The sequence below is a fragment of the Coturnix japonica genome, chromosome 5 (genome assembly GCF_001577835.2).
Source record: "Coturnix japonica isolate 7356 chromosome 5, Coturnix japonica 2.1, whole genome shotgun sequence".
In the NCBI taxonomy this organism is placed as follows: domain Eukaryota; kingdom Metazoa; phylum Chordata; class Aves; order Galliformes; family Phasianidae; genus Coturnix; species Coturnix japonica.
The window spans coordinates 19183286-19327464 of record NC_029520.1 but is presented as its reverse complement, the minus strand read 5'-3'; the positions used below and the strand labels follow the sequence as shown (position 1 = coordinate 19327464).

Sequence of the window (144179 nt, the reverse complement as noted above, 5' to 3'; positions counted from 1 at the left end):
CAGTGCAAAACAAAAAAAAACAAACCACAGGTGTCTATCACCAGAACAAAACCAGCTTCTTCTGGGAAACAAGGCAGCAAACCCTACGCTGGAATACAGAAGACTATCCCTACCTGAAGGTGAAACACTGGTTTCAATGGGAATTTCCACTCTGGAGATGGGAGAGTCATTCTGGGCCCTCTCCAGGAAGGCTCTCTCCATCTCATGCTCTTCAGGGCATCCCTGCTGGTAAGACACAGCTGCTGGGGGCTCTGGGGTCAGGCAGTGCTCATCAGAGTTCACCTCCTCGCATTTGATCTCCATCAGCTCGGGGTGCTGGGAGTGCCCAAAGGGCAGGGCAGGGGCAGTGAACTGGTGGTGGTAGCCTTCCACCACGCCACCCGGCAGCACCTGTGTGGCCATCACACCGCCACCCATGGGCCCATAGGCCAGTGCAGGCCGGCTATTGAGCACTCGGTCCATCACGTCGTAAAACTTCCAGGTGCGGCCGCCCCGGGGGGCCTTACTGTTGTCCTTGATGCGCCGGTACTCCAGCTTCATCTTCTTGATCTTCTCGCGGCACTGATCGCCGGTGCGGTGGATGCCCTTCTCGCGGAGCACCTCGGCGATGCGGTTGAAGACGTGCTGGTTGCGCAGGCAGCTCTCCAGCTCCAACTGCACCGACTCGTCCGCCCACAGCTGGAGCAGCTCCACCACCTCGGGGTCCGACCAGTTACTGCCGCGCTCGTACTTCTTCCCCCGAAAATCCATCCCTCCCGGGGCTGCGGGCTCGCCCCTCCCCCCGGCTCCCGGCGCCCCGAGCCGAGCGGGGCCGTGCCGGGCTGTGCCAGGGGTTGCTGCCCGACCCCTCGGGGCTGCCCCCCGGCCAGAGGAGCCTCTCTCACCTCGTCCCTCACCGCCCCTGCCCGTCCCGGCCCTTCAGGGGCTACGTACGGCCACCGCCGCGCTTGGCACGGCTTAGCACGGCTCGGCACGGCTCGGCTCGGCCCACCCGCTACAGCCGGGCGGAGCGAGCTAGTGGGGAGCCGGGCCGGCATGTTCACATCCGGGGTGACAGCACATGCGTGCAGCCTTATTCCGGGATAACTTTAGTCCGTGCCAGTCTCTCGCCGCGTTCCCGAGCCGCGCCGGGCTGAGCGCAGCGGCCCCGAACCTCTCCCCGATCCCCGCCGTCCTCCCTCAGCTCTGCCCGGCCCTGCCCTGCCGGTATAGGGGCTGTGCGGGGTCAGGCCGTGCCGAGCCGTGCCGTGCCAGAGCCGCTCCGCCCCGGGGAGGTGCCCGCTCCCCCAGCCCCGCCCGCCGCCCCGCCCTTGTGGCCCCGCCTGGCCGTGCCAGGCACGGCTCTGCTCGGCTCGTCCCCTCCGGGATAGCTCGGAGCGGTCCCTTTTGCTTCTGAAAGAAACCCGACGGACATCGCATGGAGCAGCGGGGAGCTCCCAGAAGGAGCCGTGCTTGTAGGGACGAGCCGGGCCATCCGCGTTGGCGCACTACAGAGCACGGAGCGGCGCAGAGAACCCGCACGGCACCTGGCCGTGCTCCTGGGGCACGGGGTGCTGCTGCCGCTCCCCTCCGGGCCCTGCAGGGGGTGCTGCAGCCCCGCAGCGCGAAGCCCCGACGGGATCGCGGCGCCCCGACGGTGCCCGCGGCTGCCGTCGATCCGGGGCTGTCCGGGGCTCCGCTCACTGCCTGCTGCGGCTGTTGGTGGGCAGAGAGATTCTGACCGAAACCGTGACAGTCACAGAGTATCCCTGAAATGAAGCATGTCGACCAAAACGAATGCTGAACCTGCGTTCCCCAAGGCAACCCTTCCTATTTTTTCACTAATTCTTCCATCTCTGCCGTGCAAACTTGTACAGCTGCCTTCCCCTAGCTTACTTATTGCGTCGGCAGCCAAAGCAGGGGCACCGTTAACCTGCTGCTGTTAGAAGCCTATTTTAATAAGGAGCCTCAGTACGTGGCCATGAGAGAAGCCAGGTTTGTGAGGATCTCTGTTCCCGACACACGCCTCGAGGCTGCCCATAGAGGGCAGTAGGAGAGCCTCCAGAAACCTTTGTAAAGCAGAGCTGGGCAAGGAGGGGAAGGGAAAGATAATCGTGGTTATTAAGCACCTTGATATCCCGAGAGTGACTTGGGGGGCTGGGGAGGAGAAGTTAATTTTGTAACCAATTAAACAGCACAGTGGAAAGCCGTGATGAAGAGAGAAGAAGAAAAGCAAAGATAATGGCTCTTACTGGAACATGAGCACTCCAAGCCACTTCCCTCTTGACACTGTTTATATTAGCCCATCGTGCATTTTTATTTGTTTGGGTTCTTTGCCTTTTGGCTGTTGCTTCTTCTCAGGCTGGATCTGGTCAGTACTGCAAGTTCTTTGCAAGGAGGCATGCAAATATTTTCTCCCTGTCCACAGCCAGAGAATGATGAGGCCAGGTCAGTGCCCAAAGACACAGCTGGGAGCCCTTCAGCTGCATGCAGGCCTCGAAGCCCACAGCTGTGGGTCTCAGAAATCCCAGCTTGATATGATAAGTTGACTGCTTTTATCACAGAAAGTTGTGTTTTCTGACATGGTTATCTTTAATTCTTAAAGAGATACTAACACACTTGCAAATATCTTTGAGAATATGGTGAGAGCCTGCAGGGATGTGCATGTTTCTTTGCTCTGCAAAGTCATGACATGCTCATGCTAGAATTGCACCACTGAGGTAAATTCAAGAGTTAAAATTTCGTAGGCAACCATGCAACAAACCCTGGTCTCAGCCTTTCTCCCTTTCTTTGGCTGCTGCACTGTCACTCCATCACTCCACCTGCTGCAAGATTTTGCCCCTCCAACTTGTAAGTAATTCATATTCTGACAGGATCTGTCCCCATTTGCCTTAAAAGAGAAAAATGAAAGGCAAGGAAAGGAGCCAACTAACTGGCCCTTATCTAGTGTTAAATATAGACACAGTGATCTTCCTTTTTGGTCTGGTAGAGAAAGCAGTTAGATATAAGCACGGGTGAGAATCCTCCTGTATTTTCATTTATAATACCAAGCAGTTTACATAGCTCATGTAGTTATTTCAGGCAGAAGCTGAAATTGGGATCATGTTTCCTGTAGCACGACCTGAACAAGACCTGTTCATCCACAGAGTCTTTCCTAACTGGGGGTCAGAAGTGCCAGCAGGGCTTTTGCAATTGCAGGGGAAATTAAGTTTTTATGTACAGTGGGAAACCAAGCTCAAAACAGAGCCTTTCCCACACAGCCGTAGTGCTGCCATGGGTGTCCTTGCTTTGCACATGGCTCAGAGCAGCTCAGCCCCATCCTGCTGCAGCCTTGCTGCACTGATGGTGGATCACTGTCCTCATCCTGACCTCCTTTTCTGCTCTGCCAGACCTGAGAATAATACACTGCTCTTACTTAAGAGTAGCTTTTTGTCAGAGACTGAGGCCACAAAACTCATATCACTGTTTGCTCACAGAACAGAGAGCTATGGGCATAGCATGCATGTACCCATCTAGCTTAGCTGCACTTGGTTTCTTCCTGATCCAGGTGCGGTCCTCAAAAGAGAATATTTCCCTCACATGTTGTCAGTTCTGGCTACATTTCTTTCCTTTTCCTTTTAAGCTTTTCTTAGTGGCCAGACAGGGAGAGCTGCAGACCTTTCTGTTCTCCTTCCACCTTCTCCACATCTTGTGCAACAGCTTCAGTGATGTTGCCCTTAAGAACTCGGCAATTGCTCTTTCGGACATAATCTATCCTCCTATCAGGACACTCAGGAAGCAGCCTGAGTTACAGTGAGACAGCGTGGTCCTGCTGACCTCCATTACATCAGCTGTACGATGTGTTGGTGCCTCATCCAACTTAGTCATGTTTTTCCAAACTTGGTGTGGAAATTCCGATCTTTATAAAGGTAAACTTTTCAAGGAAGTTTGGATAAATCACTGCTTAGTGGCTGTGCAAAGAACTGAGTGACAGGAAGGCTTCTGAGATGCCTGAAGTCAATTTCTAAGTAAGCATGAAGTTTTTGCCAACTTAACATTTCAGTTCAAATAACCACACTGAATTGATTGCTTTCTGGAAAGAAGACATGACCAGAAGTTAGAATAGTATCATTATCTGCTACCATTAAGTAGATATTTGTCAGTGCTGCTAGAAGTCTATGTTCCCTTCAGAGTAGTGCGTGAACCAAAAAAAACAACTGGTTGTAAAAAGAAACACAGAACTGCACAGGACAGAATACAGTTCTCTCAAGACAGCAAATCCTCCCACTTTTCCACGTGGACACAAAACCTGAAATCCTGAAGACAGCTGCCCCCAGGCACTTAAATTGCAGCAGATTAGAGGATCCTGTTGTCCTGACAGACATGCAACCTGTCGTTATTGTTTGGCAAGTAAAATAAGGCTGAAGTCATCAATAAACACATGCTATCTTTGTTTCCAAAACAGCTGCAAAGCTTCTTCTCTCATCATAGAACATCATCTCCTGCCTCTGTTATTTGCCTGGCATGGACCTGCAGTGGTGCAGCCCAGACCACTGCAAAGCCAGATTATCAGCAGCTTGAGGCTGGAAGAGGAGCCTTTTGGCCCGAAGGACTGTCTGGTTTTTGCAGCTATGCTGTCTAAGTTCTCTGATGTGTTCTCTCGTTATTTACTTCCCTACCTTTAGCAGTGCTATTGTGACACAGTTCCTGGAAGACATAAGCATTTCATATCTCCAGTTTAAAACTCCCCAGTCTCCCTAAGCAGCCTTCTAAGTATACTCACTAAGAGAAAGGTTTCCTAATGCCTAACCTGCATGTCCTACACCACAGCACAAAGTGTAAGGGAGATTTCTTGTCCTACCACCAACCAAAAAAAAGGTCTTCATCCTTTTGCAGCAAGTGAAGAGGTTAGCATGCAGTTTTCTCAGCAGACTCAAAAAAAAAAAAGCAGAGATAATCCTCTCTAGACATCTGATTATTTTTGTTTTTCTTCTCTAAGCTCTCCTATAAACCAATCTGGAGCTTGAGGAATATGTGGTTGTCACGGTCAGGCATAATAATCCTGGCAGAGTCACATTGGTACTAGACAGAGAAAAGAAGCTTTTTCAGAGACTGCACTCACGTCTGTCCTAGGATAACATTTATCTTTGAACAGAGAAGTACATTCGTACTGTGACCCATTAAGACCACTAAAACTTAAAACCTTCCTACCTGCTCTCCTACAAGCTGTTCTCTATCTTGCATTTCTTCAGTGGATTATGTATTTCTGTGTGGTGCCTGTCCATATCAATTCCTTTTCTGTTTGGTCTCCCAGTTTCTGAAGATCACTTTCACTTCTGATCCTGTTCCCCATGTGTCTGCGTGCCTCCTGGAATGGCACTGTCATCAGGCTTGATAAGTATCTCTGTTGCACCTACAAAGCCATTAACAGCACTGACCGCCCTGGGAGGGTCCCTTGCAGCCCCCTCATTGCTCCCCTCCCATCTGATGCAAAACCCTAAGGACTTTCCTGCAAATAGGCTTTTCTTTGGGGCTGTGCATCTGTATTCCACCAGTTTCATCCAGAGTGCATGTATGTAGCTGGTTTACAAATATCATGCAAATAATGGTGAATAGCCTTACTGTAGTGGGAATATAGGATGTCTCCTTTTTCTCCCCTGGTTGGTTACTCTGTCAGGAGAAGGGGGAAAAAAAGAGAAAAAAAAAAAGAAAGAAAAAAAAAGAAGAAGAAGAAGAAGAACAAGAAGAAAGAAAAGCAGCAAAGAAAAAGGGCAGTCTGCTCTGGTAGGATTTCTTCTTGACAGTCCTGTACGCCTGCAACTTATCACCTTGTTATCTTCAAGACTCATGCACGGATTGTTTGTTCCACTTTTTCCAGGAACTGGGATGACTTTAGTTAAGTTCCTTTCACCTCTTTTTCTCTTTTCTTCAAAGACAGTTATTCTGTGTATCCTTTTCCTACGTTTTGGAATCTCACTCATTTCCCATAATGTCTTAGCTATAAATCCTAACACTTATGCTGATGTCTCATCCAGTTAGTTCCCCAGACCCTGGACTTCATCAGGTTCAGTGAATATGAAGTATCTCAGCAAGCTCCAAACTGTCAGAGATTGTTCTCCCCAGTGCTGCTCCTGAGTCAACCCATTCCTCAAAGCAGAACCACCACCATGCAACACTGGGTCTGACCTCATTACCTTTTCCAGACACCACTGTTCCTTCACACTCCTGCTGCAGAAGCAGCACACACTGATTAGCAAGCAAAGACACTGCATTGCAGTGGTGCAGATCCACGTAGGAGGTTTTCACAAAGTTGTGTTGGTCTGGAACTGGTTTAATGCAACAGGCAGCACCTGCACCCCGGTACACAGTATGTTCTCCCCCAGCAGGCAGATTATAGTGAGCTGACTAACAGTCATCCCACTGCACTGGTACAGTTCCAAAGAGAAGGAAAAAGTGACTCAAAAGTGTAGCTGCTGCTCATCCCAGTACTGACTTCTACTTGGAAATGCTTCATGAGTCCTTATGACCATAACCCAACGGAACCAGCTGCACAGCTGGTTCCCAGTTTACTAATATAAGGAAGAGAGGCATGAGGCAATTCAGTCACTTTCCAACAGTCAAAAAGGACATGCACAAAGAAATGCCAGCAGATGATGCTGGCTGATTTGACCAAATTCACTGCCCCAACTACAGCAGCACCAGTTAAGAAGACCTGGGCTATCCCAGAAATGAGCCAGACCTGTTGTCTAAACCCAACTTTATTAATATCTCTCAACAACTGGAGCTCCAAAGCAAGTCTCCTAGAAAAGGGGAGATCAGGGTGAATGTAAATATTTGCTAGTTTGTTCTCTAAAGCAAGGCAAAATATTTCCCAAACCTTACAGCTGAAGGGAAACACAGCTAGAGAAAAATTTTGCTCTTACCTGTGGACTTAACCAGCAAAAATAGGCTGTCAGTCAGTCAATCAGTTGGATACCCTCCTAGGATCCTAGGCACAGCTCCTGTTGTATCTCTGGCAAAAAGGCTGAGGAAATGCTCTTTTTCACAGCTGTTTACTTTGTCAGGTGTGCTCATTAGACCTGGATTGCATCAAGGAGCTCCCAGAAAAGCATGTGGGAGAATCACACCCCCCTCCCAGGCTTTTCCCAACCAGAGGGCATGTCCTTGTGCCCTCAGCTAGGGTCATGTGCCTTGCCCTATTAAAGAGCAGTATGTGCACTAGTTATCAATCAACGGGCACAGGCTTCCTGGGGTGAAGGGAACACTTAGAAATTACAGCTATTGCTAGAAATTTCTGAAAATGATTCCTCTTGGGTTGACAGGGGTTTTATTGCGTTAAGTAAGAGGACAGAGTTTGTGTTGCAGCTTTTGGCAAACCTTTCCTTTAAGAACTCCATTTCAGTTACAGCTGTGCCGTGTTCAGTCATTTTAGCTGGATGGTGTTTACTGAGCTGTTCTCAAGCAGTGATTCATTCTGAAGAACTTCAGCAAAGTTCTAAAAACATTTAAGAAAATATTTCTAGATTTTCAAGTGAATGGCAGCTGGAGCCACCCTCTGGTCCAGACATCAACAGCAATCAGACACCAGTATCCAGAGGAACTCCAGCACACACTCTGCTTGCCACCCCAACACTCAGATTTGCAGAGTTGAGGTTTCTGTAGAGATCACCTCCTAACCTGAGACTGCCCCAAGCAAATTACTATTACAGAGGTTGAAGCAATGCTTGAGACCCTGTTTTCCAGTGCAAGTTGAGGTCTCTTTGCAGGGACTCTCAAGCCTGCTGAAAGCCAGTCCCCACTGCTGATGTTCTGACACTGTTATTTCAGTGCAGTAAGTGGTGGCAAAAGAATCTGTTCTGTTTTTATAAGTGATTTTTAAAAATAGTTTTCCTGTGTAGTGTTAGAGAGTCAGAGTCCTCATGCCCCACATACACCCAGGGGAGGTGTGCAATGCTCAGAAGCAAATGGAACTTTCCCCTGTCATTTTGCTGCTCAGCTTGGTATGGGTGAGTGACTGCAAGAGATGAAAGAACATTTTCAGTCTCTGTTTCAGTCCTCAGTGCATCTGGTAAGGCTACCAAGAGGCTTTGTGCCTCAGGAGTTGCACAGTGGGCACGGAGCAGAGGTCAGCTCCACTCAAATTCCCTGTCTGGGCCACCAGAATGTGGCCAGAATCACCACCAAATTCGCTGGCCCAGGAGAGGGAAAAGAGAACTAGTGTTAAGAGGTGAGCTGAGTGGCCTCAACATGGGACAGGTGTCTTTAGCTAAGCCTGTCCTCGCAGCCTCCATCCTTTCTAAATCAGGGACAGATGGGAGAGAGAAAACAGTCTGATGCACGCTCATATCAAAGACTTGCAAACAAAAGCCTTACATCACATTCCCACCTTCACAGCCTTTGGTCAGTCCTGTGCACATCAGGAGTATACTCCCCACCCTTAAGAGACCTTGCCTTAATGTAACTCACATCTGAGTTGCCCTTAAAAGATCCCTTGCTGGCTAGACATAGTTCACTTCCATTCACACCATAATCTGTGGTTTTGAGTGCATTGCAACAGACTGAGAAATATAATTAACAACAGGGTAATTACACACAGACCTTCCCTTTGAAATGTGTATGTTATCACCATCCTGCTTTCCTCTTTTTTCCCATGCTTCAGCTTGACTGGAACTGCTTTAGTTCAGAAGGGAGCGAGATTACAGTAACTTTTATGAAAGAAATTAATTACATTTCAAGCCAGCTATTTAGAAATGATGAATACCACACAGAAAAACCATTAAGACTATTTCTGGGCCAGAGGTCATGACTGAAACAGGCTGTTTGTCCCACAAGGAAACCTGGCTTTTTCCCATTGGAAGCAAAGAGTATTTTGGCAAGCAGAGACAGCATACATGGAAGTGTGTCCTGCCTGTGCCCACACTCCTTCAGTCTGATGGATGGGATTTTACTAACTCAGCCTCCATGAAATTCCTTAAAGTTCACTGCTTTACAACATGAGAAATCGGAGTATGATTATATTCAGAGAGACAACAGTGTTTTTCATGCCAGCTCTCCTCCCTGATATACTCTGAAGCTCTTTGCAGACAGACGGACACATCTTTCAGGAAGCGTCAGAATCTGTTTAAGCTAACAACAATCTGCTTTGATTGACAGTAGCCAGTTATAGACCACTCCACACCCCATCTGCATCACCAACCTTTGAAGCAGGCGCCTTTGCTGAAGGAACATCAGTAGTTGCAAGGCACCCAGGAGGCAGAAAGGCACCCAGGAGGCAGTGTCGTTTCTTGCTTACATGTCTTTAGAGGGCACTGGGGTGGCAAACCTCCCGTCATGCTGGAATCTCCTCCCAGCCATGCTGGTTTTTGCTCCAAGCCACTGGGGAAGAGTGAGAGATCCTTGCAGTTTCCCTCCCGAAGTAAGGTCCAAGCCACGTGGCTGTCCCACATGGAGAACACACCAGATGCACCCTGAGTGATGCTGGGGAAAAAGCACAGGTGATCCGCTGAGTACACAGTCAAGGTCTAGCCTCTGGTCCAAAACCAATTGTAGTTATTTACGGAACAATCTGTGAGAAGAGAGGAGAGAACCAAGTTTTACCTATAGCTTTTTGTAGATTTTTATCACCTCCAGTATTAAAAATGAAAGCTGTAGATATCAACACACACAAAAATACGTCATTCCCTGAGATCTGGGTATCGTTCAGTCTGATTCATAAAACCAGAATTTAAAACCACCCTGTTTTCCACCAAAGATTTTATTGTTAGTATTAATGAGTTAGCAGATGTTTAGAAACAGCCATCCTCACCCCCCACTTTTCCAGAAGACTTGCTTTAAATCTCCAAGATTGAGAAATAATAATAAAGTTGGGTATTTTACTCAGGATATCAGTGATTTTATACTTACTCGGTTTCTAGCTTCATGCCACAAAATAAAACCCCACCAAAACTAGGAAGGCATTACCATAAATGTAAGTTAACAGACTTACAGACGTTCCATATTTCTATGGAACGAGGGCATTAAGAAGAGTGGCAACAATCTCAAGGTTGATAGAAAAATCCAGACTTAGGTCCACTCAGAACAGGCCTGCTTCCTTTCCTGCTTGTATTCAGTCAGGTTGCTGTCTTCAGTCTTGTTCTGTCCCTCTCTCTCATCCACTGGGTATATATGTTTGTGTATCAACAGCCTTTAGAGGCTAACCCAAACCTCTGGGAACTTTTTCAGAGTGGTCTGGGGTTAGAAATGAGTTGAGTAGGATGGTGGTACCTTACCTGCTATGAGCCTCAACTGAGACAATATGTTGATGACAGCAGTTGATAGTTTAAGTATAGGTCTTTCTCAGCGTGCACCAAGAGCACACAAAATAAGTTCATCTCATTCTGTTCTGAGGGATGCTTTGAGCTTTTTGGTGACGCAGCTTCATTGCTTTCTTCTAAATATTTAGCTGTGCAAGCTCATGCTGTTCAGCTCCGGAACGTCTCAAGATGGAAGAGGGAAATAAGCCTGTCTGGAACTGAGCCCAACGTTTCTCTGGCAAATGTACATCAAATAAAACAAAAGGTTTACAGATGTAAATTAAGAGATGATAGATCAGAGGGGAGGAGGAATGGGGAACCCAAATCTCTCTTTTGCTGTGTCCAGCTTCAACTCAAACAAAAATACTAGAGTGGGAAAAAGAGAAAACGATACACAGACAAGAATGTGAAGAAGCTCTGTGTTCCAGCACAATCTTAAACTTGCCAGGAAGTCAACTGAGAACGAGTGGGTAACAGTGTTGTGTTACCTTTTATGGGAAATCTTCCATTTGTAGGAGTCTTCTTAGCTTCTGCGTGGCCGTGTCTACCCAGTCATTCCCCCAACACTGGCTGATTCTGGATTCACAGATCCTGTCTACAACCAACCGCAGTGAATAAGGGTAATTTTACATCTCACAAAACACTGGAGAAGAAACCTAAGACAGGACTACAGAGAAAAAACTCAGATTTATTTTAAGAATAAAATTATCTGCTTTAAACCAGCATGCTTAAGACAAGTGGAAAATGACAGAGCTGCTCATCTACGGATCAGAAGGGAATTGGTTGCAAATTAAATCATTTGTGAGTAATTCAGGAAAAAACACACACACACACACAAACCATCTTTTGGTTCAGAAATGGCCAAAAACAATCAATCTTAAGGCACGTTGAACAGATCACAAAATGCTACCACAAATACAGTGTAGTTATAGGAATGATAAAAGTCCATCCTGTGTAACAAGTGTCTTCAATTTTCTCTTTCAACAGAAACTGCCAACTAAAATAGATAAGAACCAGGGAGGTATGAGGAAGTCTGAGAAATACAGAAATATACATCCATACAAAATCACAGAGAGGGCTGCAAAGAAACGGTTCCAGAAGAGAAAGAAGCCAGGTTAGCAGGGATATGGGAGGGCAGATGCAGGACTACTCATGGAAGAGATCACTCAAGCATAGCTAATTACCTCAGTATGCAAGGAACACTCAGCTGGAGCAGCTCCAAGCATAAAACTGATTCCCATGCTTGGTTACTGCTAGGCAGACCCTACATTGAGAAGGTGTGCTACATGCTGGAAGACCGCTCATTGCCTGAGTTGCTGGATCTCTGCTGCCTCAGGCTCACATTTTCAGGAGACACAGCCTCACACACAAGCTCTATTGGAGGAAGGGGATCCCTCCATTCACTGCTGGATTTGAATTAACAAAAGGGCTTCTCTATTCATCATTATTCAGCAACTTTGGGATTGTCAAGAATAGAACAAACTGTAATGATTGAACTTCTACATTCATGATAAACTAGCACTAGTGAAGGGGATAATTAGTCAGACGAGTGTGTCTGGGGAGCGGGAGTCATTCTGGGACATGTGTGCTTGACAGAGCAATCACAGAGCTCTGGGATGGTGGTGGGGATGTATTCCAGGAACTGGGAATTATGGAAATGCTCAGAATAGTGAGCAGCTGCAGTAACAAAAGCACATACCAGATGCCAGGCCACATGAGCTCTGGAGGAAACTTCAGGCAGGAATGGGAGAGCAAACGAAGAGTGGGGAGCTGACATCACCAGGGATGCAGAGGACTGCTTCTGACCCCTGTACAGGCCCACCACCATCACAGTTCCCTCTGTAAATTTCCTCTGCAAATGAGACACTCACCCACAGTCACCAGCCATTAGCAGAACTGCCCCTCTCTCTTGCACAGACTCCTACTTCCAAAGCAATTAGGCACAACCAGACTGTGCTGCTCTAAACTCAGCAGTGGAGCAGAATGGAACAGAGCCAGTTGAAGCATTGCTGGCTTGGGGTTTCCTTGCAAACTGCAGCAAAGACCAAGTCTGCTCAAGTTCACCAGTGCCTTGTCAGTCTGGGCTGTGATTTGATCTTAGTATTGCACTTTGACCAGAGCAATTGAAGAGAATCCATCCAAAGTCCCCTTCCAGGCAGGCCTGCATCGGGATGGCAACAGAGCCCTTGCAGAAGAGTTTGAAATCAACAAGCTCAGTACCACCTCTGGGCTCTGGTGTCAGTCAGCTCTGACCCTGCACAAGTTATCTCTCACACCACAGCACCCAAGTCACAGGGGACATTAGCTCTGCAGAGACTCTGAATTTTGTTGAGTGCATTGCATGCAGAACCTCGCAGGGCTTACCACAGTATAAACAGAAAGCAGCTGGAGCCTCGCGTGCCCATGAGACTTTTCCAGCTGGGAGTCCACGGGAACCAAAGAGGAAGCAGTGAAGCTGCTGTCCCCAGGAGACTTGCCACTGCCCTGTCACCACCACTCCGAGCACCTGGGGACCTGGGAAGAGGAGCTCAGCCCACAACACTCACCCTTTGCCCTCTGTGGGATGGACACGCTGGGAAAGTTCTCCCTCTTCTAGTCCTTTCTTCATGGCCCAGCCTCTCCTGTCTCACTTCTGTTCTCCTTCCCCTCTCTTCTGCTTTGGAGCTCACCCAGATGTTCTGCTGCCTCACAGTAAACATTGATTCATGCTCGCAAGCAGTAGAAATGTGCACGGGCAATACTTATGCATGTGCACCTCAGCTTAGCAACAAAAATTTGTGCTATCTGAGGTGCTGGTTTCAAGCTCAACAACTTCTTCTGCAAATAATACACAGGCTTCCAGTATTCACATACACTATGTAGTTAGACAGCGCTAGAGCTTACAACGGCAGAAGCTCCTCTAGATCTTCAAGTACACTGGTTTCAAAGGGATTTGTACATAAACCCATAGGACTGGTTATTGTAAGGACTGAAAACAACAGAAGTAGGACATAAGAGAAGTGGAAAATGAAAAAGTGGGACAGGCATATACTTGACCTACTGTATTATCTAATTGCTCTGAAAATTAGAACATCGCAGCCTTTGCAACCATTTCTGATTCTCTCCAAATATTGCTCAAAACACAGTGCTATAGTTTTCACCCACACTTTCAGAAGTTACAGGGAAAGAAAGGCCTCTGTATAGAAAGTGACATCCCAGCCAATGTGGGAAAAAATCTTTGCAGCGTGGGAAGATTGAGCTGAATTAAAGAAAAAATACCAGCTCTAGAAAAGAGGGACTGAACTGCCTTTTCCATGAGAAAATGAGTAGAGAAAGGGGAGAAAGGAAGAAGTAGGATAGAGCTCACAGGGGAGCACAGTAGCCAACCTGCCACTGCTCTGGCACAAGTACATCAGAGATCTGGGACCCAGACTGCCATCCCCAGGGGTCTCTTGCCCTAGATCTGGCCAGGTTAAAGCCTTCCTCAGCTACTTCCCAAAAATGTCAGACCTACATCAGCATGGGGAGAAGTGCTATTCTGACAAAATACACCACGTCCTGAAGGAGAGAGGAGGAGTCCTTTTAGATGATGTCTGTGGATGACATCCTCTGGGATATCGCTCAGTTATGGGCGGCACATCACCAGGAAGATATTGCTGAAGTGGGAATTCAGGAAAAAGGGAAAAACCCACAGAAGAAAGGACCAAGCTGTCAGAGCTGAACTGTTCCTGTCATTTGGATGAGAGACAAAGCAAGTGTACTGGTAAGCCTGCAAATATGGCAGAAGATTTCTTTTATATACATGAAATATACTAATCTAGAAAGAAGGGGGGGAGAGTGAGGAAGCAAAGAAAAATTATGCAATACAGTAGTCCTGAAAGTTTTATAATAGCAAGGAAAATGTAAGACAAGCACTGCATTCAGCTTCCTGCTCTCCAAAACCTGCGTGTCCTCACATTCCCTAGGAACCCAGTGGGTGCCCTCTCTCCTGCCCAGCCCATGTCCCACTTCAGCCTGGGGTCACTAGCCTGCTCTGGGGCTCTGGTAACGTGGAAGCACACATGACTGAGGATAGGTTGTGTGAAGGCATCTTTCATCACCAGCTCCGTTTGCACGCCCAGCACTTCTTCCTGCACTTCAATCCTCTAATTGTATCCTGACCTGCCATAACCTGTGGTGTTGTTTTTTAAGATCTTCTAACCAAACAACGCAAGTGATCCTGCTGATTTCAGCGTACAGGAAGAAACCACTCAGTGGTAAACAACAATCAGGCCCTGAAAAGTTCAGATTGAAGCATGTCAGACTGTGCTAGTGACTGACTCAGCTCAGTAACTCCTTGATTAGGACACAAGCAGTGCAGTACTGTCTTCAGATGATCTTTGCGTGCGAATGCATTAGGAGAAAGGAAGTGCTACAGCTCCTCAGGGATGCACAGAGAAAAACTGCAGCACGCCCGTACAATGGGATAAGAGAGTGATTTCTTTGCAGGATTTTAATCTCTGTGAGATCTGCTGAGCTGTGCATCATCCCAGCTCAGTCACATCCAGAAGCCTGCACACAGAGCCACTGCAGAGCAGTAAAAACCCCACACTTCCAAAGTTTGGGGCTTTGGAGAATCCAGATGGCACTAGGTTGAAATAGAAGAGACCTGGGAAAGACAGGTTACAGTACAGGGCCTCCAGCAGAATATATTAAATCCCACAAGTCAGAGAAGAGTATCATCAATAAAATAAAATTAATTAATAATGACTGGAGAAAGGCTTGGGCAGCCCTGCTGAGCCCACAGAGCAAACAAACACAAGGAAGACTTGGTACCATGCACAGCACAGGACCAAAAGCACAGGCATCCTAGAAGCAGTGTTAGGGAAAATATGGGCAGGCAGGTTGGTGGGTCTCCCAGCCCTGCAGAGAGCCCATCACGCACTGTGCAGCCCTGCTGTGGGGGTGGGAGATTGGAACAAGCAAAGCACTGTGCTGGCTTCCACAAAGAGGGAAGAGAAATGACAAAATGAGAGCCTTAATTGCAGAGCAGAGACGTGTCATTCCCTCCTCTCCACACCCCGTAAGGATGTTCTGTGCAGCTGTCTCTGGCTGGAGTGTCTGCCAGCAGGCTTTGCAGAGGCATTGTCCCTGCATGGGGACTGTATGCTGGCAGAGAAATTACGTCTTTCATACACTTATTAACTGCAGTCACAGCTCTATGTGCCTCGCTTGTTAGAGGACAGTTTGTTCCTCCTTCCTCATCTACCCACCCTGAGGAGAAGAGCTTTGTCATGGGCTGAATAGAATATGAGAGGAGGAAGGATGGATGAGTAAAAGCACAAGTTTGACATTCACAGCAGAGGTGAGAGCATCCCTGTAATGTGCTCATCACAGCCACAGGGCAACTGGAGAGCCAAGGGCAGCAGCTGTGGGAAGAGGAGAGCAACCAAGGGCAGACCTTCACCATGGCCTTCCTTAGGCTCTTTCAACAGTGTCATGCATCTCCTGTCAGTCTTCCCAAGGCTGTGCTGGAAGCTGGGGTCACACCCCAGAGGAAGGGCTCTGATGGTGGCAGTGCTGTGATGCTCTTCTACCGTGCCTACAGCAGGAGAGGGGGTGGGCCCAGGAGATGATTAATTCATTTTGTTCCCTTGTTAAATAGAAAAAAAAAAAATGCAAATGTTGTTGTGAGTCCCTCTGAGATTGACGTATTTTGGAATTTACAGCAGATTGAAAACATTTGGCTTCAGATGAAGTGTTTGATTAGGTGGGAAACAAGTAGTTTCCCTTCTGGGGGGCATTTTCTGCCAGAGGAATGAAAAGAAATGCCTGGAGCTACTCCAGCTGTAGGGAACAGAGACAATCCTTACGGCTGCAGGAAAGGAGCTGCTGCAAGACCTGCCACAAAATCCACAACTAACCTGACCCAAACAGTGCTGCGGGGCAGAGCAGGGCCCCTTCAGCAGATGTTCACTGATACACTGGTTGTTCACCACAGATGGAGGAACCCATTTCCAAATCTGATGTATGTGAGCCAGAATGTGCAGTTTTATCTGCTTACATCTCTCATTACCCTTCCCGTTGGAGATTCCCTCATCAAAGTGGAGAATGTGCTTTTCAGTCACTTCTTCTGGAGTCATTCCACCCAGACATCAGCCCTCTCAGAGGGAGGCTTGGGCATGGCTTTCATGCACCACAGGCTTCTCCTGCCCAGGGAGCAGATGGTAGCCCACACTAACAAGCTGACAGTTTATCTCAGGGTCCCAAATGAAACCTGAAACATTTTGTTACAGAAGCACCAAAAAATCAGTCAGTACGCACCTCACACCACAGATGGCTAAAAGCAATGTTTTTACCTAAGCTAAATTATTCTCACCAAAACTGATCAATTGCTTTGAGCAAATAGATACTGCAATTTTTGGCAAACAGATGCTACCCAAAAGGAAAACAAATCTGCTAAGATAGAGCAAAGAAAAAATAAAAAGGAAAACACACATATTTATCATTTTTCAGGCAACTCTTGAATACAGCAAATGGAGTGTATGGCAGAGCCGTGAACTCTGTGGTACCAGGCAGAGTCACAGAACTTCCACAGGCAGCAGCAAAGCCTCCTCCATTCCTCTGCCATGAGGGATCAGCAAGGGTGCTGCAAACCCCAGATGAAAGGCCAAACATACCCTGCAGTAACAGCTTAGGGGTCCTTTTGTGCCAGCAGCCAGCACCTCAGAAAATTACCTCACACCAAGGTTTTCGGGGAGAGGAGCTCAGCACTGCTTTCTGGCTTCCTTGACGTAAATGCTTGCAACACGCTTACCGAACACGCTCTCCTCCAGGGTCAGTTTGTACTTGTTTGAATATTTTTCCAAAATATCTTACCAGGGTCATGGGAAGTGCTACGCAGCCAAGTCAAGTGACAAGCATCAGCATGCTGTCAGCGCACCAAAGCAAAAACAAACCTCTCTGAGATAAATTAGAGATTCAAATAACTAAGCTAGCAAGAAACAAAGACAGCCATAATGGCAGTGCATGAAAGAGAAAAACATGAGGGTTTCACCTCTGCCAGTGAACCCCACAGCATCCCAGTGTGGCAGGCCCAGATGAAAACAGCAAGATGGCCAACGCAGAACACACTATTCCCAGCCTTGACCAACCAGCCTGTAGTTTCTTACACAGCTCCAAATGAAGCTGGCTCCCTGCCTTGGCTTTACAGGAAAACAGGTGGATCTGTTGTACTTCCAAACTACCACCAACCACCTGACCAGCACATAAAGCCAGCAGCAGAGCAGCTGATATGAGCCCAGCTGGTCTGTACCCAGGCCAGGACTTCAGTCCTTAGCAGTCTTCTCCCAGTGTGACCCACAGTTTGATCTAGAAGGTAAACACGAAGGGCTGTGGGTGAGCTTTGCTTTTCTCTTATGCAATTGCATTTCTTGGAACTCACCTCTCCAAGATATCTCTCTGTTTACAACAAAACTGCCACACAGAGAAACTAAGAATCCCACAGCTGTGTAGTTTCAGTACCTCATAAAGACACTTGGAAATGGATGTGGTGGGCATGCCATGGCTTTAGAGATGTAATATCTCAGATTTTATTCAAGAACCATAATAGGGTAAAAATACATAAACTTGTGACATTGGACCTCTGAAAGCACTACTCAAAATCCCCAGAAGATTTGGATTCTTTTGGGTGGTTTGTTTGTTTGCTTGTTTTTTTTCAAACTCTAAACATACCTGTGACCAAATTCCCAAGAGAGTAACATCTCCTGCACAATAGAAAGCACTAACATTACTTGCTGTTGAGCTTCAGGTATATTCTGTAGTGACAGAACAGAGAAAATGACTTTACAGGCTCTGAGGAGATACAGCTTTCTCTTTACACGGAGTTCTAGAAACAGCCAAACCTATTCTCCACTAGATGAGCCTCCAGAGCCTGCGTGCAAGAAAGGCTCAGACTGCACTGCCATTTATGCTGCAATAACAGCAGCCACTTCTATCTAGGCGCATAACAGTTGTCACCACAGCTCCAGTCACATCCACTCAAAATCTCAGCACCAAGAGCATGGGTATTTGATCTCAGGATTCCCTTCTATAGAAATTTCCAATGGAAACAGAAATGCAATTTGAAACAGGCATAATAAAAGGCTTACAACTATCCTATGAAACGTAAGCTTTGTGAAATTTAATTTCAAAAACACTGATGTGTGGTATTTGCAAAATATAAGATATCAGTAGCTGTTAAACAAAATTGCTGGTTGCTTCCCCCCCGCCCCCCACATCACTGCTGCTTAGCACAAATAAGGACAGCAAATTGATTTGGGAGCGAACAGCGACAAAACTGAGGAGTTTCAGCAATGTCACTAAAGAGCCAAGCTTCCAGCCTCCCTGGACCAAGAGGAGCTCTATCTCAGCCAGCCAGAAAATGCCAGGACCACAGAGCAGTAACTGAGGAGCAAACACTGGAAGCTACGTTTCTGTACAGCACATAGATCACACACATGGTACAAGTGAGTTGTCCAGCAGCAGAAGACTGACAATTAAAATGAGTCAAACCACATATGTTTCCATGAAGTAATTCTGCTTCACAACATACACACTTTCTAACTACATCATCTTTGCTGAAACATTCTTAACAAGCTCTATTCAGATCAACTTGCTCCTAAAATTACAATTACTCTTCAAACAGACAACACAAGGACTGTCATTAGGACACTGTCAAAGCAGATCCTTTGAGTACGCAGACGGACAGCCTAATTCTGTACCATCAGCTGTAGCAAATCATACACACGTGCTTTCTTCACCGATTTCTGACAGTGTTTAGAAACACACTGTGTCATAGTGAATAGATGGCATGACCAACCAGCTCTGCATGATGACTGCAGAATTGTGACACAGTGTAGGTAGGAGGTTCTAGAGGGGGCATACAAAGACCAATTTTGCTTTGAATAAGGCACCTGAATGGTCCATAAAAGCACAGCTAAGGAAGAAAGATACATACCAAGGGACAACTAACAACATATTTTCTTTGTGTTGAATGTATTATACTGAGAAAAGCACAGCCCAGGGCCTGGAGCATTTAAACAAAAACACAATCCAGCTCACTGATAGTCTATGAAAGGAGGCAGTGCATAAGAAGTCTCATTTTTCTATCTTTTTTTCTATCCATCTAGGAACACAGAGTACTTGGTACAGCCACAGCATGAAGGCCATTGAGCTCTCAGCAGCACGAGGCGTCCTAGGAGACTGAAGGTCCTGAGCAATGACTGAATTCTGTTATTGCTTCTTAAAAATAGGAACCCTGGTTCCCACACTCAGAAGGGTCACATCAGTGGGTAAAGACAGGCAGGTCCCCCTTGTCAGAACAGTCACTGCTGGCAGCCAGAGATGCTGAGACCCAGAGAAAAGCAGGACAGCATGATGAGGCCTCCCACATGCGTGGCTACACCTTCAGATGGTGTGAGAGCACCTATAAGCACACAGCCTGCCCTATGACCCCTCACAGACAGACCCAGCCAGACTGCAGAGTGGCCTAAAATCCATCACCGCGGCACACTGCCCAACAGGGGACAGCGAGCTCCACCTGCACACACTGGCGCAGCCTGTTTGAGGCATTGGATTTCATTTTGCAAAAGGAAGACAACTGCCGTGAGATATTTTCTCTTCCACAAGTTCAAACTTACAAGAGCTAAGGGAGAAAGGGCCTCTGTTCCAGCTGCATAAATAAAAATGTTTCCATGCAGAACAGGGCTGAAATGGAGGTTAGATAAGCAAAGCCTTGGCAGCAGGAAAAACAAACAAAAACCAATCCCTGCTACTCCCACCTCAAAGCAGCCTGTTCTGCCATCAGCAGCTTGTCACATAAGACCTGCAAAGACTCACAAACAGGCAAGACCAACTCGAGGAGGTTTCTCTAAGCCCTGCCAGAAAGAGAAAGGGCTGTCAGCTGTGTGATCTCAGGCTTGATGCTCCCAGTGTTGCGACAGGACAAGGCTGCGCCCACCAAAGCCAGCCCAGGTTGTTCGGCTCAAAGAAGGAGAGGCTTCTGGCCCTCACCTGAAGGTCATCCCAACTCCTGTGCCAAAGGCAGACTCCTTCTGCAAGTTGGCTCCTTCTGTTGGGAGCTCAGTACCACACTGAACACAAGAAGTACTGGGGACTTATGTGGATGTTTCAGTGCTCTCTGCCACACTCTTCTCCGAGGGAACCAGGACTTGCCCAGTTCAAGGGCAGAAATGATACAGCCATACAAAGGAAGCTGCACCCAGGGCCAGCCATGAGCTGGTTCTTCCCACGTGGACACCCCAGCCCTTTGAATTGAGGTCAGGCTGAGGAATGTCTTTTTGGCTGTTGGGATGATTCAAGGCAGTACTGGTGAGGACTGTGCTCATTCTACCAGAGCAGAGCAGAATGGAGCTTCAGCAGCAGAAGCCTCTCTCCTCACCCCCAGCTCTCTCCCTCTGATTTCACTCCCAGAGTCCAAAGACTGCTTTTAACAAAGACGTTGAGTCATTTCCTAGCCCTGATGTTCCATCTACCAAATGCTTCAGATGACTGACGTCTTAAGAAAGAATCCAGCCTGTTCCCTCACTGCACTTCTGAAAGCAGCTGAAATAGAGCAATTATACCCGATTTCTGTGACAAAGAACGAGGAGTCCTGTCATTATCATCGCTTCCCCTCAGAAAGGCAATGGGTGAGAGGAGGAAATACATGAGCAGTGTCACAACAAGAGCAGGCTGACGCACACCGTGCCTGCTGCAGGCTGAGAGCCTACAACAGGAGGCGCCTGCACGTGGGGAAGGACTGAAGTCTACGAAATTCACCTGAGCCCCCACATGACTCACAGCGATGCCACGTCCTCTCATAGTGCTCCCCCCCACACTCCTTTCTTCCACCTCAACCCATGGTTGTTTGAACCATGTGGCCTGGTTACACCTCAGTCAAGTCCTGGCTAATTGGCTCCAAAAGGCAGAAACTAGAGAGTGAGTAGAAAGGGCTGAAACGGAAAGTGTAAATGCGAACAAAAGAAAGGTTCAGACCCACAGTTCTATGCCTGGAAAGTTATATGCTGTTTATACTGTTGGCAGAAGACAGACTTCATGAAGAAGTCAATACATGCTCATGTATCCAGGGGGTGAACATAGCCTACATCACTTGGATGAAACTCACGCACGCCTTCCCAGACCCAAACAACAGTCCCAGAGAGCAGTTATTGCAGTCATTTTGTTTCTTTCAGCAAGAGGAATATTGTTGGAAAAGTCACCATCTCTGCAGCAGGGTCACTGACCCAGCCTTGCTACAGCCACAGCAAAGCTCTCTTTAAAGCTGAGCACTTCTCTCCCTGGAGCAATTCCCTGCCCCTGACACCAGTGGCTGTCAACTCATCTCTCTGTTGTCATCTGAAAGAAGGAATAACAAGTGAAAACCACAAACCGGGGTGGCCTGGGAACATTTTGACAGCCTGACAAAAGGAAAGCAGAGGAAGTTTCTATTTGTTTATACTCTTTCAGATCCTGGAATAAAGATTTCACTGAAAAAACATCGTGACTTCCTCTAACAAGATAAAGAAAATGAGATGTCAGCTTGTATCTCATCAGATTTTTCTGGTGTAAAAGCTGAACCAGATATTGAGATGGATGATGCCATTCATTCAAAATAATGTCCCTTTTGTGAGGCACAACCTGCATTTAAATGCACAGACTAAGCTAAGCCTGCTAAAAGAACAGCGAGTACAGAAACCTCTAAACCACCCACTCAACCTTGCAGATGCTAAACAACACAGCAAGCAAAACAAGCAGGGATGGCAGTCGAAGACACAGTGGTCATGCAAAGGTGGCTGAAGGGTTGCATAAATGCTGCCCTAGCTGCATGGCCCTACCCTCCCACCCCCCAGAGACCACTTGTGGAGATGCTGGTTTCTAGCTCCTGCAGCAGCTGCTGAAAGTGAGACCACTAATGTCCATCACGCCCACATGGCTTCCCAAGGCCATGGAGACAGGGAAAGCATAGGGAGCAGTGTCCTCCTGACTCTGTTGGGCTTCTCACCTCCAGCTCTGCAGAACATTTCCCAACACATGACACAAACAGAAGCATGCTCACAGTGCTGCAGTGCACCCCAGCCTCCCTCCATTTCAGTGAATGCAGGCTTGGACCCCACTAATTTAAGGACTTTGTGAAGGGCAGCAAGATGAATGGAAGAAACAGAAGAGAGACACTGGACTAGAATAAGGTAGATCTCAATAACAGATTCAACAGCAGGATGTGATGTAAATCATGCAACATGTACCAAGGGGATTTCCCCTGAACATTAAGACAAAAGACAGCAGATGATGGTGGTCAAGCAGTGCAGCAGGCACCTGGAGAGGCTGTGGGAATCACTCCTTGGGGAGATAATCCTCTGGATACAGGCTCAGACAACACAACACAACTTTGAAATTTGCCCTGCTTTGAATGTAGGGAAGGACCAGATGATCCTCAGTAATCCCTTCCAATCTACATTAGACTCTACTAAGGTACATCATCACAAGTTACCATTAAGCACTGGAATAAAACAGGAGCACAGAGATGGTTATTTAGGAAGGGAGCTCTGATCAAGTTGAAGAAATCAAAGGTAATAAGATTTGCACCAGAACCAACCTTCGTGTGCCCCACTGCCTCTGAGGCCAGGACAGCCGGGCACAGGAGTGACCTCTCCTGGAGGCTACCAGCCCTGCAGTCCCACTCCTGAGACCTGCAGGAGCCAGCCACAGGCTTGGGTCACCTCCTCTTTACTGGACTATTAGAGAAGACCCTGGAAAATCTCTGCAGTCCCCAGTATCAGCTGCATCCCCAGTAAGTCCATCATCTCACAGCAGGCACCCTCGGCAGTGCTTCCAGCCCTCATTGTCAGGAGAAAAGAATATTTTGCATTGGGTTTGTACTTGGCAAGAGCAGGGTCATCTGATAACAAATTGTTTTCTCTTTTACCCACAGAGTTCTTTAAGCAGATGCTGGTATTTGCAGAATCAACTCCAGTTAAGCAGCCATTGGAGCAGAGTGAGATGCAGGAAGGTGAATGTAAAGGACAGTGACAAACATTAAAAATAGCAAGCTAATTAGACACGTAATCATATAATTACAGAATAATTGGGGTTGGAAGAGACCTCTGGAAGTCAGCTTGTCCATGCTCCTTCCCAAACAGGGCTGATTAGATCTGTCTGCTCAGGGATTTATCCAGTTCAGCTCTGAGACCTCTGGAGACAGAGGTTTTCCCTTCTCTCTAGGAAGTCTAAATGGTTTTTAATGGGAAGCAGGCCTTGTTAAAGCACACAGGGTCCCATATTTTGTGAGGTTTTTAGTCTATGTAATGAGGATCACCATATCAACATATTTACCTCAAAAAGTACTCTACAGCCTCACTTGTTACTCTCATGTAACAGTGGTAGCGAGGCTGTTCATGTACAAAAATCCAACCAGGGCTCATTCACGTAGCAGCAAGTAGCTATAGATGCACCATAGGTGATAAGATCCCATGAAGCAGCTCTGGGAGGGCTGATTATGAAACTGACTCTGCCTCAGGATACTTCATGGTACACAGTCAGATAAATATGGCCCCTTAACAACACAAATTGTAACGGGTTCAGAAGAGAGCCACAAGAAAGATTCAGCATCTGGAAAACATATTTCTAGCAAAAAAACTTAGGAAGGTCAATCCAAGTTTATCCAGCAGAAGGTCAGAAGATGTCTCGAGCACTGGCGGTAATTACCAGTGCAAGAATAAATGATTAATATTAGGGCTCTTTAATCAGGCAGAGAGAAAAAAAACAACAGACATAATTTGTTGTGGTGGCTGAAAACAGAAACTAGGCAAATTCAGATGAAATGCAGGGCGTAACGTGTGACAAAACCGTTCACCATTAGGACAGTTTAACTAGCAATATCAGAGAGTTTCCATGATCCGAAGTCTCCAACTGAAGTCTCTATGGTCTTTTTTAAGATACGTTGTAGCTCAAGAAATGCTGAAGCAGAAATTATTAGGTGAGATTCATTGTCAGAACAGATAATCATAAAGTTTTCCCTGCTCTTAAAACATGAAAAGCACCTAGGAAGAATGGCCAAGGCTGCTGGAAGTGCTGAAAGGCATCAGGGCAAGTTCTGCTGTTTCTCCATTACTAAAAGATACCATTAGAGAAAGTGGAACCTTCTTAATAAAAATCCAAAGGGATCCCTCTTGCAGCTGCTGAGAACTGAAGGAGGAAAAGGCTTTTTCTAGTAACAAAAAAGGTGACACGAAGCAGTATTCCTTCCTGCATAAGTTAATCACACATCCAAAACAAAGTAAATTCAGATTTGTTTTGGTGCAGTGGAGAGCAGAACCAAGCCTCCTCAGTGAAGAAGACACTGATCAGTACTCTCATAAAATCAAACAGAGGAAGGTGTAAAAAATTCCCATCTGGATGCTGCTGCACACCGTGGGGCAGGCTGTGCCACTGTCTCTGCAAAGGCTGCTGGTGCTGCACAGCAGAGCAGCACCAAGGCAGCCATGGGGTGCCAGTGCCAGCTCACAGCTGCAGGGAAGCACACAGTTGTGATGTGAAACCAGATGGCGTTTTGGTGGTGGTTTAACTTTTCTGGGTTCGTTCACATCTAGAATACTCAGGAGGAGGCAAAAACTATATGCAGACAAAAACAAACAGAGCCAGCCAACAAAGCAGTTCATGCAAGAGCCTATTGTGCAGCCTGGGGTAGGCTGCGGCCTGGTGCTGCCTGTGCTGGGACCCAGGGCTGGGCACCATGCTGCGAGGGGGGCACACAGATAGGAGGAGATTTACAGACCCAGTTCCTCAGACAGATGGGAAAGGAAGCAGGAACTCAAAACAGAATAATGCTTTACAGAAAATAGTTTTTTCTAAAATAAATCCCAAACAACTACCATCTGGTTCTCATTCCAGCCCACAGACAAGCAGATTTCCAGCTGAAAATCAGCAGCAGATGCCTGGACACTGCTCTGCAGGATGTTCAGACTCAGGCTGAGCAAGCACTGGGCTGGCCCCACTCTCACGCACTGCTGTGTGACCTAGGAGCTTACTGTCTCCCAGGAGTGATGGCAGTGGCACATGGAAGATTGGCCCCCACTCTGTCAGCCGAACCAAGGGCTCCTAGAACCCTCTAGGATTACAAAGATAAGGGTAAGACCATCCAGAGCCCACTCATTGCTGGCCAGGAGAGTACCCTTCAGCTCCCCAAAGCCACCCTAAACAGCTGCAGTGCCCCATGGTGACCCAACACAGAAGGAAAATCAGAACTTGAAGCAGCATGGCACTGACCTGGAGGCACAAAGACTTACCCCCCTTTCACAGTTGTTGCTTAGCCTGCAAACACCTCCTTTTGAGCAGAGTCATATAAGGCAGACAGTTAGCACTAGTAGAGCCTTAGTTCCCATCAGCCTATAAGCAGGTGACAGCTGCAGGTGGGTTGAGGTTGGGATGTGGGACACCTGTGTGTGCTTGACCTCCTGCTCTGTGCTCTGAAGCCTGGCTCGTCATTCCTGCCTCTTTCCTGAACACCATGGGGTTTTTTTCCACATCTGCAGAACCAGAGTCAAATGAGGAGAAGCCATTCGGGTAGGTAGGGGCTGTCACAGCAGGATACTCACCATCTTTTAGAGAGGCCCAACAGCCATTCCCACTGTGTTGCAGCCAGCATCCTGCAGGACCAAGCCTTGCTCATGAGCTTCCTGGGATGGATGCCACATGATTTTGTATATAAAACAGAGGGAGAGCACATACATGCTTTTTATAAACAGCTGTCAGCGTGAGGATCTCTACCACAGTTAATATATCCTCAGGTCAGCTGCAGTTGTTGTTATGATTGCAAATGGTTTTTCAATTATGGCTCTTCACATCCAGGAATTTGTGTTTTAAATATTTTCAAAGCATTATGCATAAGCACATGGCTACATAAACAGCACACACGCCCTCAGTACTCACGCATTACATTTACCTCTCACGTGCTCAGCCACCAGTCTGCTAAAGGCCTGTGCTGTGCCACAGCAGACAGGACTTGTAGTTAATGGCTCCTCAGCTCCTTGTGACAAACCAGAAAGACTGATTAGCTTGGTGCGGTTCTGAAGAAGCAGGTTATGGTCTCTTTGAGATGCAGTAGTGCCACCGAGCAGCCTGATGGGCAGAGTGCTGGTGGAGGTGGTGAGGCGACAGTGAGGAGCAGACAGCAATCCTTGTACTTGTCTTGATATGTACTAAAAATAGAGGCTCTTGAACCTGATTCACTGTGTGAAGCCTGCATAATTCAGGCAACTTTTACCAGTAAATTGCAGCTATAAAGCAAAAACTCCACAGCCTTAAAAGGTCTCTTGAAGCCCATCCAAAACAGTACTCGGTCCAAGTGCCTTACACAAGAGGGTGAAGGAGGAGGGTGTGGGATAGCAAATGCCAAATGAAGCTCAGGGCTGGCAGGGAGAGAACAAACTTTGCCCCCAGCCTCTGCGCTGTGCCTACAGCCAGGACAGCATGCATGAGAGCCCAAGGCAGAAGGGTGTCCTCTGCTCCTTCCAGCTCCCTGCCACACCTGCCAGGAGATGCCTTCCCTTCTGTTGTTTGTTAGACCTTGGTGCAGGTGTCCCCAAGGCTGGGGCTGATGCAGCCCAGGTGGGGAGCTGCCAGGGGCTTCCTGTTGCCTTCAGTGGCACAGCTGTAGCTCAGGGCAGCTGCTGTATCCCATGCCAGGAGGAAGCACTACCAAGGTTTCCCACTTGAGGCTGCAGCACTGCTGCAGAGCCATTTGTAGGATGCAAATCAGGTTTTTCTGTTAAAGATCCATCCAGAAGCACTGCAGGGAGCACAAGCAGGGAAGGCAAGCATGGTGCCACTCAGCAGAGCAAAACTCTTCCAGACTCATGAAAAACAAATCAGTGCTCAAGCAGCGAGCAGGAGCACCCCAGTGTGAGTCAGCCTGTACTCTTCCCTCAGCAATGCCTGAAGGCTTCCCACTCGGCAGCCAGAGACATCTGTGGGAACAACAAGCAAAGCAGAGCTGACAGGAGCAGGGGAACAAGGCCGACATTCAGTTTTCACTGGAAGTCTCATACAAATAAGGTGAAGTATTTCACTAAGAAGCATAACCTCCCTGCTGGAGCTGGGAGGATGTCACGCAACCAGTGGGACACATTTACAGGCATTTTTCAGGCAGCAGTGCCTAGGTCACACTGATGGAGGCCAGCAGAACGTACATGGGTGGCCCAGTCAGCCTTCAGCTCAGAACAGTTACAAACATGCTGGCTGCTTGCCTCCAGCCCAGAGTCCCTTCTTCTCTTTTGGCTACAGACAAAGGGGGAAAGTCTGGCTGCTTGGAAGCTGGTCTCTGTCTACACATGAACACATATGATGCAATATGCAGTTGGATCTCAGGTAGCAGATGAGAGCAGAATGGGAGGTACCTTCGTATTCTTAGAGAACAGCAGTTTCCCTAAGTGTAGCCAAGAATTTCTTGTAGCCATGCTGCTGTTCCACATTAAATATCACACCCTCAATAGGCTTTCTGCAAAGAGCTTTCTCACAGTCCTCTTTTGACCTGCATATCAGAGGCTTGGTCTCGCATACTGAGATGTCAGCTGGTCAAGATCAGTCCAAGAGGTCTTCAGAGTCATTCTGGCAAACGGTGAAGAACAGCAAGACATTGCAAATGTATCAGTACATTCCTTAGTTTCTCCTCTGCCAACCTCTGTCAGTACCCAGGATCTCTGGTGGTGTCTCCATCCTCTTGTCAGCTCTTTTCCTTTGCCTGTCACCTCCTGCCCAGGGACAGCAGGCAGTAGGCCACCACCACACATACTACTCTTAGGATATTTCAAAACTGATTTAGTACTGGTGAAAGATCACAGCCCCAGAGCCAGAGCCAGAGCACTGAGCTGGAACGGTAGGGCAAGCTGCCCAAATGCTGCCCATTATCAAAATGCCTTCAGGGAAACTGGGAATTCAATCTTCATGGCCCACTCCATGACTGCTTCCCTGGGAATGCCAGTTAGTGCTCAGTATGTTCTAAAATGTAACTTTGAACAGTTTGTGAACTCAGCAAAGACTGCAAAGGCACTGCAGACCGCTGACTGTCTATGGGATGGCTGCAAGAAAGGATTTTTGGACCCAGCCAGCCAGGGTCACACTCCCACATGACCAGCAAATAAGAGGCTCTGTAACCTTTTTCCCACCCTGCTTCTTGTCTCCTAATGACTACTAAGCTGAATCTGAAAACATTGACACTGGTGACAGGAGCAAGAGCTCTGATTCCTGGGAACAAGTGCTGATGACAGGGGAATCACTGGCTGTAAGCAAAGCCTGGTTCCTGGGCTTCAGAGGAATGTTTCCTTATTATGTCCCCAAAGTCTCCCGGGGGGGAACATGCAGTAGTAGCACAGTCAGTTATTTTTCAGAGACTCTTCCCTCCAGGCAGTGAAAATTCTGAAGGAGCTGGCATCCAGCCCATGCTTATTCTGATAAATGCTATTTGCAACTAAAAATGGATTAAAATAACCTCTGAGAACCCATCTGAAGGGGAGCAAGCAGTCTTGCTTCAGCGATGCCATTAGCAGGAAGAGGTGGAGAGAACTATTCTGAGGGCTGCTTATTTTGGGTTTCACCCCACTTTGTCATTTGCCCTGACCGAAGCAGAATGAGAGGTCTATAATTAGCACTTGGGGAACTGTTGGTGGGAGCAATGAACAAGCTCCAGCCAAAATTCATACTCAAGGCTCCTCCAGTTCTTTGCCCCTTCCTCCAACAAAATGGAGCCAGAGACCCCAGGCTTTGGGCCCAGTGTCCATTAGTAGCATGGATTCACTGCTGACCATGGAAAAGCAACACAACCATCTCATATGGAGCCCTCCTTTTGGTGTAGAGTTGCACCTTGAGGATCACTGCACTGGAGTCCACATTCATCTGCTGATCTACTGTGGCTCTTCCAAATGGGAATTGAAATCTCCCTTCCCAAATGATGAATGCAGACAGGTGGGCATTAAAATCCTGTACTGCCACATGGGTACTTGAAATCCAGGGGATGACAGAATAGATAAAATGTAGATGTCACTGTGAAAGCCACAATGACTCCTGTATAAAAAAGGAGGAATACAGAATGCAGTTAGTTTTCCATTGCCTTTTAGTGAAGTGGAATAAAGTTCATAAAATGGGTAGATATAAAGGGTTGTTACAAAACCTGTTTGACACCTAGTGTCAAAAATACTGATGAAAAATAAGCTGAAATGTGTCTTCTGAAGGGGCTGTAATCAAAACATTTTTCATCTGACAAAAAGTGTTTCCACCTGGGCAGCTCTCAGAGCCATCCAATTCACAGATGCATATTCTCATGGATTCATCAAGGGATGCTGTCATGACCATTGGACGTACCAGGGCTGCACAATCCCTGCATGCATACTCTGCTGCTGGGGGACAGCACCAGCTGATGCTGCTGCTCCTTGCTGCTTGGCTTAAAAACTGTGTGAAGTAAGGTTTCATGGCAGCAGTAATAATCTTTGTCTTGCAAATGGCACAAAAATTAGAAGAGGTTTTGTTAAGAAGAGCACTGGAAATAAGCAGACAAACTAATCTGTTACTCAATTTTCATGATTGGGCTTCTAGGAAAGGCTTCTCAAGGACAAGATTATCATGCATTACAAATAAGCAAGCAAACAAAAAGAACCCTACAAATACCCCCCAACCTTCAACAGCTCAGATGTTCTGTTCATCATCACTGTGAGAAAACAGCTATGATTGCTCTCCTCCAGTGGGGCCCCATGTTCCCTCACAGACTCCCTCCAAGATGAGACTGCTGAAAAGTCATGCTTAGGCCCTAATAGCTGATGCATTTCTCCTCTCTTTCCCCAAGCCTGCAGAGAATACTGGAATCCCATTTCCAAGCTTCTTCTTGCCATAGACGGGAAGAGTGGGAAGTGTTACAAAAGCAAAAGCAGAGATTCTTGCCAGACCAAAGGCTTCTGGGAGCCAAGATTGTAAAGAAAAACAACAACCCCACCACCACCACCACCCCCCAAGTAGTTACAAAGAAACAAACAAACAAACAAATAACAGGAGATTTACAGTTCCACTGAAGAAGCAGGAATGCAGGCATTACTGTGCCATGAATCACCACGAGTACCTGCATGATGGCAGCCCTTCCTGAACACAGGACTGGACTGGGTACCAGCTCGGGGGGCCCTTCAAGGCAGAGCATCCCTGAGGGTCAGCTTTGCCACCAGAGACCAGAGCAAGTGACAGAATTGGGAAGGAAAACCTTCTACATAAATGTCCTCTCCATGTCAGCCCCTGCATGTCTGCAGCCAGCTCATGCAGCAGCGATGATGCAGCCAACTCTTCCAAGTGCCTGCTTTGGGAAGGTGGGAAACCAATGCAAGGGGCAAATGCCCACAACTTGCCTGATAGACAATCCACAGGCAGCACTTCATCCTTGACTGCTGTGATGGCTCTCCTGAAATGCCTGAGGCATAACAGGACACATCTCATCGCATGAACCAGCACAGGGCAAATGAACTGCTGTTAGTAGACATGATAGGGAACTGTCCCATGCCTCTGCACTCTGTGTCTCTGTGTCTCTGCCCTGGTCCCTGGACTGGCAGCTCTCACCTCAGAGGGCTCCCGCAGCAAGGAGGCAGGACAAGAAGTCAGTGGCAAGAAATGCATAGCAAGGGGAATATTCTGAGAAAGGCTAAAAATAGATCTCTAACCCTGCTTGTTTATATATAGCCAGGTCTATACGTGCACTGCCTGGCAGCAAGGCAGCACAGGGGCAAAGACATCCTGCAGTGCTGACAAAGAGCTGAAAGAGCAAATCTGCATGGTGCAGCAGCCAGGCAGCCCCAAAACAGGCAGAGGCAGCAGTATGAAGGGTGCAAACCTCAGTCCTCCTATATGAGAGGTTGAAAGAGCTGGGACTTTGGCCTGGAGAAGGCTCAGGAAGATCTTGTCAATGTCTGTAACATCTGAAGAGGGGTGCAGAGAGGATAGAGGTGGGCTCATGTCACCAGTGCCCTGTGCCAGGACCGTGCAATCAGGTCCTCCATCCTCCTGCCCACAACAAGGAGCCCTGCCACTTCCTTGTCATAACAGTATTAAATAAGATGTCTTACCAATGCACGTAAGAAGTCTGAAGACTCTGACAGAGGCACTTGAACGGTTTTTACATGAGCAATTTAAAAGGTCACCCCCTGGCAGCTGCTTGCACTGGTGTGCAGCATCACACACCTCCTCCTGTGCTTCTACCCTCACAACCATGTGTGGACACTTGGCTGAAACCAGTATCAGCTTTTGGAGCCTGACAGAAAGAGAAGTAAACAGTCCCCTTCTGGAAAATGCTTGTCCTGCTGGTAAAAGAAACACAAAATTTCAAAATCTGACTTTGGAGGGGCCCCTCACCCAGACAGCCCACATGTGCCCCCACTCTGATGCAGGGCGGATGCTGTGGTCAAACGCTGTTAGTGGGGTGCAGCCGTGAGCTCTGCCTTCAGACCCATCCTACCAGCAATCAGGGGCAGATGGTAAAAATAACACTTATTTTGGAAGTGGGAATGTACTTGACAAGCTGCTGGGTCTGACACGCTGTCCTGCTTGAGCATGCCTTGGGTCAAAGGAGAGATAGTGAAATGGAAAATGTGAATGTGCTGGGCTCGTGGAGGCAGGCAGCTCCATGCGGTAGATCAGAGCTGTGAGAAGAAGGGCTGGGACAGGCAGTGTGAGCATTAAGTGGAGTTATGGCTTCCTTTGCAGTTTATTCACCTTGGGACAATGGCAGAAGAGCAGAACAGGGTGTGATGGACAGAGAGTACTGTGGTGGGGAGCTGCTCTTGGCTTCTTTGTAGCCAGAGCTGGGAGCTCCAACAAAACCACTTCACAGCAAAAATGCACTGGGGGAGGGCTGAGCTAAACAGCTTCTCAACCAAAAGAAGCTGCTTTCCACCTCCAGCAGCCCTGCTCCCAACACTGCAAGGCCACAGAAGCCTTGAGGGCAAGCGGAGAAGCAGAAGGCTCCCACGTGCCAGGGGACAGACAAGGGAGTCCTGGCATTTCCTTACTGTGACAGCATTGAATAAAATTCCCAACAGCATCTAAAAAGAACCTCCTGGGGGCCCAGACAGGGGCAGTGCATGTATGAGCTGAGCAAAGGGACTTGGAAACCCAAAGCACAAGGGCAGAGGCCACCGTTGGAGCCTACGTGCCCAGCCTGCAGATAAGCAGCAGGAAACACGTCACACGACGTTGTGAGGCTCAGCCATGGCCTTGTGTATGCGCATGGGTTTATTTGTGCAGGAAGTGGGGGCATCACACAGTGACCAGAGCTTCCAGCTTGCAGTACGTGAGCTGGAGACACACTCAACAAAAATAGGCACCGCACATCTGGTAACAGCAGGGAAAAGCACAGCCCCTGCTTTTCACACACAATCCCAGTCTACCTGTTATTATTGTCTGGGCTCCAGCAGTGATTTATTCGCTGGGGTGATTTATTCCTTGCTCAGTATAATTCCATTTATTGAGTGGAGTTATTTAGTCACTGCAAAATTCAGCCCAATTATTTTCATTTGGACGTTTGTCTTATTTTCGTAACCATGCCCCCTGAAATGCTAACCCTGCCGTCTTCAGAAGGAGCCATTTTCTGCAGCAGGGCCAACACAGCACTTGGAAAGGAACCATATGCTGGCATCCTACTTCTCCTGCGTTATTTGGCTGAGTTCTGGAGATGATGCTGATGCTCACTTTGAGATCAGCCCCCAAATGCTTGTGCAGGCGTTGAGCAGAGGGCTGGAAATGGAGCACACATCTATAGGGATTCAGACATGGGAGGATGAGGAGTGAAGTGTGATTCCACAGTCCACTGTAGAAGAACAGTCTTTTGTTTGTCCTAAACCTGCTGTCTGCTAAATTATCTGGTGCTTCAGCCCTGTGTCCTCAGAAATCATGAACAAGTTCCTCATCGATCTTCTCAAACTGCTCAAGAATTCCTGTGTCTGTCTCTTACCCTCATTTTATTTTCTGAACTGTAAGGCCCCACGCCATTACATCACCACCCTGCCTTCACTGAAATACCTTTTTATGGAAACAAATGAGCCAACACAAGAAAACACAGGTTTTTCTGTTACTGCCCTATCCTCTATGAGGGTTCATTTTCTTCCCCATTCCAAAGAATGGCCAAAGACTTCCTGGTGAGCCTCCTTCATCCAACATGTTCAGCAAAGTTGCGAGCAGCAGTTTCTAGCCTGCAGAATCAGTATCATGCCCTCTTGCAGTCATTTGCCCAGTCTGTATGAAGTTTGATGACAGTTCTCATTAGTCTGCTGTCTACCTCATCAGCTCTCCCAGCCTGCATTCCTAAAGCCAATCCTGCATCTAAAGCTGGGCAGAAGTCGGGGCAATCTTGTCCCTTCCCTGTTATATCTGCATGATAAAAACACATAGGGACACTTCACCAACATAGGTACTGTCATAAAACTAACAGCTGAGCTCCTAAAGGTAGTGGATTGGTTGTTTGGGGCTGGTTTTCTGGGAAAGGGAGGAGCTGACTGGTAAGTCTAATGCTTATTTTGGGAAGCAAACAAAAATGTCACAGAAAAATGTCGATATGCTTCCTAACTAGAATAAGCAGGCAACGCTACAACTCATTTCCTTGAATCCCTGAGTGCTCCCCATGGCAGACGGTGAAGGTGATGGTGATCAGGGGCCAGCTGCCCCATGTACCTTCCCAGGCCACATGCAGCTTCTCTCAGAGGTTGGGTATTTTCACCACCAAGCTGAGTGGTGCAGTCAATACAATAGAAGGAAGGGATTTCATCCAGAGGGAACCAGACAAGCTGGAAAAGTGGATCCATGTGAACCTAATGAGGTTTAACAAGGCCAAGTGCAAGGTGCCGCACTTGGGCTGGGGCAATCCCAGATATGAGCACAGGCTGGGAGAAGACCTCTTTGAGAGCAACACTGCAGAGAAGGACTTGGGGTTCTGGTGAATGAAACCTGGACATTAGCCAGCTTATAACCAGGAGGGAGGCAAACTTTTTACATGGTCTAATAGTGATAGAACAAGGTGGGATGGCTTTAAACTAAAAGAGCAGAAAGAAATTTAGGTTAGATGTTATGGGGAAATTCTTTGCTCAGTGGGGAGGCACAGGTTGACCAGAGAGATCACTGATGCCTGATCTCTGGAGGTGTTCAAAGCCAGCTTGGATGGGCAGACTGATCTGGTGGGAGGCAGCCCTGCACACGGCAGTGGGTTGGGACTAGATAATCTTTAAGGTCCTTTCCAACCTAAGCCTTTCTATGATTCTATGTTCCTCCCTTCCATGCTGCCTCTCCCTGCACCTTAGTTTGCCTTTACTTCGAGTACAGTGAAAAAGCTGTTCTGCCTTGCTGCCTGTCCCAAAAGGCTGGAAAGCAGAGCTCAAACTCCCTCAGCCATTCGAGGCTGCTGTGAAAAGAGACAAAAATGGGTCTTTAACAAGCATGGGCAGGACCTCCAAACATTTCTCAAAGGGAAAACACAGACTTGCCAGAAGCCAGTACTAAAAGTAACAAGCACATAAACATCCTTCATGCAGCTCTATGCTAGCCAAGAGCCATTCCACAAGTGAGCTGTGTTCTCTCCCTCCCTCACTGCCTTTTTGCCAGTCCCCTTCCCTCCTGCCCAAGAAAGGTCATTTTCTTCACAGGCAGGGAAATCTTCCACAACAACACAGTTTTAAATCAAGCCAAGGAAGAAAACTTCCCTTTCACCAGCTCCTAATAAATGACTTCAACCTCTTCGATGCAAGTATTTCCAAACAAAGAATCCCTGTTCAAGACAAAGCTGTAAATTACTGCAGCCAATCTTGTTTTGTTTGAAATCAGACCCAGGCAGACCTTGCTCATCTGTGTTCCAAAGCAGTCTTCTGCTTCAAAGGTCTTCTGCTGCTCCCTACAAGCACTGGGTGGCTGAGGGAAAGCCCTTTCCCATGTCCTTCCAGGGGCTCTGCTCCCCAGTGCACCTGGGAGACATTTGCAGGGCCATGCAAAGCTGAGGGGTGACCAGGACATTGCAGAATTTCATGCCAGTTTGTGAACGTGCTCAGAAACATCAGCACAAAGCTCGAGTTGCTAAGGGAAAGAGACCAGAGCCAGGCTGGCACCACCACGGCCAAAATCAGGAGCTGACTCCATGCTAACACAACGGTAAAACGACCCAGGTCACAAGCTCAATAGCCCTGAAGCTATTTCTCTGACACTAGAAGCACCGATATGACTCTGACACCACAATTAGGAGCTGTGCAGCTTTAAGGCACGATTCTCTGTCCCCTGGCACCGGTTACACTAATTGCACTCATTAAATACCCAGAGGAGCCGTGCTCCATGCTCACAGGCTCAGGCAGCTGGAGCTGAGGAGCAAAGCCGGCTGGAGGCAGCACCAGAGCTGTGCTCAGTGCATCTCTGGGGCAACTCAGAAAGAGCAGAGCAGCACGCTCTGCTCTTTCTCTCCTCGTGTTCCCCAATCCCTCCCACACAGACGCAGGCTGCCAGTGCCCTCTCGCTGAGTCCCGGCTCTGTCACACAGCACCTCTGGGTGCTTTAGGCTGTGTGCTGCTGAAGGGAACGGAACGCTCAGCCCACGTCTGCAGCCTGGGAGGCGGGTGGCAGCCTCGGCAGCCTTTGATGCAGTCATTAGCCTCAGTGAAGTGAATTTAATGCAGTGGTTTTGCAGCCCTTACAGGATGGATGTCCACGGCTCTAAAAAACCATGGCAAGAGGAACCTTCAGAATTCACAGTGAGGCAACCTGGCACTCAGTGGGGCCTCTCCGGGATGGAACTAAAGCACTTTGTGCTTCTCTGCTGTCCTGGGCAGGGAAACACCAGCCTGCTGAGGGCATCTCCCATTTGCATGTTATTTGCTTTGAGAAGAAGAAGGAAGTTCTTAACAAGGAACTGCTGAAGAGGAACTTATTCAGCCTGACCACTGGGATGGGGTTCTTACCTTTGTATTAATATCCAGCATGTTCTGTCTCTCAAAACCACTGTTTCTGACCATCTTGCTTCTTGAAGCTGGGAGCCACTCTGTGTGCAGGCACAGAGAGAAGCCCCAGGTTGGGCATGGAGGGCAGCCAGGGGCAGCAGGCTGATGAAAGAGCAAGCCAGGGCTTACACACCGTGGGCACAGCTTACTGTTTACAGCTTACCCCTCCTGCCTGGCCAGGTTGGCTCTTGCATTGCACAGGACTCTTTTGGTACTCAGAGTCATTGTAAGACTCTTTTGGTACTCAGAGAACTTGCAGCAGGACCTGTCCAAAGGAAGCTTCCCCATCCTGCTGCTGTCCCTCAGCTCCAAGGCAGAGGCAGCTCTGAGCATGGCACCTCAGCAGCCCTTGGCCACGCTGCGGTGGGTGCCATACACCCCACTGGGCTGTTCCCGGCTCTACCTGTCACACTCACCTGCACTTCTGCCACCAACGGTGTGGCTGCACCCAAAGGTAGGACGTAAGGAACCTCCTCTCCACCTCTAACTGTAGAGATGTATGTCAGGGGCTCCCAACCACCATCAGGGGTAACCCCAGTATCTGGGACAATCACAGGGCCCAAGGGAAGCTGTTGGCACAGGGATGCTGCCACTGGACAGAGGAATTACAGCAAGGAGATTCCCAGTCCTGTGATTTGCCTCTCACTCTGCAGAGAAATACATGATTAGAGACTGGGAAGCCTCACACACTCTCATGCACCCCAAAGTGTCAAAGAATTCACTTTCGTCCCACACCAAAACCCTCTGCCCATCAGCTCCAGGTGAATCTTACCCCCCTGCTGCCAGATGGCAGCGATAGGGCAGGAGCCCGAATCGGCCCCGGGTACTGAACCCGTGCGCAGCGCTGTACAGCTTCGGGCAGGGAGAAGGGATGGAAACCCTCGGATGAGAGCAGAAAGTCAACGCACAATGCCACGAACTGCACCTGTCCGGCTGCGGCAACGCTTTTGGGCACAGCCAGTTCCAAGCGCTCCTTAAGCACCAATCCAACCGAACACAACCGCCTTAACAAAGCCAACGAGGCTGCGTAAGATCATCCCGCAGCCCATCTCCGTCCCGTCGGCGCAGCCCCGGCACCTCCGCGAGCGGCAGCGGCAGCAGCGGGGGCAGGGCAGGGCACCGCAATAAGGACGGCCCAGGGGTACTGTGCAAATATATCGGATTTTATTACTCTTTTATGGAAATAATAACAGACATTCAGGTAGAAACATATTAAATTAACGCAGTCGACAGTTTAAATGCAAAAATAAATATAAAGTCCGGCAGCTCAATGCATCTAAAACAGCTCATTTCTTCTAACGGATAGAAAAGATTTTTTTTTTTTTTGTCTTTTAGACGGAGAGTTTCGTACAATCAAATAGAAACGAAGGTACAAGCGCTTTCTCAGAAAACACCGCGACCCGGCAGGCAGCGGAGCCTCCCACCGCCGGGTCCCCGCCGCCACCGGGATCAGTCCGCGGGCCGGGCCGGGTCTCGCCGAGCCGGGCCAGGCAAAGCCGAGCCGAGCAGCCCCTCAAAGGGCCGAGTCCGAGTCGCTGGAGTCGAGGCTGTTGCGCAGGCGGCAGCTGCCCAGGCGGTCCCGCTGCAGGCTGAGGTTCTGGGTGCTGCGCCGCAGGCACTCCAGGGACTGCAGGAAGGACTTCTTGGCCTTCTCCTCCTCCATGGGGGACACCCCCTCTTCCTCCACCTCCTGGATCTCGTCGAAAGTCACCGGCTGCGTCTTGAAGCGCGACTGCCGCGGCCGCCTCGCCTTGCCGCGAACGGTCCGGGCCGGGCGGGCGGGCGGCGGAAACTCCTCGGCCACGCAGACGAAGTGCGGCATCACCGCCTGGTAGCTGGAGCAGACGCCCAGCAGCTCGGCGGGTTTGGCGGCCATCCTGCCGCCCGCGGGGCCGCCCGCCGCGGGGGCCGGGGCCGGCGGCGCGGGGGGAGCTGCCTCGGCCGTGCCGGGCAACGGGGCCGGAGCGGAGCGGTGAGCGGAGAGGTGAGCGGCGGGCGCGGAGCGGGAGCGCTGCGGAGCCGAGGAGCGGTGGACAAGCTGAGCGGTGCCGAAAGCGGTGCTGAAAGCGGAGCGGTGCCGGGCGATCAGGTGCGCTGCGGTACGACGCGATGCGATCGAAGCGCGTCCCGCCTGCCTCGGCTGAACCGGCTGCGCTCGCCGCCGTTATATAGAGCGGCGGTGCCCACGCGGGAGCATGCTCGGCGGAGCCCACCCGCGGCCCCGCCGCCTGGCACCGCCCCGGTCCCCGCCCCCCGGCCGCGGGGGAACGGGGCGCTGCGAGAGCGCAGGGCAGCGCTCCCCGATCCGCACTGCACCTTGATCCGCAGCGCACCTCGATCTGCGCCACACCTTGTTCTGCACCACACCTCAATCCGCAGCGCACCTCAATCCGCAGCGCACCTCGATCTGCACCACACCTCGATCCGCACCACACCTCCCGCGGCCCCCGAGCTGAGAACCGCTTGTCCAGCGCTCAGTCCCGCAGCGCTGCGCTCAGGGCAAGCCCAGCTCCAGTCCCGGATAAGGCGCCGCAACGCCACAATAAACTACAGAGCTCGCATAGCACTACTCCACGACTGACACGCAGATCTCCTCCTACTTCTGCCCCTTTTGATGTGGTTTAATAAGCAGGGTTAGGTACCTGCTTCAGCGTGACCCCGTGTCCGCTAATCTGAGGGAACCTAAAATTTTCCACTCCTCTCAGCCTCGGCCGCACGGGTGATGCACAAACAAGAGCCGCAGACAAGAAATGGCGTTCGGGTAGCACTGAGCCGAAACAAAAGCCCGCAAATGAGCTGGAACCACACATCGGAGCCATTCAGGCCAAGGGGACGCGATCATAGAAAGTCATCAACATGAGGCAACATAGGGCAGGGATGGGGACAGAGCTGGGGGGAAGCAGAGAAGGAAAGCAGGAGGGAGGTAGAGCCTGATGTGGCTCAGCTGTTCCCTGTGCAGAGCCAATGTGAGAATACACCCTCTGGCAGCTTCACCCACACAGAACATTGCTGAGGCCTGGTAAGGAGCTGAACAATGGCAGCCCCACTGCAGTCTGGCTCCAGAACATGGACATGGGGCTGGAAGCACAGTATAGGCAGCACGGGCAGCACTACCAATGCTAAGGCAATGCTCCAGCTTCAGTGTGAGGAGGCATCTGGCTGCAAGCATGCGGCTAGCTCCTTGGCTGCTTGCAGCAGCCTCAGGGCCAGGCTTAGTCTGAAGCCTTTGTACTGGGAGATACAATTAACTTTAAAAGTGAACAAGCTTTTGGTTGATCTCAGTGGCTAAATGTATCCCCTGAGCCCTTGGTGCACAACAAGGACTTACAGTAGGCGGGTTCCTGGATCTCGGCTCTGCCATCACAACCACACCAGAGACAGGGCTATTGTCCAGGGGTCTTTGGGGCTGAGCTCTTCCCTGCAGCAACCCAGATGCTGCCCACACCAAGACTGGTGAATGCAATCTGCACCAGAAATGGCCTCAGCACCAGAGGATCCCAGGCCTTGCTGAGAAATCCAGCACAAGCAGCCCCAGCCCCCCAACTGCCCACTGAGTTTGTTCAGCACAAACTCAAAAGTTTCCTTTCAGGTACCTGAGCAGGCAGGAGTATAAAAGGTTCCGGGAAATTCCAGTGTTGAGTTGGAGCAATATCACCATGGCAATAACCAGGAAGCCTTCAGTTTTTAGTTGAGACAATTTGGAAAAAAATATCCTGTGACATAATCCCCCAAGCTAGGCCTGTAATGTGCTAATGTAACAACTATATTTATTCCGGTGGCTTAAATCATGCCTTTAATCTAGGTGCTCCCAGGGCTGAAATGCGACCTCACTGCTGGGATGGCAGAGCCTGGCTGCCAGGGGGCTCCCATGGAAGGGGATTCTGTCTCACATAGTGCAGAGCTGAGGTCATCCCTGTGCATATGGCCTGGTGCTGTGGGAATCTGCACCTCTCTGACGGGGCATACAGGCTGCACGAGGCCCATTGGAAGCCTGACTGGAGCCTGCTGGCTGGAGGTGCACAGCCACTGTCACCTGTAGCAAGCAGACAGCAGCACCCCGATGTGCTGAGCCCCAGTGAACTGAGCCTGCTGCTCCCTCAGTCAGCCTGCAGCCCAGCCTGACTTCTCATGTACTTCATGCCATTATAACTTAAAACATTTCTTTCGACCTACTGGACAACGTAGAGATCAGAAAGTCTGCATGTATTAATGCTCCTCACAGAAATACATTGCGTTATTCTCTGCTTTGAATTATTTTCGTAATAAAGCCATAGCTGAAGTGAAGCCAGTACGTCAGTAGCAGCCACAGGATAACAGCGTTTTTGCTGTCATCACACTGCTTCTAATTAATGGGGTAATAGAGCTCTTTGTTTTCAAAAAGAGCTGCAAAATGTTCCCTGACGGAAACTGCTATGCTGAGTTTCCTCTGTTTGGGCTGATGGGGTCAGGGCAGGCTGCAGCTCCTCCAGCACTGCGGCAGATACAACAGCACGAGGTGTGTGGGGATACACCATAGGAGCACGGCTTAACAACAGGAGCTGATATCTGGGGGGATCTGCTGCTTCAACAACAAAGCTGTGCTGTTAGCTCATGCAGACACCAATCACCCTGAACATTCCCATTGCCTTTGGTACAAGTCGCAGGTCCTTGGGACAAAGCTGAGCTGTCACTTACCATGGCTGTACCTGCCCACGTATTTCTGTGTCTAATAGGTACTGTGATACCACCAATTAAGCAGTTTGCATTTCTAGTTCAATAACACACCTTGTAGCTGATGAAGTGCAGGCTGCCCCAGGTTGAAAAACTTGAAAAATGTTTTTCTCTCATGTTTTAAATGCTTCTGGTTTAAAACCCTGAGCTGGAGCCACAGGTGGGATTCCAACATTCCAACTATTAACTCCCCAGTTCCTTCTGTGGCTACAGACACTGCAGAGAACCCATGTGCTTCAGAAGAAACTTCCTCTTTCCCCTCCCCTCTCCTTTAAAGCCTGTTTACAAGTAATTGAGACAGAAATCAGCTTCATTCTAAGGAAAAAAACACCAGAACCGTGTTGTGCAGGCAGAAATGGCTTTTGGTTGAGCACCATCCAGCTGGGTGATCCCCAGGACCTGAAGTCTTGCTCATCCATAGAAAACCCTCCTAAGCAATTGGAGCACAAGGTGGCTCTGTTCCTCTTGGGGAACCTAAGCCAAGTGGCACCCCTGTGTGACAGACCTCCATGCTCTGTATTCTGATAACAGCCTTCAATTTACTTCCCCCACTTCCTTCACTTAAGGTAAAGCAACGACACACCAAACCCATCTTCTGGCTGCCCAGAGACACATCCTCATAATGTGGGCAGCCAGAGAGCTGCCAGCCAGCCTGGGTGCTGCTCCCACAGGGAGATCACACAGCAGTCTGAAGCTTAACAGAATGGTGCACAGGAAGAGGAGGTAAATCAAACAGGTCAGCAAGCAAGAAAGCCCACATCTGTCATCCTACTGAGAGATGGCCCTCTGGGAAGGGCCCATGTTTTTACAGAGACCTGCTGGTGAGCCACTATGAAGTATTTACGAGTCACTCCAAGGCGTGTCAAGAGAAGGAGTGATAGCTGCAGGATCCCAGCAGCAGTGAGGTGCAGGAGGACGGGCCGGTGAGCTGCAGTTTAAACAAATGGCATTGGTTACTATGGAAACCTTGAGCATTTACAAGAAGCGTTTCAAAAACAAAACAGAGTGAGGCAGATTTCATATCCAATCTGAAAATGTTTATGACCAGAAAAGGCAAAGCGGGTGTTAAACGCTTTTTAGCTAAGTCAATAGCAGCAGTACTTGACAAGGAGGCATTATGGATTCGCAGCACCCATCCCAGAGCTCCTATCCAAACACCCAGGAGAGCAATCTTCTGCACTCAGACAGTGCTGCAGTATGAATGTTCTGGCTCCTTAACCCCTTCCTGGCACCCCATCTCTCTCGCTGAACTGCTACTGGCAGAAGCAGATTTCAGGTAGCTATAACTCAATCCATCAGTCATGACAAGTGGAAAATATATAGCTAGAATTAATCTGATGTGGGAGAAACAAAACAATGGATTGCTTTAATGTCAATGAGAACTGTAAATCCTACGTAATCATCTTTTTCCTGACAGAAATGACAAAATTTACTGTTGTTTTTAAACAGAATGTGCTCAGATCAAGCAGCTGTGGCCCAACAGCACAGTATTTAATCAGCTGTACTTGAGCTTTATCAAGAGCTTATGCTCAAACATTCAGGTATCCCATAATTAGATGGCTACTGCAAGTAGTGGAGAGACATAGATTCCTGATACCACTGTGGTTCATTAATAATGCTATTGCTTATGTATGAGTTAAACGAACAACAAAATGAAGTATGGATGGAACAACCCTGTGCACCAGCCACAAGGCGGTTGTTTTGTTTGGCTGGTTTGTTTTCGTTTGCTGTTTTCTGTATCTTTGTTAAGAACAGCTCCATTCTGCATATTCTCTAGGGGCAAAAGGACCACACTCCATCTGTACCAAAGACAGCTTCTATCATCTACCCCTGACCACCAAGCCTGAGAGTTGCATATTGGAAAACGTGACGGTTACTTGGAAAAGGCAATCTGTTGGAAAACCACAGGCAATGAATGGGCTCGAGGAACGCAATTTTTCAGCTTCCCTTGGAAAAGGCTCCACTGAAGTTCATATTCTGCTGGAGAATAACACTTCACAATGAAGAAACAGGAAAAAAGTAAAAGCGCAGTTGAAACCTGCTATATCACACACCTGCTGCTGGGAGTGTATGAGAAACAACTAGAGATCAACGGGAACAAACAACATAGGAGTAGGACTGGAACAGCAAACAGCTACGAAAGGCAGTTTGGGAGAGATGGCAAGAACACCATCTTGGAAATATGGAAAATGAAGTCCAAAAGCACTTTATAGGCAAAGCGGCTCCTAACATCTGCTCCACCAGCTCATAAGGGCAGACAACTTCATGCTTTATTCTGGTGAGAACAGCAAAAACAAAACTGTCCAGGAAAAATCCCCTCTCTGAATCCTTTGTTTATGTAAAAACATTCGGTTTGGGATCAACCCAACAGCCCTTTAAATTACTGTCACGAATTCTGAGTTTAAAACTTTTTTCACTAAGCTTTTGGCTGGGAATGCTGTACTGTCAAAACAATTCTAGGAAGGAAGTAAAGCCTCATGATTGGAAAATAAACCTCTGGATAGTGCCTTTCGGAGGCACTGTTTTCAAATCCACTTAATGAGGGAAAAAGTTCCTTCAGCTATCTATAAGTTGGACACTACACATTTACCATCTTAAATGAACATCACACTGTGCACTAGATTCCAACAGCAGAAACACCTGAAATTTTCAGTCTGGCTGATTTCCCTTGAAAAAATCAAGCCTTTGGGTGTCACTAAACGGCACCAGAAGCCAGAACCACGAGAGTGCTTGCAGTATTAAGGAACAAATCTCTGCAAAGAAAATGTCCCTGCAGAAAGACCTCCTGAGGAGATGTGGGCTGAAATCTCCTCTGCTCTAAGCCATTTCCTGCTGTTCCGGCAGGCAGGAGGCCACAATCTGCTGCCACCTGGCTAGGGGACATTTTGGGAGGAGGTGGGGGGGGAGGAAGGAAGGACCAACAACACCCAACACCCCATCTGGCGTGAAGAAACCTGACCTCTATGCCAACTGTTTATCTTGCAGGACAGGGGGAGGAAGGACACCACACGCCTTCTTCCCTCTGCCACTGGTGTGGAAAGCAAGCAGCACACAGGGGACAGCAGCAATAAAACAACATCACCCCAAGAGAGAAACATGGGATACAGCAATTCTCTTGTAAACCATTTTATTTTGGGGGTAAACCTTCTTTCTTCTCACAGCTCAGAGCAAATAAACTAAACCACAATTTGCTAACATTATAAATCGAAGCTGAGAAAGTAAGAGAGAAACTGTTTTTCCTCAGCACAGCTCTGCCATCAGTTACACACCAGGGCTTCACTGAATTCAAACCAGTTGCCACTTCCATAGGCTGAAGTTTGGGGATTTAAAGGTTCCCAGCAGCCTCCACCTCCTACTCGCTCCAGCAGCATGACTACAGGTAACACAGTGTGAACAAATGTAGCTTGTCTGAGCTGACAGATGCTAAAATGTTACCTTGTCAAAATACCTGGAAAAGTCTGCAGAGCAACTTGGTTAAGGGAAAACACTCTGTAAGAATTGCCAAAACTGGGCATTCATATGGTGGTAATAAACTATCATTTACCCAAACAAAATATACATTAAAGGAAACAGTCGCACGCTTCAAAGCTCACTCTCAGGAGGTGCATCAAAGAGCCTGGAACTTAGATTCAAATTGAAAGAATTATCATCAAATTGAAGATATATTTCCAAAAACGTATTTCTGTAGGAACTGGGATGAAAGAGGAGACATTATTAGATAACAAAGCAAGTTTTCTAATAACGTTCATTCCTTTTAGAAGAATAAGCTGGGTCTAAAGCCATAAGGTAATTTAGATAAAGAAGTTGTTAACAAATTTGGCTGATACACATGGAATTAAAGAGCTCAACAGCCTGTCCTGGAGGCTCAACACCTTAACATATGGGCATAACTGAGTATTGACAACCCGACCACTCCTGTCAAGTAACAAATTTAAACTGCAGAAAATGTTGGCTAAGAGAAGACAGACATCTTCCTAACACCAACTTACTCTCGCACCGAAGAGTTTTTTTAATGTGTTACACAGCATTGAGTATTTACCCATGCTTGGATCCTACTCGAAACAGAACGCAAAGACAGCCCAAACCAATGCTCTAGTTCAGTACAGTGGGTTTCATTCAGCTGCAGGAAGAACCATGCACACACTGTACCTGGCCTAACAGCAAGGTAAGCAATCACCAGCTTACTAGTTCCTAACAACAGGTAGGCCAGGTAAATTCCAGTATGGTAATCCAGAGCCAGTTCTGAGCTGCTGACAGCTCTGCTCAGTACCTCTCAGAGCTTCCATGTTCTTTTAAGAATAGTCTTTTTTTTTTTTTTGCAAACCAAGTGTATGATTTAATATTCACCCGAATAAAAATACCACCACTTCTGAAAAAGAAACAGCACAGCTTGCGTAACAGGTAACTTCTGATTGTCAAGGATCTTCATGACATCAGTTCTCTTCCCCATCAGACTTTTCTCAGAACTCCTTCCTGTAAGGCTTCTTTTGAATCTGAGGCTCTCGAACTCCTGTGGTTTACGTTCAACAATGCTCAAAGTGTCTTTTCACTTCCAAACTCGATCAGGTTCTGGATAAATGATCCTAAAGGTCAAGTTTATCCGTGCGTCTCTGGAATGGTACTCCTTGGGTACTCGATGCTGTGAGCAGCATGATGGAAAAACAAACAAAACAAACAAACATCCATGAGCTTGTGCATCTAAAACGGAGGTATAATCAGTGTAAAGAATTGTAATACTGCAGATTACTCTGGGCTTGTTAAACTAAACTGCCTAAAATTCTTCCTTTATCTTCTAAGTTCCTAAATTGATTTTACTCTTTCAGCTGCAGGCTGCAACTTTCACTGAGGAACTGCAATGAACACCTACATGTAAGACAGTTCTTACTATCACTTAGCAGCTGAATAAAAACCCGTAACTTTTGGGGGGTGCTTTGACATTCCGAAGTAATATTAGCACATACTGAAGTATTTGTTCCAGTAGAAAACATATATTCCGTATCTTTACAGGAGTGCCTTGCACGTATTTAGAGAACTGCACTATAAGTAAAGCGCAATAAGGAGTGCCGGTGAATTCTTACCTGCCAGTCCTCCTGGGTAGCTCCTTCCATCATCAGCAGAGTCCCGTGATCAAGTGGGATTCTTAGCTTCTCTACATAAGTATAGTCTCCATTCTCTTCCTAAAAAGAAACAGTGGACACTGAAGTAGGCAAGCACATTTGGCAGAAAACCAGACCTCCGTAGCAGAGCTTAAAAAACAGGGACATGGGAGGAAGAAAGGAAGCTTCTACAGGATCAGGAAGTCTAACTAAACTTCTCTGCAAACATATTTCATAGAGAGTTCAGGAGCCGAGCATTTTAAGGATGAAAGAAGCTGTATTACATCTTGCTGTCTGTAAAGCACAGATCAAGTTCAACAACCGCTTCCTACATCGAGTGCAAAATCCTGGAGAGAGGCTGCGACTCTTCTGGAGACATCCATATGGATTAAGTGGTTCTGTGTGGAAGCATTTTGCAATCGTAATGGCGATCCCAATGGTTAACTACTTCATCAAAAATGAACACATTCCTTCTATTATGAATCGGTCCTGTTTCAGATTCCAGATGGTACAGTGCTATCTGCTAGATAAAGAATTCTTCCCAATATAAAAAATATTCTTCCTATAGTAGTTGATACAACAAGTTCCCTTAAAACTTCATTATCATTAAGCAAAAGAGATAGCTAAACTAGAAGACATGCATCAATTGTGAGATTTCTACTGAGCTCCCAAATGACATACAACAATTTTAAGCATGAACTATAACTAAACACAGCAGCACCTCAACCTTGATCTGACACACATGACATCATTCAGAAGAGGAACTCCTCATTTCCAATTTTGCATCAGACCAACACAGTGCCACTGGCGCATTGCTCAGGGAAGCCAATTACACTAACACACTTATCTTAGTCAGTAATCACAGTCACATCCTCATGAAACCACACTGCGCCTGACACCAACTGTATCCATCCCAGAATGCCACACGGGCAGGTACAACACTCCATGTACTCTTCTAATATTTTCTGCTATTCGCCTTCAACAGGTGCAAAATTTGCTACAAAACTTATGCAACTTCTATTCGGCATCTTGCCTGCTTACCACTGACACTTTAATTACTTCATCTGTATTAAAGTGCCGAGTAGGAGAAACACTATTTTTCCCCCAATACAGAATCCAAGTACATAGTTGGCACATTACAGACGTCTGCTGCCAATTTAGAAAGCTGCTTAGGAAGAGTAGAAAGCAACTCTCTGAAATGAGGAATTCAGAGGTTTCAGGTAGAAAATTGCTTTCAAAATACAGGGAGGAGGAGGGGAAAATTTGTGCACTAATGCATCTCTGGAAGCAGAAACATGGGCTTTTTTTTTTTCCAAACAGATCATCAAATCTGTTTTTTCTTCATGCAAAAAAAAAAAAACAAAACCCAAAACAAACCAGCCTTGGTCAGGGTAAACTCAAATCCCAGTAACAAAAGCAAGCTTTCTGTTCATGCCTAGGACTGTTAGGCTCAGTGTGACAGAACGTGGTTATTCACTCCTTCTGGTGCAAGGGGCAGTACTGGCTGGCAGCTCCACATTCGTGCATTGCCTGGTGATACCTGAGGCTGTTCCTCAGTTAGTTACACTCATTCAACCTCTGACATCAGGGAGTGCTGAGAGCACTGAGAACCACTTGTAGTAATTTCTTTTCCAGAAGGACAGTGGCCATTTGCAAAGTATATTTTCAAGCATGTGGAATTATTCAGCATTTATCTCGCTCTATTAGAAGTAATGCACAATGTCATTTTTTCCCCCCCTTAAACGTCAGGGGAAACAAGGAGACAATTTCAAGAACAGATATAAACATGACTGCTGATGAAAAGCAGTGAAATACCATTGCATGGCTGCTTTCTTGTTTCACGGGGTTGTGCCATTTCACTTTGTGGAAGGACAAAAGTGGAATTATTTTTAACGTCTCTTTCCTGCTGATCATAATTAAAATTAATCTTTTAAGACAAATCATTCAGGAGAAAACATTCTTTTGGCTTAGAAAAACCAATATGTAAAAGCAGCACTTACAAAATCAAAAAGCTAAGATAGAGGAAAGATCTGGAAGCCAGAGTGCTGGCTCCTGGACTCCTGCTTTACCTATTACCTCAAGCATGAGAATTATCCTTACAGACTTTGAATCTTATATATTTCCGATTCCCATCCCTCTTTTCCAGCTTCCTCCTCTACCACCAGTTGTGGAAGCACCATTTGAATCTCCACAACAAACTGGGCTCATCTATGAGGGCTGCTCTGAAAGTAATGCCTCCCTTATTATTATGTTGGCCCACAATGTCAGAAGCAAAGGTTGGTGGTGTGGCAGCAGAGGTTGAACTTTCACACCAATATTCCATTACATTTTGTTGCCATGTGACAGATGGCAGCAGAGGGGCAGTCTGACATGGAAGTGCATATGAAGCAAAGGTGTGTCACTGAATTCCTCCATGTTGAAAACATGGCACCCACAGGCACTCATTGATGTTTGCTGAATGCAAAGCAGTGTTGTTATGCTTTTTGTATCTGTTGCAGTTCCCATGGAAATAAACAGAAGGCATTACGTTCAGAGTGATCAACCATTTTGCATTTTTGCCTGTTTCTTCTTGCCACTTTGATGACATCCTCAGTGCAGCTCTTTTATGGATTCAGTGAGAATGAGTATCAGCATTATTGCTGTTTCCTCACGTAATCCCCCTACCCTCCTACACAGGACTATCTTTAAACTCCTTCTGCTGACCTCGCTTTCTGCAATTGCGGCAGCCTGAAGTAATTGCCTCTTCCTCTCTACATGTCTATAGCTGCTCACGCCTTGCCAATACCAGCAGAGAAAGCCACCTCCTCTACAGCTGCTGTTGCCCACAAGTCTCCTTCCTGCCAATCCACCCATCCTGATCCAAGCCTTGGTTTCTACTGTGCTCAATATACTCCTGTGTCAGTCTTCAATGAGGGCCATGAGGACACCAAGGGTTATTTTTCTGCTGTTTACTAGGAGTGCTAACTTCCATTGGAACAGCTACGCAAGGACAGCAGGACCTTGTCTTAGCGTTTCACGTGAAGGACAGACCCACACGAAAGCTGGTTCTCAGAATGCCACAAACACCCTGTTGTTAACCTGACATGCACAGAACTCCCTCCCATGCCCAGCACCCACCAGCTGCCATGGTTACCAAGGACCAAAGCCAGCATTGACTTGGCCCAGGCCTCTGTGCCCTCAGCTGTGGGCACACGGGGCTGCTGGAGCATCATGTAGTGCCCTTCACCCTTCAGCTGAAACCTCACACTTTCCAGAAATACCTAATCGGGTACCCTGGTGCTGCCTGAATTGAACAGTGATGAGCAATAATTAGATGGTCCAAATGAACAGAAAGGGCTTCATTTTAGAGAAAGAATGCTTGAAAACTCCAGTGGGTAAAGATAAACAGTTTCTGGCGTCGCGTTAATTTCTATGAAAAGTCCCTGTAGCAACTCTAGTGAGAGATTTGCTTCCAAAAAGCAGATGGGGCATTTTCCTTGTACATGTGTTGGGCTGAAATCTGAGTAGGAATTATCTTCTACTTACCCAGAAGGGAGGCAATGCAGATACAGGCAGGCTCTGCATGCCCCTCTGCACTCCTTCCCCACCTCCCCACCTATTACATGGTGAGCACTTACTCATCCAGTACAACAGTCACCAAATAGGAAAAAAAACAGAGGACTGGACCCTTCCTTAGCCTCACTCTGGAATAATTTTCCAGCAGAAAACAATACCACCTGCAGCTAAATAGCTTCACCCTTCCTCCCACACCACCTCAAAGGACATAGAGATTTCCCTTTGTGGCAGTTTCAGAGTGGTCTATGTAAATCCCATCAAATCTCTACAGAGCACATGTAAAAATCTCACACAAACACGCAATAACAGCAAATACAAAACAACCAACCTCAAACAAACACTGACATGACTTGTCTTTGCCATAGGTGACTAAGGAAAATAGGTTTTTATTCTCTAATAAGTCCATCAATGTTTCAAGATGAAGTATGCTCATACAGATGCACTCTATTACAAAGCAAAGTCTCCAAAGGCCCTGCTCTGGTGTTCCCCGATGGCAGTACAAGGTGTTACTGACTTCTGGTACATGCTGTTGTGTACTTCTGGTACACAATCACACACAGGCAATTGCTTTACTTTTTTTCCAGCATCACTTACCACAGCAAGATTCTACCACAGTACTTCTCACCCTGTATTTTCATGATGTCTTCCATCTCAGAATACTTAAAAGCACATACCTGAACAGAGAGAAGCGATGGCCTCTGAAACAGTAAGGTCAGCAGTAGTAGAATGCTGGCCTTTAAAGAAGTTTAACATGGGGACAAAAAGGAATTGCTTTCCTCTTTTTCACCCCAGAGGAGATTGCCCCCAGAACTTCTTATGTACAAATAATTGCAGATTTCAAGCCACATAAGAGCTTGAAATGCCTGCACGACTGCTAGTGTAGATTCACCCTTCCCTAGACTACATCGCTCCTCATGTAATTTGCTTTTGAATGAAGTAATGATCAAGCTTCAAATGTCTGCAATCAACTTTAACTTTCTCTTAATGAAAGTGAGTATGCTACGTTACAATAGAGCATGAAAATTACTTCTTTGCTGGTACAGCCTGAAAGGTTGTAATTTCCGTCAGAGACTCCAGCAACTCCCACTTGGCAGAGCACCTCGTGCCATAGGATGCTCAGAAAATTGCAGGCTTTTGGAACGCACAAAGAATACGTAAGGTGACATATAATTTCAGTAAAATTCCCTTAGGCACAGGATATACAGCTAATAGCAACGTGTTCAAACGTCACTCTGCACGTGGGGACCTCAGTTTAGAAATAGGTACGCCTATTGCAAAAGGAAAACTTCATAGATAAGAAGACTGATCTAGACAGAAAGAGCAAATCAGAGACACTAAAGAAAAAAATAATGAGAAGACCTGATGGATGCATATATATGGAAAATGATCCAGCTCGGGAAGAAAAAAGGAAGAAGCCACAAGCTACAGACCAAAGAAGCTGGCCAATTATGAATGGCATAGATTGAATTCCCCCTTTACTCAGAGTGGAGGTCTTTTGAAAAAATAGAAAATGAAACAAATAGACGTCTTGCCTAAGAACTGCTCCCAGTTTTTAAGCAGAAATTGCAGAGTCTATGCTGAAATCTAGGTGGCATAGACTGTGATCCTTTGAAAGGGTATACAAACAATCTAGAAACGAACTCAAGCACCATTTACAGCTTCCCAGAAGAACTAATTTGCCAGCTGACATTTTATTAGCATCGCAGCATTCGAGACACTTCCTCATGCTATGCCCAGTGATACAATGCACTGGTTATGTGATCTCATGCTCAAGTACCACTGGATTAAAGTCCTTTCACACAATAAGGGATCCACAAACTAAATAACTGGTGAAAAATACAAATTATTTAGTTTTCCAATTGAAATTCTGATCCGTTCCATTCACAGTTGGGTGACCCATGTCAGGCAGATTTCAGTACCTCACTGCAGTTTTCTTACACACTGATCAACTCCACCTCTGCTTTCTGAACCAGTTTATTCAGAATTAATAATGACATAGGTAGTCAGCAAACTTCCTCCCTAAGATCTAAAGTGCTTTTCCGACTATATATGCATATATTTAAAGAATAATAATTATTCTAACCAAAGCTCATCGCAAGCATACCGCCTTGTAACAGAAGACATGCAGAAAAGACATCTGAAGCAAGATACCCTAAAGTAAGGCTCAGGTTCTCAACAAAGGAATGTGTGATTTCTTTACTTACATCAACTTGCATTGCAGAATTGGAGTGTGAAGCTGGCCCATAACATGGCATTTTATCTAGGAAAAGTATTCTCTACAGAATCAGCAACAAACCCCTGAGAGGATGTTCCACACATGCTTCCTATCCTAGTAATGACCCCTGTTTATTCTCTGAAGTGTGATACCAGAGTTTGGTATCTTAGGGGAAAGAAATGAGCAGTTCCTTCCTGCTGTTCACTGTCTCCCAGTCTGAACATACACAGGTCAGAATGCAAACAATGCGAAGGGGATTTTTACTTGGAACAGTGGTCAGAACTACTCTGCATCCCATACATACTATGAATTACACAATGCTTACAGGAGTTTAACAAAATGGTATCAAATCTATGGTTCATTTACACAGTGAAAGCACCCTTCTAACATTACTGATGACAAGGAATGGGAAAGGACCTGCTTATGGCAAAACAATACCTAGGCTGCAATTACACTGCTGTGTGTCATTTCGGAGGCATTCCATTCCCAAATTGAACATGTCACACTCCATGTGATGGACTTTTTGCTTCCTACACTTATTGCACAGAACTTTATGAATGCATTTTCACTGATTACTAACATTACTAAATGTGTCTAGTTATTGAACTATATAAACAGAGGGAAGGTATTGAAGATATGACACTGCTGAGTGTACTCACAGCGGAGGGTTTCTTCCTCATCTCAAAGGTCCGGGTAGCACCAAAGCTGAGCGAGGCAATGACGGGATTTTTTCCCAGCGATGGCTCATCATCACTGTGCCAGTCCACGCTATCCTTCTCATTTCGGTACAGGTTGCAGAGAAGGGAGTTGAAGGTATGGCCGGTGAACTCCTCTATGTGCTCCTTTAGCATGGTCAGCACAGGATGCCACTGCAATTGGCACAGGAGGTGTAAGATAAATACAAAGAAAGCAGGTCAGCAAACAACAGCATTAGACACAAGAGGAAAACTGTTCTTGGATAAGAAACAAAACACACTGCACTTTTACCACAATAAACTTGAAGCTGAACAAATGCCTCTGCAAAAATCTCACTGAAATTTTAGCAAAGCTGAGGAATGAGCTTTCTGCAAAACATGCTTCTGTCACCTACGGCTCAATACTGTATCACCTCTTAAAAATGTGAGGCCAATCTGCTTTTTGTACTGATGTTTGCAGCTGCCTCAATTAACTGGAAGGTGAGAAAGTCAAAAGAGTAAAACTTGTTTAATCTGACCATGAACAAACAGTATCAGCTCTGAACTAAAACAAAAGCTATACAAGCTCTCCCACACATACCTCTCTTTTTAAACTTCCTGTCCAAGTCAGAACAGTTTAACGCATGGGTCTGACAGCATCTGACTGACTTAACCACTGCTAGGAAAAAGTTGGACTTGGTGACTAAATGACACACTCAGCTCCCCACAGCTGACACAGATCCAGAGCCAACAGTTGCCCAAACACTGGCACGGCACAGCCCTCCGTTCCCAGGTCTATTGGCACAGCTTGCTGAACCCAGCTCGTCTTCTCTTGGGGTTTTGACTTCAGCATAAGTCTAGCATAACTTTTGGTGGTTCACAAAATGAGTATCACGGGTCCTGAATTTCAGCCTTTCCTTTGCTGATATCTTACTTTGCCCATAGCCTATGGCAGCTATGCACATTCCATTACAACTCAGTCCAGTGAATCATTACTCAATGTTATAAACTTACATCATGGCTTTCATCTGTCAGAGTGCTTTTAAGCACGATATAAGCTAAAAGAAAAAAAGGCTCAAAGCAATGTAGGCCAGAATCTTTGTCCATTACATAAGCAGATCAAGAGAGGACAAAGAACTGACTCCAACCCCCTGAGTGAACACTGGAAGGAGGAAGAACAGGCAGCAGGAATTAATTCCCAGCACCAACCTCAAATAATCAGGTCTGCACCAACTTCCTTCCATGCTCCCCTGCATTTTCGGGGGTTTAACCTATTGGCTACACTGCAGGAACCTTCAATATGTCATCTTTCTGTTTGGGGTTTTTCTAGCTAAGTCACCCCTTCAGTGACTAAGCAACCTATGAATAATTAACTATACTTGAACATAGCTTGTAGCTATGAGATACATAGGGAAATCAGTAGCAGATGCCAAAAATGCTACAGCTTGTACTTGGTTGGGTTGCCTGAAGGAAAACCGCTGGATCTCAAGAACTGCAGTATGCAGTAAACATGCAATGCAATGACAGAACAACACACTGAGAATTACTGAAAGCACTTTTCAGAGACCCACCACATTGGATTCCTTCAACTCCTATCACAAAAGCAGTACGGGTGAAAATGTTATATAGTTAATTTTACAGTTCAGTGGAAACTTCACTATAACTGAGCAGCAATGGAAGTCATGTTATTATGAAACATTACTGCTTCTCTAAATACACCTCTGCTTACAAAGAATTGTTCCCCAAATACCAAAATTCACTAGTACTAGCATTGCATCATACTTAGCTGTGCTGGCATCATGCTCTGTCTTAACAAGCAAAAAAGGGGGGGCACAAAACTAATTACTCCTATGGATCAAAAGATCAAGGCAGTTAACTGGCTTTGGCCAAGCTGCACATAAAATTACATTTGCTTTCACTCAGGATATTTCTGTGATATAAATGCTATTCTGCAGCTAAGGGCAGTGCTCTTCACACTGTCCACAGCTTCTTCAGGCTGCAGGAACTCCCACCTACGAAGCTGAGTAAGACATCAGAGTGACCACGTGCAGTCTACACACATATGTGTCTGTGGGCAGTTCTCATAGACAGTTTCCAGACAGTGGTAGGGTTGGTTGCCAGCTAAGTAAATTTGCTGGTGCACGTCACTTTCCTTTTCCCAGTAAAAAAGAGAAGGATCTGGGGGATAAAAGACTAGGTCAGTATGTGTGACTTATTTGGTCCTTACATCTCCAAGATAAAAAATCAAATCAGAGTTCCAATGGTGTTAATTCTCAGCTTCAGATAAACTAGACTGAATCAGTGAACTTCAGGGCACATGGTTTCTATCCAACCTCTAAGCAGCAACAGCTTCCACAACAGGCAACTCTGAACTAGATTTAAATCATTAGTGTACAACAGAATGATTCTGTGGGTGCACTTCAAAGCCCTAAAGCCATTCTGCTTCTACAAGAGTCCAATTAAAATAATATTCAGTGATTAAGCACAAAAAAAAAAAAAGCCTATTTTCTCACCACAAATTCCACAGGCTTCCAACTATGGAATTTCTGAGACTAGAAAAATCTTTAGAACTCATCTTGTTAAGTAACACTTTCCTGCCCTCTAACTGAGCTTTGCAGGGGAAGTGTTCCCCCCAGCAGCAGTTCTGGGACTCAGGATACTGTTTGCACACCATACAACCTTCAAAAGTCACAATTTATGGTTCAGAACACAGCACACTACTGTCTCAGAATTGTGAAGCAAAGCAATACTAAGAAATAAGCCAATAGGACAACATGCTGGAAGCCAGCGAGAGAAACTGAACAGGAACAAAACATCAACTCTTCACTTGGAAGGTTTCTGACCATTCCAAAATAGCATGGGAAATTATGTGAAACAATCTGAAGCTGCTGAGCAGGCACATGATGTGCTGAATTTCATAATGCTCACACAGGAATCAACAACATGCCTAAATTCTCATTTCAGCTGTATTGAAGTGTTTCTAAGTGCAAATAGTTCAGCAGTTGATATTCTCACATCTGGACACTGAAAAACTCAGTGTGATTGCATATGCTGTAAGCTCAGTATGACCACATACACCGCAGACTCTGACATTACGATGCATAGAGTAAGTCACACCGAACAGTTAAGAGTTCTGTCCAAAGCTACATAGCAACCCAAACCCCAAACTTGGAATTAAACCAGAGAAACAATTTTCTTCTCCCCAACTTTTAGCCACTACATCATGCTTCTCTCAACCAGTCCACTCACAACACTTCTTTCACACAGCTGTCCACATTCCACTGCAGCCTGATGCTGATCACAAAAGAAATTCCAATAGATGTTCCAGATCAAAAGAAGATAGAAGGGATTGTTTGACCCTCAGTCTCCACAAAGTGTTCTTCATTTCCCAGACAACAGCAAAAGGAAACTGTGTGCATATACATACATGTGAGTTTGGCTGCATTGTTATCCTGGAGTAAGTGTAGGGAAGTTCTCCATACCAGGAGGTAAGCCGTGGCTCCTCAAAAGATCCCTCAGAAAGAAGAAAAAACAGGAAGGCTTTTCTCAACCTTTTCTCAATCAACGGGCTTGAAAATAGAAAATAGAAAGGTACAATTCTGCCACAGAAACTTCATTAAAAAGGAATGACTGTCCACTCCCCTCAGGTTTAAAAGCCGCCTTATAATGAACCGAAGAGAAGGACTACTACTCAAGAGCAGGCCTTGTGCTACAGTTTTGATCCCATGCAAAAAGGATCATCTGGCAAAAATCTTGGAACCACAACAATTTTCTCATCCCTATGCCAGACAGGGCAACAACTGGACAAATTAAAGATAAAATTACCCTGAAACTTCAGTTATAATCATAGGCTGCTTTGGATTCTCCCAGTCCTAGTACCCAATACACTGGCCTCAGCTGCAACGTACAGCCATGGGGAAGCATGAAGTGGAAAGTACTGCAGTAGTGGGATTTTACAGAAGCAGGAGGCAGCAAAGCTGGACAAGATGTCACGTTTTTGTTAAATATACATGCATATAAATATATATAAACATACATACAAACACCACCAGTTATTTTATATTCTTTTAAATCCACTCCTGACTAAACAGAGAGATCTAGATAGAACAGGTGCCCCTTAGTGAACAAATCCAGAATAGCAGACTCTTACTCACCAGGTACTGCTACCAAAAGTCAAAGACAAGGGAAAGTAAATGTGTCCTGCTGGGATTTTAAGTGAGAGTGGCAAAAATATTCTTGGTGACAGAACACAATGAATGCAGTTTTTACATCAGCAGTGGGAGATGGTAAGAAGGAACGAAGATGGAAAAAAAAAAAGAACAGGAAAAAGAGCTGGAGACAGCACAGAAAGGAAAATCCTTCAGGGTTTTAAGATAGAAAGGCACCTTTACTTTCTATGCAGCAGCGCGCTTCAGGTACACACCAAAGAACTGGAAGGCAATGTGGAAAGGGAATATATAACATGAAAAACAGGCAGAGTGTGGGTTTTGGTGCAGAAATGACATGGAGATGACCTGAAAAGTCAAGCTACACACCTTACCCTGCCTGGTGCGAGTTCTCTGACCCCAGGGTATGTCTTGGAGGAGCTGTTCAAACATCCAGTCTGCCTGTTCTGAGTCAATGAAGCCAGGAACCAAATGAATCCTAAAGGAAGAACACATAGAAAAGAACAAAGGAATAAAGGCTTCTATATATGCTCTGATAAAATATTCTAACTTATAGGGTTTCCAAAGAAGGTAAGAATGCCTATAATGCAAGCACAGAAATCAGCAAGAGCTCCTGATGGATCTTCCTTTAACCAAATATATCTCATTGTTTTTAAGACCTAAAAAACATGATGACAATAAGCCACGAATCCCACAGACAGCCGTATGCTGAGCAAAGAACAGTGTTCTTATCACACTCGATAAATTAGATATCTTCAATTATGGTACTACCATCAACACAGATAGTAATTCCCCTTTATTCACCATGTCCATGGCACATAGAATACAACAGCCCTTTATCACTACTGTCACTCTGTCTTGCAAGCAGAAGAATGTGAGAGCATTTAATCTCCCCTGTTTTTACACTTACATGTATTTTGACTATACTAACAGCAGAATGCAAAATCTCTGGCTACTGTGGCTGCAGATGAGTGCTGCTTATAAGGGGTTAACTCCTATGAACATGCATCGCTTCAGAGACACCACAATAAGACAGGCAAAAGATGTTAAAAAGAGATATAAAAGTCTAATTATTGACTTCTGATAAATGTTTGTGATCCAACAACAGCGTAGGAAAATATAAACTCCAGTGACAGAATAACGATACTGGCTGTGTACCATTTATCTGTGCCCATGCTGACATACAGTACCAACCCAAATTTGCAGCAGTAGCTTTGGAACATGAAACAAACAAACACGTTTCAGCCAAGAGCACTAGATGCAGCACATTACAGGTGCATTCTTCTCTTCACTGCTGTTCAGAACTGTGCAAGTGTCTGCTGCTTGATAAGCAAATCACCTCCAGAAGTGCTCTGAGCAGATGATGCACAGAAGGGCAACGTGCGCCTCCTACAGCCAGAACAATGCAGAGACCAGATTGCAGAGAGCTGCCTTAAAACCATTCAACAAAAGGCACAGAACAGGTTTCCAAAGGCGTGTTCTTCACTTACCTAGAAACACCGGTTGGCCCTGTGCTGATCTCATACACCCCGGGCTTGCTGAGGGTATAGAAAAGAAAGAGCCATCAGACCTACCAACAAGAGATCTCACAGCAAACAGCACAGACCTAACTGCTGTAAGTCTGAGCTAGGAAAGCCTTCTTCAAAAGACAGCAAGAAGGTTTGTGTTACATCAGGAAGCAAAAGTGTTCTGAAGGGGTGGTCAGCTTGAGGCAGCACAGGATGCTGCAGAAACAAATGAGTTTCTGAGTGCTTCCTGTCCCCCACCTCCTACTCTTGCCCAGGCTCAATACACAGTTTTAGGGCTCTAGTGGTAAGTAAATGAGGGATCCAACTAGGAAATGAAAGGAGACACCAACAGGACTATACTCTGACCATGATCCTTATAGTTATGGCTACACCAAGAGCATAAATCCAACTGTAGATGCAAAGACAGATCAATCAGAAGACAGATACCATCGTCCTGACAATAGCAAAGCATTCATCTGTCTGCAAGAAGCAGAGAAACCAACCCACGTGTAGGGAAATAACATTTTAACCACTGGAACAGGGAGTAGAGCAATTCTTTCCTCTGTTACAGGCTGTGTTACTGTGAAGTATTACTTACTCTCAAATGAGCTGCTTGTTTCTCCCACTACCTCATTCTTCTCCTAAGCTAGCTCCATATTTTATATCCCTTTTTGCCTAAAACATCCCAGAAGTTAATCACTGTCCAGCACTGCTCCTCCAATATAGTTTACACTGGGAGTTTTCTAGGAGGACGCACGCTGTTAACTAAAGCAGACATGTTTGTGGTTCTCTCATTCACGGATCCCCTACTGTTTCATTCTATACCAAAGCTGTAGTAGCTACTAAGACAGATGTGAATTCTCTTAACTGTTGACTCTGGACAAAAAGGTTCATGTTTTATATTGAAATTTCTTTCAAAGGCATGGACATTATAAGAGGAATGGACATTGTAAGAGGAAAAGGAACACTTTTTTAGCAGAGTCACCCTGCTGAGCAGGGCAGAAAAGCCACAGGAAGGGCAGTTAAGTCCACTGCATACTCACTCTATCACACCTGCCTCTGGAACTCTGCGTTCCACCTGAAAGGTAATCAGACAACACAGGATGAGTACCAAATGTTCAAGTACCTGACACACCTCAGCCAAACAAAGCTCACTGCCACCTCTGGTGACTCTAGATAGGTGAACACTGTGCCGCCAATGAGAAAAACACACCATTGGACAGCTGCTAAGCTGCAATATACCTCCCCCCTCTAGAACCCTCATGTGCAGCCAACCCTCCAGATTTTAACACCCAAATGCCCCTTTTAAAGGACATCCATTAATAAGTTATTTGGATTACCGCAATACTGAATTACAGTTTTAAATAAATCTTAGCCTTACATTCAGAAGTAAAACTACGTAGCGAGGAGAGGAGAAATAAACAAATCTCAGACGTTGTCAAAGAGCAAAACATCAGACAGATCAGAAGTCGGCAGCTTAAAAGTCACTGTGGGACAGCTGTTCTTAAAGGCCAGTCGTTTAATCCAGCCTACATGAGCTTTCTGGCTGCCCTCAGCTTCTCCTCCCTGAGCTCAGCACTGACACAAGGTGGTACTGACAGCGAGCAAGCAGCACACAGCACTACGGAGGTACCAGGGCTTAGCCTGAAGCCAAGATGACTTCACTATATCTTTGCCTAGACTGAAGCCAAATGGACGGGCTGTACAGTTTCGAAATCAGCTTTGTAAACGTCTCCAAAAGTTCAGCTCAGCTCAGCTCAGGTTTTCATCTCAAACGTGAGACCACAACCTCAAAGCCCGCAGTTTTTCAGTTCATTAATGAAAGTTTCAGAAAGCTTTGACATTCTGCTAGAAACCGTCTCGCTTTTACCTCTGATGGTTTTTCAAAGACAAACTGCTCCTGGGAGCGGAGCTGATCTCTCCTCCCCCACGCCTGCCCGCCGCTTGCAGGGGAACGGCTGCCGGCCTCGGGCGCCTTCGGTGCTACAGCAAAGGGTAAAACAAACCACGTGAAACTACACTCCACCGCAGGGAAAGCGCGGCGCTTCATGTCGCAGCCGCTTACGGATCCCGTAATGAAGGAAGAAGTGAACCCTGCCCCAGCCGCTCCCCCGCCTTGCCTGCCAGCCGCCCCGCCGAACCGCCGGCCCAGCCGCCCTGCACTCGGGCTCGCCGCCGCCTTTCCGCCATGGCGCTGCCGGACCGACGCGGCTCCTCCCCGGGCTCCTCCCCGAGCCGCTCCTCCGCCGGGCCGGGAGCTGAACCGCATGGCCGAGCTCCTGTCGCCCTCTGGTGGCTGCAGCGGAGCCTGCAGGGATGCGTCTCGGCACGGCGGGGCCGGCCGGGGATATAACCGAGTATCTCAAGCTAAGGGCTCATCGTGCTGCTTCAGTGATGCGTCTTAAGAAGGAAAGCGACACGCCAAAGATTCAGAGTGAATGCCATTTTATTTGTTTGACCAAGTGAAAATGCACACGGATCAGTTAGTGCAATGATTCCACGTCACCTCCAGGCTTACAGAAATGGTACCACCAACCTCTCCATCCCAAAAAAGTAGTAATGAAGAAAACTATGGGATAGGATCTTCAGCTCAGATCTGATCAGCACCATTGCATCGGTATTTGGATTCTTCTCACTGTATAGGAATGTCAGCTCCAAAAATTGTGTCTCAGTGCAACACTTCAAAACCAGAGCTTGGAACTGCTCCTCAGGGACCAAAAACAACCTGCAGCCAATCAGCACAGAAAACACTGGTACCACTTGCCATTTAATCTGGCTTGGAAGTTCAGGTACACTTCACACTTACAGAAAGGAATGTTAGCAAATACATCTTCAGAGGTCAGGTAATAGACAACAGCAGTGCAGGCTTCTCATGTACTCTGACCCATCTCGGAGCTGGATAACTTCTGTAGCACAGATCAGTTACATTAAAAACAAAAAAAGTTCTACCTGTAAGGAAGTTTATTGGTTCTCATTTGTAAGTCAGGATTCACATTCTGAATGGCCTCACCAAAAGACAGGCTGACATACTACAGAAAGAATGCATCCATCAGTGCTAAAGGAGAGTAACCCATTTCAAGCTCTGCATTTAAAGTCTTTTACATAGCAACCAGCAAGTAACATGTAACTCGTGGCATTTATCCACACTGTGTTATCATCCTCCATTACAAACAGCAGGCACTGAACCTTTAAAAATGTTACAAATTGAAGTTATGTACAACTGAAGAGCTGACTTCAAATTAAAGAAGCAAGAATTTAAATTCTTATTGAAATATTGCTTTATGTACATACCTATAGATGAGCAGTTACACTTATTGGGGTTGGGGTATTTTTTTGGCCCACTTCCCTCAAATTCACAACCAAAAGTCACACTCAACCCCTGAATGTACATAAATGACTGCTCAGGTTTTGGTGCAAGAACCCATTTCAATACAGTACCAACCCATGAGCAGACTTCTGAAACCATCAGGTTAAGGACCATTTTGTGATCATCCTTCCCAATAAGTTATCCTTTCTATGTTACACAGACATTGCAAACACAGAAGTCTGAAGTGGAGGTACTCCTGTTTTACAGGGAGATGACTTTGACATAGCCTGAGTCTGTCCCTCCCTGCCCATGGTGTCCCACAGTTCCCCTGACTGGGTCATGCAGCAGGGGAGCACTTGCTGGCTGGCTGACGATGCTGAATCCTTGCAAGTATCCTTAACCTGAGCTGGGAAAAGCTACACGCTGAATAGAACCAAGTTTCCTTTTCAAACAAATATACTCCCTTCCCACACCTCCCTACCTTTCTAGGAACATGTCAGAGAACTACTATTGTTCTGCCCATCACCTGCAATCATAAGACACTGATGTGATGGATGCTATAAAACCAAGCTGTTCTTCAGCAGTGCAGTGTCTGATCGAGTCCATTTAAGTATTCCTTAAAGCACAGGGTAATTTTAGTCCAAAACACTTCCCAACTCAACAAAAACCTATAAGCAAATAAAGCCTATTATTAAACCAGTATTAGAAGTCAAGAATTTGTCTGTATCCTCTAAACGATACCGTTTTGTTTATTAGAAAGCACACTTACAACTGCAGTTGTTCAAGACATTAGGTCTACAAGGTGCAGGCATGGAACCTGCACGAGTTCCAGGCTTCTGAGCTCCAGCTGCCTGCTATTTATTTCTCCTTCAGCTTCTTCAAAAAACGAGCCCGTATTTGTTTGTTTGAGTTCATGACTAAACTCTTGGCGGCAGGGGCAGGTAGAACAGACATGATCCAACCCTAGAAATCAAAAGAGAAAAGCCTCAGTTTTTACAGTCTGTACTTGGCTAAATCAAACTGTTACCAGCACATGTAAACATTACGGAATTACGATTAAAAGTTAAATAAAAATCACTTTTGTTCTTTATGACTCAAAGCTGCTCTTCTATCAGGCAGGTAGAACATACCAGATCCTTGTGCCTCCCAAGGTAACTTACCATGATGGCGTGGGGCAGACACCCGTTGGTCTGGGACTGCAGGCCTACTGTGCCTATGGCAGCTCTCACGTACGTTTCAGGACTGGGCTTACTGAAGGTTGGCTTGCGGATTTTGGACAGTTTTGTTGCCACGTAAAATGGGAGAACACTCTGCAAGTAGGAAAGATCACAATAGGCACAGAACACTTCCAAATTAACTTACAGATTCAATAAGGAGCCAAAACCCTTAGCAACCAGGTAACCCACATACTGAATTTTGAAACGCACTACTCTTCTTTTTAATTCTGATTACAACATTTCAGTACACAGCACTAACATTTTTAATCAGCTGTCCTGTGACACACTTCATAATGGGCCCACAAGCCATGCTTTTGCTTTTTGCATGCATGCTTTCAACTGCTCAACCTAGGCCTCTGAAGTAGTTAGAATGCCACAGACTGTATAGGAATTCAACCACCACAAAGAGGAAGCATGACTACGCCAGCAGCTTAAAGAACGTGCACCTCTCTCTACAAATGGGACTGAGAATACAGATAACACACTGAAAGATTGCACATTCAAATGGAGAGAAAAACTTGGATACCTGAATTTCAGAAGTGTAAGCAGTCACCACTAACTTCAAAGTCACCAAAAGCTTCGATAAGAAAGCTACTCAGTCTGTGTGGTGGTTTTACCTATTGAGGTAGCTAAGCTCCACCACAGTGTTTTCTCATCTCACATCCTCGAAGAAAGATTCGGAGAAAAAGGGCACAGGAGTTGAGGTAAGGACAAGATCGCTGACCAATTACCATTATGAACTGAATAAATTCCATCTAGGGAGATAGCCAATAATTTAATGCTTATTACTAACAGACTAGGGCAGTGAAAGCTATAAGCAAACTAAAGACACCTCCCTCCCACTCATCCTCTTCTACTCCTCCATGTGCCACACATGGAGATCTGCTCCACATGGTGCCTATGGGCTGCAGGGAGACAGCCTGCTCCACTGTGGGCCTCTCCTGGGCTGCAGGGAACTGCTGCTCTGCACCTGGAGCACCTCCTGCCCTTCTGCAATGACTTCAGTTCCTGAAGGGCTGTTTTTCTTCATTTTCTAACTCCTCCATCCCAGCTGCTGTTGCTTAGCTTTTCCTTTCTTAAATCTGCTCTCCCAGAGGCACAACAAAAATTGCTCATGGCTCAGCTCTGGCCAGCAGCTTGTTCCTTTCGGAGCCAGATGGAGCTGGCTCTTAACTCACACGGGGCAGCTTCTGTGCTCTGCTCACAGCAGCCACCCTTGCAGCTCAATCCCCACCACTACTAAAACATTGGTGCATGAACGGATGGAACCTGACACTGTAACAGCACATGTGTCTAGTTTAAACTTTGTCTACTTTTTGTTACATTTCTAAATTCAATCTATTATCTATCTATCAAAACCAGCCAGCCCTCAGAATGGTATTCTGCATCATATGGATACAACAAGAACGACTTCAGGTCCTGAGTAGAAGTTTCTAGTTATGCTACAAGGACATGAAGAAACAAAAAATCACAATAGCTTGTTTACACAGTTCTATTTCACTTTTCTTTTAAAGAGAAAGACCTGAATTTCCACGTGTTTCCCCAGCAGCATCTGACACTTTAATACAGTGAATATGGTTGAAGAAAGGTAGTAGAAGTTCTCACTGTTCCACTTCTGCTGTGCATAGTAAACAAGTTTAGATGGAAAATGCTGACATCAGAAGGAATTTAAAGAGTTGTTAGTAAAATACAGGGTGTTAAAGAACCAAGCAGTGTGTTCAGACACTCAAAGAAAGCCTGCAGAAACTGTGGATATTTTTCCAATTGATGATCAGAAGTCCTTGCTGTCCATCCCATTCCTTTTCATCTAATTTCTGCTACAGTTCCATACCCCTCCCACACAGATGTAAACAATCACAGAATTAATCCTTCCATACGGTGAGTCCAGCTGGAAGCACAATTCTGAAATTAAAAGCACTATATTTCTGAAGGTCAGAGAGATGAACTTCAAACAGTCCAAAGTGAGTGCAGTTTTCCTAATGGCTCCAAGGAGATATGTCAGCTAATCTTCACAGGAACGCACTTGTAATATTCATTAGTGGTTCATAGTAGCTTAGGAATGAGAAGAGAAGGACACAGACTGCAATAAAATTAGCATAACAAATGGAAGCTGTGACAGCTATTGGTCATCAAGTCGGCCTAATCCAGAATGGCAAAGCACTGCCTACATTTAGAGACAAAAACCAATGTTATCTGGAATTCAGCATCCTTACCCAACAAGTGAGTTACAGCTTACCAACACCCATTGAGTTTTCTGAAGGAAAAACCTATCTGTTGATACAGAAAACCAGATTTAATCTTCATTTCTGTTAATAATGTAAGGAACTGAAAATATTTTTGTAGCTTTTCCATATCCAAAGCTAGAAAGTATCTCCTCCCCATACTCTGCATGTTCATACCATGTTTAACACCTTTAGAATAGCATGTCCTATTGCAGTTTTTTTGCTTGACTTTTTTTTTCCCCTTCATCTTTTCAGTGGGCATAGTTATTCTGTAATACGCTGAGTCATAAACGAGGAGCACATGCTCCTTCATTTTCCTCTTAAAGCAACAACACTACTTAGAAAAAATACTGGGAGGATGATACCACCTGGTTACAAACACAGATAGGTATAGCACATCTCAAAGGTACAACACTTCCTTCTCTCCCAAGCACCCATCTCTAAATACTCTCATGCTGAGATAACTATCAGCACGTTTATACTTGAGAAGGCAGCAGAAGATGAAGATCAGACACCCTAACTTAACAAGAGACTTTCCTAAATGAAAGGCAGCATCTGAATCAAACTCCTAGAAGCTGCTCTGGAAGGCTATTCAAGGATAGACGTATCTTCCACAAAAAACATTTATGTTGCCAGAGCTTGTTTCAACACGCCTGTAAGTAGCAGGTACCCTCAGTAGCAGGAAAAAACCACAGATCTCATGGAAGGGTGTGAGGGGGAGATCATAACCAGCTTGACTGTCACAGAAGCTGTGCGCTGTTAAGTATATTTAAGCAGGAAAGAAATGCTATCAGACGACTTATTGATCTTATTAATGTAGAAAAGAGAATCAGTATACTTTATTAGGAGAACGAGGTGTTTTCAAAACAAAGAGCTAACTGATGTTTGTATATATATATAAAATATAGCAGACTCAGCTGAATGTCCTGATCCAGGTTGAGGGCAGTGAGCTCTAGAATTAGACAAGCCAGGACCTGCTATAATTTGATGAAAAAATACCAGGAGGTGCTGCATCTCATCTTAGATTTTAGGTGACTGAGCAAGAGAGGATTAACAAAAGGCATCTTCCCAACTCCAGAATCAAAGACAAATACAACAAGAATCCCAGAAACACGCTCTTTGTTAATATCTCAAAGCAGCGTCTAAACCTGGTTAAGTCTAAGTCTGGAAGATAGCTAAGAACGTCACCCATCCCCATCAGGCTTTTTATGCATCCTCTTTTGATGAGTGAAAATTGGTTTGGCTGAAGGAACATCCCCATGTGCCACTGCAGCGTCAAGCATTCTGAAAAGTTATGTTATAACTTGTTAGCCACAAAATACTTATTCTATCTTACCTGATCTCAAGAAGTTCCATAACAACAGTGGTTAAGATGCTCCTGGGAAGCATTTTTTTGCCAGCTTTCTCTCTCCCCTTTGCTAACAGGCCCCAAAATAAACAGCACCCTTTAAGGTGTTTGATATAGGTTTAAATAGGGCTGCCATTGAATGGTCAGAGACCAATGGGAACAGCTCACCCAGTAACTTTCTTTCTTAACAGTCTAACACAATCCTCTCAGGAATTGGGATAGGACATTTCCTAGCTATGAGTTCTTTTCAATAAATACAGTTGAAAGGAAAGAAAAAAAATAATAATCCTGCAAGTCAAATAGTAACATAGCCTTGAGTTTTAAAACCTTATGTTTTAATACCAACAAGAGCTGCACTCCCAGACTTAATGACTGCAGAAATTAGACAAGCATCTTTGTTCCTTACTCCTCACGGTGCCCCTGGAGTCGGGTGGCTTTGAAAATCACTGGGAAGCAAAGACAAAGGAATGGATGCAGACTAATACTGCTCATATGAACCCTAACTGAATATTAAAAGATTCACAATTGTCTTTGCAGCACAGGTAAGATCTTACACCACTTGTATGAAGGCTGACCATTGCTCTTGAGAGCAACAGATGTAATTAGTAATGAAGAACTCAGCAGCTGTGATCCATAAACCAAGTCTGGACTGTGAAGCACTTGGGAAGCAAACACTAATATAGGTTCAAAATCCCTATAAAGCTGAGAACACAAAACTTACTAGAAACATAGAAATCAAATACTGCAGAAAACCTACATCAGCCTATTATGTACAGGGAGTCTAAGGCTGATGTTCTTGTTAATATGCTTATACTAGCAGTTGGTTCACTGACACTGTAGAGAAGGGATTGCTGCTCTTTTAGTCTTTTCAGTAGTAACTTATTCAGTACCTGTATGAAAGCATTTCAAAGGTAGATTCCAGAAAATTAAGCTGTATAGGTGTATTTTAAAGAGTAATACACAGTTTTCTGGAATGCACTGTACTTAAAAATGCGATTACCAACTTTAGGTAAAACATGTATATATACATTTGTATATATATACACACACATATATACATACATATATATACATACATATATATATATACATTTGTTATTTCCAGATGCATTGTTTCAGGTAACTTAAGAAAACCACTAATAGGATCAAAGGAAATCCTCATCCCTAATCTGTGTCATGTTCATGAATAAAAGAATATGCTGATTTCCTTTTGTTTCCAAGACACCAATGTTGCTGTGGTAACCACACTTACATGAGAAGCTACTCACCTGCACAATGATGCCCTTGGTCTTGTATTCTGCATGGAGGCCTCGAGAGAAGTAATCCACAAAAGCCTACAGAGAAAAGAGAAATATACAGCATGCTATGCATTAAAATGGAAGCTGTCGTTTGGAGCTTTATGTAAGCATATTTGATTTACTATTTATAGCTCCTGTTTTCAAAGTGAAAAACCGCTGGCTTTCAAAGAAACTTTGCAGATTACAGCAATGCCGTCTAAACAGAAACCTCACGCTTACGAAGCATTTTTACAAACATGAGACTATCTAACCAAACAAAACCCTTTTTAATTTACAAGGAAGATGAACTAGATTTGTTACATAAAGTCCAGTTAAAAAAGGAAAATAATACTGAGTTCACATTATTCATTGTGTGTGTCATCTCCTAAGACTTCTTTTAAAATGAGCAATTTAAATTTCTCCTATGCGTGGTTTTTAAAACGTGTTTTAAAACGCCACCTTTTGCCTTATAATATTTAAGAATACTAAGAACATTCTATGATGATATTTTTTCCAAGTCTCAAAGTCCACTACCATAAATTATCTTCCAAACTCCTGGAAGTTTTGGAATTTCCAAGACCAATCATTTAAAGAAAGAAGCAGAAGGGCTAAAAGAGATAATGTGAGCCTGCTGTCACATCCGATACACCACCTCCATAAATGGAGGCCCACACTCTCTCTCCTCCCTTACCACTTAGTCCAAGATGCTCACCTCACACCTCAACACAAAAGTACTGACCTAATAGTCCAAGGCTACTCAGTAGCTCAAAGCAGTGCAGATTCCCTCATCCTTTCTTCTAAACCATCTTCTCTCCCCCAAGTCAAAAGAAACAAAATACTTTCCTCTGCTATTATTTCTTGTTTTAGAAAAATGATACAGCTCAATAGGATAAACAGTGCCCTCAACCGAAGGAACTCAACTATTATACCCGTAACTGAAACAAAAAAAAAACCAACAAAACATACCAGTTCAAGTTTTTAAGAACCACAGAACCACTAAGGGTGGAAAAGAAGAAACAGCTCTAGAAAAAAAAGGCTATTAAAAATAGCAGTATTTGCTTTAGACCAGTGCCAATAAAAGCAGCAAAGCTCTAATACTGCACCTACTTTACAATCTTCTTTTGCTGACCATGTCATTAGTGGATTACCACAAGTTGTACCTGAAACCAGCGCTTAAAGTTTGCAGTGTCCACTGTTTTCCCTATTAAGATCATCCTACTGAACTCAGCCAACGCACAAAGCAAAGAAACACTCCCACACTGCTGGACTACTTCTATACTTTACTAAGTATATAAAAGATCTGAAAGAAAAATAGATTTTGCTGTGTAGCTGATACGTTTTTTATTCTTCAAGTTGCATGTACCAGCTAGAAGTAGGCTCATTAAAGCAAATAAGCTTATCTTCTGCACAACTGTTCTTTCTCTTTTCCCCACCAGTGTAAGTTGTTAATGAAAGACAATACTCAACATCAAGTCTCTGAAAATCAGACCTACCGGCAAAGATTAGAGAGAGCTAGCAATGCTACTCCAGCAATACAAGGAACTTGTATATATGAGCAAATAGTTTGGTGCAGCCCCTGAACATTATTGTCAGATGTATGCGTGATAACTGCACAGCAGATTGTATCAATAATCTATTACAAACAAACAAGCAAGCTAAGTTCTGTTAATCACAAAGTGCTTTGATAATTCAGAGTTCTAGCTGCTTCCACATGACAGTCCTGAAATCAGTTACTGCTTCAAATATGGAGAGCCCACATAAAGAGTGTCATCTCTACCGCTCAGTGCGAGCTTAGCAATAAAGGAAACCTTTGTTTTACATGAAAAGGAACAAGCAACTTCCAGTTTCCAAATAAACACTGAATTTTTTACTTCTTCAAGCTTGAATTCATTTCAAGACAAGTTGGGTTGTTTTAACTCCAGATGTTCAAAAGTGCTCCAACAGCCCGTAACTTTAAAAAGTCCTAAATAAGAACCCTCTGAATAAACAGATAAATGCAGCACACAAGAACCAATTTCCTCTCCTTGGATATCTAGTAACAAATCCAAATACTTGAGAAGTGGTGGGAAAAAACATCTTTCACTTTGCATTGGTATTAATGCAGGTAGATAGGGAAGCCGGTCAAAAAGCAGGAATATGATTGCTTTTAAAGCATCTAATAGGGAATTCTCTACATGAAGGTTAAAGACTTGGACTGCTTATGTTCCTGACGATTAGCCAAAGCCATTGACTTAGACCTGGAGGATACTATACTTTAAAACCCCCCTATATAGATGAGGAAAAAAACCTAGAAATTGCAGATACAGTCTTTCTATAGCTACATTAGTGGAGTCACTTTCATGCTTACTAATCTTTCTATGGTAGAAGGTGAGCAGTGCTGAGAATAGGCAGATTACTTAGCCTGTAATTGAGTTTCTTAGGAGGAAGGGAGGAATATTTGAGCTTCTAATTGAAAAAAAGACTAGGCAAAGCAGCCTAAGGTATATTATCTCTAAAATCAGCAGCTCACATCATTTGATAAAGCTGAAGGCAATGCCACAACAGAAGTGACCTTTCACATTAAAGCAAACTGTGCTGTCAGAAAATAGCTATTTCAAGAGCCAATTTTATCAGCTATGGCTAATTCAGGCTTCCACAATTTCTAAACTTAAATATCCCTTACTTGCACTAATATTTCTTCAGTGTAAATAAAACAGCATGCTAAGTTTTTTTCCTGATATATGAAAACTTAGCTGAGAGTTTAAAGGAAACTCTGTTCTGACATGAACAACACTGACTGAAAGCACTTACGTTCCACCAAGTTTCTGATTAAACTCTGAACTTACTTTAAGTATTGAAGGTAATTGTCAGGTGTATCTAAATAAAACTACAGTGCTATACTGCTTGAATATCATGTAATAACAAAACTAGATGCAAGAGGCATTTACGTATACTGTGAACCCATGTTTTGCCATTGGGGTGTTAACAGATCTTTTCGTTGAACAAATGAAGCTCATACACATACCCTGGAAATAAAATTAACCCTGGCTGCAGAAAGTCAAAATTGTTCCAGATAACACAATGAGAAACTGGAGCAATAAATTTAACATGAAATGTAGATTTTGAGTAATAACATGCTGTATGTCTAGAGAGCATATATTTGATATCATCTTCAGCATTCTCATTTGGAAGTTGAGCAGATATGTGCTGAAAGAACAAACTGCTGGATAGATAGAAAATTGTCTGGACCACCAGGCTCAAAGGGCCGTGATTAATAGCTTGACATCTGGCTAGTAACAAGCACAGAACCCCACAGATCAATACCAAGGCCTATACTCTTCAATATCTGCCATCAGCAACCTAGATGATGGCACATAGTACATTCTCAGCACATTTGCAGACGACAAAATTAGATGGAGTGCCTGACACGGCAGAGCTTCAGTCCAGAGGGACCCTGTTCAACTGGATGACTGCTAAACTTCATGAGATTTCTTAACTGGCGCAGAGTGAAGTGCAAAGTTCTGCATACCAAGTAGGATAGCCCCATGTCTTAATGTTGGCTAAGTATCAGTGCTGCTGCAAAGAACCTGGAATTTATGGTGGCTGCTAGGGAGAAGGTAAGCCAATAATCCATTCACTGCAAGACAAACAAACCACATACTAGGCTACATTAGCAGGACATGTGGCCAACAACTCAGGAGGAGATAGTTATTTGGTACTAGCAACGAACTAGAGCTCTATCTTTTCTCTTAACTAAAGTGCAAACAATCAAAAAAGAAGACAAACGTTTGTTTCCTGAAAGCGCCAGAAGAATCCTACTTAAATATATATGTACATACATCCTTACCATATGTACCTATTTTCTACAAGACTAGACAAGGAGACTTGTTTCAAAGTCTCAAAACAAGAAGTTGAATTAAACTTTGCCAGCATCCTTCCTCAACCTTACATTAAGACTGCTTGGTACAGTAACAACCTTTGTGGTGTGCAATGCAGTATATAAAATTGTCACGTGATGAGTGTATGTGATGTAATATATAAAACAGTAGCTTCCATGCCAGCAAGCCTTTGCATTCGTTTTTATCTTGATCTTCCGTTTTCCACTATTTGCAAATTTTATGTTAGAACTTTTAGTTCATGAAAGCACCACTAGATGGACACCAAAACATTTATTCCTGTAGTGTTGGCTCACATTTGACACTTGATTTCAGCGTACAAAAGAATATTTACCTTGGTTGCAGAGTAAAGAGTCAGCAGTGGAGTTGGATACATCCCAGCAGCTGATGAGATGTTCAAGATTACCCCTTTTGATCTGAAAGTGAAGATAAATTCCAATGAAATAAGCAGCAACAACAACAAAAACCTTTCATGTTTCATAAAATTAATGCAAGCCCTAAGAAAATCTTTAGGATGCAATTGAGATAATTAAGATGTGTTTAAAAACTTCAATCAAATTCTAAACTGAAATTTACTAATATGCCTTCAAGCACAATGCAAGTATTCAAGTAGCTGGTATAAATCAGGAATAACTCCAAGGTCAATGCAGCAAGAGAATCCAGCTCCAGCATATGCATATTGAGCTCAACTATGCAAAAAAATCAATCGGGAGAATTTGGCACGAATTCAGAAGACAACTTTTAAACCTTGGGTTAAGGTGGCAGAAATGACAAGTTTGTTACACAGATTATACTTTGATAATTCCTTTTGGCATAAAATACCTTCCAAGTTTTACGTTCATGACGGATGTTTAAGATAGCAAGCATTTGAATCTACTACTTAAATACAACAGTGTTTTAATACAGAGTAGAAGATATGCAATGGATGACTATAAAAGAATTACTTTAGAGCCATGTTACAGTAATATTTCAGGTATTCCACTATAATGTTTAGGTAAGAGTACCTGAAACTAGCTACTACCACTTCTGTCAAGCACTTCTAAAGCATGTGATGCTAGGACAGACACTAGGACTCCTGGATTTCCCAGTCCACTAACTATTTTGATTACGTCCATTTCTCTGACTTGTTCTACACACAAAAGGAGACCTGTTACTTAGTGCTAAGTAGAAATCAGCATTAATTAAAGAAAAAATTAGGGCAAGTAAGCTATTAGAGGATAGGAGCAAAGAGTCCAGTGAAAGCTGCCTCTGCTTCTTCCTACCCTACAGCAGACCTCAGCCAGTTTGCTTGAACACACCATAAGGTTTTCTGCGTCTCGTGCAGAGAAAGAACATGCATGCAGGTCATCACACAGCTGCTGCAGATTCACAAACTTCTTATCACATTTGTTCACCTATGTATAGCCTATGCCACCACTGCCACAATGAATTAAGGAACCATCTTAAAAACAAACTGCTGAGCTTAAGCAACAATTAAAAACAAAATGTTACGATTCTTTGAGAATTGTGGCAACAGATTCATGGCCTCTGCCATGATACAAGTGGGAATTAGTTCTAGAAATAAGACAGTTGACATGACAGAAAATAAACATTTCACAGTCACTGAGGTCTTCAAACACTTTTGTTTTGTTCACTTTTTGTTCTTGGAGTACAAGGAATTACCTGCAAGGTTCTTCTGGTCAAGCAAAGTAGTAACGTGGATCCAAATATGTAATATGAAAAAAACAAGGCTACAAATTCATCATGAGTTTTCACAACAGCAGAAGACTACCAGTGGATGCTAGAGGTTTTTCATACCAAGACAGGTGGTGCTTGTGATATTTACCCACGAGCTTAGCAGTGAAATGAGTATTCGTTCAGTTTTTAAGAGATTACCTGATTGGAGAATACCACAAGGAACTTTTTATAAAGCTAAGAAGGCTATGTGAGCAGACTACAGAATGGCTGCTGAAAAATCAATATTAACAAAACCAACTGCACTTGCTAAAGAAAATAATGTGAATTAATCACAGCCCTCGCAGAATTCTACATCAACTCTCTGTTCCCTTGAAGAGCTCGACTAAAGTCACCAAGGAATTGGTTCTCTTTTGTGTGGCCGTCACCAAGAGCAGCCTGAGGTGAGGCAGGCAGGCAGGGAATGGCAGGGACACGTCCATCGCACCCAAGTCCTGCCACGTCTGCAGAATTCTTCTCTGTCCCTCCCAACACAGGACAAAAAAAGAGAAAAGGAGGAAAAAGAAGCCCTGATAGATGAGCAAGGTGAAAGGGTTCAATTTAGATACTTAAGAGACTATTAAGAAGAGCCCACGATAAGATTATAAAGACTAATGAATAACAAAGATCAAGATCTTGATTTATCCTCCCATAACGCAAAAAAGGAAGATGACATGAAGTGAAAGACCGTGAAATCTAGATCCAATGGAGGCAGCGCTCTCCCTACACTCAGACTGGAGGAGTCACCACCACGACACAGAACAGAGGACGAAGCCTGACAGGACTTGATGAGGGTTAAGCATTTCTAGGGAGGACAAGACTCCCCTGTGCAACTAAGAAGCATGCATGGAGGGGTGCACGGGCACTCAGGGGAGACGCTTCCAATTGCTCCCAACCCAACGCAGCAGCAGCGCTGTAGAGAGGACCCCGAGGGCAGCAGGCCACACCCAGCCCACCCCTCACGCTGCAGCCCACGGCTGCTGCTATATTTAGAGCCATCCCGTTGCCATGGCAGCCAGCGCCTGCTCCAGCTGCATGCCATGGAAGGAGCGCTTCCTCCCTAATGTCATTAGACACTTGCTACTTCCCCAGCAGTAAACAGCAGAGTTGGGTGTTTGTCTAGAAACAGTCAGCCGAGTTCGCTGCTGCGTGCCCAAAGACATTGAGGCTCGATGTTCGGTTCTGCAAAGTCTCTCACCTAGATGGCTGCCTGAAAACTGACAGAGGAACTGCTCATTTAAGTGGAATTGGAAGATGCAGATTATGAATGGTCACTGTACGAATCTAGAGCACAGGAGAAGAGCCAGAGAAGCATCTAAATGCCATTACCAAAAATGGCAGTCATCTGATGCTGTGGTACTCATCACAAATAAGCAAGGGATATACCAAGATGTTGCTGAGTTTTCTGCTAACAGTCCTGGACATAAAGCATGTCTACTCAGCTCTGCATTTGTCTAGGAACACCGTCAAGCCAACCCCCAGGTACACCAAAGCATGCAGCATAGGTGTGAGATGCCATGGTGCACCATGTGACCGAGTGCTCAGCGCACTGTCCTCCTTGAACACACGGGAGCAGCAGTGGGACAGAAACCATGGCTTTGACTCAAATGGACCTGCCATGTGAAGTGGCTTCACACAGGTGGAAGCATTCCAGATGTGTAAACCCTCCTCTTTTTTTGATCTCTATTAACCCTTTCTTTCCAAATGGCCGTCCTTAGGATTCCTGAGGTGAGCCAGTAGAGGTAGGAATCGTGAGGCAAAGAAACACGATTGTTTGCTCAAGGGTAGTCAGAAGCAAACCTGGGCCCTGCCTTCATTCAAACCACCTCTGCTACTGTAATATCAAACAAAGTCAGGACATTCTGCAAGCAGAATATGCATCATTCTCCTCTGTGAAATGGAAGAGATCAATCTCAGTCAAAATGGATAACTACAATGTTTCTTCAGACAAAGGAAGAAACTGAGGCAATAAGTTGCTGTTAGAACTCCAAAAACTCATACTGAAAGTACCTTAAATCCCTACAAAGGATTGCTCTGGTCACATCGGCATCTTCAGAAGGACAACATTTTCACAAAAGCCACGTGCCATTATCTGCCATTTAGAAGACCTGAGCAAGGCATAACATCTGACTTCTGAACCTTACGTTCCACCATTGCAGTGCAATCTTCAGTCTCAGCCTCAGGAAATATCAATAATCAGCTCTCCCAGATTCTGAGGTTTTCTTTTCTAAATCAAGTTTCTTTGCATGAAATAAACCCCTTCTTCTGCTTCCATTCTTACCTCCAAATTGTCTCAACTAATCAGTCTAAGCTTGTCACCAATCTGATGTGCTAAGTACCAGCTCCCAGACTGGCTACTAGCTGTGACAGTTTCTACCCATGAAGAAACTTCACTTTAGATTTGAAATACTTGCTCTCCATTGCTAGCATAATTGAACTCTGATCTACAGTGAAGACTTCCAGATTGTGGGAAGATACAATAAATTATTTTTTCCCCCCTTAAATAGTCATATTTTGAGGTTTGCCCCATATATATGCTCCTTCTATAGTATTCACTTGGAGGTAATACCAAAGTAACTATCATGCATAGTCTTACACAGCCTTCCTCATTTATCATTTATCACCTGTATTATCATAGAATCACAGAATCCTTAAGAGTTGGAACGGATCTTTAAAGGTCATCTAGTGCATCTCTCCTGCAATGAACAGGGACATGCACAGCTAGATCAGGCTGCCCAGGGCCTTGTCGAGCCTTGCCTTTAAGTTCTTCAGGGATGGGACGTTCACCACACCTCTGGGCATCCTGTTCCAGTACCTCACCACCCTCAGTGTAAAAGACTTTTTCCTTACATCCAACCTAATTCTACCCTCCTGAAATTTGAAGCCATTTTTTCCCTTGTTCTCCCACCATAGACACTGCTCAATAGTCCACCTCCTCTCTTCCTGTAGCTCCTCTTTAGATACTGAAAGGCCACTTTCAGGTCACTTCACAGCCTTCTCCAGACCGAACAGTCCCAGCTCTCACCTGACCTTGCAGGTCCTTCCCCTGGATCATTTTCGTGGCCCTCCTCTGGACATTCTCCAACAGGCCTATGTCTCTCCTGTACTGAGAACTCCATATCTGGACACAGTACTCCATTTGAGGCCTCACTAGTGTGGAAGAGAGGGACTGGATCACCCCCCTCAACCTGTTAACCACGCTTCTTTTGGTGCAGTCCAGGATACATCTGGCTTTCTGGGCTGCGAGGGCACATTGCAGGCTCATATCCAGCTTCCCATCCATCAGTACACTCAGGTCTTTCTAGGCAGGGCTGTACTCTATCCTTTCATCCCCCAGCTTGTATCGGTAGTAAGGGTTGCAAGAGCTTGCATTTGGATTTGTTGAACCTCATGAGATTTACCTGGGCCCCACTGCTCCGGTCTTCTTTTTCTGTTGTTTTTTTTTGTGAGTGCAGCTCAGCTCTAACCTAAAGCAATCCCCAGCAAGCCAGGGTTAGTGCTGCAGCAGACAGCAAACATCCTGCAACAGTCAACACCAGCTACAGAATAGCCTGGAGGGACTGCACCAAACCTGGGTGCCTTTAGTTTCACCCGAGAGCTGCCTAGGAAGTCAGTACATGTCTTCTGCAGTGACAGTGGTGTGCATTAACTCCTTTTTTAAAGAGCTGGTCTCCAATTCTACTTCACCAAATGATCACAGACTTTCCTCAATATACCTCGTACTGTATAACGAGAACATACTCTTTGCATCCATTTTACTTACAATGACTTAGAGAAATAGCCTTAAGAAGGTTATTCCCAGGAACTGTAACCACCCCCTCAGAATAGCAGGTTGTTGAGTTAGTGCTGATGAGTCAGACGGGCTTTTTAATTCTGTTCTAAAAGGAATCACCACAACAGTGGAGAAGGGAGAGGAAAAATAAAAAGGGAATCGAGTGGAAAAGGCTTCCACCGTCTGATGATTCATGCACCATCAGCGTGACTCACCCAGCATTACTCTGCCATTAAAACATGGAGACCAGGCTGATTAGTCACAGTAATGAATTTTTCAAGAAAGGATTCTCCCCTATAAATAATGATGACTTTGTCTGGATAGTGGTAGTGTGACTCACCTTTCCAGCATGCCGGGCAGCACCAATCGTGTCATCTGCAAAAAGAAAACATTCGTGATGGCTGAGAATGCAGGCACCAGACAGCCAGCAACAGGGAAGCCTCCCTTCCTCCCAGAAGCAGCTGCCACCCCCTCCACTCCAGCCACAGCTCGGGGAAGCAGAGACCATACTTTGCGTAGGCAGTTTATTTTTATTCTACCTGGATAACTTGGCTCTGTCAAGCAGTGTGTGTACTGAAACTGGTGAACCGAGCCAGCTAGCAGCATAAGTACAATAAGTGCAATAAGAATAAATAAAAATGACTTCACCACCATGCAGCATCCATGGCTTCTAAAGAAGATGGAAACACCAGAGTACTATCATATGCGTATGATCTTTCTCTCCCCAGAAAGACCATCTATATTTATTATGATTGACTAAAATTACCATCTATGCTGATGCATTTTAGCAAGTTTTACTAAATGGCTGATTTCAAAATAAAAAACAAAACAACAACAAAAAACAACTAAATTGTGGAGCAGCAAGAGAACTGGCCAAAAACACTGGAGTATTTTAGCTCTTGTAATCATAGAATCATGTCAATACAACTCACTGCTCCAACACATTTCCTTTATTTTAGAATAAACTATGTAAAGCTTAACAGCATTAACATAGTAAGAATCATTACTGTTAGGAGGCAGGCAAAAGAAGTTCAGTTTGCTTCTGATCAAGGGCTGCCTTTGTGTAAGAGTATTACTATATGAAGCACACAGAAAATGAGCTTCTAGGGCACTACTTCAGAACCGAGCTCTGAATAGCCCTAGTTTTTCACCAGCTTGCTATAAATAATATGTTGCATACTGAAAGCATTTAAGAGCCTAGAACCTTACTTTGCTGATTACACAGGTGTCTGCACTAAGAAAATTTCCCCTGTGCAGAGGAAAACTTCCCCACTGCTCTGCACACTCTGCCTTTACCACAGCTGTGAGCAATCCATCTATAACCCAGCTGAAAGCCTCTCCAGAGCTGTAATCCTATAACAAGCTTCCCAATGGCAGACCCAGCAGCTCTTGAAAGGGAAACAAAGCACTGGCCCAAACTAAGATGAATTTTCAATTTGCAAGAAAAACCAGTCCTTCTAATATTAACTGTTACCATCCTTAACTATGAACTGAATCCAAAACTGATGCCTGTAAAAAAATCATAAAGTCAAAGTTCAGTTTCTGCCAACAACTACCTCACTCCCAGCCAACCCTGTTTGTGAGCATCCTGACTGACACCAAAGACAGATCAGAAATATAAATTGTCACTTTTCACATCTTTAAACAAAGATATTTTCCAAAAAACAAAATGCTTGATGACTAAAATATAGCAGTATTCCCACTAATACCAAATTACCTTGATAAGTTAAAATATGAAGCTTTGGAGGGGAAAAAAGCATATGGAGAACAAAACATCTGCAAGCACTTATTAAAAGAAAGAAAGCTGACTTTCTGTAGCAAGCTATATTAGTATTACTGTTGCATGAACATTTAGATAAGGTGGAATCTAGTTTTGGTTTTGATTTTATTTTTTAGTTGTGAACTATCGGATACACTGCATGACAACTACGGCAGGGCATTGCACAAACAAGGGTTGAGCAGACCTTACAGTCATCGTGTGGGCTGCTGACACCTGCAACTCCCAGCATCGCTGCAAAAATCAAACTAAGTTTTTCCTGAGGTGGTAAACATCACCAAGCTAACCAGGTCCGATGCAACTTCAAAATGAACTCTAACTATGCACAAGCTTTCTCACACAGTAATACTTCAAAAGAAATGAGAAAATACCAATTTTAATATTAAAGGATAATGAACGATTCTGCTGATTTTAAGACTAGCTCAAGATTGGCAGATCTTTTCTCTGTACAAACTTTATGATCTCTACCACAGATCTCTTGGCAAAAAGTGGCATATTGCTTCTTGCCTGTCAGGGTAAGATAATGCTGCATTCCGTTTTCACAGATTGACATGGGGATGTGGCTTGTAATTGCCTCCCCTTAGGCAAAATGGTTTGAAAAATGAGTACAGCAGCTCCATCGTAATACAGAGAGGATCACATTTGAAACTTTTAGTCCTAAGTCCCCACTTACGCATTTAGGGTCTCAATTCCAACTGCAAGCTGGTAAACAGCTCTAACTTCACTACCAACATCCAAATGAGAGTACACACAAAAAACCCACAATGATTAATGTTCAATTGATACAAATTAAAAATGATGAAGACAATGACAGCTGAAACATTACAGTAGGTGCACAACACGAGTGGAAATCACCAATGCTCTCCCCTGCAGCTTTGTTTTACACCATCTGTGTCCAAAGCTCAGCTGGATGGGCAAGTGAATCCCCACCCTCAAAAAACACCGATGGCAAAACCAGATTTCATAGTCAACATCACCTCCATTTGTCTCCATTAAAATGAGTATTTTGAGAGAACTTCAAAATTCCATCAAAAAAGGCAAAACTGTTTTTTCCCATCTGTATTTACATCTTGCAACATGTCAAAAGGGATATATGAATATTCAGTATCTTTGTGCAAAAAAAACACAATACACCAATAACAAAAACCTACTAAGTAACAGAAGGCAGCCCTTTGAGCCAGTCTCACCTCACCCAGCCAAGTACATACTAAGGCTGTTCCAGTAATGCAGGAGCACTACTGTAAGAACACTGGCAAAGCATTCTGTAAGCACTTTCAGATTATCTGGCAAATCTCTACATTGCACACACAAAGAAAGCAAACTTTAGCAAAAATGAATTTTTACCACTCATGATCGCATTCAATAATTGCTTGCATGATCTTTATCCAAAAGAGCCAAACTGGTTAACACCCTTGCCTTCAGCAGCTATAACTTCAGACATGCAATTCCAAAACAGGCAGTTCTACAACAAATAAATCTAGAATTGAATACATGTGTCCCCGAGAAAGAATCCAAATGTTTTGCTTGGTCTGATTTATAGATATACAGTTCTGCAATGATGTCAGTTTAATAAATACCGATGTATTACAAGTCTGAGTCCACAGGACTTGATGTGTAGGACATGGGAGAACTCTATGTGAATACTTTTTCTCTAAAAGCAATCTAATAAAGGAGACAGTGGTAGGAAACTTAAAGAAGAGGCTGGGAACTATCCTAAGATTGCCTTTGGCTGGTGGATACTGAACTCACCTGAGCTATATGAACGAAATGCTTACTTTCACGGAAATACATGTGCTGTAGTAGAACTCACGAATGCTCCAAAAGAACCCAAAGGCTTCCGTAATTTCAGACAGAGTAGCCAGACACTAAACTATAGAGAACCTGCCTACTCACACAAACAAATATCTTATTTCTTTTCAAAAGCTTCAATTAGAACACAGTGTGAATGTAGGTGCATGCATGTGCCAGAAAAATTTGCTCCAGACAGACTACTTAGTGTCAGAAGCTGTCAATACTTTACAGCTTGTATGGATTGGCAAAACATACTGCATAAAACTGTTCAATACTACTAGTTGGTGTTTTCTGTTTGCTTTTCAATAATTTCACATACACACAGGTAAACCTCTAAGTAAAACTACCACAGAGTCTGGTGTCCTGCTCCTTTGTTTTGGTAGATGAAAATAATACAGCCCTGACTAACACAAACACTCAGCCACCTCACAGATAGATAGCTGACACTGTGCCCATGCACCTCTCACACACAGATCTTACTGTGAAAGAACCACGGAACTGTATTCCTGCACTATTGGTTGAATTATCATGAGTGCCATTATCAGCATCTACTATTAAACTCTCATAATGCATCTCTCTCAAAAAATAATTTGTTAATGCAGCTTGTACTTGCCACTTTTTACAAATACAAACCATTCGTGTTTGACTTGGGGTAAAACTAAAGTCATTCTACAGAAAATAACACAATAACCTACATGACAAAGTCAGTAAGCAAAAAAGGGGCATAGGATACACAAAGTGTAGTATGAATTTAATAAGCTGCAAGCATTTATTCATATTATTTATGAATTTAATAAGCTGCAAGCAATTGTCCATTGCCAGTGACTTTCCATTGAACAACACTTCCCTCAGGACCATTTCAGTGATACTCGTGACCACCTTCACAGTACACTTACTTCTTCCGTTTCCAAGTACTGGGAACTGTACTTCTCTGCTACAAACTTGCATTATCTTCTTGGCTAAGTCATCAGTTCCCCCTTCCTTTATGACTTTGAATATAAAAGTAAAAGTTCTCCTTTGACCAGAGGTAAGGTACACACACACACACACACACACACACAGCCCTCTTCTCAAAAGCCAGTGTTGCCACTTCCTTCAGAAATATGTTCTGTTTGATATTATCCTTTCCAATACAAAACAAATACAACCATTTTAAGCACAGGTCTACAAAAGAACTTTTCCCCTTTCTCAGAGAGACTAGCTGCTCCTCCTCCTCTCAGTTTTGCATAGGTTGCTATTTGTTTTTGTCCCAAACTCCATCTTCAACTTCTCTGGCACTGCTTAGAGTTGTTCCCTTGTCTTGCCAGGTATTCACAACTTGGTGCAATTTACCTTTCTCTTCCACTGAGAGTCAGCTGACACCACATCTCAATTCAACATAGAGTGTTTATAGTTTTTTAAAGTTTTAAGCAAATTATAAGACTCTCAAATACAGTGATGAATAAAAACCTTGATCTGGTAGGCCTGTTGTCCTTTCATATTTAACACTCAGTACAGAACATAAATAAGGTAATGATGGCAAAGATTAGCACAGACACCAAAGTGTGTACGTGCATGTCATTTACCCTCCCCCTTCTTCCAATAATGCCAATTTCCAACTGAAGTCTGGCCTGTACGCCTGAAAACCACATTCCCCCTACAACATAATGGCTTTCAAACCAATTTGACTCCTTGCTTAATCAAGCGCTAAGCCAGCACCCCCTCAACTATTTAGTCCCACACATTTTTCAGAGCACACGTTTATGCCACACTCCCAATGCAATTAGCATACTGTCACACTGCAAACAGAGACAATACACTCGCCATTTGTTTCTCACATACTTAGTATCTTGTGACAGGATACATGTTCTCAAACATGAGGGGAAGTTACATTGCATTAGAAACATTAGAGCTGAAAAAAAGGTTAAGCAGGCCATTAATTTAAGGGAGATTTAATTTTGCATATACTCTTGGAAAATAAGTGATAAGGTGATATCTCCATTAAACACCAAACTAAATGCTTGTGGGATCCTGTCCCAAAGATCTATGTGAAAGGACACAGCTTTTTCCTAAGATTACTTTTTCTCCTACTTTTATGTGTTCTCCTGAAAAAAAATTTTTAAAAAAAGGAAAAAAAAAAAAAAAAAAACAGGGGAAAAAAAAGTCTTGCAGATGGTACATATCTCTAATGTGCTCCTCTCCCCAAAACAGTAAGCATCTGGCATGCCTACTGTTTAATTACACAACAGGCTCATGCAAGAAGAACATTTTCAAGCCTAGAAGCTTATGCTCAGACTGCGATTATACCCAGTAGCATCAGCTGCTCATGGTCAAGGAAAGTTTTCAAACATATTGAAAAGCACTAACATACACTCGGTCTCATGGAACTAGATAATCAAGTTTTTACACGTGTGGGAATAACCACATTATAATGCGCAGAGGCTGACACAACACAAAACTTACCAGAAATGAAATCATACATCTGCTAACTGCAGTTGAACATCACTGACTATAAACACAGAGAAACGAGCCACAAAGCAGCACAAGTTCGTTCTGGAAACAAAGATAATCTGGCTGCAACTCTCTTGAATTTTAGCATACCCAGCAATGCAGACCTCAAATCATCACAGTCTATCATCTTCAGAAAGACATATTAAAGAAGTTCAGCTGTAACCCTTCTGTTCTGACCAAATGTTTCCAGGAGGATCGACACCCCAAATCCTTTAATCGCTGAATAGTGCACTCCCTCTGCTGGTACAGCACATGTGTCACACCGTAGCAGTTCACTGATTACACCTGGTGTAACTGTATTAACAATGGCTGGGGCAGGGGGGAATGTCTGCTAAATGGCTTCTGTAAGAGAAACAGTAAAAGGTGCTCACTAACAACAGCCCTCCCTGGTGCAAATCGTGTAGGTGCACAGCAAGACCCGTGGGCCACAAACCTCAATTAAAAGAAATTGGAGTTTGTCAGGTGTGTTTTTAAGCAGAAAAGTTGTAGAAATGATATTAGAGTGGTTCTTCATAACAAGTTTTATACATAATTCCATAACAAGTTGTTCTGAAGCACCACATAAATACACAGGAAAGTGAGAGCAGCAAACTGACATCAACAGCACCATTCAGTCATGCAAGGGCTGCACTTTTCACTGTTTGCCTTGTTTAACCAAGGTGCACAAATCCTACAGAAGGCTTACCTTCAGAAGTCCTGAGCCTACACACATGGCAAAAAGACACCTACATAGACACCTACATTTTCAGCTCCCTGAGAGCACCATACTGAATGAATTCAGTACTTGACCTCATCAAAACAGCTGCATGCAAATCAAATCTTTCAAGCCACATTTGAAGCACCTAATATTTGGGCTAGGAGGCAAAAGGTTAACCCTCAGCTACTGGGGATGCAAACTTTTTATCATGCTGAAAAGAAAGTTGAGGCTTAGCAGTGAATAATCACAAGGAGTTTCTGCAGCACTCTCTGCTAACACAGTAACTGACTCCCTATGTCACATTAAGCAGCTGCCATTAGCACTGACCTCGGTTCAGCTTTGAAATATCACAATGAAAAACTGTTTTGTGAATGGACCTCATTTTAATAAATGCAACAGTTACACTTTTTAGCCTTAAGTGCTATTCATTTCTTCCCAACAAAAACAACAACATATCTATCTCAAAAAAGGGAAAGCATTTTGTTTCAAAAGTTATCACACAGTTCTGTAAGTTCGGGTTTTCATTTCACAGCAAGTATAACTGTGCTTTCTCACAACAGCGTACAAAAGCCTTACATGTGCAGCAGTCAACGGTGATTACCTCAAGGAACACAGACACAGAAGGAAAAGAACAAAAGGTTTACAGGAAGGACCAGAACAATAAACATAAAGAAGCACTGTTTTGTGTACATATCACACTCTCCTAATTAGCTAAGAATTATCTTAGTACACATCATTGTAAAGTAACAGATTATTCAATAACTACCCAAATAATCTGCTGCAAGAACCACAAGTGCTGAGTTACACTAAAATGAAAATTGAATCTGCAGTCCAATAGGTGAAAGTAATGCTTTAGACACCTGAATTTGAATTGTTTGAATTAGGATTTCAGGAATAAGTGCTGGCAGCAGGGCACTTACCTTACACACAGACGTGATGTTAATGTTGATCATTTGGTCGATCATCTGCAAGAAAACAACGACTTGCATTACATTCTGATTTAAGTTATTAGAACAGTATTTACAGACTGCCTGGTTTGCAACTGCCAGGATAAATTAAATCTCACTCTTCAACATCCACATCCAGCTTTACTCCACACCTTCTTGCTTCAGTATCAGGAGTGACGATAGACTTTTAAAGCACTCTCTGAATTACTATGGTCAAATTTTATTTCTGATTAGGACCTCACACTCATAAAGAAGAGATACATCATACTGACACTGAATTTCCTCACACCATTTGCAGTACTTGTGAACTTCAGTAAATTCTGGTATTTCAGTCATATGTCCACATATTTATGTTTGTATTTTGCTCTTCACCATTTTATAATGCTGTTTTAGACACCTAAGTTCATTTATCACGTTAATTTTATCCTTTGCTGTATTTGTTACAAAGTTTAGTGGATGGTGTACAAGAAAAAAGCCCCAAGAGATACATTCAGTAACAGTGAAGCAGGGAGAAGAACCCAACAATGGATACAGTATTTCCAAACTCCATTAGCTCAAAGTCATGGTGAAAGTGTTCAAAACCAATGATTACAAAGTAGTCAAGTCAACCACAACTGTTTCTACAGTACAAAATGTATCCTCTGGCCCAACTTAAGTTTGCAATCCATGTTCTGGAATAGGCAGCTTCCATTCCAAAGTTACTTCCATCCCTTATATCTCTTAAAAGACCACCCCACCTAGTAAAAGCTGCACATGTTGCTTACGTAAACCTCTAAGAACCTTTCTGGAATGCATTCTAATCAGGAAAATTTGCTTCTTTGGGGTACTTCAACCAAACCTAAATACTTCTGCCTTATCCATTAAGTAGAGAGAACAAACACTGAGAACACTGTAAAGTAACAGAAATAATAATAATCATCATCACTCACTTTATCCAGGTCTGGAACATCAATGAAGTATTCCGGATAAGAATATGAAATCCCCACGTTGTTTACTGAAATGAAAACAAGAAGTTTTTATGTAAATTCCTTCTAATATTTGACTACCGATTGTCTGTAGTACTCTTAAACTGCTGCATTTGAATCATTTAACCCTTCTAGTCAAGTTTCCTTAACTGTAAGTATATACGTACACACAAGTGGAACCCTGGAACAAAAACATGAGCCATCCTGAACATGAAATGTCACTTCTCAGGTGGTTTGAGCACCTGCTGCCCAATGAAGAGCCCACAGAGGCCGGCAAGACAGTCAGTGGGGCTGTTTGACATAAACCAAGCAAAATTAAGGTAGAAGAAACATCCCAATAGCAATTTCCCTCAAAACTTATTTTGGACATCGGCCTCCCTTCCCCACATGTTGCAAGGTGTGCAGGTTCAGGATGGCCTTGGGACATGTCCAAGGCCTTCCTCAGTCTTAGAACAGTGCAGAAAAACAATGTGTGTGGTGGGTTTTTTGGCCCATGTCATGGGTTACCTAGATTCACCTATGCCCGTGACAGGGGGAGCCACCCTGTAGGGCCCCCCAGCCCGGAAAGGAAGGGGAAAAAAAGAGAAATGGGATAAAAACATGATTATGATGTGGAATACTGATAGCAAAATTACAAAATTGCAAAACCATGACAGTCCAAGAGAGCATTGGCAAGGAACAACCCTGCTTCCCAAAAGAAAGAGAGGAGCGGACAAAAGAGGAGAGGAGGAGACGAGCAGAGGACAGTAGGTGGCAGCAAGAGCCCAGGCGTGACTGAGCTCCCCGAGAAGCTGGGGGAAGGAGGAGGCACGGCTCATAGCGAGAAGAAATCACATTAATGACAGGCTGTGTACATTAAGCAGCCAGTGTTTTTGACAGAGAGTCTCTGCCTTTAGAAATGGTTCCTGGTTCCCCCTCCCTGGGCTCGCAGCTCACTGCACAGAGACCCACTGCAGCACACCACTCTCCCAGTCATACCCTCATGCTTCTCATATCTGCACAGCTCATCCCCATCAGCAGCATTTCAAATTAACTGAAAGAATATATTAATTACTGAAACCTGATTTTTTCCTGAGCAACACTTGCAACTGTCAAGGTTTTATTCTAAGACCAGAACCCAGCACTCATCCTCCAGCCTCACCCCAAGTAGCACTAAACTTCTGGTATCATCAGAGAACAATGCAGCTCTGCAGTCTGTTTCTTCAGACTTAATAGATCATATCGGTATGGAGACCAAAAGAAAAACCAACAAAAAACAACCAAGCAAATGGGATCTCCGCTTCTTAAGTATCCGTTGTTCATCTCACGCAAGTGAAACTTGTGACATTTGGTTGCTGTGGCAACATTTTACATATCCATAGCGTCTTACACCCCAGACAATCCTGAAGGGCTCTATAAGCTTGGCAGCACTGCTCTAGGGCAGCAATAGGGTAAGAAACAAGGTTCAGTGGGTACTGGTGCCATTTTTGTGTGGCAGGTTGGATTTCAGGTTTTTCTGTTTGTTTGGTTGGGTTTTTTTTTTTTAAGCCCCTACACCTCTGCCAGAAGCCCTCATTTTAACACCCAGACTGAAGGGTATGTAAGCATCACAAGACATTCCGGATATGCACGCATAAGGGATTCTGGCAGAAGTTTGCCAACTTCATTCAGGAATCCTCTCAAAGGACAGCACTTCTAGCTCAGACCTCTTCATGTATTTATGGAAACCCTTAGCTGATTAATCAGGTTGTGATTAAAATTTTAACTTTTGGACGACCTTTACAAAGGCTTACACAGGGAGTTTGGCAAATTCCCAGCAGACATTTGCTATATTTAGAGGGAAAAGTTTTAAAAAGGAGGAAGGTCCAATCTTACTATTTCCACAGCAAGCCAGAAGGTATTTTCCTAATTTTAATCCTAAATTAAGCTATTTTTCACTTTCTCTCTCTGAAAAGGATTTTTGCTATAAACTGTGGCAAAGCTTTGGGACTGCCCTTGGTTGCTTCTTCCAAAGCCAGCACACTGCATATGACCCATGCTACAGAGATGGTCACACAAAATTCACACTGGCTATTAGAAACTGCCACCCAGATACGTACCCTTACAGCCTTAACCATCATGTTTGTCTACCAGATTGTATTTTGCTGCTGTTTTGGAACAGGTTTATTTATCGATTTTTTTTTTTTTACAGAAGATCAATTTGCAGTTTGTGAAGGCATATTTTACCTCAGAAGATCTGGATTAGAACAGGGTACGATAACTGCCCAGCTCTACTGCCTTTTGAGACTTACAGAGATTTAAGAAGAACGAAAGAAAGATTTCCCACCTCTGCTTGTTTAACATATTGCTGTAGCTAGCACATGTTCGAAGTCACTGACAGACGCTGTTTTGAACACACAGCAAAAACATTATGCAAACTCTTTTAGCCTCCGTACGTGGGTGAGAAGAAGCTTCCAAATAAGAAGTTTACAAGGATTCCAATCTGTAAGTACTTTAGTTCAACTCTGTGCAACCATACGATCAGAAGCTCCATCTTCAGCCATATGGGTGGAGACATCTTTGTCTAAGTGCAAGATTAAAACTAATTTCCTATAGGTCACCAGCAACTGCGCTACAGAACCAAGAGCTCTCACAGCTATAGCCTCCACATGAGGCCAAAAGAGGAAAATACACTGTAACCTGAGAACCCATCCCTCATGGTTGTTCTCATTGAAACCTACACCTTCCTCACAAAAACATGCAAAACGCAGAGTAGTAAAAGCTGTATTCCGGATCACAAAACAGCTACAGTATTTAAAATATAAGGCAATAAAGCATGAAATCAATTGCCACGAGAAATTAAAGTATCGTCCTTCTAGAGTACCCACAGTCAGTGCTGAAAAAATCACGCTGACAAGTGGTTTTGGTCAATGCAGATATAGCTAGAGAAAGAGAAAAACCCTATGTATCAAATAATCCGATGATCTCTAGGCAGAAGACCTACTAAAATTGGTAGTGAAAGTCCTGCTTAGTTAGAAAAAAACACGTCTGTAGAGCTGAGCTGGACAGCGCTGCAAGGAGATGGTGAAAGAGCTCAGCTACAGAGTACACAACTCTCCAGCATTTTGGTGCTATTTTTACCATGCTTCTAGTCAAGGTGCTTGTGCAAATAAAAGAGAGAAGCAGGCTCTGCTTCAGGAGTGTCGTTTTCCTGTAATAAGCTTACACAACTTGAAGCACATTCACTGCTTTGGTGCCCAAAATCTATAAAAAGTCTGATTTCCACAATTCCATGCATCACCATAACTTTATGGTGTCTAACAAACAGAAGCTCTTTCAGTTTGGATATGTATCTCACATAGTAAAAAGGTTTGCTATTCTCTAACAATTAGTTAAGGACAGATAAGAACAAACATTAACTTTAATCCTCAAAGCTTTGGAAATTTTTTCCTTCAGAAAGGGAAAAATCAAGGCATTCAGGCAAAGGCATTCAAGGCAAATCAAGGCAACCACTCTACATGCAACATGTAGTGAAGATGCTGACACTTACTGTTACTCCACTTCAGATGGATTTGAATTTTTATAGTAATTAAATGCTGGACAACATGAGCTGCACACACTCAAATCTGTCAGGAGTATCCAGGAATGTTCCATGCTTTATCATTTAACAACTGCACTTTTATATTGAGTTTTTATGAATACTATTTGTGGGGCATTATTTACAGGCATTATAAAACAAGACCCATCTATTAGAAGGAAATCTCAGCTTCTGTATTATCATGTGATAAATTTATTTTGAAATATGATTTAAAAAATATATAGTTTCAATTCCAATTACTGCACTTTGGGTTAGCAAAATGAGTTTTGTAGCACCAAAATGACTTGAACAGATGACATATACTGGCAGGCATCTGAGCCACAAGACTTGATAAAAATGTCGTGCCTTCTGTTTAGCACCACAAGTTCTCATCCCCATTCAGAAGAATTGTAGAAATACAGGCTATGCACTCGTATATATGCTCTTCTACAGAATGAACCAGAAAACCGATAGGAAACTGCCTTTGCCCCACAGTTCAGGCAAAAGTCAGGTAGATCGCTTGATCGCTTTATGCCAGTTCCTCTTGATTTGTGGCACTTGAGCTCTACACCCTGCAATACACCTGGATGCATCACTATGTCTTGCCAAGGACTCCTGCATCACTTATAGCTCTGTGCTACCACAGTCTGTGCCAACAGAACACCAGCAGCTCTCCACCACCATCAGAATGCACTCAGAACTTTTGGAGCTGGACTCATTTACTTGATGCTATATTCTAATGATTGAATTTTAACAGCTTTTAATTAAAAGTTAACTGTTCTCCCAAAGGACTCTGCTGTGAAGTTCAAACTATATGGAGCTAGCTCAGATTCTGAGATGACATACGATCAAATAACTATGCATGCAGTAACTAGCTGAAGGAGACTTCAACAACTGCATAGTAACACACGGAAGATGCCCAATAAACCTCTGTTCCTAGAACCTGAACACACATGCAGGCAGTGGCTTACGCAGTATACCGTCAGGATACAAAGAAAACACATTGAGCACAGAGTGACATAGTTTCAGTTAGGCAAGCCATCAGCTTTCGTGAATTGCTTTCAATCAACTTCCAAATGTGATCAAGTCAGTAAGCATGTTGGGACAAAACACAGTGCGAGAATTTAAAGAGATGAAACACAAACCCAGAACGCCGATCTCCAGGCCTTCCAGTCCAGCCTTGATTCTGTTGTAAATGTCTTCTTTCTCTCCAAAGTCCGCCACAATAATTTTTGTTTCCACTTTGTACTTCTTCTCTAGAAAAAGAGAAGTGTTAAACAATAAATTGGAAATAGCTGGATTAGCATTCAAACACTACAAATCTGTCAGTTATGGCTTCGTAAAACAACACGTTGAGTAGCTAATATTACACCAAAACATTTTTGCTTCTTCAACAGGAATCCTTGAATTTTAACACAACCTGCTCAAGAAGTTCGCAATGTTAAGCTACTTCTGGTGAGAACATTAATTCTCTGAAGATTCAGCACGTTTTGTTTGTAAGGACCGTGAAGATGGCAAGAAAACAAATTATACAGATTTGCACAGAAGGCAAAAAATGCTGAAATCAGGAAACGTACACACACAACAGCATCCAAGTACAACTTGACAAGGACGCTACTTTCCCACCTAAGGCAAATGGTGAGTTGCTTCAGATCGAGCAAACCAATTCTTTATTGCCCCTCATTTCCATTTTCAATTCTGATGCCATAAAATGTTTTAAATATTCAGTATTTCAAACATAAAGGGAACGTGTGGGTGAACAAGAGGAGAACTGCAAGTTCAATCATTCTTAAACCGTTCTGATGTGCTTTTATCTCTTTCCCTAATGGAATGGGAAAAATACGTATAACCAACTGCATTTTGAAACAGAAAAGGGAAGTGCTAAAAACGCCTCACAGAAGGAACAATTCTGCTCCCATCAAGCCAAATTAATTACCCTTAATTAACATCAGTACAATGTCCTCTTGGACTTCAAAAGGACGAAACAGCAGCTTAACAGTGAAGCATTTCAGAAGTTTGCTGCACCCAGATTCCACCCCATTCCTTAAGTGCTCTGCATCCATCCCAAGAAGGCTTTTGCAGCATTTTGCCCCCATGGCCATTCATAAAAGTAGTGTCAATTTAAAGGAAAAGAATCATTCACAAAAAGATTAGGAGCAGCTCGCTTCCCGTGATGCTCTTTGCCATTCAGGGAAAGCCGCAGCTCCCGTGATGCTGCCGTCCATTCATGCAGAATCATGAATCCCCTGAACTCGCTGGGCTGCTCCCCACCCCCCCACTGCAATATCCCTAATGGCAGATGGGATTAGTTCTCCTCTTTTCCCTCTCCCCTCCCTCAGCCCCTTCATCTCTCGTGAACAGCTGCATTGTTTGAAAATCCCTGGAGAGATGTTGCTATGTCAAATGACGACGTAAATAGCATTAAGCCCCTACTGCAGCAGCAGTCTTGTGATCGCGTCAGAAGAAGAAAATCAAGTTCAACACTGGGGGGAGGGAGGGGAACGATTCTATTTTTAGACACAGCTGTTCTAATATTTAACATACACATTCAAATTCTTACAGGACACCAAATTAAAGGCAGCATTATAGGCACATCAAATATGTACGAGGGGACCAGTCAGGCAAAATCAAAGCAGAACGCATCCACACACATGCCATTTTTAGCTGTTGTACAGTATCTGCAGCTGTCTTCGCAGCCATTCAGATGTTTTGCAACGTGCATGTTGTTTAAAGGGCACAAACACCACCCTCCCCGATCTGCTCTGTTGTTTTGACCCTTTTAACTAAGCATTCTTCATTAGGATCGTTAATGATTTATCCTCTAAACCTTTTGAAATTACTACAGAGATACTGAGAAGGGTTTTGACAGAAAAATCTTAAATAGAAAAAATGAAGCCCTCACACTGCAGCTCACGTAAAACCCCTTCCTCAAGCCTTTGGAACATAGCTAATGCCATTACATGCAAGGCAGTTGAGCAAGAGCCCTGTACAAAAACACACAGCACCTTTTGTAGGCTGATGGCAGGTAGCAGAACATGTGGAACACACAAAGAACAGAAGTCTCCCGGTACAGCCAGGACACTGTCACTGCAGTTCTCGCTGCCAGCACTGAGCTTTCCCTCCACAGCAGGCTTCCATGCAACGGCCTGCCTCTGCCCCTCCACCCTGTGTCAGCAGCCAGCCATCATGTAACTTTGGAGAACCCCATGCTCTGCCCCCCGATTTGCAACAGATGGGATGAGCCGCTTGCCCAGAGAAAAGACTAGCAGATACATCTGATAAAATGGCTCTGTCAAACAGTGACGCAAACAGCATTAGGTCACTTCTGCATAAGCTCATCCCAGCAGTCAGGGCACAGGGTGCTGGGGAGAAGAGGTGTGCACTGCTCTGTATGAACAGTGGGAAAAGGAGCTTCCTTCCCCCTACACAGGACTAAGATGCACTCTAACAGCTGAGCTAGAAAAGACAACAGAACTTCATCTTATCTCCAAAGAGATAAAGTGTAGCAGAGAAAGCAGCAGGAGGATACGTTCTAACCCAGCTTGCCCAGCAGCAACTGGACTTCTCTTCATTCAGGAAGAGAAAACTGAGATTGGTATTGGAGCTTCCAGCTTGAAGACCCTGAAGTACTCAGGGACCACAATGAATGGAAGGAGGAGAGCAAACCATGTTTTGCAGTCAGCAACCAGAACATTTGAAGCATCTGATAATAGGTGCCTGCGTGTCCAGCATTCTCGATGATTTATTGACAAGTGAATCTGATATTTCATCTTCAAACCTGGTACTTTAAATGCTTTTTTAGCAAAGGACTGAATATAATCCATCACATTATCAATAGTTTTGCAGCAGTCAGTCATCACCCAAGCCATATGGTCTCAGAGATGGGAAAGGTAGCTCAGTAGGTCTGTTTGTGTTTCTCAGTTGTGACACATTGGTGTTTCAATAATTTTCTCCCTGTTCATTTACCAAATATCCCAGGTGAGAACAGCCTTGACCCTACAAATGAAAGGTTTTAGCCTAAACTCACACTTCTCCAGCTAATTTGTAGGGCCCGTATTACTTTAGCCAAGACTTCTGTTAATTTAGTAACAGGCTGACAAAGCACAACAGTATCTCTGTAGTCTGATAAGAGCATGTAGGAACTTCAGCAAACACTGTCATTGGGGAAGTAAGCTGCTGACCACAAAGCCCTAACAAAACACCTTAATGGCTGTTGAAAGGCTGAATGAATCAGCAGTGGGGGACAGAGCAGGGCCTGAGCAGAAATTACATGAAGAAGCAACCTTACGAGAAGTCAACCCAGAATCAATAAACTAATCCATCTTACACAAGTTCATGATTCCTGTGATGAGTACTGTCTTCAGTGTCTGACATCCAGACTCACAAGGAGTCTCTACAGTAAGAGGTTTGAAAACAGCCTGCTGTTTTGCTGGAAATATGACGAGCTAGTCCAGTAGGCAAGCTCATACTGGAAGGTACTACAAAAAGAAACCACTCTAATTAAAAGCTCTAACAACATCACTGCCAAGATGACCAAAGCAGCTGATTCCAAACTAGGCAGGCAATAAGTAGCAGCCCCAGTTCTCACTGAGTCGTTATACACCAGATTAACCTTGTGGGGGTGATCTCCTTGGCACATTCCAAACTAACACCAGCCACAACACCATCTGTGTACCCTGCGCTTTTGCCTTGGGCCATCAGAACATCTTGCAACGGGACCACTGCTGGATCCTGGTGGTGACGATCCCCACTTCATGCGATTCTTGCCTCTTTCTATCTTTTCTATTGCCTGCCTTCCCTTCCCCATCTCCCTGATTAAGATTTGTAATAAACTGGTCAGACCAACATTTGAACCGTTGTTTTTTAATCTCATGCTGGGTATACATATACTGAAGAACCTCCTCTCCCTCCTACAAAGGCAGTATTACAAACAAACCACCATGTGCAAAGTTGCTGTGGTTTTGTTTTTGAACCTGTCATGAGCAGAAATGATCAAATTTCAAAGCAGTGTACCTGGATTCATAACAATTGCCTTATACAATACTAAATTTATGAAATGCCATCTCTTCTTTTTCAGTCATTTCACATGACCATATTTTTCTTCCCCATTCCTGTCACTATGGACTGGTTGATATCAACCATGTCAGTGTAGCGCCACTGAAGAGGTAACATCCTTTTCTTACTCTTCAACTTTGAGCCAGAGGACATTAAGATGTTAAAATGTACTTGCCTTCATCTTGGCTTTCTCAGTTTCCTCTGCATGTCAGATTTCCTGGCAACATTATCTAGGTTTTCCAAAATTTGAACCTGTCACTTCCAGCTTTTACAAATCCTAACTTTAATGAACTTCACAAGCTAACAATGGTGGGATGGATACAGCAAAAGCAAGAGCCACATCAGTCCTCTTAAGCTTCCTCTAACCGATCCTGACTATGCTAAATTTCAACAGGATAAATACACACACTGTCTGCAAATAAACAATGCATTAACTATGTGTACAGATATCAACAGTTCTTTTTAGACAACATTTATACGCAAAACTAAAGTTTGTAGAAGTTCTGGCAAGAAAATGTTTTTGAAGACTTAGTCTGATGTATGAAAATCAGAAAGTAAACTAGCAATTTAAGGATGTTCATTAAAAGGATACTTGCATACTCTCACGCGACTTTAAACATAATATAGCTGACAAGGAAAATAACCTGTACTCCCACACATTGGTGACATTACTGTTCACCTATGAATGCAAGGTAACTATGAGAGCAAAGATTGCTGAAGAGTCCATGAAACCCAAGAGGTCCAGTTCTACCTTCCGATGGAAACAGCACCTGCACATACCCTGTCCATAGTCAACAAGAGCAGAAGTGAGGAATGCTCCAATATTTGAGGGGGTTCTGCTCCAGGGAGAGAGTGACAGAGCTGAAAGCCATAAACAGCCCGAACAGGAACAGAAGCACACAAAGCCAGAGCAGCCCAGAACCAAAGGTAGACAAAGGAGAACTCCATGGCAGGAACCACACCAGCATCATCCTGAGCAGCATCTGGAAAGACACACAGCTTGCCTGGTTTTTCATCTGCAGGAGAGTTAGTTACAACCTCACTAGGAGAAGCAAACACTTAGCTATTTTTAGGCAACTCCAAAGTCCAGACAGAGTAATTTACAGATAATGCATCCAGTGTCTTGCTATGCAGGGAAATCTAAACACATCTAAATGATTAAGCAAATTGGGGCAGACCTTTATTACTGAAAAAAATCAGGCAATGTGACACCATCTCGCACCTAGAGTACCAGAAAACAAGCATAACACTGGAATTTGAAAAATGGAAGTCAGTAGTTTCTAACAGCAATCTATGCCCTAAATACAGGCTAATAAAAATTTTGAAAGAACCTTGGAGGAAGGCTTACCTCCTATGCCACTGTTACGAAAGTTTAAGTAACTCAAAGCAGTAGCTTTCCCTCCCCACCAAACTGACATCTTGGTTAACAGGCTGAAAAATGCTAAGGAAGTGAAGTTTTGACACCCAAATAAGCTGGGCTTGAAAGAAAGTTCTCCCAGAGAAGCGGTCTCATGAACCTTGATGCAAATGAAAGCAGACAGCAGCCTGGTGGTCAGGAGAAGCAGCTCTGTTAGTATGACAGAGGCAGTGTCAGTGTTAATGGGTTCTGTGGTGACAAATCCTGCAGAGAAACAGGGAAACAAGAGGAGACTGTCCCTAAAAAATAACATTAGTACTTGCACTGCTGCTTTCAAAGTGGCTGGACTGAATTTATGCTACATACGTTGAAACAAACCCAGTCACCTTTACAATAGAAAGGTTCAGGATAAGGCACATGAGGCCCATGCTGTAAGTAGGTATGGGTTACAGTTATTTCAAGCTCAGAGAAAAGTACGTTAAAAACCACTTGCTAGAACTGAAACACCTTATCTGCTTATATTCAGAGCCTAATAGAAATATTGCCATCTTGATGATGTGGCAAGGAAACTGCCTGCAAAAATACAGAAGAGGTTTCACTTGGTCTTTAGCTTCTGAATGGCCAAAGAAGGAAGCAAACCAGTGGCAGGAGAAGAAAAAATAGCTCTCAACTCTTCAGCATACAGCCAAGAAAAATTTGGTTAAGAGTAAATCAATTAAATCGCATTCACAAATAAGGACCTCATCTTTTCAGTTTCATGACAGTGGCAAGACTCACAGTGATCCGGGATCTAGTCTCTAGAAACAGTCTGTAATAATTGGATAAATTGAGAGAAATAGAGAGATGAAAGCAAAACCTCCTGCTTTTCAGTGCTGTGTCTATACAGAGCAGATAGGAAGAAGAATTCAAGACTAGAGTGGCTGCAGACAGCTCTGCATTTTAGTTGTTTAGTAAGAGAGACCCACTCATTTGCAGAAAGCATCATGTTTGGGACTTCCAAAGTAGAACATAGAATGTTAAGTGTGTACTGAATCTGTCTTCAAGAAGGACCATTAAATACTTTGACAGGCAATAGCAGATCGCTGTACAATTTGTTGATACTATGCATCATATAGAAGGTTATTAAAATCAGCCATGTATAAGAACTACTCACTTTTTCTGACCACTCTGTACGGACTTAAGATTGCAAGAAATCCGCTGTTAACTGTGGCTCTAAGTTTCCCAGTACCTTGGACCTAAGATGTTTTGAAGTGGGATACAATAAATCACATCACAATGTAATACAGGATTACCAAAGGCATATGGGAACATTTATCTGGGGGGAAGGTGGAGGAAACAACAAAAATCCTTGAGGAACCTGCAACAGCTTTCAGGAATGAGACCACAGAAGCACAGATAGAGAAAAGGTGACCTAGAGCAAAGGCTCTGGGCTCTTTTGCCACCTGCATTTATTCATGGTTCAGTTACCAAGTCCACTAACATACTGAATACCAAAAAGGATGAGTCAGAAGAGATGTCCTATTTGTGCAGCTCTATCAGCCCTTCTCTTGAAGGATAGATCACACTATCCATTTCTGTGAAAGGGGCAGTGAGACTAGACCAGAAGATGGGCATCAGGCACTGCTGACCCTAATCCAGAGGGATGCTGCACAGAGGAAGAGAATGTGGGTGTTCAGAAAGACAGCAGATATGCAGCAACAGTTAGGTATCCAAACAAAAGTCCAACAATAAGTCACTGATATCTCCATAAAACCCTGAAGCAGAGAACTGGTCACCGAAGGAATAAATTAAGCCATACCTAAAAGAAAGCTCTGCAAAGCTGGGTGCAAACAGAAATTGTTGTGCAGGAACACTGTAGTCTATCCATTTCTGCATAGCATAATGAGATGCCTACCTATAATTTAGCATAATTTGCTGTTAAAACACATTTGATAAGCATTTACACATTTGATCAAGTACAAAAGAATAGATTTGGACTCCTCTCATTTGACTTCTGAAGCAACACTACCAGGGAATTCCTTATATACTGCACTAATTGCACAATCTGCATACAATGTCTTTCAAAAACAGTAAATACTTTAAAAATCTGGTCACATAAAATAATAGAATGGGTAAGAAATGTCAGATCTCATTTAAAATGTTAAAAATGCGTTAAACAGCTTCAAGTTCCAGTACACATATGCAAATCAATTCTTTGCTTTTCAGCTTTGAAAGAGACAACACAAGATGGATCTCTAAAGCCACAGTACACAACCCTTTGAGCTAAATGGGACATCTAAGTTTTTAACTTGTGTGAACAGTACTTCTACTAGAAAACATACAAAGGAAACACACTTTATTAACACTTGCCTCTGCTTGCTCCTCAGACTCCACCACTGCTATATATTATTGCCTCTACAATACACTTCTCAAGTCAGAAAAAACATTCTTAGCAACACATAGGATTAATCAATGAACCCATTCACTCAAATTTTATGCTCAACACAGTACGCTTTCCTAAATCAAGCTTGTCCTAAATACAAGCTAACTAAAAGCACAGCAGCAGACAGCCTGGAAGCAGCTGCACATGCAAACAGCTGGGGCTGCGCAGCCAAGCCGTGCCAGCACTTCCCATTGGCAGCGTTATGTCTGCAGGCACGGCCAATGCTCAACACACACAGCCCGCCATCCAGCTCGCCACAGTGCATCTGTGGGTAATGCAGGAGATGTGCCCCAAGATGCAAAACAATCTGCCCCTGATCCTGATGCAGCTTCAGGACATTTGAGTCAGTCACTACATGAATTGGAGTCAGCAGCTTCACAGTCATTCACTATTATTGGTTAAGTCTCATAGTTTCATCTGGGTTTGGCACCCACTGAAAAATAGTGTAATTAGGAGCCCATAACTTGAAAGCACAGTCTTCAGGGTTCTCCAAAGTGTTAGTTGCAAGGGAAAATACACTGTTAAGTAGCCTAGTAAGTGCACAGAATACAGAAAGCAGTATAGTGCCCAGTTGAGCACTGGAAGTGAGGCACATGCTAAGAGAGTTTGCTGCAAGCACAGCACACACGTAGTCATTAGCTGAGCCATCTTAACATCACTTATTGTTCATATTTATGGTTTTTGTGTATGTTTTTTTTTTTTCCCCTAAAAAATCCACAGTGAAAAACAGACCAAGAGAGCCTCCTTTCTCTGTGAGCTAGTAGCTGGCATTAAGCGTTCTCCTCATCACAGCATACTCCTGGAAAACACAAAAGTGACCATCGGCACTTCTTAAGCAGAGCTACAGATTTTTACATCTTTGACAGACACAAAGGGCTTGCTGTAATGCAATTCAACTTGCTAAAAAATGTCACTCGTGGAGCAAAGATGTAGAAGGAGACAGCACTGTGTGGATCATCCAGTGCTCTTCTTGGGTCAGAGACTCTTAGAAGTCCCATTTTTACATCTCTCAGGCAATCAGATTTCTACCAATTGCCTTAAAACAGATTTGCAATGCAGACTTGCACTTGAACACAATCTAGTCCTTATTTTCCATGTAATACTAGGTTTATATTATGCTGAAAGTGATAAGCAATATATTGCAACTGTTGTGTTTGCAAGGTGACTAACAGCATAAGAGCTCTACTTTTTGGAATCCACAAAAGTGTACGTAACAAACAACAGTTATTTAGTAGAAACAGTCATTAAGTTTCTGTGCATTAAAGGAAACATGAGCTTTCCCCCACTGATATGCCATATTTGCAAAGTTTCACTGAGGAAAAAAAAAAAAAAAAGTGCATAGAAAAAAGAGGGCCTGGTGGGAGAAAATGCAGAAGCAGAATGCTTTGTTATGAAAGAAAAACCAAAGACAATGAAAAAGAAGCTCCCTTCTTGACCACTCTAACTTTTCACGATATGCCAATTGTATTCAGGGTTCATCCATTTTATTTAATGACAAATTAATAACAACTTTGGCTTGAATCCTCCTTCAGCTTTTTACGCTGCCTAACAACCGCTCCTTTAGTAAGCATCTGATCCCATTCAAGGCAAACCCATGGGAAACTACTTTCACTCCATCGCAACGAAACTCCCTCCCAAGATGAAGCCCAAGAGCTCATTCTGAATCAAAGATTCTTATGCTACAACATATTAAATGTTATATCTATGGTATCTTTGACTAGTGCATTAAAACAAGTTAAAAATATTTGAAGCAATTTTGTCAAGTCCAAGAAACACAGGAGGATACAGTATGTCAAGCCAAAGCCAACTCAAATGATGGAAGGCTGCAAACATTAATTTACCTTGAAGTAGATCACAAAAGGTCAGAATAACTGCCAGACACAGTCAGCCTTCAAGTTAAGATCAAGAAAGTGAACCTTGTCAATCCCCATGCGGGGAAAGTAAGATGATGTCCCCTTCCTCAGATCAAGTATGCCTGCTCCACAGCCTCCCTTATTAAAGTACAAATGTTCTTCCTTGCATCTCAGAGTTGGTGGGTAAGATGTACAAGGGTAGGGGAAGGAAACTCAAGTGACAGGGCAGAGATCATGTGGAAAAGTACTCCGGGGTACCTATATCTGAGGTACTGTCTGGGAGAAATCCTGCAGAGGACAGATTTGCCATGGCAGGTCACTGGCCATTTGCATCAAGAGACCACAGCAACACTTCAGGCATGAGCAAAGTTCTCAGCATCAAGCCTGCTTCAGAGCACCACTCATAATTTTGTTACCAAGAAAGTAGGAAAAAAAGCAGTGAGAGCCATCTGCCTAAGAAATGTTTCAGGTTTCAGCACCACATCCCATTCCTTACTTGTGCATACTTGCAGCACACCAAAGGGTAGTGTGAACATGACAGATCCCATGTCTGAAGATGAAAGCTCTCAATTTATGATGCAGCTCAAGTATATGGGATCACAGCGTAGTTCAAGACGGTTAAACAACTTGAAAAACACTATGTGCTAAGTAAATAGTCATCAAGTGCAGATTCTAATGTTAATAGAAGGTTTTGCAGTATCATACGTAGCAGAATCAAGACAATTCTAAAAATCAGTGACTTCAGGAACAAAACCAATAACGTTTTGGACAGTAATTGCTGAATAGTATTAGAGACAGACTGCCAACGAGTTGCTTGTTTCTTCCCTCCTCACAGCTCATGCACAACACTACTGCCTGTCCTAGTCAGCCACCAGCTAACAATGTACAATAAGACCAAATTCTCCTTTTGACAGATTTCCATAAAGGAAAACTCTTAACAGCGTTCTCCTCAATAGGCTGGTTTTCATTATATCCTTCACATTTCAACCCCTAAAAAGTGAGTTTCTTTGGAGCTCTTCCCAAGTCTGCTCAGAACATACCTACAAACCTGCTGGCAACAGTGCAATAACTGAAGTTTTTCTGCTTGCAAATCCACGATGATTCTTTCAAAAAAGAAAAATGAAAAAAAAAAGAAAAGAGAGAAAAAGCCATACATGCCCATCTTACACATGGCAACATCTGAACAGACTGCAGAGACCACATCATGAGCCTGGGTACAAGAAACTGCTGTACAGCTAAAGCCTACTAGGATCTGAAAGCACTATTCTGATTTGCTTGATTATACAGACTATCCTAATCCTTTAGCATATGCTACAATGAACAAGGTATACATTTCAGTAGCTCAGTGTTGTCAAAAGAATGTTCTGAAAACCCAATATGAGTCATCTCATTTCAGAATCATTTAGGAGAGAAAGCAGAAAAATGTTTGGGTGAGGCCTAACAGTAATTATGTATTACAGGCAGCTCTACAAAAGTAGATGTACTTTCCCCTCCCCCCCATCTGAAGAACTCTCTCAGCAGCCATCATTTTGGCGTTGAAAGCTCAAAGCAGTAGATTTATCTGTCTTGTCAGCATCATGATCAAGTTCCAGGGAGAAAGAGATTTCCAGACTGGTTCAGAAAGGGTTATGACCATTTTCAGAAAGCTTGTCACTTCACGCTTAAGAAAGCATTTGTTTCTTGAACAAGATATTTGTAGAAAACTTCCAGCAATTCAGCTTTTACTTAGGAAGATACCTGTATACAGCGCAGTAAGAAACACAGCTGCGTGCCCACATACGCAGCAATCTATTACCCAGATGCTGCAGTTGACCACCAAATAGACTGTAGCTCCAACTTCAGTATTAGCAGTAAGCTTCAGTACTCACACAGGTTACCCAAGCAGTGGTATCCGTACAGCCGATTTACTCTGCTGATGCGTTGACAAGATTAGTGTAAAGGAGGTATGATCGGACACTGCAGTGACATTCTTAAATGAAGGATACTAACAAGCAGGGACAATTACTTCCAAACTAGAAGGTACGATCTGATGCCATCTCAGTTCTAATAAGGATGCTCTTTACCATCTAAATATACACACAAAGATTTTTCTCTCTAGAAAACAGTTTCACCTGCTGTCTTACAGTGAACATTAAAGTTACATACAGTGACATTTAAACTAATTTAAAGAGAACTGTATGCCCCATTTTTCTCAGCAAACTAGTAAAATAGTCATCAATAAGCAAGCTGAAGCCCTTTAGTGATTAAGTTATCGTTAGACTAAGCAGTCCAGTACAACAGTACAAGACGGTTTGTGTATACTTCTAGATTACATTTCATAGTAAAGTGGTGCCACTAGCAAATTCAATGGAAGTTTTAACTGTATTATTTTGGCTTAAGTCTGTTATGACCTCTGAAAGAGAGCAGCTCTTACAGTTACCTGTATTATATACACAAACCATTTTAGGAAAGTCTAAGCAAAATAAGTAACACAGAAGAAGGATCTTAAAGCCTTCATTATCCAACATCATTATACTGAGAAACATGCTTTATAGCACACAACTCCCACTCCTGCTTATCAAACAGCTCTACACACAAAGCTACATTTCTCCTTTTATCTTGACATACTATGCATAAACTAATAAACTCATATTAAATCTGCCTTAATAAAAGAGATGTAGATTACAGTAGGAATTTTTCTGCATTATGGTTATACTTTGCTCTAGTTGGAAAATCATTTGTTTGCAAGAGACATAAGGAAACTAACTGACCCCATACAAGTATCGATTTTACATTTGTGATAGGAAAACTGAAGTTACTCTCTTTTTCTTATATATAGCCATTTACTAGATGCTTACTGAAGAAACAGTCCCTAGCATAGGCTCTTAAACTTGCACTGTAACTCATTCCCCACATTCCCATGACTACGAACATTTGTTACCCTAATAGAGCTCCCAGCTCTTTACAATGATCTTTGAGTAGTTTATCCAAAACAAAATGAAATTAGAGGAGCAGGAGGGAAACAACCACTCATACTCACAGTAAATCTGTATGCTTTGTTATATAGTGAATAACATAAGGAACAAAGAAAACACCTTTGTGGTTGAAACCCATGAAATCATACTTGCTTCAAGCTGAGGTAATATTCGGGTGAAGGAATGGCTACATGTTTCTCTCCTCATTACCTTTCGAGATGCCTATCACGACAATCAGTGGTATTTCAGTCTGACTTGGCAGGCAGTTCTTATGCAACACTAACAGTTTTAGAAGTACATATTCATAGAACCCTGCCACAAAATGGCTTGGGTTAGAACCTGTTCCAGTGCCTCATCACCAGAAATAAAACCTACTGTCCCCGGAAGATAAAAAAAGAACATCTGCAAAGTTATTTAGCAAGGCCTTTATCATTTATGTCTGTAATATTTGTGCTGTGGACAAAAACAAGCTTTTTATTTTTTAACTAGAGTCGTATATATCAGCCTGTAAGAAATTAACATATTATTAACATTTATTTTAATTATAAGCACATATGTGAAATGTAAGGAAGAAGTTTTCAACTCACTTATTTCACCAGCAACTTGGTCCAACTTTTCTTTTGACCGACTGATTAGAGCCACTTTCATTCCACGTCTTGCCAACTGAAAAAAACAAACAGGAGACATAAGGACAGTCATACAACACTTCCAAATCAGCATCCTAATTACTGCAGGGATTGGTCAATATTGTAATAATGACCAGCAAGTTTGAAGAGTTACAGTTTCACACAGAGATATGGAGGGGAAAAACAGGACAAGTGCTTGTACACTTGAATTCCCTCGTGGAAAACTTATTATATTCTTTGTCATCCCATACAGGTGTGCAAGCACACGTATGCAGCAGATAATCAAAAGCAGGTATTTTACAGTCTTTCTACACTTCTGAAAGTCATACCAAAGAAGCTACTATCCACAACTAAGTTCAAAATGCCCAGTTACGATATCCAAGGTCACTTCAACACCTGCGTTGCAAAATTACTCCTGCACTGAATGCCTCTTTCCTTTAGCAACTTACTTAGGGAGAACCCAGGCTCTACTCTTTGCCTATTCATATGTAATAAAGGTCAACTTAACTCACATTGCTTCTCTGAAGGAACTATCTGTGTAAATTCAGCTGTGGCCACAGTGTATCCTGGTCATCAAAATCAGATCTAACTTTGCATGCTTGTAATGGGATCTAACAATTGAACATTGCAGAAAGACAGCTAGATACCTGAATTACACAGCAATGGAAAACAAACAGCCTTTCTTTTGCAAATGCCCATTCCAATGAGAAGTAAAAACACTGTACCCTATTGTTCCAGGCAGATAGCTTACTGGAACAGCTTCTTCATAAACTCAAGCAGTAAGCTTTGGAGATGGTGGAAAAGAGAAGAAGGGATTAAGATAGCTTTCTCCGGTTCCACAGGATCAAGAAAGCAAAGTCAAAAGGTTTACCTAAAAGTTTTTCTGCCTGTGATGCTGAGGACAATCTTGACAATAATCTGCTTACTGTGAAACAGCTGAGGTACCAAGGGGCAGGAAAGCCCTACAGCTACTCCTCATAGGTGCAAACTATAGACTGCTGACACACAGCTTGCTTTCTGTCAGCAGGGAGCTCTGGGCTCACAGACTGCTTCAAGCAGGTACCTCATCTTACAGATGTGTGTCAAACTGTACCAGTCCCCAAAACAGATCAAGTCACATTGCTACAGTAAGTTAGCAGACTCCCAGCAACTCTGAGAACTTCCACAGCAAAAGCAACTTGAGAAAGTGCTGCTATGTTGACACTGAAGAGTTTTCCTGAGAAGCTCATATCAAATCCAGAAATGGAAACCAAATGACAGAAGAATCATTTAAGTACAGAGAACGAAAAATGTCTAAGAAACCACCTTGTAACTAGGAATGGGTATCATCCAAAAGAAATAATGTCTTAGAAAAGATACAGTGCTCACTGACTGATGTAACCCGATAGAGTTCTGCCGTGTCTTTGAATATTCACTGATACAGGCCTAGTGAATTGAAAAAAAATCACAGCTGTCCAAAGAGAAAAAAATCATCCTCTGATGTTCCAGTAACTGATTACATTGTTCATATAAGGAATGAGGAAGATCCATTTACACTGTAAATAACCAGCCATTAAACTGGGATCTTTGGCCATTGACCTCGTCAAGATGAAAACGCCAAATGAGAAGACCTTAAAATAACCACAAAAACTAATCTAGAGTAGCACAATGGGAAGATGCTCCTGCAGCTCAAGGATTAATTGATGCAAGCAAAAGTCATCGTTTTAAATTGAGTTGGTGGATGTAGGAGTCTAATTTCCATAAATCCAATGTTAGTAACTACCACATTTTCCACTTTGATAGCAAAACATAGCTGCTGTTAAAACTCTTTCTCTCAAAGAAAGGAGTGTGATTGACAGCTCTCCCGAAAGTAGAGTTAGAGCTCTTGTTAGAGCAAGTACAGCAAGAGCAGTACTAAAGAGATGCAGATATGCATCATCATGCACTCAACTAGATCACAACCTGTAGTTTATCATCCAAGATGAAATTTCTTCTGTTTGCTTTTGCTAATCAGGAGTATAGCAACAGTGGGTCAATAAATACCAAGTTCTGAGTATTCCCTCATTAAAAAACAAGGAAGAAAGCAAGGATGCTCCACTGGAACCAAAGACAAGCACTGGAACCAAAGGCAAGCATTGGACAGAGAGCACTTGCATTTAGCAGAGCACTGTTCATTAAGGGGTAGCACCATCGTGAAAAGGATATCAATGCTGAGCAAGGAACAAATATTATTATTACAGCAATGTAAAGAGTAAAAAGCAGCTTAATGCTTGGAAAATAAAGAAAGCAACCACCGCAGAATACAACCGGGGAATTCACCAATTTCTAACACTCTCCCACCAATAATCAGAGATGATACTGAACTTTTGAAGAGGAGATCTCAACAGTTACATTACTCACTTCAACTCCTCCAAAGAGAAGGAAATAATCTGCATGATTATATTCACAGCTGTGAGTACCCAAGCAGCTGTGTATGCCAGTGGCATTTATAGTAACCTGAAGGGAATTCCTAGTAGAAAGTCAAGCCTCTGCTGGCAGTCTTAGGAAGGCAGACAAACCTGAGTTAACTGAAAGACTGAGAAATCTTCCAGGGTATTTCATATTTCACCCTCTATTCACTTGATGTAATTAAACATCCATCATCCACCTAAATATTCAAAGGGGAAAGTACATCTTATTCTATAGCTCTAGAATGACTGCACCCTCTAGAGTGCTCTGTGCCCACAGTAACACCAGCAAAAAAACTGAAACAGCCCATGTTTCCCATCAGGGCTTCATACTTAACAAATCAGCTTTCCTACTAGGTGTACATGTAACAGGAGTCTGCCAGCAGCACACATTTGTGTTCAAAGGCAGCCTAGCTCTCACAGACACCAGCAGAACACAAAGCAAAACTGTAGTTTCACTCACCTGATAACCTAACACATAGAGCTCGAAACCAACAACCCACAATGTTCAGGGGGGTATCTTGCACATCAGAGGACTTCCTCCCAGTAGCACTATGCCCTGGGCACAACAACCTCCTTCCACTTGCTCTAGGCAGTTATTTAAGTGTTGCATAATTTGCTTCAGGGCCATGTAACTGGCATAATTTGGCATGTAGGAGCTGTCAGCCCTGCACAAGAATCAGGTGCTCTTGACATCAGCCTTCCCCCTTAGTAGGGCTGGGTGTTCCTATCTGCAAAGCAGCAAGGAGCCTGGGGGAAGGAGTGCACATGGCAGGGCACACTGGGATGGAAGGGGAGTCTGAAGAGTGAGGGCTCCCCTTAATGAGGACCATGGTCCCTGTGAAACAGAAAACTCCTGAAAAAGAGGATCCCTCACAGATCATTACCTCACACAATCATCTGAGTGCCTTGGAGAAGGCAAAAAATGAATACAAACAGGCTCATTTTGATACTGATGCTGGAGTTTAAAAATATTTTTGCTGTAGGTTGCTGTAGTCAGCACTATTTGTCATGATGTTCTCTGGGCTCATAGGCTAAACCACCCCATATGAACAGGTACTTTCTCTCTTTAAACAATAAACTGCAGTACCATATGTGGAACCTGCATACTCATCAAGAGCAAAAGCACAGTAAAATGGATAGAAAACCCAAGCTTCAGAGACTTGATAAACCATGGGGAATAATTAGAACACAGTGCAGGCAGCTAGAAATGCCATTCAGACAGTGCCTGGAAATACCAAAAGAAAATTCCAAAGCTTGGGGTAGGTGAAAATAATTACAGTAACTAAATAAGTAAAAACTATAGGACAAGGTGAGTGCTGAAAACTGAAGTCATAAATAAGTGAGATTTGACTTTCAGCTTAGCCACCAGAGAGAAACAACACAAAAAACCTCAATCTCCACACATATGTATTAAAACAAGATGAAGGGACAAGGCCTGCTGCTTGACATCTTGCAAAGAATTGGGACAGTTACAAACAATAAGAATTCTTACCTCTTCTGCATAGGCTTTTCCAATGCCATCAGTAGCTCCAGTGACCACTAGGAAAGAAAGATGGACATCCATTAGCTGCTTCACAGCAATAACTGCAATAAGTGTTCATTAGCAGGCTACCGAGGTACTTATTCTAGCCAAGAGACAATAAGTCTCTGGAATAGGCATACAACTTGAAAATTTATTAGATGTCTCTCAGGAAGCTCCCACTACCCTTTTCAAGTAAAGAAAGAGTTATGGGCCTTATAGTTGCATCAAGAATCGTGTTTAGCACCTCTTCTCACACCAGTTTTTTGGCCTGCTATGCTACTTCCAAAGCAACGTGCCTTAAGATATTTCTAAACATCATACACTATATATAGCAAAATAAAAAGCATCCTAAAGCCTGTAAGAATTCAATATTTTATTACATGGACAGAATGTCTCAAAGCAGAAGACACCTATTTAAGACCCTCCAGGAGTTTTCAGATCCCTGCGACTGCAATGCCTTGCCACCAGCAAGTCTGACTGACCAAAGCAGACAGTTGCATCTAGAGTTTTTTCACCTGTGGGCGGACTGGTATCTGTGTCAAGCCTCAAGTCTTTCTAGGATTCTTTTCCACACGCTGAAAATCACTGAATGACTCAACATGCCATTAGTTTGACAGATTATTCTGGGGCTCACCACACCAGTAGCTGATCATCTCAGTTTACTCACTAAACAGCAATTCCCTCATCCACTTCTCCCAACTACTGTTGGAGCAAGCACATTCAGCACCACTTCCTTCTATCAACTATTCACTCCCATCAGCTCCAATTCCTACAACTCAACATTCTTACATTGGCAGCTCACCACTCCTTCATCCACCTCTGCTCTCTTAAGTGGCTACAGAACACACCATACTTATCCAGCTGCCCTCAGACAGATCAGAACAGCTTAGCCCTGAACCGAGGCATGCCTCAAATAACAGGGCTCGTTTAACAGTTCTGAAAACCAAACGGGGAGTTCTGGTTCAATTCCCAAGCCCACCCATACCCCAGCACAGCTGAATGAGGTGCGCAACCAGCACTGCATCTAGCAGCAGCTTACCCCCAGGGCAGCAGAGGGAAACGTGTTTGCAGATGGTTTGATTAGTCACTGTGGATCACCCAAAACAGTTGGAATGCAAACAGTAGCCAGTATACTTCTGTTTGAGTAATAACAGCTAGGAAATGCTGTAACCATTTCGGTTTCTCTGCCGCTAGCTATAAATAAGTAGACATAATAACAAGTGATGAAGCTGCCAGCAAAGGTCCTATTCCAGCTCAAATGGCAAGTCAACAATGCAATAATAGCCTAGGAATGAGATTCAGTAACGTCCCTGACTCAAGCTAGATTTATAGATAACCCTACATGAAAGTATACACACATACATTTACCCTTTCCTTCATTTCAAAGTTTGTTTGCAAGACATCATAGCTCCAATATGGTGAAGATACACAACTGTACTGCCAGTATGCTAGCACACACTGCATGCAGAGGATGTGATGGCTAGCGATCAGTTCTACCCACTGCATTGTTAGCCCCTGTGAAACGTATTCATAAGGTCATGAGAGTGTGTCACACTGTTTTGCCAATTCCTATTCAACTATAATTAGGCAAGTGTGAGTAAGCTTTGCTATAGATAGAAATCCAAATTTAGAAAGGTAAAGCAGTGGTCTAAACAACAGAAAAAGGCCTCAGAAAAGTAATCAAGAATACATTCGCAGGAGCCCACCTGCCTGTAATCCAAGTTGTGTCAATACCACAACAACCATTTAGCCACATGGCATTATAGCCCTGCAAGATGGTATCATCCCTTCAGTTCTAGGACCATCAAGCTTCAATTTCAGTATTGCTGATCTTCACACGGTTCATTATTTTTTCAGCAAAATAATGGAATAAGCAAGAGCACAGAAAATATGAACCAGCACCACCTTAGAATATGTACCAACACCATTTTAGAACAATAACTGGACATATTTTAAGTCGACCCAGGCTGAATAACATTTGACTTCAGTGACTGTTTGAAATGAGTTGCTTCTCTCATTCCAAAGCTAATGAGGTGCCTTAAGAAGAGCTCCTCCATCGAGCACTTGTGGACAGTTTCTCTACCTTCTGATTCAAAATTTGAGGACTTATTTTTGAGTTTCATTCTCAAATAACAAGTTCAGAATTTCTAAGTACTTTGCATTTTACAACACCACTAACTGTTCAGCCTTTAGCAACTGTAGCTGAGAGTGTATGCTCTGTAAGGCAGGGACTAACAAAAGCATCTGCAACACTTCAAAGAATTAGTACCTAAGAGTGCAAGCACAACGGCAATCCCAGATATTTGTCTTGCTTATCTGATCCACTGCTGAAAGCAATGAAGAGAGGTGGGGTGAAGGCAACTGGCTGGACAAACATCACTGAAGACAAGGTTCAACTGTCTTATCCTCCACCATATTTTGGATTATCTGCATCACGAGTGTGATGGGGAGGATGACAAAAAGAGGTTTTGTTAACTCTTGCACACTTAGTTTTCACAGTGATTACATACATGTCTGTCTTCCACTCTGAAGCCAAATGTTGCAGCTTTAACTACTCCAGCTACGTACACTAGTTTAACTCAGTTTTAACTATCACCTTGACGTGTTGAAGCCAGTTTAACTCCAAGTGTAGATTAATCATTTAAATTCTGTTTCTTCTACAGACTGCCTTCCAGCAAAGTTACAAACAGACTGCAGTTGGCAGAGCTTAAAGAAGGCAAAGCAAGCAGAGTAGGAATTAGTTATTGTCTGCACAAGAAAGCTGCACCAGCTCCTAAGTGTGACTATCCACATTTACTCAGTAGTCAGACGAGCTGTAGTAGCTTCCCACTTCAGCCATCTGCGCTTTCCTGAAGAGAAGTGAGAAGAATGCCCAGGAAGCTTGTGTGGGAGTTGGCTGAATTAAAGTTGGTCTGAATGGAAGCTGGTAGCAAGGCACTCACTGATTTCAGGCAAAGAAGTCAACACTTGTCTTCCCCTGACAATAATCACCAGTGTACACCACACAAATACAAGTGACTGAAAAATCCACCAAGGCATGGGATACAGCCTACAGTAAAAATGGGCAAAGAACTTTCAGCATGGTATCTAGGTCCCCAAACAAAAAACACTGTGGTATTCAAGTGTATATCTTCAAAATGAAAACTTCTTCTCCCAAGTTCTGTAGTTGAATATACCTACCCAACACAACAACACATTTTCATGGTGCAACTGAGTAATAACAGTTCCAATTCTAAAGTCAGGTATGTTTAACACACCAGACAATCCAAATGTTTCCTGTCAAGAGGATCTACTGGGCTTTAATCTCTACTCTCATTCTCCTAACACTACAGCCACTGGCACTCAAAATCACAGATCTACGTGCCTATCATCCATCAGTATCTGTATTCTGCAGAACTGGGGGTCAGGGAGAAAACACACACAAGTACTATGTAGAAAAGCAGCAAATACATTTTGTCTATTACTTGGCAGCTCTGTATTTATGCTGTTTCCTTCAGTGGCAGCCAGAGCATTGATGGGAAACACATGCAAATATATGGCTGATCTCACTGGAACTTGAAGTGAATTTGTACAACGAACATGGACATATTTCTGTTTGTGCTGTATTGACATCAAGCCTCCTACTTCATCAGAACAAATAAGTGAAAGAGATTACTTTAGCTATCAACTCCAGCTCCCAGCAATCAAACACTATTCATTTAATAGCTATTATCCACATAAAAGTGGATCCACACCACCCAACAAAGCATACAACAAATTTACGTCATTTGATCTTTGCAGGAAATGCTACAGGAAGAGTATAAAAAAAGATCAGGAGGATCTTAGGTCTTAGCTCTTTTCAAGAGTGGAAGGTGTTCTGACATGTTACAGCAGAAAGTGCAGCAGTCCCACCAAACCACCAGCCTTGAGAAGAGAAGAAAGCCTTTCTAAACTCAACCTTACTGTTCCCTAACAGGTATCAGTGTCTTTTGGAGTACTGGTTGCCATGTTCAGCACACTACAAATCATTCTATAAAATCATAGGTATTTTACTACAGAATTTTATAAGCAACTGAAAGTCCCAAAATACAGTATTAAATATACTACAGTAAGTACAGAACAGATTCAAGACCTCTCAGTTACCCCTGTATGTATACTAACAAATCAGTGGCACAAGAACTCAGATCATCAGTTCACATTTTCAGTTGCAGCATTATCCTTACCACTTACCATTTGTGTAAATCAGAATCTCTGCTTTAGGTCAGTATAGCAGCTCTTCCCAAAAAGCCGCGCCATAACTTTGCTTCTTGCATGGCAAAAGCATCACAAGCTCCACTATGAGTTTGCTCATGTATCCTTGAGCTCTTACAAGGATATCTTAAATTTAGGACAAAGACACATAGGAATCTACCCTAGCTGCCCCTACCAGACTAGCTGTCAATAGACGCAGTTCATTCTATAACCCTTACCACCACCAAACCTCTTTGCTTCACAATGCTTCACACAGCCCATTTCACAGCTCATCCCATGTACTCCACACACAATTCATAAACACCTGAGTCACCACCTAGGTGGTGCCAAACTCAAGGCAACCCTTGACAAAGACAGCAAAGATCAATGACCTTAGCAGTCAGTGACATGCCTGGTATTGCACTGAAAGGGAAGAACTTCTCTGTTGTGACATGCCACAGACCAAGTCTATAAAACACACTGTTTAAGCAGTCGGTGACTTCAGTGCATAAGATGATGAATATGCCCAGTGGTACACAGCTTCAGGGACTAAAAACCAGACTTTCCTCAGAAGGCCTGCAAAGGGTCACCCATACATGAATGCTGCCAGCAGCACCCACATCCCCCAGAAACCCCATGGCTCAAGATAAGGCATCAGTGCAGGCAATGAACCTATGCTCAAATGTTTGTTTGTTTGTTTTTGTTTGCAACAGTTACTGCTTTCCCAAGGAAGAGGTGATCTAGGGAACATGTACCTCCTCTCAAGAGGCATGCTAGGTAAGCATTATCTGCTCTTACAAAGGTGACTGCAGTCCCACAGGTGAGATAAAGTATGACCACAGCAGTACAGTCACTGAAGGAAGTGAATATTTGAGGCTCTGAAAGAACATTTTTGCTTGCTCCTTATCCAGCAAGGATATCTTAAAAACAAAAGTAGAGAATGGTGCAGCAGGGCATGAGGCAGGCATGCAGAAATCCTGCCTCACGACATGAGCAAGGAGCAGCATTTATACAGGGAGAGTGAGCAGCAGCAAGCGCAGAGAATCTGACTGCAGCTCTGCAGAGCAATCACGCTGAAACAAGATTAGAGATTCGTGACTCCCCAACTCAAGGTTAGACAACAGGGAAGACAAAGCTTAGAGATCTAGCCTGCCTTCAGATACAAGCACACAGCTCCTACAGCAAAATACGCTTTCAGAGATGCTTAATGAAGATAAAGCATGGAATGCTGTATCCATAATGCTGCTAGCAAACAGCACCAAGCATACTCCTTGTGCTAATGACAGTTAGTTAGTGTTCTCTACTAGCCTCTCAGAACTACAGATTTATTTAAGTTTAGTCGTTTTCCTGTTTTCATTAAGAAAAGCATGAATTTTAAGGGAGCCCTTCAAAGTACTTCAGATGCACTCAAGGAAGGCTCAAGCTACTAACCAAGTTGTTCCTTCCAGGAAGAGGTGAATCCTGCAGTTTGGGTCTAACTGTCCTCTTCTTGCCAACAAACTAAGCCAACAACTCAATCTTCAGGAGGGCAGCACAGCCACCACTGCTGCCCAAGGAGAATTGGACAAATTCGTTGTCAAAATGGCACTGCAGAGGGCGTTTCCCAGACATTTCTCCACTCACACAGGAGAGCAGCCCCTGTCCTGCAGGACAGACTCCAAAGAACATGAGGTTCTTTCTTCACAGCAAACATCCTCCTGTAGCAGAAACAACATAAGGAATAAACCAGGAAGCTATGTGGCTTTTTTAAGCAGTACAGTTCGGAGAAATTTCCTAGCATAGCTAACCTTAGCATAGGTTTGAAGTACACTGCATAAATAACTAAAGACTCGAGATTCTTCTGCTACGAAACGCAGAGGCTATATTAAGAATATGACAGCTCCTGGGGAAAACAAAAGCTGGCAAGAGGAGAAGAGACTATCCCTGCTTGGCATCAAGCAGTGCTTCATCTATTACAGATTTATATAAATCACTGGCAATTGACCAATACCAAGCTTCTAGATTATCTCCAGCCAACAAAAGTACTTTAGTCTGTGCTGGTTAAAAATATTCTACTTTTTGTCCTCAACTTGCTAGGAACGGCTATTTTTAGCAAGAGTCCAATCAACCTTATCAAAATCAAGCATCAAAAATAGACCAGAGAAACACTGGAAGCAAATCCTATTTTTAGCCACTCTGTCTATTCCCTGCCGCTACCCACCGAGTCCTGACTGCACAGATCATGCACGAGTGCTCAGTTATTCTAGGCAGATCCTCGTCGTGACCCTTTTTTCCCTGAACACCTGAATGCAGAAAACACTCGATTGATTAAAGATTAATACAGCCGCAAACCGTGACAGCTGCCTTTCGTCTGAGTGCTTTTGGGGAGGGGGAGAATATGGGATGACAGAGAGCTTGCATCAGTATTCCTCCTGGGGATCTATTACATGGAAAGAAAATTGCTATTTCAATTCCCTTTTGTTGCTAAAAATAGCAGCCCCAATTGATTCGAGCAAACAGGGCACCGGCTTAGCAATGCCAAATTTAGAAACCACTGAAGTCCCAAAGAGTGAACACTAACGCAGTCTAACACATGCCAGCTCATATTTAACAAAGAACAAAGAAGATAAGCATGCCGGCTGCAAGTTAATAAGACGGCAGCAACTCCCTGCATTTTTATTAAATAAAAACAGAAAACTTGGTGCAGGAATTACACAAACTTCAATTCCATCCCCAATTTAATTTGCTGAAATAGGAATCCTCATCATAAAGATCATCTGTACCTAATCTGAAATCATCCAAATTCTGGATATTTTTTCCACATGAAGGCTTTTTTTTTTTTTTCCTGTACAAAGCAGCTAACGCCTAATGGTCAGGTTCTGAAAAGACAGGCTACAGCAAGAGGTTCAATTCCCAGAACCACACACTTACTTGGTAACAGCTTGTGTCTAAGAGCTAGGATTGTGGGTAGAAAAATATTCTATAAATATCACACCACTGACAAGTTCCCATTTCATCTAGAACTACTGCAAGAAAGGTTTGGGGGCAGTGCACTCCTCAGATTTCTTGAGACTCTAGAGCTAGAAGCAATCTAGAAATCTCAACAAGAACACAGAGCAGTTCAGGAAAGCCACAGGCAATGCCTACACACCACCAGCTCCCACTGCTCCTGTAAAACACCTCCGAGTGCCCTAAGTGCCCCTTATCCACACTGCCCTCAAACCTCCACCATGGGGCCCACTGCCTGCGGCTGTTCAGTGGGGACAGGGGACTCCATCATCTTCTCTCCTGCCTACAGAACTCTCATGGCACCCTGTCACAGATTTGGGAACCATGTTCCTTTCAAGGCTAGCAAGCAAGGACTTTGGAAGTACCATGAAGAGTATGCCAGGAATGCCCTGAACTTCAGCTCTGCAACAGCAAGGGAACTGTCCAGGGTACCCGACCAGGGCTGGTCAAGCTAAGCGTACGCTAAAGCTATAAACTGCTTTGTGCTCCTAAGGGTTATTGCAAGGTCTACCACGCATCATTAGCATTAGGCAAAAACAAATTCTCATTTGCTCTTCATTGAGAAATACGTGACAGATGCTCTCTGTCACACTAAGCATGACTGCACCATGAAAGCACACAAAGGGAGGCTGGTTGGTCTTCCTTCCTCTAGTACAGGATGAATGTAGTGAAGTTTTGAAGATCAGATAGCTCAGGATTGGCACCAGCTGAAGGCTTTTGCGTGTTTGCTTGGAAATAAGCATAGATGGATTGGACTCAAAGCTCTGTAAGTTCTCGGAATAATCAAGAGCACAGAAAATAGCAGAGACTGGGATCAAATGCAACACATGATCCATTTTTAATCAAAAGGCAATCTGTGCCAAGCTTCAAGAAAGTGTCATCAGTTTAGACAAGGATAGTGCTCCAAACTCATGGGGCAAAAGAACATCATTTTACGTCATGACTATAGGAAACTACTAGTGTGAAGGTGACAGAGACTGAACATAACAGTCTTAGAATTTTGTCAGGAACTTGGCAGGGAGGTGTCTAAAAAAAAAACAAAAACCACAAAAGTAATTCACCAGGATTTTAAAACAAATTACTCAAGTGGGCTCCTCAGTGACTGACCACAGCATAGATCTTGTTCAGTGTCATTATTACCGAACAGTGTGTTTTAGGAAATTTGCAGGCAACCTAGCCACCGAAAAAGGATCATAGCATCCCATCACATAGATGACTTCATAGACCTGAGTAATAAAAACATAATGCCACCAGATACTGCCCAGTGACATGTCAGTACCAGATGCCAAGCCATGCTCTTGAGACTAATTTTGCTTGGAGTTGAGGTGACAACTGTAAGTGATGGTAGAGAGATACCTAAATATAAAATGGACTGATGAGGTGTTTCCTATCACAACAGAAAGCAATAATATATTTTAAGTAATTTATGTGAGAACAGTTTTGAAAAAGGGTTGCTAAGATGATTAAGAGTTACCTGTTTGGGGAGATGAGTTCTAAAGCATTTTGTTTGCTCTTCATAAGCTCACAAAGTATAATCACCAGAAAACGAAAAGCCCAGATTCATATTGGGAAGAAAACACAAGCTGTTCAAACATGTCTGGAAATTAGGAGGTCTCAAAAAAAGAAAAAATTCCAACTTTGAAGACCACAAGTTAAGGAAGCTGAACTGCTGAAGGAGCTCTGAGATACAGATATCAGTGCAGGGCAAGGTAGACATAGTTCAGGGAACAGATCTAAAAACTTGCACTAGGAACCTATGTGTTCATTAGTGGCCAATTCAATCTATCAAAGGGAAAACAGGATACAAAACAAGCCTGACTGCAGTTGGTTGTGTGTTCTTAGAATGTTATATTAAACCCATGCTTCTAGACTACCTCAATGTTTTCAAAAGACTGTAGAAAAATACTTTTTCCACTTCATCTCAAAGTATATTTAAACTTCCAGAGCATCTCTGCTCCTCCATTCAGAAAAGAGGCTAGCTGCAGCTAGACACACAAGAGACAAATGCATGGTGGCCCTAACAGAACTGAGACTGACTTCTGGAGCCTGATAGCGTGAACAAGATTCGAATCAGGTAGGGGTTGGATCACCAGGGAGGACATTCTCTTCTCTCAAGAACAGCATAACCTGAGCAGCTTTCTTACACTGCAGAATTTCCTAGATCAGAAGCCTTGAAAACAGACATGTTCATATTTCTAACAGGACACTGGCTAGAGCTTTTACATGCAGAAGACAGGAAGAAAAAAAAGTTTCCCCTATCTTCCTGGATTTCTGCATCCATCACACAATCACCCATGAGCTGATGATGGAGGGGACGTACCCATTCTGCATTTGATCGAGTGCAAGAAGACAGAACAAACATTACCTGCATTCCCTCTCAAAGCCATGAAAAAATCCACTGGACCATCCTCAGGAGTCCCTAAAGAAAGGTAAATATAGCTCCTAGGCTACACGTTGTGAACCCATGGGCTATTGTGAAGAGAGCTTACAAGTAGGAGGGGAATCAACTTTTTGCATGGGCTGACAGTGACAAGACAAGAGGCAATGGCTTTAAACTAAAAGAGGGGAGATTACAGGTCAGCTGTCAGGAAGAAATTCCTTACTCTAGGTGTGGTGAGGCACAGGCTGCCCAAAGTTGCAGGTGCCCCAGCCTCGCTCAAGCTCAAGCCAAGCTGGGCCCTGAGCAGCCTGATCTAGTGGTTGGCAACCCTGGCCATAGCAGGGAGGCTGCGACTGGATGATCTTTGAGGTTCTCTCCAACCTAAGCCATTCTATGATTCTACGTGCAGGAAAGATATTCCACCATTTCAATGAGAGTATGCTGCAGAGGGTGAGAGGTGGAGAGCAGATCCCAGCACTGAGCTCAGCCTGCAACAGACAATGCAGAGCTATTGGGTAGCTGTTAACACAGCTATCTATCAGTCTGCTTCATGGATAGGCATGAACAGAAAATTTTTGACTGAACTGGACTTAGCCAACAGATCACAGCTAGACATAAGAGCCTCCACACAGAAAGCAGTGAAAGCTCACTGCTAGGGATGGGATGATACTACATTTTCCAAAGTATTCATACTACACACAGCAGAGCAAACTGAAGTTATACCACCACCATTCCTTCATGCCAGCAATAACTTAAAGGATGTTACTCAAGGACTTCCATGCTCACTGAGGAATACAGACTACGGCAGTGTTAACTACACACTGCATAGAAAAAAACAAAAACAAAAACAGTACCTTTTCCTTCTCTTCAGAATTGATCTGCTAGTTGTAGATTTGATGCTTTCTTTACCAGCTACCAATCACTATGAGAAGACACTGATCATTTCACTTTCCTTCTGTCCTCTGAACTGAAGTCACGGACTTCCCAGTAATTTCATTCAGTTTTTAAACAGGTACATAAGGCATATTAAAAAGTTATAAGGTTGGACACTACTGTGGCAACACTTTGATTGCCTATCAGAATATCTTTTCACTAGATGTTTGCAGTTAGAAATATGAATTTAAAATAACTAAATACATTTTAAATACCAAAATTATGCTCCTTTTCCATCTTCAGGATTCAAATCTTCATTTCATATGCAAGTCAGAGTACAAACATCAGTACGTCAACAACGTCCCAAAAATAAGAAAACTGGGAAGCACAGCACACAGCAGAGAAGTGATGCTGTAAGAGGTGATTGGTTTTTTCTTTCTTTAAACTTCCAGCTCCTGTGGACCTCCAAGATGCAGAGCTGCTCAGACACTTCATCACCCCCCATCAAACTGGCTGCTGAGCCTGCTATACAGACCCAAGCCACCCCCTGCAGAAGCCCAGGTCTTCCTCATTGAGCTCTGCAGCCTTCTGGAGTAATCAAAAACTCAGCCACAGTTGCAGAGTCCCACTGAACACCTTCATCCCTGCCCAGGAACAGCCAGAGGCGTGCACATGACACTCAGACCAGATATGTCAGAGCACAGCATATGGACAATTAAGTGTTTATTCCTTATACTGTTTCCTCTGGTTAGGTTCTCCAACCTTAGTATCACAGCCCTTCACAGCAATAAAACATTTTAGGTCCAGCCCCATATTCTTAATCTCTTACTTTCAGATGAAGTGATTTCAAGCTCAGCCAAAGGAGATCAAAATGTGAAACACAAGGGCTACTTCATTTCTGCTGAGATACTACCTACCACTCTACCTGCTCCCACAAGGCCACTTTCCTAGAGCTTACAAACCACAGTATGCAAAATGAGAAGGGGAAATTTGATTTTTTGGAACAAACACCATAAATCAGGATAGCTACCTATCTGTGTAGAAGCAAAGACAAGTTTCAACCCTGAGAAATTCATAGTGCTATCTTGTGCAGCAGAAATGTAACTGAAAAAGCCAATCTGTAAGCTATGTTTTAGTTATGCATACAATGGGAGGTGATCATCTAAGCCGTTCCACATGCTATGTGTATCATATGCCCATACACCAAGATGCGTGACTGGACCAAGGAACCAGCACAGGAAGGTCTCATTGGATACTGCCTCTAAAATAAGATGGAAATACAGTCCTTTTCCCTCAGCTACTACAGAAAGCTTACCAACACATGTTTACGTACAGTCTAAGCATACCAAATCCATATTTTTAAGCTAGAAAATATACGACCAATCACTCTAACCCATTGTCTGCTCTCCCATTTGTGACCACCTACCATTAACCAGCATAACACTAAAGCCTGACCCTGCCCAGCAATTCACCTCGGGTACCAGTGCTCCCAGGAACTCAGAAGCTTTCAGAACTATGAATAAACCCAAATCTATCAAGACAGAGCTGACTCAGTCCATCAGTTATCAATAAAATCCTGTCACCATTTTCCCTGGTTTCACCCAGTGCTGTTGGTCTCCCAGAACTTGCACTGTGTTGTGTGACCCATAGCCATTCCAGGCAGGTCCCACTGGGCCATGAACAAACTCAGTTTGACAAGCTACTACTTGTCTGCCACTTCCCTATGCAACCATTCCTCCTCAACACACAGAAGCAGCTGAAAGTAACACAAAGCCAAGTTCCTGTCCAATGCTGAAGTCCCAAGCTACCAACTGGGAAGGCTCTTCAAGGGCTCAAAAACAAATTCCTTCAGAAAGCTATGGAAGAGCCAAGTTCAGCACACAAGGAAGCAGCGGCAGCACACAGTACTCCTGCTTCTGCAGAAAACATGGGCTTTGGGCTCAGTGAGAGCTGCTACCTAATGTTCCTATAGCCTCTAGCAGGCACCAGATACCTCCTCACATCCCAGACCAGAAGAACCATGTCCACAGTCAAGAGTCACCTGGTCTATACAAGTGTACTGCAAGGAGAACTGAGAAGTTATTTTCTATGCCTTTATTGTGTATGTGTGTATGTATATTCACATACATGATTTTAGATACATGTTGGGGACATTCCTCAGTTGCATCACTGCAGCCTCCCCAGTGCGGTTCAGGGTGCACTGAGGGAGGGGGCAGCCAAGGGGATCAGAGAAGCACTGGCCCTGCTTCCCCCTGTCCGTGCCTTCAGCTCCGCACACCAGAGCACTTCACCCATGACAGACAATGAGCAAAGCTGCGTAAGCAGCCAAGTACAGAAGATGAATGAACCGGGTGACGCTAAAGATCTGTGAATTGAAAAATCCAATGCATGAATTAAAACCCGCAACCCCTCTCCTTTTCCCCCCTCAAAAAAGAATCGTGTACAGCAGGACATAAAAGGAGAAGGAGAGAGAGAAAGGTGGAGAAAACGTGGTCTGACACATTTATAAAAACTGATGGCCTGTCACCCAGACGCTGATGAATATTTTTTACAGGATAAAAATGGCAACCCAGAGTCTAAAAATAAAACGCTGTGCTGCAGACCTGTCTGGTTCAGCAACACCACTGGAATACAAACGCTCTCCCTTGCCGGTACAGCTTGACTGAGATTTCAGAACAAAACACCAATGAACATAGCTACTATTTTCAGAGGAAAGGATTTGGATTTGTTTTTTCATAAGAATTTAGATTAGTTTTATATTTTGCTTGCATTGCATAACTGCAATTAAAAACAACAACAACAACAACACCCAAACAAAAAACCACTCCTAAATTTCAATGAGAGTGGCAGAGCACTTTGTGCTGCACAAAGCAGTTTCTTCTTCTCTCCTTCCTCAGAAAATTACAGCATAAGGACATATTAACCAGAGCCTTTAGGTTGTAGTTTTAGTAAGCTTAAAAAATGTATTTTTAGAGTCGTGCTGCAAACAGAACAGTGGACGCTGCTACTTTCACACCTACCCCACCCCCGGGGACAGGAAAAGAAAATCTCTTATTTTATTTTGCCTCAAAATTTAGACTAAAAACCTGCTTAGCTGAGAAGCAGAAGTGCCCAAACATCATTCACAAGAAGCACTAATTTCTCAAGCCTAGCCACACTGCAGACAAGCGGCCTTATGCAGCATAGATTCTATTTTTGGCAAGTGATGCAATAGCTGCAAGGGCTCTCCCAGAGCCTTTCACTTGAGAGCTCAAGCCATATTAAAATACGTTACAAGAAATATAATAACCCTGCGTTGTCACCTTCCACTCTCTGCACAGGCACATTACACACAGAAATAACCCTTTCCCAAGTCAGATACCCTAAAAAAGAATCACATTTAATACACAGAGTGGAAAAAAAATGTGTGCACATCTCAGCATATACACCTGCCCTGCACTGTGCATGACAAGAAGTTACACAATGCTGTGCAGGGATTTTCTGACCTCTTGATTTTCGGTCGGAACATGAAGCAGCTCGAGTTCCTTGCTGAATTCCAGTGAGGACTTTGAAAAGCCCACAAAGCTAATTCAAAGCCTAATCCTTCCAAAAGATATTTCCATTCTTAGAGATCTTTCAAAACCTTCTCGCGTCTAGCTGACAACCGTTAAGACACATTTCTGCAGGGTGACTGTTTCTACAGCTAAAAATTCTCAAAGCGGAAGGAGTTCCAGAAATGCTTTGGCCTTTTTCTTAAAAAAAATTATTTTTGTACTGAAGTCGAATAAGGATTTTTTCAGCCCTTTGGATTTAGAGACCCTTCAGGTTTCCACAACAGCCACGGGGGCCTGTGCATAACACATCACACACCCTGGTTGGCTTTGCACCAATTCCTCGTTAATCAAAACTCCACCTGTTCCTTCCCAAAAGTGGAGGTATTCCTGAAGCCAGAGCTACACCAGAAGCTACTTCTGTTTGAATTCTGACATCCAGACGACGTTGTGGGGCTTACCACAAACCTCCTCCCTGCCCACTACACATGTTGGGACACAGATCCAGGTAGAACTCAGAGTCTGGCTACTTAGGGGAAAGGGAATGTGGCCACAGACAAACCTCATTCAGAAGCCATATGCAGAACAGGGAGTTAAGTTGTTCTGGAGATCCCAACTGCTCAAAAGTAGAGCAGAAATTGAGGCAGGAAGATACCTAGTGATATTTTATTCATTTTGGCTAGGAGCAACATAAAAACTGTACGCCAAGAAGTTTGCAATTGCTCTAAGGACAATGACGTAGGAAAATAAAAACTCTGCAGAACAGCACAAAGTGACAAGGATTGTGCCTCAAACCACACAACCTGCTCCAAAGGAGGGAAGCTGGAGCACAGGAACTTCAACAAGCAGAGTCCTTGAACAGCTGTGTGGGAGCAGTAACTGCAGAATTTCACACGACCTTGCGTGTAGAGATGGGAAATACTAAAGCAGCGAGAGTGCCTGGCAGGAATGCAGACGTGGCAGTACCTGCAGCTTCCAAGCAGAAGGGCCAGTCCACTGCACACCTACCAAACTGTATGCAGCCCACTCAGTGCAGGTGGGACTGAAACTTGTCTGATGTCTACAGGTGAGTGTCTAGCACCTAAATGAGGCAACTGAACAAAGGCTTTAGAACACTAGCTAGCCCAGATGGTTTCTTAAAATAGCACATGTTAAACGATGTCTTCTTGTGAAAGAGATATCGCATCTTCTAGTAAAATGCAATGCTGCTCTTTCCACTGAGTGGGAAGATCCAACATCTCAGTTAACCCTATCTCCAGTTTCCAAAACCAGAAAGGGGCAAATGAGATTCTCCAAGCTGCCTGTTGCTACCCAACACCAACACCTAGTACATGACATCCCCCTGCCCAGAAAGGCAGCTTCATGCCCTCCTGCTGCCACCAACCACTACAGTAGTGCTCCTGGGAAGAAGGAAGCACTGGCAGATGTCCTGCATTCCAGGAGGGGCTGGTGAGCCTCTTTGGTCTATCCCAGTAACAGCTCTCAGCCTGCCGCTACCTCTCCCTCTGAACATGGCTGTTATTTCTGCTAAAAGCAGAGCCCTCTCAGGCACACTGGAAATAGTTGCTTCTGTTGTCATAGACAAAGATGGCTTAAGAGTATTTTTAGGAGATAATGTGCTGTTAAAAAGATGCAATGGCAACCACAGATAAATGCTGATGTAGCTGGCAAGCCTTTATTCAGCTGCCAGGATGTTACAAAGATCAGTCTTAAAAATGTAGAGAAGTGAAACAAGTAGAATCTTAATCTCCTGACTTTTTGGAATAGAAGTTACCTAATGATGATGAGGAGCAATCTATTCACACAGACGGCTCATACAAAACAAACAGAGTCTAAAGTTGTTGAAAAGCCATTAAACTTATCTTCTAAAAATACCCTGCCTTCGATTAAAAGCAAGAGGCACTCTGCAATGTTTTGTTTAAAGCCTCTGTTTTACATCTGAGCTTATGCTCTAGGAACCAACGCACAAGAGCAGCTTTGTTCCAATTAGAAGTCATCTGATTATCTTGCCATTTGTGCACTGCAGTTCTTGAGCAGAAGCTGAAAGAAGCTCAAACCACACCTTTCAGAAAAGTCTTTCTTCTCCGCATTGTATGAAGGATCGCTCAGGTGCTCACCAGCACCCTCTACCCGCACATTTTCCAGCAGGAGCAGAGCTGGCTCAATCGAGCTAAAGCTGCCATTCATAAAAAGGGGTTGCTTGGAGCTGAAAGACAGAGGCAGAGCAGTACAGACCAACCAGACGGGAAGGCCAGCCTGCCTTTCTGGCCCTAGGATACATATATTGCTTTATCTACAGTGTGATTACTGACATCTCTTCCATCTCATACTCTTAATTACATCTGCTTTCATTATTTCAATCCACCACCGGCGGGATGGGTGGGGGGAATTATGTTAAATGACGTTAATACATCCAAATTAATCAATTTAGAAGGTTACCTGATATCTCAGCATCAAACATTAGGGGGAGACTTATGCTAAAGCGCTTTAGAAATACTTGAGTGTTTTATTTGGATCGGCTCTGTCTCGCAATAAGTGTTTGTGTTAAAGACTCAAGGAAAAGCTCAGACGACATTCCTTTTTCCTCCCCATCTCTAAATAAAGAAACAGCCACAGATGCCTTCTATATTTCACTCTGAACCCTTGAAAACTCACAGTATTTTCTTCCCCTGGCAGAAGCCTCCCCAGATTTTCCTGCAGGAGCGAGGCTGCCAGCAAGCCTCCTTAGCTGCTGCTGCAGCTCCCACCGACTCATTCTGGATTACTGTATAAGAGACAATTTCAATCCAAAGCTTACTCATGGTGATTGAAACAAGTTGGACTATATTAGTACATCACACTAATATTTCCCTGAACAAATAATTTATTTTTATATGCTGGCAAGGCAATGTTTCGTATCAGAGCTTCCACACTTTGCTTTTAACCACAACCAGCGACAGCACAGAACAGAAGGCTCCAGCTGGGGTGAGATCCTGCCACAATTCTGCACAGCTGGCAGCTCAAAAATCCACCTCTTTCTTGGTGAACCATGGAAGTTAAGTCAAAGTGACTTCCTCAACACAGTTTCACAATACTGCTAAGTCTGTCGCAGCACTGTGGCTCGTTTGACCCATAGCAAAGCAGTCTGAGGGGCACAAACAGCTAAAACCAAGCAATTTTCTGCAGGGTAAAATCCTCAGCCAGGGCAGAATAAGGCAAAAATCAGTGCCAGCACAAGGAAGAGAAAAGCTCTCTGTCTACTGGCTCCTCTCCCCATGCCAAGCTGATGAGAAAGGCATGCTGTTAAACCACACACTGGCTTCTTGTGATACCTCACCTACAAGCTGCCATCACACAAGTCAGGCAGTAAGCTGCTCCTGGTGCAAAGGAATATGAGCAGGGCCCTCCGAGTTGGTGGAAGCAGCCAAAAAAAGGCTAAAGCTGGCAAACATCAGTAAAGATGAAGAAACAGCCCATTAAATGGAGGATCTTCAAAGAAAATCTGGAAACCAATACAAAGATGTGGAGTACCAAAAGGTTCAGTGGAGATGAAATGACAGAATAAGCACTACTGAAACAAAAGGCTAATGTAAAGACTACATATCAGAACATTTAACATTGCTTTTAACACAACTGTAACTTCAGCAGAGTGCAGATTCCTTTTTGAGTGCTTGAGATGGGGCTGGATACAGAGGAATATCTGAGAGCAGGAATGAACACCAAGGATACGCAATTAACTGTGGTCTTGTTCAGCTACTGACAAGACAGACACTTCTTCCAAAAGCTCAGTGACCCTCTGCTGTCCTGGTAGAGACCTGACTCCAGAGTTGCAATGAGCTGAGCCCTGCTATGCAGGCTGAGGGCTGCTGGGGTAGATGGGAGAGACTGCACCAACTTCTTCCCTCAATAAAATAAGCCTTCACCCCATTAAGAATATCCCACTCTTCATTCCTCCACCCTCACTCTAGCTCTTCTCCCTTTCTGCTTTATTCACAATCTCATGAAAATCCTTTGAGAAGTCTTTACAGGTAACATCCCAAGAGCTCAGTTCCCCAGCCCTGCTCTCGCCCAGTAAGTATGGAGTCCTGCTAGAAATGGAGGCCCAGCTTTTCACAGGCACTACCATGACTGATGGAATATATGTTCCCACAACATCTTGACTCACAGTTACACAAGATGAGACAAATAGAAAGGAGGTAGGAGAAAGAAACAAGAAAAATGCAACTACCACCACCAACAAATAAAGCAATCAAACCCAGGGTGCATATTATCAACCAGAAGGCAACCACTGCACACAGACTATGCTTTGACCTCATTGCAGCCTTTCAATACCTGAAGGGAACTTACTCCCAGGGGGGGAGTAAACTCTTCGAAAGGGCTGACAATAGCAGGACTAGGGGAAATGGTTTTAAGTTAAAAGAGAGAAGATTTAGGTTGGATGTTAGGGGGAAGTTCTTCACTAGGAGAGTGGTTAGGCCCTGGAACAGGCTGCCCAGGGAGGTTGTGGATGCCCCGTCCTTGGAGGTGTTCAAGACCAGGTTGGACGGGGCCCTGGGCAACCTGATCTAGTAAAGGTGTATGTTTAGTGGCCCTGCCAGGCAGGGGGGTTGGAACTACATGATCCTTGAGGTCCCTTCCAACCCAGGTCACAGAATCTGTGATTATGTGATATGCTTCAACCTGAGCCTCAGGGGCATCTCCCAGCCTCTTTGGGACAAGTAACCGTGAGTAATGAAAGTGCTCCGGGAAAGATAAAGCTGGATGGGAGTTGCATGGGCATTAAAGTTAGATGATCTCAAAGGTCCCTTCTAGCCCAAACCATTCTGTGATCCTACAAAAACAAAAAAGTACGAGCAGCAAAAGGACAGCACCGTTTCCCCAACCTCTGCTTTTCTGGACACCTCATTTCCAGTTCTACGCAGTGCTACACCAGAGGCTTCCAAACCCCAGACTTCAGGTGTCACTACTTGTTGCTGAAGGTACAGAAGTAAGTTGGAAGCTCTGCAAGGAAGTGTGCATACAGCTCTTTTCCAGCATGAGCTGTAGTAGGAGCATTTAACTATCCTTCACTGTTGCTAAATAAGGCAAAGCCCACTCATATTCTGATTAAGTTTCCTCGGTGACACTGGATCCTCATTAGTGAAAAAATTACACCCAGAATTTCAGTTGAAAAATAAGAACGGTATCTCAAAATCCAGCAGAAGGGAAGCGATCACATCGGGTTAAGCTCTGGAGCTGGAGGAGATGAGCTGGCTGATGCTGCGGGCGGAGGCGGCTGCACAGCAGCACAAAGGCTGAGCAGGTGCCAATATGAGAGCGGCAGCAAGCTGCAGGAGCTCGTCCACAGGGAGGCAGCAGCTCAGGGATGGGATGGTGCGCTCCTGGTGCTCAGTGTTCACTCTGCCTCTCCTCCTCCCACAGCCGTGTGCAAGAAGGAGCATTTCCTTTTTTCACAAACATTAAGCAATGCTACTAAGCAGACATTTTAAACAGCTGGTAACAGCAAGTGCGGAGTAAAACACCTAAAAGGCAGAACCAGAAAGCAGAGAGGCAGCAAAACTGTAGGAAACAGAGTATGCTGTACTCCTTTATACCACCCAGGAAGCAGAACAGATGTTGGTGCACAAAAGCAGCAGCAGCAGCCCATGTAAAAGACTCCAGAGGCTCTATGAGCAGCTGGGAGCTGGCCAGGTACCGCAGGCAGTAAAGGATGGAGACATAGGGTCAGAAAACCCAGCTCTGCCTGACCTCAGAGGGAGCACAGCGCTTGTCCAGCCCTGCGGACAGCCACCGGCACATTTAGTGCAGTAACACCACACAAACACCTTGCAGATAGCCATACAAGAAAACAGTGCATGCTCCAGTCTGAAAATTCATCTTGAGCTGTCAGTACCAGGGGTTAAAAGCACGCTGGTATATTTTCACATGTTCTCAGCATTACTTTTTGGCTTGACAAGTGCCATGCTTTATCTCAACTAGGATAGGAGTGTTTACACAGGGTCCAGAATCATAAGCATTAAAAAATAATAATAATATTGCCACAGATTCAAAGAGCTGAAGATGACAGATCCCTGAGCAAAGGCTTCTGCCATAGAATGACAGAACTGAAAACTGCCACAGAGCTCAGCCCACAGCAGCCATGCACTCAGGTGCAGGAAAACCAAGAGTTGTCAGAGCCCCCCCCTCTCCCACCCTGCAGAGAGCAGCGCTAACAGAGGGCTGAATCCCTCCTCATTTCCCCACTGCCTACACCCTCTTCCCACGCACAGTACTGGACTGGCTGCTTTCATCTGCAGCAGCGATTTACGATGTGGTCTGTCAACTACCATTGCGCAGTGCCAAATGCCTGCAAAGCACGATTGCACTCGTTTGTGCAACAGTGATTTAAATTTGTCTTTACAGAACAAAGAAAAACACCCTTCCAGTAACAGAACTTCATTTCATTTAATGCTAAGAAGCTTGAGAAATGCTTGACAGTGCTTGCAAAAGCTGTTCAAAAGGTACCAACGAGTTGGTGCCTGGTGAGCACTCCAGTCAGGACTACAGCCAATATCCTCCGCATAGACCTCTTCAATTATCACTAAACTAATTTCACGATGGCTGTCCTGATAGCTTCATAAGGATCGGGGTTTGTTTTAGAGTACACAGTTTCCAGGGACTACAAGAAGTAAATAACCATACATAGAATCAAACTCAAACTCCTGACAAGCACAGCATCCACCATGTCACTTTGTCTTCCCACAGGCATCTCACTGTATTAGAGATGATAATAAGATGATAGTTGAGGTCTTTTTAGAGCTAGCTATTAGCCCTGCTTACTCGTCAACCAGAGCTTGGGAATCACCTGGCATGTCTTGGCTCTTAAACCTGACTGTTAAGACACTGGTATCTACTTCACTGCTCGGGTACCCAGTCGCATCTGTCTTCCACATTTTCCTTAGTCATCCCCCAGAAGTCACTATTTTCAGATGTCAGACTATGCTTATCAAAGCCTGGTCTATGTTAAGGAGAAGGAAGAGCAGGCAGAGCGCTCACCCATCCATGCTGCCGATGAAGGAAGTTACTGCTCAGCAGTTATGCAGGAAAAGAATGGGTCAGTGCTGAGTGTAGGAGTTTTGGCTAAAAGCAAACTACAGAAAGTTGGAGGCAGCTGAGTGCACCATTCTGATTAATGACCTTTTACAGATACTCCTTTAAGAAATCTAGAGCAAGTTGCCTACATTTGGTTATTTTTGCACACCAGTGAATAATCTCCAAGAAGCTTAATTAAGGCAAGCTCATCTTTGCAAACATTTGTTGGCCCCAGTACAACTGTACAGCTGCATTCACCACATGAGAAAGCGTCATTGCTATCAGATATTTTGCAATCATGAAATGCCTGCTTGTTATTTTGTACTCATTTGTACTAAAGGCAGTGGGGAAGAAGAGCGTGTTGTCCTACGGAATCACGAAGCCTGAAAGAAAACCAGGGTTTCAGAACCACAGAATCATTTGAGTGGGAAGGAACCCCTAAAGGCCACTTAACCCAACTGTCCTGCAATGAACAGGGACACTTACAGCTAGATCAGGGTGCTCAGAGCCACACTGAAACAAACCTGTCTTCCAGTTAAATTTCCTCATTATAATCTTTGCTATTTTGAGAGAGGAAAATGATGAAGTAATTGACATGACCAAGATTTTAGAAGTCTTAGAGCATCAATGATCACTCCAGCTTCAAGTGCTGGAGTATTCTGAACTCATAAAACTGAGGACTTACATCGATCCAGCTCTGCCCATCTGGAGCAGGGCAGGGTGATGGCCTCATCATGCTGTGTATCCACCAGAGTGACTCCCTGGCACCACTCTCCTATTGAGGCTTATTTAACTAAACTGTTTTCCAAAGAAGGAAGATGCTATTCTCAGCTTCTGCCATCTATTTATGAGGCAAATTAAAGCTGTGGAGCAGCTGACCCAGAGTTCAGTATATTCTCACAAGGTGCACCCAGAGATCTCATACTGACACAACATCCACCCAGCCCAGGCCGCTATGGAGAAGCCAAAACCAAGCCAGTGTGAGCTACGGGGGGAGAGGAAACAAGAAAAGCCTCACACAGACCTTCAAACATACGTGTCACAGTGGAGAAATGACCCTTTTGTAACTATGGTTGCTATTTAAAACAGCACAAACTTCGTTTTCCCCGAGTACAATAGTGGCTCACGTAGCTCCTCCTCCTCACATCCCCTCCCCCTAAGCACGAGCAACCAGGCACAGCACACAGCCAATTGTATATATGCAACCACAAGTCCGCTCAGAAAACAAAGAACAAACTCATAAATCGGTCCCAAAAGCACAGAAGGGTCGGAGGGCAGGAAGGGTTGAGTGATCCCCACTGGGCTTCTGAGGGGCGTCAACAGCAGCGGGGACTGAGCTGTGCCAGCGTGACTTCTGCCATGCTCAGAGATCGGGATTGTGACAAAGAGTTTCTAGCAGCCATCAGCCGGGTGTATCACTAACAAAGAACGCTCTCATAGGGCTCTGCTCTGCTCGAAGATGTGGCTGGGGAACAGTCCGTGGGCTGCAGCATGAAGCTACATGCAACGTGCCTCACAAAGGCACAGGGCTGGCACAGCGCAATGCCTCACGCAGCCCACGGCAGAGAGATGAGCTGGGGGCCTTTCCCAACCTCACTTCTAACCAGCACTCCACTTTTCCCTGTGTAGAAGGAAGGCGTGGGTCTTGGCTACTTACAGTTAGGCCACATGGCTGCGGGCCCACAGCGCTTCGGAACCTGCAGCCCGCCTGCTCCCCTTTCAGGCACTAAGAAAGTTTATTCCAAGGCCTTCCTAAGGACTCCCCGTGAGACGCGCCGCTTGCAGTTCCTCACACCGGCAGCACAAACCTTACACCAGCCTCCCCTCGATCCGAGCCGCTGTGCTGCGGCACACAACTTCACCGCAACTCCTCGTAGTGGCTCAGAAGGGGCGCACGGACACGAGCTGTAAGCGCAGCCCCTTCCAGCTCCAAGCACGGGAGCTGCCCCACGCGCTCCAGCCGCGCCGGCTCCTCGCAGCACCCCCGGCCCGAAACCGCGCTGCCTGATCGGCACCGGAGCACCGGCAGGAAACCATCAATCGGACTCCAAGAGACCCGCAGCCCTTCGCTCAAAGGAGCTTCGGAGCCGGGGGGGGCGGAGAGTGAGAGTACCCCGGGGCAGCCCCGAGCGCACCAGCCGCCCCGCCGAGGCCCCGCGCTGCCCCTCGCAGCCGTGCCCAGGCCGCCCCCCCACGCACGGACGGGCAGAACGCGGACCCCCCCGTGCCGAACACCCACCTGCCCACGCTCCCAGTTGGGGTCCCACGGCGCGGCCGCCGCCCAGCACCCAGACGCGCATCCCGCTCCACAGGCGGAAGGCGCCCAGCACCGCGGCGTACAGGGCGCACAACGCGCCCACCCAGTAGAGCAGGCCGGCGGCCGGCAGCGCGGCGGGAGCCAGCATGCTGCCCGCGGAGGCGGCCGCGACGGGAATGAGCCCTCCCGGCCACCGCCGGCCCGAAGCCGCAGCCGCTCCCGCCCCCGCCGCGCCTCTATTGGCCGAAGGGGCCGTCAATCACGCGGTAACCCGGCAACGCGGCCGGCACCGCCCTCCCTCGTCTCGCGCGGCCGGAAGGGAGGGGGAGGGAGCGCGCGGCCACACGCCCCCGTACTACTTGCGGCCTGCGCCCCACGTGGTCGGCACCGCTGCGCTATCGCCATTGGCCGCGGGAGATGGCAGTCACGCGGCGGGCGCGCTCCGGTTGGCCCTGCGGTCCGAAGGCGCCGCGGGATTGGAGGAGAGAGGAACCTCTGCTCCCGCCCCTCTTGACGTCATATGAGCCCATTCATAAAATGCCGTAGCCCCGCCTCGGGCCCGAGCTCGTCCCCGGGCTCTCCCTGCCCCCACGTCCGCCCCCGCGCTGTGTGTGCGTGTGTAGGGGGGCAGCGTATCTACCCCTTATCGCCCCCGCGACACCCCAACGTGCTCCTCCCCTATGAGGACAGGCTGAGGGAGCTGGGTTTGTTCAGCCTGGAGAAGAGAAGGTTGCGGGGTGACCTCATTGCAGCCTTTCAATACCTGAAGGGAACTTACTCCCAGGTGGGGAGTAAACTCTTCAAAAGGGCTGACAATAGCAGGACACGGGGAAATGGTTTTAAGTTAAAAGAGGGAAGATTTAGGTTGGATGTTAAGGGGAAGTTCTTCACTAGGAGAGTGGTTAGGCCCTGGAACAGGCTGCCCAGGGAGGTTGTGGATGCCCCGTCCTTGGAGGTGTTCAAGACCAGGTTGGACGGGGCCCTGGGCAACCTGATCTAGTAAATGTGTATGTTTGGTGGCCCTGCCAGGCAGGGGGGTTGGAACTACATGATCCTTGAGGTCCCTTCCAACCCGGGTCATTCTGTGATTCTGTGATTCCCATAGGGCAGGGATCGCTTATCGGATCCAGGCACCATTCGTTCCCGGCACTGCACTGTCCACAACACGGCCGTGGCGCGGTTCGAGCACTCCCACGATGAGGGACACGGATGGGTCACCGAGCGCAAAGGGAATCAAACCCAAAGGAACTGGACAGAAACAAAGGTTGATTCGTTTCATTGATTTATTAAAGAAATAAATACATATGTAAATATCAAAATAAATAGATAAAAAACAATTCTTCCACTCAAAACCATATAATCAATAGAAAACAAAGGTCTGCGTTTGTGACCTTGTGAACAGCCATAGTCTGCAGTGGGATTAAAACCCTGTGGGATCCAAGGCACAGCTTCCATGCAGCTGCAAGCAGGAACCGGGGCAAGCCCCATCCTGCTGCCTAACCTGCAGCTTTATGGCTAAGTTTGGCAATACACCCTTATCACACAGCACTTACAGCAGGTCTAACAGGAGACAGATTGTTCCCAGGTTTCCTTCTCTCCCACAGCAGACCCACACACATCAAATTAGCCCTCCTGCTAACTGTATCAGCCATAGTGCAAATGATCTGGAATTACTTCATTCTCCCTTTTGGAGTTCCTGAGTTTGTAAACCTTACTTAATCTGCACAGGGAATCCTTGGTATTTCTGCAGGAATGCGTGGCTGTGAGAAAGGAACAGCTTGGTTACAGTAACAGAGAAGAATACAGATCATCTGAGGGAGGTTACAGCATCCCCTCACTGGGAATAGGGTGCTACTGTACATTGTCAGAAAGAGCACAGACAGGCTGTGATTACACTGCATAGTTGTCCTCCTGTTAGCTGTCAAAGTGGTTCTTCAACTGCCTGCAGGACAACACCACGCTGCTGATCATCACTTCTGTCTTCCAGAGGGCGATGCAATGAGGAGACAGGATACTGCAGCAGCATCTGGAAAGAGAAACCAATGTGACTACGAAAGAGATCTGCTCCCAGTTACAGACAGAACCAGAGCTCAGGTGAGGGTTGGAAGATAACTGGACAGTCGGGGTCACCGTGGAGAATCACGGCCCATTGGGCAGCACAGCATAGGCACAAGCTGAAAGGAGGAGGCTGGGCAGCCTGCTGAACAGCTGCATGTCCATATAATGGCCACTGCTTTTTCCAGAGGGATGCTGCCAGGTGTGTGTGGGTCAGAAATGGGGAAGAAAGTACGTGGGGGCTAAGATTTTCTGGCCTTTGTCAGAGCCCACCACCTCCTATTTTAACATCTATTGCCCACGGCACCGCTACTGTGCTGCCCCTGAGCCCGTGCCTGAACAATCGTCTTGTTGTCGGTCACGACAGAACCTGCTCCACTGTTCTCTCGGGGAACCAAAAAATCTCTTGACAGAAAAGCACAAATACAGCAAGGCAGTCCTCAAAAAAAATTGCGTTTAAAAAATAATACCGGTTATTCAACAGCGTTGCTATTTTTTATGTTGCTCTGCTCAGAGAGAAAGGCAGTCCTCCGAGAGCTCGCAGGCTGCATTTAGACAAGGATGAGTCACAGGCAGGGAGCGGGACTCACTGGAAGGGAAAGAATTAAACAAAGGTCAGGAGAGGGGGTTTGGATCTCTGGCTTAAGGTCATCATACATTCCCAGGAACAGGCATCTCCCCCTTCTGAGGGTGCGCTCAGCTCTTCCCCAAGCTCTGCAGCCCTGCTTTCACTTCCCTCATCTGCTGCCGAGCCTGAAGGAGCCTCCATTCAGCTGAGCTGATGGAGCTGACGGACATTTTGAACACACTCACACAGCGACATGCACACACGTGTATGAGAATACCTTGCCAAGATGCTTCCCCAGCGTCGCTTATCAGTCCAAGCATGAAGGCAGATCTCTGCAGATGCAATCTTCCTCGGGGTTGCAGTGTTGCAAGCATAAGGCAACATACAGCTTAGCTGCATTGCTTCATCACACGGAAGGTGGCCCAACTGTGTGGCAGATCACAAGAGAGATAACAAAGAAGTTAAGAAAGCTAAGGGGGTAAGTACATGTGTGAGTAAAACAGCAAACAAAAATGAGGAGGCTGAACTATAGACAGGGAGAAATCTAAAGAGGGCAAAAAAAGGAGAAATAAACCAGAATGAAGAAAAGATGGCACAGCCAACCATTAGGGACATTCAATTGTTATTTTCAAGATCCCCTATGATCTTGCTGCCACGCAGGTACCTCCTAGGCAGCCCCACATCTCGGTGAGATCACGCTGCAGCCCCTCACACACGTTCACTGCCTCCTGCCCTGCTCCTCTAGTACTGAGGGCCCCTCTCTGTAGACCCCACAGCCAGGATCCCCTGCACTGGCAGGCTGGGCACACAGCCAGGTGGCCATACAGCACAGCGCACTAGGGCTGGCATTCACCCCTCGCTCGGCTCTGACTAACCCAGCCCGCAGTGCCATCAGCTCTGCAGGGACACCGAGAATAGGAACGGGGACTGCTGGTTATCCGGGATGTGTCACTTTTCTCTGCCACTGAAAAAGAGGTACAGTCGCTTGTTTCACTAAGTGGCATTCTTGTACCCAGCACTAATTGAATCCCTTTACAAATATGTTTTTCACCTTAGCAAGTCAAGTGCAGATCTCTCCCCCGTACAGTCATTCTGTTCTTATGACTCTGTTACCATTACTCACACACACTGCAGCGAGGCCAGATTCAGTATGGGGCCCGGCTGTTGCACTGCTGAGCGCTGCACTGTTTCTTTGCCCAAATTCAAAGCTCCAAATTAGACACCCTGCCTCAGTGTATAATGCAGAAGAATATATAAGAATGGGTTCTGACCAGCCTGGTTAAGTGAAAAACTCTTTACATGAACCAGATGGACAGGTCAATAAATATCTCAGGACATTTCACATATGGATCCCAGCTCCAGGTTGAAGCAAGCTATCTTGCTTGGGATTCCCAATCCTGAGACTTTTCTTAGGTACCTCCTCCGTCCCTTTTACAGGGCTCATGCAAAAGGAACTCAGAAACTCAGTATTCCCTCCCCTTCCTGAAAGCAACTGTACCTGCAAAACAGGCACAATTTCTGATCTGAACATTTCTCTAACCTTGCATTTGCACACCTCTGACCATAGTTTCTACTGGAAAGAACCTGTAAAACAAGCCTGAAACACAAATCTTTCAAACTAAATCATCGAGGCTTCTTAGGTTACCACACTGTGCTACAATTGCACCTCTCTTCTTGTTTCTTTAAAGAAATGGAGGCATCATCTGCACACCTCATGCTTCAGGGATTAAAGTCCCATATTTCTCAACAACTAATCACGCCAGATAAATGTAGCAATGGAAGCTGAACTGAAATGAAAGCAAGACAGTTGTTTGCATATTAACTAGTCAAGTCTACAGCTTGTAATTTTCACATCACACAGGTATACACTGATCTTTATGAATAGGTCCACTCCATTTCTCTAACATAGAATAGGAAACAATATTAACAGCACTAAAACCTTCTAGTACTTTATGTAGGGATTTTTGACTTCTTCCCACCCACTCATAAATTATTACAATGAGATTATTACAGTGAAGCTCCAGATCCACCCCTCATGCAAAACTGGAAAAAGCTGTGAGTAAAACATACGTATGAAGGTTTTGAGGTTTGTTTTTTCAATCACCAGCAGTGCTGAAAATCAAGCAAGTATTTCTTCAAAACAACCCTAATAGTCGTGCATGATGCAGAAATCCAAGCACAGAACGTCTTCAGTAAAGAGACACAGTACGGGCTGCAGCAATAGAAGATTAACCTTTCTCAATCCTACAGCCCATTGAAATGTATTGATTTTGAGCTGAAAATATCATCTGTAGAAACAAAATACTGTGTTCTCATTGTTTAATCCTTGATATCTCTGCTATCTAGTTTCGTAACCGTAGATAAGAGATACAGATACTTGTCCATATAAAATGAACAAAGTTCAGAAATGTGTGTCCCTCATGCCACTGCCAGCATGCAGTGTCACCTTGCACGATGAAGTCACTTTCAGACCCAGGTGATGGACTTTGTTGGATAAGAAACCTTTTTCTCCTCATCTATGACCTCTTTTCACCCACCATCCTGTATTACACACTCATCCACCTTTCACCGAATCCTTTTGTGGAGCATACTGAGTGTGAAACTGTGCCCAAGCCCTCCACCCAATCCAACTGCTGTCACTGACAGACTCTGTCTAGCAACAGTTGAACCTTATCCATGGGACAGGGATCACACAGCACTTCATTTCTTCCACATAACTACTTCCCTTCTTCCATATTCCAGTGGAGTAGAATTGTCGTCACATCCTTTGGAAAAGTCCTTGTTCCTTCAGTGCCTCCTCAAACATTCACATGTTGGGTGGTTCTGGTGCCCCAACAGAACCTGGTATTTCCAGGAGGTTTTCTGTATTGACTACTGCCAGTGCCTTGGCATAGAGTTAACTACAGCACTAGTAGGGACAGAAGTTAAGAGAAAATCTGTTGCAAGTTCTTAAGAGGCAGATAAAAGCAGGGGCACGAACAGGAGAAGGTCCTCTCACCAGCATCCCAAGCAGGCAACTTGGCAGCCTCAACCTCTGCTTCAGATGCTGAAAAGACATCCATGTGCTCTGGTCTTCCATTCATAGACTGTAACTGAAGCATCAAAGGGCAATACAGTGTTGGAGAATTTATGGTAGCAGATCACTGCCCAGCTCAAACCAGCTAAGTTAGTCCTCTCTGAGTGCTTCTTTCTTCATGATGGTAGGAGAGCAAAACTCATTACACCTTCACGGTTTAAATCAAGCTGTCATCTCTCTGAATACAGCAGTTAAGAATGGTGGCAATCATTTGAAATCCTTCCACAGAAGCACTTGAGACAGAAATGACCACCACCTCACTGAAACAAGTACAAACAGCATTTTTATCTAATGAGATAGCTTGATTAAACTTCTAGGTAAGCTTCTGCATAAGAAGGCACTGCAGAAAACGAAGCTCCAAAATATGCAGATTTCCTTCCTAAAATTTTCACAAGTTGGAGAGAGAGCGAGGGAATGCCAGCCTTCCTTTTCTCCTCTTGCTATTTCTATTCCTGTAGATGCTGCTATAACAACAACATTCAGCAGCTTTTGTACCAACTGTATGATCATTTTAGGGGTTCTGAGCTATTTTTTCCTAGGAGAGGCTCTTCCAAGGGAGCTAGCCTATCATTTCCTCTCCTTTGACTGTTTTTTCAATCTTCAAACACAAGGAAGTAAACTACATAAAAGACAACAGACACCCTAATAATGCTCCCATGCAGAAGGCCACCTGTTTGGCGGGCATGAAACACTATCCCTCTTCAAACATCAGCACAAGAGGATGACAGTAATTGGTGACACCAGTGGAAGTGCCTCCTTCTGCAGTGGGAATGTCTTGCAGGATGACCTGAGCACATCAAGTCAGAAAATCTTCCTTTGCTGTAGCCCTTGTTCCCAGCGCTACAGTGGGAAAGACAGCAACTTCCTTCTAATTCAAAAAGGTCAAGAGAAGAAAAAGAGAAAGCATATGCTAAGAATGGGTACATTTTTCTTCAGAAAATTCAAACTTATGATAAAAGAAAAATGTTTCAGGAATCCTGTTTCAATAACGATCGAGCACGTTTTATTCCATACTCACAGATTCAATACACAGTCACATTTCTGCCCTGTGAGCCTCAAGTTTCTGTCTGCAGCTCACATACTACCATCTATTAGAGACAAAGTGTGCAAGAAGCCATTCAGAGATAATATATATATATTTTTGTATTCCCAGTCTTTCATACTGTCTCCTACCAAATAAGCCTTTCATTTTCACATGACTTGCTCACCTCTAGGGGAATGAAAGAAGTTTAATCCCTATAATCCATTCACTTCTCGGTTTCAGCAACTAGAAAAAGAGCCACTGGAAGCACTTAACGCATGCGTTGATGAAGAGAGAGATTCGATCACTTCGTTTTCTACTGACCACTGAATGGGATGTTACCTCCATAAAACTCTTCTCTCTCTAAATTATCTGGAACAGTTGTGGACTAAAAGATAAAATGAAAAAGAATGGCTGAGCAATGATCGTTTAATTTCCTGTGTTGTGGAGATTCCCCAGATAGCAATGGTGCCAGGTAAGAATCTAAAATGTCTGCCTGGACCATGGCAGCCTTGGTCTGAAGAGCAACATTCTTCAGGTTCAAGGTTCTTCCCTTAATTTTTCGGTGCTGCGCTAAGTGTGGTATGTAAAAACTACAGACTCTAAAAATAAAAGCAGAAGAAAGACGTTAAGGTCTCAGGTAACATCCCAAGGGAGCTGATAGTACATACATTCAGGAATGCAATATTGCCTTGCCCTAGATGACTTCAAGTTTTTCATTTAAATATTTTCCTAAAAATTGTTCCCTGAGGACTTCTACGAATAGCACATCCAGGGACAGAAAGTCCTGCAGAGCTGTGTGAGTACACCTCGATGGTTATTCAATATATAAGGGTGGAAACGTACAGAAACTTCACACGTTGAAGTGAGCAAGGCAAAGAACACAGCTTCCTTTGTGTTAACACAACGCCGAACGTACACATGAGATGCATCTGATAGTGAATGTAATTGAAATACTCTGCTTCTCTGTCCCAGAGAAATAAAAACTTGAATAATGGAAAAGGAAATCATGATGATAGCAGCCGTATCAAAATGGGCTCACTGTAGAAGTACTCATAGTCCATTCTGCTGGGTCACGAGAGCACTGAACTAATAGGTAGGACATTCAGGATTCCTGAGCCAAACTGCCCTCTACTCTGCAGAACCACACACTGATCTTCTTTTCCGAATTCTTCGAGCTTTATTTTAAAAGAAATTTAGTTTTCTTGTCCATTTGAGATCTCTCCAGAGCATTTACAAGACAACAGTGAGAACTTTTCTTACCATTTCCAGTGAACCATGTTCACTTTTTTCCATCTTGCTTATGCTAATCTTAAGCTGGCAAGTTCCTTTCTTCCCATACATAAAACCACACAGCTTCCAACTTTTCTGTCTCCCAGCAAGCAGACTCCTCATTCCTCTTAACATCCACAGCCCTATTCTGCATCTGTTCAGAACCATTTATCTGAGTGTGGGTGATCAGCTGGGCCGCAGATAAGGTCTCAGTCAGCCATGCACTCTGACATCAGTATTTTGCACAGCCAATGGAGGCCCTCCTGTAGCACGTTCCAAAGCACGGCCTTTTTACTCACGTACCTTCTAAGCCCCCCCACACCAGCAGCATGCTGCCATCCTGCTGCCTACTGCTCTGTCCCCTAATTCTCTGCCAAGCCGGGGAGCTCTACTTGAAGAGATCACCACTGCCTTCTATTTGCATCAACAAATCTCATTAATCTTAGCTTAACTTCATCTCGTTGGCACACGGATGTTCCAAACCTCCCCTCCGTTCATGCCGTCTCCCAGCTTAGCGCTGCAGAATTTCCTCACTCCATAACTCCGGTTATTTACAAGCTGCTTCCCTCCTCAGCTCGTCCTCGTACCAAACACCCTTACTGCCGAGTCCTGCCAGCTTCGCGGATCCATCCCCCCGCCGCCCCCAGCCCAGCCTCGTCGAGAGCCGGGCAGCCCCCGAGCAAGGCCCGAGCAGCACAGAGAAGCCGCTCCCCCTCCGCTGACCTGCGAGCACCGAGGCGACCCGCCACCCCAGCCAGGCCCGTCTCGTTCCGATCCGATCCGACCGCAGAAGCGTAACCCCGCCGCTCCCCGTACAACGGGCCTGGGCCCGGCAGCACCGAGGCGGCCGCCATGGCGGTGGCGGGGCGCGGCGGCGGCGTTTACGACAGCTCCCGGCATGCCGCGGCGCCTACAACTCCCAGCTGCCCGCCGCCGCCCGCGTTAACCCTCTGCGGCACCGGGGTGGCCCCGCGGCCGCCGGCCCCTCGCCGGCCCACGACCCCGCTTCCCTTTCGGTCGGGCCGCGTCGGGCCGCCGGGCTCGAGCCGCGCTCCCTGCGGGCCCTGGAGGCTCGGCCCGGTGCGGTGCGGCCCGCAGTCCCTGCTCCGAGCGGCCCGGCCCGGCCCCGCTGTCGGCCGGGCTGTGCTCCTGCCCTCGGCTCGGCTCCCAGCCCGGCCGCTGAGTGCGGGCCGCTCCGGGCTCCCTGACTGCCCGCTGCCCCCGATTAGAGAACAGCCGGTGACAAATCCTCCTCCGCTTCTTTTGCCTTGCGCTTAACTGTTTCCACAACACTGTTACCACTGAATGAATTAACTCGGAAGTAGCCAGGCGAGCCCCTCCAAAACTTTGCAACAAAGTTACCAGGATCGCTGTGTTTTCCTACAGCGAGAGCAGCGCGACCCTCCCTCTTGCTGTCCTGCCCTCTCCCCCTTCCCACACGCTCCATACAGGTGCCCAGCACACGCACCTTTCACATGTGCAGCACTTCCCAGCTCCTGCCTTACACCAAGCACCAGGTACGAGCACGCAAACAGCCCACTGCCAGCTAAAAATCACCCGTTCATCCCTCACCCAGCTCCGAGGTGGCCCAGCGAAGGGGACGGCAGGCCCCCTCCCAGCAGCACCCCACCGGCACGGCCTCGGGGTCACCAACCCCGGCCCCAGCCCGGTGTTCTCAGCCCTGTCCCGCACACCCACCCGGCTGCGAGCATTTTTTAAGTGAGCACCGTACGGCAATACAACTCCAACGGCTCTAATTTGTAGTGCTACAAACTGTAACATGTTCAGACGTGTGCTGCCTGACAGACTACACAGAGCTGCCTCCTGCTCCAGCCTTGCAACAAACGCAAATAGCCAGAAACATTCTGCTACGTCTCCAAAATTCAGACACTGACTAAAGGAAGCTCACTGCTGGGCTTTTGGCATAAATACCGCTTTAATAAAAAATATAAATCTCTACAAATTCATTATTTGCCTTAGACCATAAACAACACAGAGCAAAGAAGCACGCACAGATTTTTCCTTTCCTTAAAAAACAAAAAAATCACTAAAAAAATAATAATATCAAAACCAAAAAATAGATAATAGAACCACAAACACAGCTCCTTTTTTTTAAGTGCATTTTTTAACGTCTTGCCCCCGAAAACAGCCCACGAGCCAACAACTTTACCCAGGGAATGCACAATTGGAAAGGCTTTTTTCTGCTGTCCTGTTTCCGAGACTTACAGGAGGTTTTTAGTGATAATTCACAGCCACGCTATTCCAAATGGCATAAACACAACTATTTCCAATTTATCCCTCGTTGTAGCATTTTTTACTTGGGTATATTTTTCACCATTTCCTTGGGAAACACAACCGATTCCATCCGGCTCAACGCACTTACACTGTTACCCCTTTCTCTGCATTTTCTCCCTACCAAACAACCACAAACATTTTTAAAGTATTTTACATATATACAGCAAAGACTTAAAGAGAATGATACAGTGAGAGAAACACTCCAAAACAAACCAGAGATGTCAATGACCTCCTCCCATATTCCAGACATAGCTCCAAAATCCCTGCACTGGTACAGGATTATATATTTCACTACAAGTTCGGCCTTTTTCTATTTTGCACTATTTTAACACCCCAAATTTATAGATTTTAAAAATTGGCATGTTAAAAGGGCTTTATTTCAGGATTTCAATGAAAATAGTGTTATGTTTTGTCATATTACCATAATCCTTCCCTTTAAATCACTTAGAATTTCAGTGTAACCTAATTAAGTAATTTTAAGTAAGTCTTAACCCAAATACGTAGATCTAATAAAAATGTATTTTGCAAACAGAGAAAAATGGGCTTCTAAAATGGATTCCTCAGGTATGAGCAAAAATGCTGAAACATTTCCTGCCCACAAACTTTGAGATATAAACTGTTCCGGAGCACTTGCAGTTAAAAAACTAAATACTTAGAAGAGAACTAATTTCACCAGATATCAAGCGTAACGTTTCGTTCCAATTGTATTTGTTTATTCATTTGATATTTGGAAGAAATCTTCCAATTTTCCTTTCCAAAAAGGAAGGAGAATTTGGGAAGAAAAATACTGCAAAGCCCTGTCTTTCTGTTTGAACGGATTCTTTATTTCAAAGCTCTCCTAACAGCAATTTATATTAGTTTTAGATATTGTATATTATTTTGGTAGTGAAAATTTGGTTGTTTTGATATTTTTTTCCCCCTTTCAAAAGGGCTACAGAACAGCATTATAGATTTTAGAGACTTCAAACCATTTTTAATCTCTCTCTTTTTTTCAATGCTACAAACACCCGATTTGCTAAATGGAATTTACGTTTCTCTCTTGTCTAAATTATCGGAGTTGAATAAGGAATCCAAACCAGACAGAACAAGCCAGGTACCGTACGCAACACAACGTCCAACACTTTAACACAGCTGCTCTCTCTATCGGTGTATAAGAAGTTCACACAAAGTATACAATATCTTCAAAATATCGCCTCTTTCCTCATCAGAAAATTTTGCTTAGTGACTAATTTCACCTCGAGGAACTGCATATCATCAGAAAGCATCCTGCCCATAGCTTTATGCCATCTACTAACTCTTGTTTAATTAACCAGCATGCTTTAAAAACGAGTATCTGTCCTTCCATTTAATCAAAACAGAATATTTTTAATCGCTACCGCATCAAATATATTTATCAACACAAAAGAAATAAGCCACAAACAATTAGAAAGAACAATTTCTTTTTTTTTTTAGCCCTGTCTTTGGCCAACCACAAACTACAGCATCCACTTCAAATTTACTCTGTATTTTAATACAAGGTGAACTGAAACACACACCCCAGCTAACAAGTACATCTGCCTTTCTGTAACATCCTATCATTTGCATGTTTTAATGGGAAAACCCAGTATGACTGTATCTGTACTGCTGTTCTCACACAACCGACCAGGCTTCAGGAGGGCTTCATATTTGCTTCCCTCCCTCACAACACTTGGCCTCTTCACCTCTCCCAAAATAAAACAGGAATCTTTCACCTTCTGTGAAATATCACCAATGAACGACAGAACCGAAAAGGCCAAAGGATCGGGCACTATTTAATAAAAAATAAAAAAAAGTTATAAAATAATAAAAAAGTTCTTTTCTCTCCATGTGAAAACCCACAAGTAGCAGCACATTACCTGAGAACTGATGCTCTTTCTCCTGGGACGGACGTCCTCCTGTCCGAAGCAGAGGTTGTGCCACATTCCTTGCAACATAAGAGAAAATACATTACAATTATTTCAGTGTTTAGGCCCATTTCAGATCATTCAAACTATCTGACCCTCACAAGATTCTGCATCTCTTGGGCTGAAAAACGTTTTAAAAGCTCCTGTTACATTCTAACTGAGGCCATCAAATCTGTTTTTGTAAGTCAGGTAGACATATTAAAAATCACCCCCCTGCATGTTCTGCACGACTTCCAGAGCCTCCAAACCAGTTCCTGAGTTCTCAGAGGCCTGTGTACTGCTGCATGCTGCATCTCATTTGCATCACTTAGTTTGCAAATCGCTTGACCTTATATTGAAAAAGAAAGAAATATCACTTATTTTTACATATATGGAGATCTGGTGGTTTTTTTTTAATTTTATTATATATATATATATATATTTTAAGCATTTATATGAGGGACAGAATCCTGAGATATTCTTTCCCAGAGCAACTTTTCCCTCCTCTGTTTTAAAAGTTGAATACCTTCCCAGAGAATCACTGTGTTTGCTCTACCCATTTTTATGGGATTTGTGTTACACTGTCCTTATTTGTTATCATGCAGAACTTACACAGACCTGCAGGCTGGAGGCTTCTATCTCCCCCCTTAACCTGTGAGAAGGCTACCAGCTAAAATCACTGCTTATACACCACTTTTACACCCTTTTCTGCCTCTGCACCTTTTTGAAACATAAGAGAAAAAAACAAACAAAGAGGTAAGATAATGAGTATAAATTCATAACATACTAAATTCTCCCAAAATCCTTTGTTTCAGTTTGCCATTGAACAAACATTATCAATGAAAACCATGGTCAGAAAACCTCAATGGTGCAGTGTAGTATTTGTGAGTAAACTGCTTTTCTTTTTAATCTTAAGGTGAAAAAAAAAGATCTGCCCATGTTGAAACCTTTTCCTCCATCTTTTACTCTTATTATCCCATATATTTTCCCCTCCTCATACCATCTAGATCCTAGCAGACTGTTGCCACATGTGCTTTTCCACCTAGTTCCCAAGACATTGACAAAAGTGAACTGAGAAAGCACTTTACACGAGGTTAACATACCCAAACCATACATTTCCTCCACGTTCTCTTTTTCTCTGTGACACCCCATGCTTTCTGCTTTTTCTTTTTCTTTTTTTCTTACCCTTTGCTGTTGCTGCATTTGCTCTTTTCCCACTTTTCTGTACATTTCTCTCCTGCTGATCCTATCAGACCTAGCAGGAAGAAGTGAGTATCTCTTTCTCACATTTGCTATGCTCTTTTGCTCTTTTTTTAGTATTTTACAGGTTATTCATAATCTACCATCATTTTCATATATTTTTACAGCTGTATTTTTTTCTCCTCCTCCAGAAA

At 44.4% G+C, this 144179-nt stretch overlaps 4 protein-coding genes across 7 annotated transcripts in view; all 4 read right to left on the bottom strand.

Annotated features, from left to right (window-relative positions):
- The window catches only part of ACCS (1-aminocyclopropane-1-carboxylate synthase homolog (inactive)), a 13999-nt gene extending 12724 nt beyond the window's left edge, over positions 1-1275 (bottom strand). For both annotated transcript variants that reach the window (XM_015864552.2, XM_015864553.2), the window contains exon 1: positions 114-1275. In XM_015864552.2, the coding sequence (XP_015720038.1) occupies positions 114-750 (637 nt within the window). In that variant the 5' untranslated portion in view covers positions 751-1275. The remainder of the gene's footprint in view (positions 1-113) is intronic.
- Positions 1276-37377: 36102 nt separating this feature from the next.
- Positions 37378-38399, bottom strand: C5H11orf96 (chromosome 5 C11orf96 homolog). Its single transcript, XM_015864496.2, has one exon. The coding sequence runs from the start codon at positions 38109-38111 to the stop codon at positions 37749-37751; it is 363 nt and encodes a 120-aa protein (XP_015719982.1). The 5' UTR covers positions 38112-38399; the 3' UTR covers positions 37378-37748.
- A 5656-nt stretch (positions 38400-44055) lies between these two features.
- On the bottom strand, positions 44056-60391 carry ALKBH3 (alkB homolog 3, alpha-ketoglutaratedependent dioxygenase). 3 transcript variants are annotated; one of them, XM_015864493.1, is made up of 9 exons: positions 60280-60390; positions 60030-60142; positions 59203-59237; positions 58142-58189; positions 57021-57129; positions 55913-55999; positions 52471-52680; positions 46024-46122; positions 44056-45584 (listed from the first exon to the last, which is right to left on the bottom strand). In XM_015864493.1, the coding sequence occupies exons 1-9, from the start codon at positions 60347-60349 to the stop codon at positions 45492-45494; spliced, it is 864 nt and encodes a 287-aa protein (XP_015719979.1). In that variant the 5' UTR covers positions 60350-60390; the 3' UTR covers positions 44056-45491. The 3 variants fall into 3 exon arrangements, with proteins under 3 accessions (XP_015719979.1, XP_015719980.1, XP_015719981.1); XM_015864494.1 differs by having other exon boundaries at positions 55913-56001; positions 57026-57129; XM_015864495.1 differs by lacking the exon at positions 55913-55999 and having other exon boundaries at positions 60280-60391.
- Positions 60392-60587: 196 nt separating this feature from the next.
- HSD17B12 (hydroxysteroid 17-beta dehydrogenase 12) lies at positions 60588-131002 on the bottom strand. Its single transcript, XM_015864491.1, is given in 12 exon segments — positions 60588-62429; positions 62627-62776; positions 67522-67587; positions 71740-71821; positions 77231-77265; positions 84566-84610; positions 85522-85586; positions 90238-90348; positions 103321-103396; positions 107281-107327; positions 130580-130930; positions 130933-131002. Coding segments are annotated over 12 exon segments (1203 nt in total). The 3' UTR covers positions 60588-62324.
- Between the last annotated feature and the right edge of the window lie 13177 nt (positions 131003-144179).

Excerpts from the sequence above, each read along its gene's own strand:
- C5H11orf96 (XM_015864496.2), bottom strand. The coding sequence starts at position 38,111 with ATGGCCGCCAAACCCGCCGAGCTGCTGGGCGTCTGCTCCAGCTACCAG.
- ALKBH3 (XM_015864493.1), bottom strand. The coding sequence starts at position 60,349 with ATGGCGGAAAGGCGGCGGCGAGCCCGAGTGCAGGGCGGCTGGGCCGGC. Across the intron at positions 60,143-60,279 it reads TTCGGCGGGGCGGCTGGCAG|CACCGAAGGCGCCCGAGGCC; the intron begins GCAAGGCGGGGG and ends CCTTTGCTGTAG. Across the intron at positions 57,130-58,141 it reads GGGCCAACCGGTGTTTCTAG|GATTCATTTGGTTCCTGGCT; the intron begins GTAAGTGAAGAA and ends TTCTTCCTTTAG.